General features: G+C 36.7%; 9 protein-coding genes across 18 annotated transcripts; 4 read left to right on the plus strand and 5 right to left on the minus strand.

Annotated features, from left to right (window-relative positions):
• The first annotated feature begins 248 nt into the window (after positions 1-248).
• On the plus strand, positions 249-20,094 carry LOC135685052 (solute carrier organic anion transporter family member 4C1). Its single transcript, XM_065200791.2, has 11 exons — positions 249-399; positions 6,921-7,103; positions 8,007-8,198; positions 10,047-10,399; positions 10,605-10,806; positions 11,347-11,547; positions 12,782-12,959; positions 13,473-13,614; positions 14,293-14,600; positions 16,819-17,036; positions 19,158-20,094. Exons 2-11 carry the CDS (start codon positions 6,923-6,925, stop codon positions 19,310-19,312), a joined length of 2,130 nt encoding a protein of 709 aa, XP_065056863.2. The 5' UTR covers positions 249-399; positions 6,921-6,922; the 3' UTR covers positions 19,313-20,094.
• A 2,590-nt stretch (positions 20,095-22,684) lies between these two features.
• LOC135685050 (patched domain-containing protein 3) lies at positions 22,685-52,155 on the minus strand. 8 transcript variants are annotated; one of them, XM_065200783.2, is made up of 8 exons: positions 51,865-52,155; positions 47,643-47,866; positions 45,212-45,284; positions 32,320-32,442; positions 28,703-30,077; positions 25,615-26,569; positions 25,258-25,395; positions 22,685-24,608 (listed from the first exon to the last, which is right to left on the minus strand). In XM_065200783.2, exons 4-8 carry the CDS (start codon positions 32,355-32,357, stop codon positions 24,400-24,402), a joined length of 2,715 nt encoding a protein of 904 aa, XP_065056855.2. In that variant the 5' UTR covers positions 32,358-32,442; positions 45,212-45,284; positions 47,643-47,866; positions 51,865-52,155; the 3' UTR covers positions 22,685-24,399. The 8 variants fall into 8 exon arrangements, with proteins under 8 accessions (XP_065056855.2, XP_065056856.2, XP_065056854.2 ...); XM_065200784.2 differs by lacking the exon at positions 47,643-47,866 and having other exon boundaries at positions 45,212-45,281; XM_065200782.2 differs by lacking the exon at positions 47,643-47,866.
• A 6,703-nt stretch (positions 52,156-58,858) lies between these two features.
• Positions 58,859-59,581, plus strand: LOC135685567 (nucleoredoxin-like protein 2). The gene has a single exon (XM_065201549.2). The coding sequence runs from the start codon at positions 58,925-58,927 to the stop codon at positions 59,381-59,383; it is 459 nt and encodes a 152-aa protein (XP_065057621.1). The 5' UTR covers positions 58,859-58,924; the 3' UTR covers positions 59,384-59,581.
• A 17,574-nt stretch (positions 59,582-77,155) lies between these two features.
• Positions 77,156-98,455, minus strand: LOC135685199 (polycomb protein SCMH1). 2 transcript variants are annotated; one of them, XM_065201041.2, is made up of 17 exons: positions 98,334-98,455; positions 97,104-97,220; positions 96,402-96,481; positions 94,466-94,597; positions 92,004-92,105; positions 91,452-91,521; positions 90,409-90,864; positions 88,868-88,962; positions 87,697-87,931; positions 85,892-85,980; positions 85,296-85,527; positions 84,800-84,827; positions 83,731-83,819; positions 82,994-83,167; positions 81,773-82,144; positions 78,895-79,001; positions 77,156-77,660 (listed from the first exon to the last, which is right to left on the minus strand). In XM_065201041.2, the coding sequence occupies exons 2-17, from the start codon at positions 97,207-97,209 to the stop codon at positions 77,526-77,528; spliced, it is 2,502 nt and encodes an 833-aa protein (XP_065057113.2). In that variant the 5' UTR covers positions 97,210-97,220; positions 98,334-98,455; the 3' UTR covers positions 77,156-77,525. The 2 variants fall into 2 exon arrangements, with proteins under 2 accessions (XP_065057113.2, XP_065057114.2); XM_065201042.2 differs by lacking the exons at positions 94,466-94,597; positions 96,402-96,481; positions 97,104-97,220; positions 98,334-98,455 and adding an exon at positions 92,704-94,459.
• Positions 98,456-101,574: 3,119 nt separating this feature from the next.
• LOC148958438 (uncharacterized) lies at positions 101,575-103,483 on the minus strand. Its single transcript, XM_089112664.1, has 2 exons — positions 103,175-103,483; positions 101,575-102,557 (listed from the first exon to the last, which is right to left on the minus strand). Exons 1-2 carry the CDS (start codon positions 103,409-103,411, stop codon positions 102,432-102,434), a joined length of 363 nt encoding a protein of 120 aa, XP_088968790.1. The 5' UTR covers positions 103,412-103,483; the 3' UTR covers positions 101,575-102,431.
• A 3,576-nt stretch (positions 103,484-107,059) lies between these two features.
• On the plus strand, positions 107,060-111,171 carry LOC135685410 (leishmanolysin-like peptidase). Of its 2 annotated transcripts, none has more exons than XM_065201345.2 (2): positions 107,060-107,210; positions 108,970-111,171. In XM_065201345.2, the coding sequence occupies exon 2, from the start codon at positions 109,016-109,018 to the stop codon at positions 111,011-111,013; it is 1,998 nt and encodes a 665-aa protein (XP_065057417.2). In that variant the 5' UTR covers positions 107,060-107,210; positions 108,970-109,015; the 3' UTR covers positions 111,014-111,171. The 2 variants fall into 2 exon arrangements, with proteins under 2 accessions (XP_065057417.2, XP_065057419.2); XM_065201347.2 differs by having other exon boundaries at positions 107,061-107,210; positions 108,959-111,171.
• On the minus strand, positions 110,468-115,561 carry LOC135685411 (senecionine N-oxygenase). Its single transcript, XM_065201348.2, has one exon. It carries the CDS (start codon positions 115,342-115,344, stop codon positions 113,968-113,970), a length of 1,377 nt encoding a protein of 458 aa, XP_065057420.2. The 5' UTR covers positions 115,345-115,561; the 3' UTR covers positions 110,468-113,967.
• Positions 115,562-122,296: 6,735 nt separating this feature from the next.
• LOC135685202 (uncharacterized) lies at positions 122,297-132,055 on the plus strand. The gene is made up of 7 exons (XM_065201046.2): positions 122,297-122,395; positions 127,349-127,416; positions 128,525-128,724; positions 129,209-129,436; positions 130,478-130,579; positions 130,803-130,943; positions 131,583-132,055. The coding sequence occupies exons 2-7, from the start codon at positions 127,350-127,352 to the stop codon at positions 131,934-131,936; spliced, it is 1,092 nt and encodes a 363-aa protein (XP_065057118.2). The 5' UTR covers positions 122,297-122,395; position 127,349; the 3' UTR covers positions 131,937-132,055.
• A 143-nt stretch (positions 132,056-132,198) lies between these two features.
• Positions 132,199-137,839, minus strand: LOC135685200 (BLOC-3 complex member HPS1). The gene has a single exon (XM_065201045.2). The coding sequence runs from the start codon at positions 137,725-137,727 to the stop codon at positions 135,436-135,438; it is 2,292 nt and encodes a 763-aa protein (XP_065057117.2). The 5' UTR covers positions 137,728-137,839; the 3' UTR covers positions 132,199-135,435.
• Between the last annotated feature and the right edge of the window lie 267 nt (positions 137,840-138,106).

Here is a 138,106-nt window from a genome sequence, read left to right on the forward strand (position 1 = left end):
GGAAGAAGCTCGAAATTTATTTGATAATGCAGATTTTATCTGTTGTTAAAGAATGAGCGATGCATCTTTCAATGGCATCAGACGAAAAAGGTTGTGAAGTCACAGAATAGAAATCATTTCAATTCTGCGGTGAAATATAATGTTTTGTTTTATACATGCCGATTAGACATGGTTCAATTTCTTTTCAAAAATCATCAAACAAAAAGCACTACATGTGACCAAAGTTATTATACTCATTTGTTAGCATATTGAAAACTGTCATTATGGATAAGAATCAGGTCTTTGAGCGAGAGAGCAAAGTGGCCGGGCTCTTATCTCATCAAGACATACAGATTCTGGTGCAGATACGAGCGGAACACGACCATCATCCACCTTGCGTTGCTTGACCGAAAGCATCAGGTAATTTTTTTAGCTAAATACTTCTGTATCTTCGCAACCGTTTTAGCATCCTCGAAATTAAATTCGTCTCTATCTTTCAATTGATTGTCAAGTCTGTAGCAGTTCTGTACCAAACATCAAACCAAATCCCGGATAAGACTCCGGGAAATCCACCAGTTTAAAAAGCAGATTAGAATGCTACAGCTAGTATTTGAATGGTACACGCTGTGTGACCTTTCCATGTTCGACCAAGCACGTAACGTTGCAACAATATTATCAGCAAGGTTGACCAAAGTATTTTAATACATGCAACTGACATTCTTCGGTGTTAAAAGGGAGGAAATCTCTGCCAAGCACAGTATTTCTTCGCCAGCGAACCAGCTACTGGCTTAGTCCCTTTTATACATCTAAAGCCAAAGGTGTCTTTTGAATCAACGAGAGTTAACGAACAGGGATAGTAAGAGTGCTCCATTGGAAACTCTTGACTCGCCTATCGTCTATTATTGATAGTTTCTGGGGGTGATTAAAAAGATTTAATGATTTATTTATTCAGTCTTTTCGTGTTGTAATTTGTGACCCTGCCAATTTTCTCGGACATGGGCGGCGATGATCGAGCAATGATGATACCCAGAATCTTCTGAAACAGTCCTATTAGAAACTCAGTGCTGCCTAATGGTGCTGCCAGAGCGCAGCTTAATGAAACATTTCACTAAACATTTCCCTAAACTTTTGTTTTGGTGAAGCTGAGCTATCTTTAGCGAGGGTTGCAAACGTGACTAAACTTTTCAACGTTTTTTTCTTCAAAAAACGCTGCATAATCAAGTCGTAAGTTACTTTAGTCAGTGTCAACGGAACGAAATTCATACCAATTCATACTATTAGGGGGGAGGGGCTACCCATTGCATTGCTCCCCAATCAGTACAGTTTGACAATTATTTGGGGGCTCCAGACCCCTATTTCCCCGCTTCCGATGGCCGTGTGAGTGCATCGAAAATGTTGAAATGAAAATAGCAAATTTATACAGTACATGGCAGCAGATGTAATACTTTTGATGTGTTTACTTTTCACATACAGAAACGTGACGCAAACAAATATTGGTCTTTCAAAAACAAATAACCCTCAATCGACTTTTAATATTGATAGGTACATCTTGTATTTCCCTTTGATGTCACTTGGTTCGTCGTATTGCAAAAGAATGTAAAACAGAATCAGGTTAAGAAGGAGCTTTGGTATTTTGCGCTTTGTCAAGGGAACGAAGCTTTAAACATCTCCACACTCAACAACAAATGACCACTCTGTTTTCGTATATTCATAGCTAAATCTTTGTATATAAACTTCAGTAATTTTCATTGATAAAAATGTTAGTAAAAGCGGAATAGTTCCAGTGAAAGTTGAAAGTAGATATTGATAGGATGCAATCAAATCTGCACTGCTCATGGTAGTTTACGCGTCTTGCGCGAATAAAACAAGCTAGGATTATCGATTAGCTAAAGGACTATGATTCTACAATGAATGACAACGTCAGGTCTACGATTCAAGGATTTGTCAACCTGTTCCAAGACGTGTCCCGTTTCTACGAACTGCATGTGGCCAAAAATGCTTTTCTTTTAGAGGGGCAAAACTATGGAATGGCCTGGACGCAAAAGCTAAATTAATAAAAAAATTCAAACAAGTAAAATGTTATCTCGAAAACTCCATAACATTAAGGGACCCTTTTTATTCCTGGCGCTAGTTCCAGTATTTTAAATGCTTTTACTTTGTTATTCTAATCTGTTTATTTGTATACCTGTATTTTTTAAATTTTAGCATTCATCGGTTTCTTTGTACAGGGCAGCTTGGAAAGCAATTTATGTATGTAGTTGATAGTTTTACCCTGTGTAAATAATTAAAAATGAAATGAAAAATGAAATGAAATGTATCTTCCATCCCGGAAAGTGTCGTGATTTTGCAGACCCTCTCGCCCCCATTCATTGCTGATATGACACAAACTTTGAATGGAGAGAGGGGGTATAAGTTGAACTATGTATGTTATCCTATCCGGCACATGGTCAAGTGTTTTTCTCAACAGCTGTGTCCAAAATTGTAGCCAGAAAACGCAGCTGTTTAGGAAAATTGGCAAATGCAACTCTTTTGTCGATTAAAAAACGAGTGAACAAGATTTCCGAAATGGACGACCAACAATAAATTCATTAGATATTTTGCTTCTATAGTAAAGAAAGACAAAAAGAAGACGAAGAAAAACTCTTTTGAGCCGTCGATGGCAACTGAACAATAACTGTAGGCCATTTCAAGGGCACCAATGATGGGCATAAAACATGGGCACTAATGATGGGCATAAAACATGGCCACTGACTTTCGTTCCATTCTGGATAAACATTTCCTAATAATTTTTACCAAGCTAAATGTTTATCGTGATCTGCGACATAGACTACACTCTTTTTTATAAGAACCAGTAAATTTGAGTTCAGGCTGACTGAGGCTGGATTGTTCTTAAGTTGTTCTAAAATTTATAGGGTGTAAGCAGTGCTATTGCTAGCTTTTTCGCTCTAAGGAGGTGTACAGGCCTCATTTGCAAAAAAGTGAACGAGACAGCCGTAATTCGCTGTCAAATTTGAATATTCACCGAAAAAGCACCCACACATCGCTAAAAATCCTCGATTTTGAGAAAAAACGTTGTTCAAAAATGCATTTTGCAGAAGCTCAGCCTCAGCTTGTTCTTAGTTTGTTTTTAACTTTTGATCGATTTTGTGGCTCGGGTTCTTATAAAATTGTTCTTATAAAAAAAGAATGTAGAGGCCTTTTGATGTCCAACTATGTCTGACTGCGGCCTTAGTACTAATGTTGGCACTTGTTAAACATTTGGGTGAAAGTAGCAAAACGAGTTAAATTGATCAGTAAACATGTTGAATGAGAATCAGTACGTTTTAGCTTTTATAGTAAGCTAGAAATATCTTCTAAAACGTCATCTGTCAAGTGATTGAATATTCCCAAGCTCTAGTCAGAGGGAAATGACAGTTTCGAAGGTAGCTCTGTTTCTAGCATTTAAGGCAAGGGGACAGCGCACCTCTTGCATTTTGAAGAAAATTTCGCCAAATTCCTTGAATTGTCTACATATTTCCTTCTCTTGGAAGCTTGTTCACGCAAAATACACGATTAATTGCAAAATCTTTCCCAGCCAAATAAACCATTTTATAGCACGAGTTTGCTGTTACGTTAAAATCGTAGGGTGATATGCCTACAGTAACCAAAAGCTACGTACTAATTACAGCAGCTGTTCGGTGAATTGTTAAGCTTACCTCAAGACTCGAAGTTTATCACCTCATACCGAACTAGCAAGCCACCCCCCTGAAATAAGCTTTTTGTCTGAACACAGCCTTTAATTGGGGAGAAAGTGAGCTTCTGCAGATTGAGAGAGTTACTTCAATTATGTCGGGAGAGAATAAAATTATTTATGTTGCTTGATACTGCTTTCCTGTTAACTTTCCTGTACCAAACAATATGAAAATTTGTTTAATTTTTTTGTTCTGGCTTATTTCAATATATTCAATGACACCTTTCGTTAAAAAAAGGTTGTTACATTGAATATTGCAACAAAATAGAGACGATATCTATTCTGTGGCTGTACGCAGTGGTGTAGTGCTATCAAAATAACAAGGGGGGAGGCTTTTGTACAAAAAGTAGCAAAAAACAATAGCAAAAGTAGAAATTTGCCAATTTTCGGCATTCAGAAGCCTGAGCCCCCTAGCACTACACACCTTGCTGTACGTACATTGAATCGAGCATTTTATGACAGACCGGTAAAACAGCAGTCTTCACATGACTGTTATTTTCATTAAAATACTTCTTGGACTTCGATGCTCAGAGCAAATCAAATCAGTGGTATTTAATACGTGTAAACACAGCCTTGTGCTCATTATCATTGTTTCGAAGTTCCTTGGAAGTTGTAAATTTCGTTGCCCGTGACGTTAGACCTGTTTTTTTCACAATCTTCTTGCTCGTATACCATTATCTCAGCAATTTAATACTTATCCTTCCACTCTTGTTCCTGGTCATTTGCTGTATCTAAAATGGTAACCCAATTTAAAAATTTCTACATGCAGATAGATTAGATCTAATCAAATTTTGTTAATTAATCAAGATCATTTTTAGCTAGACATTCTTTGTATAGAAGAGTGAAGTAGTAGAACACACATAGTTTTATATGTCGAGCCGTGCCTGAGCGGCACCGGTTGATTCATATGAAACTAATTTACCGCTCGGTTCGACACGGTATCCCTGATTCGAACCATTCGCCTACGGTTCCTCGCCCGGTACCGCATACGGCCAAGCTCGACTTATAGGGGGGTCCTTATAGAATTAAATCTTGTGCCGTTCCGCTTGCGTAACATACGCTTGCGTAACATCGCGTTAACATAAGATGACACAAATTGGCTGACAATAACAATCAGCTTCAAACTACGAAATCTCCTTTTTACAAAAGGATTTTGCCCGCCACCCGCTGCAAACATTTTGGGGCGGCATCCTTAGTTACAAAACATAAAATTCAGCCCTTCTAATCGAGCTCAAATCATTCTTGCATTTCAGACGAAATGTCGCTCATCACTAACGTTTCTGATATTTCATATTCTTGTGGTATTTTAACATTCTCTCAGATCTTCAATTATCCTGTACAGTTCTCTTTGAAAGATTTCAATAAACCTACCCTATCGTTTTCTGAAGATTTTTAATCCATTTCCAACACGAACAAGATTACAAGCTCTCGAGTTGGCCTGTACAAAAGCGAATCATTGGATTAAAGTTTTATGGTTATCAAAACATCGAATTCAATTTCTCGATTTGCTAATTTCATTGTACATTGTCGTAAATATAGGATGACTTAAGCATTTAATAAATGAATTTACGATGGTTATGATAGCTTCCTGTACTTCCATTAAGTATTGTGTCATGTCCTAGGACTGACAACTGCACGGTCAGAATGAGTCAGCAAAATAGAACCGGGTGTCAAAGACCAAAGCCAATGGGAACGTGTGCAATGACTATGGGCAATTATAGCGAGGGGTTGGTAGACTTGTTCAAGTCTCCCTCCTTGAACAACTCTCCCTTTGTTTGTATTGTATTGTATTGTAGATTATTTAATGTTAGTTTTTACAATAGTGAATATACACTAATTAAGACTAATATGAAGCAATTTCAAGGATTGCATAAGACAGTTCATTAAACCAAGTTTTGATCAACTTCTTAAATTGTCTAGTATTTTGTGCTATTCCAGATTTTAGGCCCTTGAAAACTTAATGATCTGATACCATTATTGGTAGTTCTGGCTTTTGGAATGTCAAGGGGGTTTTTGAGTCGAAGGTTAAAACATGGTGTTTTGGGTACAAAATAGTCTTTCATGGAAACAGGATTAAGGTTGTTAGGTGTTTTATAAACTTCGAGCGCTAAAATTCTAACTGATTGGACATGTATGGTGATTTCTTTTGAGTTGGCAAGTAAGTCTTTGTACGAAGTTGTGACTTATGCCAGCTACGCTCGCTCCTTCAGAGAGACTTCAGCAATCCCGCGAGCAATCCCATCGCATCGCTGCCATAGGTCAAGACCATGGGGATAGACGCTTTATCGCAAAAATGCCAATAGCTAAGAAATGTTATGAAATGGCACTATGGCACTAAAACAGTTAATGAATGGCCTACACTGTTTCCTTTATAAATTTGCGAATGCAATTTTCATGGCATTTTGGCAGCTGCTTACAGTGCAGATGATACTATCAATATTATTATTTAAAGTGGGCTGCTATAAATATAGCTTATTATTAGGTAATAAAGGCCTACTTAAAACTAAAGCTAACAAATTAAATTCGCGATTAAATGAATAAAAGAAAAAAGATCTAAAAATCTATATAAACATTTACATGCATTCTTTGTACAGTTTATTACAACATGTTCGATTTTTTTAATTTTTGCAATCAATGATGCCCACTTGTGTCAAGTAACTAAAGTTGTATTGGGTTTATTTCTCAACCGCTTTGTCTTAGGGTCTTCAATACCTATCGCAAACAAAAGGATGGGACTCGTTTGCAACTATTTCTCATTCATATGTTATGTTTGCAAAGCATTTATTAAAGATTTCAGCTGATAGATTGAGCTACTTGAACTTTGTCAGTGAAAATTGGCTTAATAGGGCCGATGGTGCGACTGCTTCCCAGCACCCTTTGCCAATCCGCCTTTAATTATTACTGTTAGAGCCAAAGAGCTATGAACTCAAACTAAAATTTTGTTTATTGGATACTTGTCCACTCGTGTCCTTCTTCGATTTTGGGTCCATCTTTAAGTCTAAGCTCAAATGATAGTTTAGGAAATTATAAACAGCTAAATCTTTCTACTTCTGGCACCAAATTTTTGAATAGGTAAGGAATTTTGAATAAAGCTTTTTGACCTTGCAAAGGGTTCTTTTTACAATTTAAAGCCGATTCCATGCAGGGAAGGCCATTGCAGAATTATCTGTTTTATGTCAGTAGATTTAAAATTGCGTTCTTTTACTTACAGAAATGGCAGAAGGCCTATTGGATGAAAACAAGAACACACCAAGTTGTGAGAAAGACGAAGAACGAAACGAGGAAGAATTCTCCTTACGTTGTGGATACAGATCTTGGAGACCGGATTTTTTGCAAAGATTCGTGAGTCCAAAATGGTTCATCTGCGCATTGTCCTTGTTTTCTGTGACGCAAGGTAAGAGCTATAAATCACACCAAAGCTTTAAACTTTAATGATTGTCAGGACTAAAATCATTTTTAAGAGCCCCCCGAGTTGCGCCGGGACCTCAACTGTGGTGACGGAACCTTAAAAAATGGGTTTCAGTTTTTGATGACCATGATTTATAATTCATAGTCATAATTTGAATTAATCATTTTTAGCAGTAAGCTTGTTTTTATCAAATGTAGCAAATGTTTTTCCCTCTACGATGACTTCTAAGAGACCCTTGAGGCATATTTGCTGAAAGTCCTTCATAGATTTTGAGGCATTGGTTATGTTAGGTAATTTGATGGTCATAAACATGAAGAGGAAAAAGGAACGTTCTACATTTTCGGTCATTTTTGAGCTGCAACTCAGAAACTTTACATTGACTTTGAAATATCAATGGGCTCCTGCTTCTGACTGGCCTATTTCGATTCACAACTTAGTATATATATTTCCTGGCTTGCAATTTTCCTTGCAGACCATTGTCTAAGTTTCACAACAAAATCAAGATCTCATTGGCTCTCTTGAGAAACACACAGATACCTAACAGGCATTAACATTATAAATCTTATGATTATCTATTCTATCAATACGTCACTTGACAGTGACTTCACCTAATAGTGCTATACTTCAAGGGAAGTATATTTCAATTCTTCTTGATTAAATTTCAAGCTAACAAGCCAATCATATCGCTGGCATTTCACGAACATTCTGAGTTCTTGTCTCCTTCTATATTCAATTGTTGCTTAACTTCTACTTATTCCGCAGTACTCGTTTCTTATAGTTAATTGTTTTTAGCTAAAATTAGTTGATTTCGCATTACACTATTCTATTCTGTCTGGTGCGATGAGATCAGACGTATGAAAATTCTGATTCGATTTATCATTCTTTAAGGGATCCTTGTAAATGGTCTGACTGGCGTGACAATCCCAGATATTGAAAAGGAATTTGGATTTTCAAGCAGCAGTGCTGGCATCATTCTTGCTTCAAATGACATCGCTGGGATTATTCTCGTACCCTTAGTCAGTTTTTGGGGCACCCATGGCAGAAAACCTAAGTGGATTGGCTTTGGTGGCATTGCTACAGGTAGTGTTTTAAAAATCATTAAGTCTAAATCTACAATTGGTCTTCGGTTCTTTTCGGCGCACACATGAGCATTGCCTTTGTCTTAGCGTTAACTCATTTCTTCTTTGGCAAAGGCAAATAGACTGTTTCGATACACATTCATATCCAAATTTGACGCAGGATTCACATGAAATGAGCCCTTATGGAAGTGACCCAAAAATATGAACGAGTGGATCATATATCACCCAACGCAGAGTACCTGCGGCCATACAGAGCGACTGCCAATGTTTGATGTCTTCTTATCGATTACTTCTTAGCTACAATTCTTATCAGACGTGAAAGATTCAATAAGTGAATACTTGACAAGAATGTTCTATAATACCTATTGTCAAATTCCTTACAGAAGATGCTTGCGTTCGTCTTGTTTTTGCGCTGCAAAGAAATAAAAACTTTATAGCGGATCAAACGAAACTTTGTTGTCATTTACTAGAGAAAAAAAATCTGACATGAACAAAGTCAAATGGCATTAATTCTACTGAAGAGTATCATAAGAAAAGTTAACTTCAGTCTTTCCACTATTTTATGCTATTCTTATATTTTGCTGCACGATTTTCGGTATTTGACTATTCACAAATTTGCAATAAGAAAACAGTTTCATAATGAGCATCATTTTCAATATTTCGTGAGATATAGTTACAGTTTTCTTAAAGATGATAACAAAGTACTTCATGATGTATTTCATATTTCTTATTCACTTTTTGCAACGAAAAACCCTTCAACTTTACATACAAAACGGACGAAAAGTAATGATAAGATATTTTTCGTTCTTTCCTGCTATTTCCAAGAAATAGATTATCAGAATATAAAGGACGTGGCAATAGAGTTCTAAAGTGATGACGTCACAAAAATCTATTTTTAAAATTTTCTAATTTGGATCCCATAACCTGAAAGAGCATCATGGAATACCTATAAATGTGCAAAATCAGGCAAATGTGTTACGAATTGGCAGAGATATGGCCAAATGTTTACTGGCTCTCTCCTCCATCAAACCTCTGTATTTTGGTCTCTGTTCATAACTTTATGAACAGAGCCAAAATAACAGTGATTCGTTAGCAAACTTCAAACCTTTCAGTGGCAGTACCTCAATTGATTTTGGAAATATTTGACTAATTTTGCATATTGGGAAGTATTTCATGGTTAGTTTTTATGCTATGTGGTTAAAATTCAAAAATTCTAAAAACAGGTTTTTGGTGACGTCACACTTTAGAACCCTATTGCTGATCTTCCAGGGCGTCTTGCTTTAATGTTTTCAGTTCATTTCAAATTGGCTTAAAATAGGGAGCTTCTTAATATTAATAGGAATTCCATTCCAAGCACTGTTGTGTGAGCCGAATCTTTTCATTTAATGTTCCAAATTGTACCGAGGAATCTCTATACTTCGTGAAAATCATGCGCCATATCTTGCGTATAATTTGAACCACCGATTGAAATTAAAACTATTCTATACAAGTTTCTTTAATATGACTCAATTCAATTTGTAGTCGTTCATTTGTAGCCAGAAGAATATTGATTCAAAGAAAATTTGAGAGCTGATAACCGATCCAAAAAAATTTTTACGCGTTTTGCAGACTAATAATCAGTGTTACATTAACCAAAAATAAGAGTTTATGCTACGGTGCTACTTTAAAAGAAATTTATTTATTTTAAAAGATCTATTTTAAAAGAAATTTTGTGAAGTCATTTGGTTTTACCTCCGTTTGCGTCATTATTCTTTTTCTGCTGAATACCGTTAAACTAGAAGATCATCCAACAGAATTTCTAAACATCATCTAATATACTAAAGATAAAAAACTCATTTTGTTATTTTAGGACTCGGTGCACTTATCTATGCTTTTCCGAAAGCACTTGCTGGCGCATACAATATCCCTGGCACAGGAGGCATTAAACCATTTTGCCTAAAAGATGGAACGGGGAACATTTGCACGACAGGCAGATACAGCTCTTCAACATTGTACCTTTTCATTCTCTGTTTGGGACAGTTTGTCATGGGTGCCGGGACAACTCCGCTGTATACACTTGGGCCTGCATACATGGACGAGAATGTCAATCCAAAGGTGTCACCAATCTACCTCGGTATTTGGTTTGCTACGACCTTTTTAGGGCCAGGACTTGGATATGCGGTGGGAGGAACCTTTCTCAGAATATTTACGGATCTAAAAGTGGTAAGCTTAACATTTTCTTTAGAGAATATCCTAGAAGTATAGTTGATTGCAACGATTGTTACAACAAAAACTGAATGTAATGCTCTTTAGATTTATTGAAAAGATAATACTCAGTAACAAGCTGGCCAACCTACTGCACTATTCTTTTCAGGCCTTTAAAGTGTCCTCTCTAGCAAAGTCCAATTTCATTGCCTTTTCATTTTAGCCAGCCGGTGCCAACATCAATCCGCGTGATCCAAGGTGGGTCGGTGCTTGGTGGATGGGATACTTTGTTTTCTCTTGGTTCCTACTACTCAGTGGCTTGCTTCTTCTGTGCTTTCCAAAAGAGATGCCTCGTTACAAGAAGAAACGCGACCAGGCTCTTAAAGAAGGCGCCCTATTACAGGCTGATGCAGAGCTTGGCAAAGGTATTTCGTATGCCATTATAAACCCCCATCTTGCGAGAAATACCCTTATTTTATTTTTTAGGATATTTAATTTCAGTCACATTACTCATATAAACAAAAATGACCATAAGCGAAAGCGTGAAAAAATGCTTAGCCTTCTTGGCCAAATAATCAATCTTGACAAAATTGACACAAAAGCATTTTTTGCTTCCTTCGCAAAATCGTATGCTAACGATCTTGTTCAATACGTCTCGATACTGACTACCACCATGATTGTTCGAGTTCTGAAAATTAAGCTTTTTGAATGACGGGCAAGCGCATTGAATTTTCTGGTTTTGGTAGTTGCTGGTTTGTGTAGACGTTTCTTTTGCATTTTAGAACCCAAAACATTCGATTTTAGGATAAATTTCAATAAAGAGCAGCTGCTCGTCCCTCTATGAGTATAGGTGGACAGAATGGTATCTACTTGGTATGTAACGTTACAAAATCAATGGAATATTATGTTAGCGTCAAGTAATATACTGACATGCATTCATTAGCTAAGTACTTTTTTCTATTCAGACCTTCGCAGCTTCTTAACAGCAACACTTCGCTTATTGAAGAACCCAACCTTCATGTTCTCTGTTCTTGGATTGACTGTCAGAACCCTGTATGGATCCGCGATTGGCTCCTTCTTTGCCAAGATTATACTTCTAAAGTTTGGTGGAAGCACGTTTGAGATCTCAATCGCAACTGGTGTCATCCTGCTTCCTGGAATGGCGGGTAATTATGAAAACCTTCGTTGAATTGCTTTCTTGAGAAATCGTTGCTTTACATCTGGGCAAAGGGTACACTAAACTATCAAAATGGCGTGACATATATGGGAGTGGTAAAATTTGAAAGCATTGTCATAAGGAATAGTTGTAGCACAAAAATACAGAAACTCCGTTCTCCGATACTTCTGATTGGAAAATTCAAAACATAGTGATCAAAATTAGCATCGACAGCCAGTAAATAATAGGTCTAGCGCTTCGATTCCTTGTGTAGTGTTTCAAAACAGTGTGTAGCATTCAAAATGCGTGTATAGCATTTAGTTTCCCTGTATATTGTTTTGTTTCAATTCAGTGTGTTTCATTTTGTTTGCGTGTGTTGCGTTTCAACTGCTGCTGTAGCATTTCGATTCTATTTATATAATTTCAACTGCGGCTGTAGCGCTTCAGATCTATGAATAGCCTTTCAATTGCGACATCAGCGTTTTGATTGTCTTTGTAGCCTTTCATCCGTGTGTATAACGAATTGATTGCATGTATAAGGCGCGTGTAGTGTTTCAATTAAACTATTCTTTATATTCTTATGGTATATTCTTAAAATTAAGAAAATTTTCTTTAATTAAGAAAGAAAATTTCAGTTCTATAGCATATAAGGCAGAGTTTGGCTGTTGCCTAAAAACAGACCAATGGAAAGCAAATGTCTTAGCTATATCAAGTAATAGCTATATTCAGGCATACATTGGTCAGCTACGGTTGTGATTTGCGCAGATATACGGGCTTGGAGGGTCTCTGCTTTTAGGAAACAAGCTGTGGTTATCATGATTGACAAGTTGCAGAAACGACGGAACAATGTTTCCTTGCCGTTCATTTAGAGTCGCGGAAACGATGCAAGGCCGACAGAAACGGTTAAAAGTGAAGATACTTTATCAAATAATAATAAGTCACTGATTACTGGTGTCAAGCACGTTGTTTTATCACATGCGCTTGTTGTTACGGATTATGGATGTTTTAGTTAGAGTTTATTCAGAGATTTTCAAGGGACCGGAGAATTTTGTTTGACTTAGTAAAAGTTCGAATTACTCAAATTCAAATTAAACAAAGTTGGCTGTAATATAATTTATTTTATGTAACCGCACATTCATTACCATAATTTTGATTGCGTTGAAATGCCACAGTAACGAAACAAGCGTTTCCACCAAAGTCTCATGCCTGGTGGTCAATTACAATTTTCTATGATTTTTTTGTAGGAGGCATTATGATTGGCTCATTCATCATGAAAAAGGTTCCAATAAAAGATTCTGCTAAAAAAGCAGCTTTCATTTGTGCCACTTTGAGTCTCTTGACCATTGGCGGTTCAGCTACCTTTATGATTCCCGGTTGCAGGACTACGGTAATGGCTGGAGCAACTACGCCTTATGCTAACAGGTACTACTTAACAATCTAAATTTTCCTTTTTCCTGGAAGAAATTTTACTTCCTGGTTTCCCCTTCCTTTGCCTCCCTCTCTGGTCCGACATCTATAAAGAATGGTAAAACCAAGAAACATTCAATAAGATTTAACCGTAAATGTTAACAATACTAATTGCTCGGCTACATGTTTATCCATTTGTTTATACTCCTAATTTGTAAAAATTTTCAGTTTTCTTTGACATGCTATTATCTGTCAAATCATCCCATCCCTGCTTCAGTTTTTTAAACAACAATGATCTCTTTCGAAAACACTTAAAATAACTATTAACAGTAGTTCAAAGTCTCAGGAACGAAATTCTAAACGAAACTTTCCATATGTCCAAATATCCTTTACATAGATGACTTCATTGTCAAAGAAATTATCTTTGTGTTAGCTAAAATTTTCATAGAGTCTTATAAGCTTTCAACAAATTTCCTTTCAAATTGCACCTTTCAACTTCTAAGGAAGGGCATCCTTTTCGCTTTTTAGCACTGAGGTTGGTTCATTGACTGCAAAATGCAATGCTGGTTGTGCTTGTTCACGTCAGATGTATGCACCTGTTTGTGGTACTGATGGCAAATCGTATTTTTCACCATGTCACGCTGGTTGCCAGGGGGCAATAAGCAAAACGGTATGTAATGCATTCGTTTGAATAAACGTTAGCTTTGAATAAATCACATATTAGAAAAGACTAGTTAGATTAAAACAAAGAACTTTCTCATCAAATTGACAAAGACAAAGGATTTTTTCATCAAATTGATTTAGCCTGCTTGATGTCCATGAAGAAGGCAGTGCTATCTAAATCCAACAGAAGACCACCATTGCTAGAGCTATCTCTAAAAAGTAAACAGTTTACTTTGAGGTTGAAACACACAGCATCAAAGCAACAATTTTGCCTTGCCAACGAATTTTCTAATCTTCATAACCTGGTTTTTAAGGTGATTAAAAGGTTGCAGCTCTCTGTTATTCTTTCGGCATAGGATACACATTTAATGATAAGAAGAGTATGATTTTGGGTCAATAAGCAATTTGTAATCATTCTTGAATTTCATTGGTGATAAAAAACCGGAAGGGTCCTCTTAGTGAGATTAAAGCCCAATATTTGGTTTGCATTTGGGTTTGCCTATAGAAAGCAACTTTACCCACCCCCAAGAAAAGGAAACCTATCTCTACACCCATACAACCTCCCTTTGAAAAACCACAAACATTACATTTAATAGCTGTAAACAATGTTTTAACTTTCCCACAACAATGGTGCCATGATTGCCAGCATTTCTTTTAATATTCTTGAAATGTTTTTTTACTACAGAGTTTTATTCAATGTCGTTGCATCACGGGAGCACCATTCAGACGACACAACTCAACCAATATTACTAGCATCGATATGATGAAACTTAAAGCTAAACAGTTCCAGAGTGGAATGGTCCCATTTCCGAATTCCTCTGTTTTTGTTAACATGACCAACATGAATTCTTCAAAGTTCAATTTGAAGGCAGAAGCTAACTTCGGATTATGCGACAAGGACTGTAAAAATGCAACATTATTTATGGGACTCTGTTTCTTGTTGATACTGGTAATGTTCCTGACGGCCACACCTCAGAAGCTAATTTTGTTGAGGTAAGTAGACCATATTTCTTTTTATGCTTCATTATCTTTTACAGAAAAAATTATCTCGTATCATAGCCATGGCTATTGTGACTGAAATTCACTAGTAGGATGTATGATAGGACAACTACATGTTCAATTTAAATCCTTGATGAAGTCGAAATTTGCTAGATTTGCTATTGACTCCTTCAACTTGCTTTCAGGCCTTTGCTTGTAATATGCAAACAATCTTTTGGTGGTACAAAACTTGTAAATGGCTTTGGAAAAAGCAAACATTTAGTAAACTAAAGCTTTTCGTCTTCAGAGTTTAAAACGTCAGAACATAGATCGAAAACTCTACGCTAGGAAATATATATACCCAGTTGTGGATCGAAATAGGTCAATCAGAAAACACGAGCACATGACTTATACATTTCAGGCCGACCGCTCTTGATTTTTTCAAAAATTTGAGACTGGATTTTTTTTAATTTGGTCTTACATTAATAGGGTGTACGCAGTACAATTACCTTTAAAACAAGTTCTTTGATAAAGGGGAAATTTGCAAAATTGGCCGAGGACTACTCCAACATATGGTCAGACCTTCATTTATGGAGGTGGATGTGGTCAAGCAACCCTGAATTTAGAATGTCTTAGTCCAAACATGCAAGTATCCAAACATCCAAACATCAAAGGGTTAGGGGTAGGGTTACGTTCCCGTTTTATAGTAGATGCCAGGGACGGACTGGCTCCAAAATTAGGCACCGGGCAAATTCATTGTTTTCTAGCTGAAGGATTTTTAAGTGGGGAGGGTGTGGCATGTTAATAAATTTCAAAGGTGAAACCTGGCTTCATATAGTAACACTGTAATGTCTACATCACTAAACTGCGTAACAACGATAATCAGGAGACCTCACTTTTTATTGGTGATTGGTGGATGGTTAAGCCCCCCAAGCATAATTTCTTGATATGTAATTTTCTAGTTAAAAAATAATGGGGGTTTTCCGAGCATTGGTTTAGCAGCCAATTGAATTGATTGGTTCAGCAGCAGCTAAGCTGACGAAACGTTATTGAAAGCTGGAAAGTTCAGGGGTTTGATAAAGATCCCCACCATGGTTAGAAATTTTGACCGAATTCAAGCAAAATTTTGGGGTTATGGCCAGAACATGCATCTAAGATATTTACAACATCGAGTTAGACAGAATCAGAGAAGCAGACTCTTGGATAATCCAAACTTTATCTAAGCTGGGTAAAAGAAGTAGAAAAAAGGAAAATGATTGAAGAGCAACAAAAACAAACAACGTCTTTAAAAAATTCTGCGGAGATTTTTTTTCTCGAACGACCATCTAGAAAAGACTGCAGTATTCCCTTCCTTGCACCCTTGTTTGTGGCTAAAGACGATAGTTTTTTGACTGGCAAAATATGTTTGGGTAACTCTCTCCCAGTAATTTTATCAAATGACATCTCTCGTTATAACTAATTAAAAAATTACCGATAAGCTATGATAATAATCTCAACTTTTACCGACAACGCCAGCATTACCGAGAAGCAAATAACTTTGAGAAAATTTCTCAGTAACTTAAGACACTAACTAAACGTACTCCGTGAGAAATCTTCAAGTGCTGTTTTGAGTCGTTCTTTTCTATGTTCCTTTTTTTATATGTCAAACTTTGTCTAAATTTCTCTGAGTATGCAGCTTGTAATGCATCTAAGTCTGCCAGTTGTACCTCGCTACTTTTCTGGTTCAGTTTACAATGGCGGAGGTGTGGTGAAGCAAACAGTCTGTCTAAATGATTTGTCTGATCTAAGCACAAACAATGAGGGGGGCTGAGCCCCTCTGCTGTTTTGAAATATACTCTCAAATCTATTTGGTTAGCATCAAATTTGCCTTCCTAGAGATTGTCATGTCTTTTCCAATATAACCTATTGTTAAATGAAAACATTTAATTTTAAGGCCCAAAGAAAATTCTTTTTCACATTTTGAAACTTCCAGTTTAGGATCGTATCAGGGTTAGCCCTTCACCCAGTTTTCTGCATGCTTACAGTGGGCCCCAAATTTTGGAAAATGTCATATATCGAAATGTTTTAGTCCAATTTTATCCACTAATCTCGAGAGTATAACAGGAAGAAAAGGCCCCTACTTAACGATACGAGTTGTCATTAAGTAGCAAAATTAAAAACTGTAAAAATTTGGGATTGGCCAGTCTGCTTCTGGTAGATGCCATATTTATTGTTCAATTTTAATCTTTTGTAGATGCGTTCCTGACAACCAGCGAGCATTTGCCCTTGGGCTACAGTTCTTATTCATGCGCAGTCTGAGTTTCATACCAGGTCCAGTCATATTTGGAGCAGTTATTGATTCACAGTGTATCTTATGGAGTAAAGATAACTGTGGAAACCGTGGAAACTGTCTGGACTACCATGTGAATTCACTCTCTAAAAACATATTCTACTTGGGAATGGTAACTGCATGTATGTATGTTTACATCAACCTTCCAAGTTTTAATATCAGGGCAGAAGCAAATCTAATGTTGTTGTATAGCTGTGACATTTGCTGGTCAGTAAAATCACATGATGAGGAAAAATGGAAAAGAATTGCCTCCTTTGTGTTTTCTGGAAACTTGTACTTTTCATCATGGTTAATTGAAGCAGGGTTGTGTCTCCTCTTCCCATAAATGGAAAATAATTGATCACTTACATTAGAGATTCATTGTAAAATCCAGTTTTGGATAGAGGATTAGAGATTTAGTCTACATATACATTTTCATTAATGCCAGTTCGCACAATATGACACCATAAAGTTACAAATTTTGAAAGGCATTTAATGCAATTAACCTCAGGTGGTGAAAAGCTTCACCAAGAACAGTTTTTGCTACCAAATATCAAATTTTATGTGTTGATATAATATACAATGAATGCATAAATAACTGAAACTAGACCAAAGGTGTCCAACATGTTTTTTGGGGTAGGCACAGACAAAACCTTTCTGCACAGGTGGGCCAGATTGTTTTGAACATGAAAAATTATATGAAAATTAAACAAATAAATATACAAAGAAAGTATCAATATTAAAAGTTATATATTTTGATTGCAGAAAGTTTATAAAACTGGTAGCTTGGACATTCTCAGCTCCATTAGAGAAAAGGCCTACTTTGAGATCATCTAAGTTTGCCTATGATTACAATGAATCTTGGTGGAAATGGCACACCAAATAGACAGCTCATGAACTAAATTTAAAAAAATTGATCGCCTTAGCACTGGCCGCAGAAAATGCCATTGCAGGCCACATTTGGCATTTGGGCTTGAACACCTTTGATCTAGACTAAGGCAGGCCTTGCCCGGAAAGGCGCTCGATCGAGCGCGCGCGCCTAGAGCGCACCCAAAAAAAGCCTTGGAGAGCGATTTATAGAGCCCCTCAAAACGTAAAAACAATATTAACACGGAGCAAAATGAATTTTTGGAATTTGTTGAATCAACTTGATCAAGCATAAACAATCTTCCCAACAGACCGCAATATCATGATTTGAGTAAGATTACCCCTTGAGAAAAACTTCAGCAAAATCAACGTTGGGTTTTCGATATCATTTTTAATCTAATAACCCTCTAATAACCATCAAGGACACAGGCCACCAAGCGTATTCTCCGGCAGATTTATTTGTTTTTCGAGCAAGCGTTAATCTTCTATTGAAGTATATATTATTTTCTGTTTTTTAACTAACTTAAAATCCCTGTGCAAATCAGCGATCACGTTTCCGTCCAAATTATCGCATTGCTTTTCATTTTTAATTTGCTTTTGCGAGTAGTAGATGTTCTAGCATTTCTATAGAATGGATAACATGAAAAAAGGAAACAAAGTTAAATGTTCGATTTAAAGCCATGCGTATTGATGAAGCAATATGTGAAGCTAAACATAACAGTAGTGATACTGACACTGATAAAAGCTCATCGCATGATGGCAAGTTACATATCTAGAGAAATCTGAACAATTTTGCGACTTTGTTTTATTATATTTCTATATTTATATTAACATAGTGTTTGTTGCATGTTTTGTTATTTCATATTATGGTGCTTTCTGGTATCACCGTTGAATTTCATATTTAACATTCTTTCGAAGCTTTCGATATGAAGCTCTCGATCTCCTAAAGCTCTCGAAGGATGCTCTCAAGGACATTTACTTAGAGGTGCGAAATAGAGCGCCTAGAGTTTCTAAGGGGCTCTTTTTATGGAGCACCTTCATTTTACTTAGAGCAAGGCCTGACTAAGGGTGTTGTGGTTAATCCTAATTTGTAGGGCCTGTGCCACGAATTTGAAAGTGGGGGGGGGGCAAGACTTCTTACCCCTTTTACCGCAGCTTTAAAACTACTTGCTTTACACAAAGTGGGGGCCCATGGCCACCTTGCCCCCTCCCCCCTCCCCCCGTCCGGTGGTGCAGGCCTTGAGGCTTCAAATTCAATTATAAATCAATCAACTGACCGCTATTGTGCAAATACAAAAGACTATGAAAATCTGTGGCTAAAAAAGTTCTTGCCAAAAACTTTGGCACATTACATATCTTAACAGCATAATCACTCAATTTCATTATTTTCTCTGTAGCAATTGGAACAGTGTTTTATTTTATGGCCTGGTATTTTTACAAGCCACTGGAGACCACTAATGAGAAGCTGCAACACAATGCTGAAGATGGTCTTCTGTTGGATGAGACAACAAAAGAGAAATCAGATGAGAATGGTGATTCCAAGGCAGTGTAAACTCTACCCCTTGAGGACAGGCTCAAAAAGATTGGATAGCCAATGTATCATAAATGCTTTGATGAATTCCTAGTTGAAAAGGATTTTTATCTTGCTTTGGATGAAAGATGGCCTTACATCTAACATAATTATCTAATGAAGATGGTCTTACATATAACATAACTAATAGTGATCCTTTCAGACCTTTATTATCTGTTTCACCTTTTTGTTCAAAATATCATTAAAAATAATAAATGAAGGATAAGGCAATAATGTCAAATATTATTAAGGTAATAAGATAATTAAGGAATTCATTTTACATTTAGACAGTATTAAATTTCAAATTTTGAATCTTGATTTTACTTGTTCCATCACAGAAATTGGGTATGCATTAAAATGGAATTTTAACTAATAAAGTGCCAATAAAGGTTAAAATTATTGATGTTTTTTATCATTAAAAGTTAGAATTGCTATAGATGTAATCAGTCATTCGAGAAAAAAAAACACTTTTATAGAAGAAAATTTTTAGCTGTAATTTTTTATGATGTATTTGTTTTATGCTTTTAGAAACATTTGCATATATTTCAATGTAAAAATTAAATGGTTTTCACCTGCTATTTTTGTTTAAAAATTTATTTTTTATATAATCAATGATTAGTTGAATTTTATACAAAGAGCTTAGAAACCAGGGGATTTAAACTTATTCAAATTTGCAATAAAGATCTGAATTATCTACTGATAGAATATATTTTAACTAATGTTGTTATATCAGTGCTTTTTGAATGAATGCCAGCTCTGCTCAATTGTGCATCTATGTTTTATTATTCTGAATGAAATTGTCATTTATTTCCTTTCACTTGGTGAAGTTCTCTTATAATTGTACCAAAATATCTGGTTTTTATTGTCAGTGCAAGAATATTGGATATTCCGGATTTGCACTTCTACACATTTATGTATTGTATGCAGCCTGTGTCAAACCACTTTTGAAACCCCCTGGTGGAGATCTTGTTTTATCTGAAAATCCCTGAACACCCACAAAAATCACATTGTTTTCATGGCAAACTCTTACACTATTTGCAATAGTGAATTACCCCCTCCCTCAGTAAAACACAGACCAGGCAACTTTCCAGGTTCCCCAGGTCTTCAAGATTTTATCCTTGTTTCTTCCGTGTCATTCGGCAGAAGTAGGGCAGAATTAGGGCAGAAGTATTCTTATAACAAAAATGATCTGCTTCATGAAAACATTTTTGTTAGGGTTTACAAAAAAACAAAAACGATTATGAAGAAGTTTCTCGTGATATTTTTTCCATGACTTTTTACAGATATGTTGTTTGAAAATTCAACAAATTCCGTGGACCTCTCTGTTTTTGGCCAAATCTCCCATCTCCAGGTTTTGAAAAATTTAGGTTTACAATTTTTACAAACGACTTTGTAACAAAAATTTTCTGTTATTTTTGTGTTACTAAATGTGCACTTTTCTAGACTGTGTAGGAAACAGGAGGCAGAATCCATAGCAACGCATGCACGCCTTTTGTCAAAGTAGGCCTATTTTTATAAGGATATCAAAGTCGTGTGTTAAATTACATTTTGAATTTCGCGCCATAGCAGCATTTATACATGTTTTGTCCCCCGAATACCAACACGTTATTTGTGACTATTAAATGTATCAAAAACTTAAATTTCAAATACCTTTATGTATGAAACATATCGTCAAAAGTTAGTCACCTTTTCCGCCAATGTTACTGTTAGCCATGTCCACATCCAATGGCCGTCCCAGTTCAGGAAGACTGCGAAGGACTTCACCACTAAGTAATCGCAGCGTCCCTTGTGACATCATTGTAGCCGAAAACAGGCATGATTATTAAACGGGCTAGGAATACATGTCATACCATGTATCATAACATGTGTTACCAGACAATAAATTATATCATATGATGAAAATACATCATATCAAATCATATGTCATGCTATTTCACATATAATGTCATATAACGATGGCCTATCAGCAAATGGAATTAGAAGGAAGTTCTGACGATTAATTACATCAAATTATATTACATTTAATAGGAAATAACTAATAGGCTGCTCTTCTTAGGAGTTGTGCTTTATTTCTACTGAAATAGATTATCCATTCCAACCACCACGTTCGGCAACGGTACTAGGGTGGACCCGATCCGGTGCAGGGTGGACCACATAGAAACCTGCAGTAAAGCACCTTCGGGACACTGCAAAACCATAGGTACTTAAATGCACTCATCTTTATCAGCTTTTGATAAGTTTTGCTTCTTTTATGAAACAATTTAGAAAGGGCATATCTATGTATTGTTGCAGCATAACTTTCAGTGCCGAATGCCCCGCTATAGTGAAAGCTCCTTTTTGTAAATTCGAATCGCTAACCTGAAATCTAGGATCTCTATTTTAATTTCTTTTGAAAGATTCTGGACAGTTTGACTTATCATTCGACTAATTAAACTATCCTTGTAGCATGCATTCTTTATCAGAATTTCGCACTGATTGTAGATTCTTAAAAGATCTTAACTTGACATGAGAAATGCCCCCCCCTCCCTCCTTCCATATCTTATCATCATACCTTAGGTGACTCTCATTACTCTTCAAGAAACTGAAGTACGTTTTGACTTGAGATAATATTTTTAGAATAGTTTCTAGTTGATCATTGGCTCAAAATACCAGTGGCTGAAACAGAATATTTTTCAGCTTCCTAATTGCAGAGAGACACATTTATATCAAATCTAATCTGTCTAGTTCAGGTTTTCATTGTGATTCATACCAAGTTACTTTTGCTTTGGTAACCCTACCTATCTTTATGAAGCAATAAATTTCTCTTAGCTAATTTATGATATTTTGCTGCCTTGAGCGCCCTTTAATCATAAACTCGCATTTGTCTGGTTCAAGCTTCGTTTATTCAGCCCGATTGTTTTGGCGATCTTTGAATCGTTACCAATTGATTCCCCTGGCTTCGAAGGCTTTAAGGCTTGTGTATTGGTGATTGGTCGTATACTTTACTTTTGGATCGTTTGAATTGCTTTCTATGTACCAATTTAAGCAACTCTGAGAATGAATGCAAAGAAAAACGATATTTTTCAAGGTAATTTAATTTTGTTTATAAACTAAGCATTCACCCAGCCCTATCAAGTATCGCTATAGGAAAGAAGCTTTGATTCGTAAGGTTGATGTAATAAAAGCAGGAATGCAGAGCTCTGGACCAATTTTGCAAAACATAATGGTCCTTTTCTCAAAAGCTATACTCTTTGATAGAAAGGTACCATTGAAAAACATTTATTTGCCTGCAAACCTTGAAAAGAAATCTCCAGGATCTTGCTAATTCCTACTGCCATACTTTCAAGAATATTCTTTAAAAGAAACTTACAATCCTTCAATACTCATTTCTATCTACAATTTACGTTAAATGAGCTTGACAACTTTACACCACTGCCTTTCAGTATAAAACTAATAAATAATTTCTCAAAAACACCTTGAGACAGACCGACAGACAAGGCAAAGTCAGTATGTTTTGGCTACAAGTGACTACCAGAGACGTGTGAACCAGAGCAAATTAGGGCGGTAACAATATCAAATATCTTCTAGATTAGATGAAAGGAGAATCTTCCTTGGAAATATTCCTTAAAAAGGTTTTTCGTAGATTTGATAATTGCAATTTTGTAAGCAAAAATAAATTTTGCGTCCCTGATAGGTCCAGTGTAGCCCAGGGTGCATTCCATGTCAACTGTACCATGTCATTCCATGTCAATTTGTTTAGGTCCGTCGAAAATGTAAAAACAGTTAGTAAAACTGTAAACATTATTGCGCCAGACAAAGAAAACTGATCATTAGAGAAAACTGTGGTGTGTAAGTCTTTATTTTACGTTAACTTTGTACATGGCTTCATGTTTAGCATGCCAACTAACGAAAATTTTAAGGACGCCAAAAAATTGTTCATTGGTTTGCACATCGAACGCCGGAAAAAACCTGGATGTACGCCGAAGATCTTCGGGCCTAAGTACATGGAATGCACCCTGGGGTGTAGCCAAAAGACTATTTTCCATTGAATGGAAGACAATATCATATCAATACACACGTCGTATGATGCAGGCACGCTCTTGGCAAACCTTAATAAAACGTGCGCAATTACTTGCACTATGAATCTTAAAAGTCTGTCTCCATAATCTGGATGGAAACCTCAAACTATTTACAGAAATGTAGGAAAAAAGTAATCTTTAAGTTTATTGTGATCGCATGCGATTTGAAAATTGTACCAACATGTGACTAAACGTTACTAAAAATGTTTTGTGTTATCTTATGATCATAATTGCTATATTCCATTTAAAGAAAGGGCGGAGATAAGAAGGGGAATTATTGCCACTGAAGCTTACAATTGACAAGCTGCAGGTTATTTTCACAGTTGTTGCAGGTTATCTTCACAGTTGCTTTCAGCCAGGTTTTTATTCTAAAAAAATTCCTACCTAAGACATACCATTTTAAAAATTTTTCCTCTCTGTTTATTTGCTTTGTGTACTTGGTAAAATAGTATTAAGATTGGTGTGAGCAGTAGGGAATGAGCCCCTTGTAAATGCTAAGAGTAGCCTACATTTGCGAGGGCCAGTCTTGTACTTTTTATAGCAACACATTACTCCAGAGGGTAAATTACTGAATGGTGAACGTGAACATCGTATTTTAGTGCATTGCTGGTTAGCTGCACAACTATGATATACAAATATACTTCTTGTGATGAAGGGGCTGTTGATATCTCTTACTTTATTTTTGCACTTAAGCTATTGGACTACGTCATAAACGATAGTCTTTGTAATGAAATCTCAGTATCTGTTTCTAGACCCGTCAGCAATAGATCTCAATTCGGTATCATTTTACTGTACAGATAAAAGTAGCGAGAAGCAAATATATTTGAGATATCAAATAATTGAACAAATAAATAGCAAAGGCTATGTTCATCATTGGATCAAGCACCAGTCTAGCTTCGAGTCTGGTGCGGGCTTCAGCGTGAACATAATTACGCCCAGTGTTTGACAGACATAAAAAACTCGGGTTTGCTTTTACGGATACAAATAGCCAATAATTACCCAGCACCATTGCTAAGTAACATTGTTGTTATCGACTTCAAATGAGTCGACAACGAGGCTTACCGGCATAACTTTTGAGCCAATTTGCCCAGTGACTGTTTGATGATTAATCGAGCCCTCGTGAGTCGTGCATAAAGAATGTTTTCCTGGGGATCCAAGGTCCACACTTTTTTCTTTTTCCGGTATCTCTTGCGGAATTTTTATTCGTGATCGGCAAAATACTGGAAAGATGATAACGACAATTACTATCATAAAATGCAGCTACATATGTTTTATTAATATAGGGAATAGACATATGTTTTAGATTATTTCTGTGTCAGCTTTTTTGGAGTAATCAAGTCTTATCCAATTATATTCCTCTTGCTTATTCATTACAACGGGTTCATTATCCTTTCTAAGTGTCTTAGATCTTACGCAAATACATATCTCCTACAGCAAAAATTCAAAGGTGCGGTGATTATCATGCTGAAAAAGTTGCAAATCTCATTATAAAGGCTGTGCAACAATTGCACGGCCGTTAAAATAAAGAGCAGCGAATACTGCCTTGACGTAATAGGTTAAATTTCCAAGAAAAGGTATTGTTTTCACAAACATGATTTCATTGATATTTTCTTTGCTTTTAATCTACGAGACATGCACACAGTTATCATCAGCCCTGAGCTAATGGACGTATGGCAAAACCATTGTGATCACGTAGGCACATTTAGATTTACAAAATAGATCAAAAAGCTAAACAGCAAAAGTTCAAAGCAAAATGAAAAACCCACAGTTTGAAAATTTTAATATTGGGCTTCAATTAGAGCTGCTTTTCTAAAACATCCTTTAGGAAATTGCTTAGCCTGCTTCATGTAATGTTTAACAGTAACTTACTGCTAAGGTAGACTGGAAGAAAGAGTAGGCCGTGAAGAAGTCCGAGTACAACAATGGTGAAGATCATTTTGAAGAAGATCCGAAACACCTCTGATGATGCGAATGCAGTTGCCAACATGCCAAGAAATGTGCTGAAACCTGTTGGTGAGAAAATATACCTTGTTTACATAATCTTGTTTGAATGCTTTTGGTTATCATAATAGATCATGAATAATGTCCTAATACGTATCATAAAACGATTCTCTTTACTTTATGAATTTAATTGGACTATTCAGTGGAAAACCTGCGAATATTAAGCTGATTTTGAATACGTTTTAAAAACAAATACAAAATTACAAATAGAAATTGAGCACCAACCTCCCATAGCAACGCTTGCTCCCATGGTTCGCAAAGCATCTATGACTCTCTCTTCTGGAGTGTCAGCGGTAGATACTGTAAAAGCATGAGCAATGTGGGCACTGTAGTCGACAGAAAACCCAATTGCCATGACAATGACAATCATGGATATGGAGTTGAGAGATACTCCCCAAACATACATAACAGCTAAAAGTTCGAATACGAGGCTGACGAAACCGGCAACAACCAGCAATGTAACACCAGGGTGGATTAGGTATGGTAGGGTAACAATCAGTACCGCTGCTCCAGATACCGCCAGATTTCGAACTGTGTCCCGCAAAATGACAACAAACTGCTCATAGTAGATGAAATTGAGTGTGCTCGGAAAGGCACCCAAGCAGCATAGCCCGTCAATATCAGATCTCAGAGACAACATGGCATCTCTCTTAAACGTTGAATCTGCATTTTCTTTAGTTCTGACAACAACTCGAGAGGCAATGATCTTGCTTTTAAGATTTGTAGGATCTTCAAACTTCAAATGACCTCTGTGCACCACGTACCGTGGGTCACTAAGGAACGACAGCAATCTGTTAGTGAAATTTGACCCAGCTATTGAGGTATTTGTTTCGGCTGACCAAGACAAGTAATTCTTTAGCCAATTCGAGCTGCTTTGTATGTATTTATTATTCATTGCAACTTCAGAAAGCTTAAGGTACTGTTTCTGAATCCCGGCATCGCTGTAATTTTTGTAATCGAGTACGACAATGTTGATATCAAAACCTTGAGGATACTGTTCTCCTTTTATCTGGTAAAAGTTCTTCTGATACGAGCCGTCCTTTCCAAGAGTACTCGAATCGAAGCTTTGGTCAAGAAATGTTGTTCCATAAATTGCAATAGCTAGAATGCCAGCTCCTAAGATAACTATTACAACTCTTACTGGCGTCTTCATCAGGAATTTTCCCCAAGTGACCATAATCTACAAGAAGACAGAAATAACTTAATATGGTGCGATGGCAGTGCAGGCGAGATTCAAAATGGAAGTAACTAACTCCAAGTTCATAGAACTCTTAGCGATCGCGTTTTATCTTATAATGTTTAGTTTTACCTTATAAAGTTATGAAATTCCTAAATCGCACTTAAAGTTAGCTTCCTATGAGTACAAAATTCTCATATTAAAAAATTATCCAGATGCAACGAACGACAGTTGATTCCACACTATCCAATGCCTAATAAGAGAGGGACTTTATTCTCTCTTTTGGAAATTTATGGAGCATCCCTAGGTGAATATTGCAAACTTTTTCCTTTCTCGGTCCAGCCCTCGAACCGGTACGGGGCATTTGGCTCGTCGAATTCGTGTATTTAAGTCAGGTATCCAAATGAAAATAGCGAACATTCTTTCCTATAAATAGGTTTCAAACAAACATCACAGCTAAGGCCTTCAGCTTTTATCAAGCATTAAATCTGTCTCATCATCCTTTGAAAAAAATGCTAAAAAAAATTTTGATCTCAGGTCAAGGCAAAGTCGAAAAAAATACAGCCCCGGCCACTAACTGTCAAAGCGTTTTTATATCTCAAATATGCGAAATTTCTTTATCAGAATCATAAAAATGTACTTTTAAAATAGAGGAGCGGCTCTGTTGAGCTTGGATTTTGTGATAAGGAATATTGCCGATTGCTTCTGAGATGCTAAAGTCATACTGTGAGAATGCTATCATTAGAACAGTTACTGTTTCTGGAGTGAAATATTTGCTCTAGAATGCTCTGTTTCGATAGGTAATCCTCTCTTCAAGAGGTGAAACAACTTGCATTATCTTTGGCGGTTTACAATTCGTGGTGGATTTTATGAAACAGGTGGAAACAACATGCTGTCAATTCACGCATATGCAAAGAAATAATCTGAAAAATGCTCGCTTTCAGCGCAAATTAGACGCTTATTGTTAATCTATAATTCTGGTCTCCCCGAGATATACCTGCTCAACACCAAAGTTCAATCATTCGAAGTAAACTGTGTCCTTTCCCAACAAAATAACCTTAGTAACAACGTTAAATGACGTTATGACGATTATTGCTTACATATATATTTATGAGTAATAAAAGTGTTTCGAAACGACGAGATTGAGCTCAACAAATCGAGCCTAAGACAATATATAATCAGGTGACCCACTCATTCTCAAATAACGCACACTTGCTTTCAGATTCTGGATGTGTGAAATACATTTTTCACCATGGAAATAATTCCAGCAACAGCTTTTAGAAAATTCTAGAATTCCATTTCAAATAAGGGAAACTTATTGTGCTTATGCATATGCTTGATGCAAAAGTACAATGGTGACACAAATGGTTTTTAAAGTCGTTAGATTGGGTGTATGACTGAAAAGATTTCCATGTTTAAAGCCCTCCTAAGAAAGACAAGGACAGGTTATTTCCAGGCTTTGCCAGATGAAACACCAGTCTTCTTAAAAGCTGCGAGGCAACTTTAGAGCACAGAAGCCATAGAATTCACACGATCGATCGAAGAGGAAAAAAATATTGCAATGTCCAAAAATTTAAAAAAGCTTTATATTCATTGTTTTCTAAAGAAGAATTTAAAGTCTAAAGATGTTATCCAAACGAAAGATGGGCAATTTCCTTGATTCTGGGCAAATCTTCCAGTTCATGCGAATATGAGAGTCAAAGCAATATGCTCTCATAATACCGGATTCATTTCGCATCGAATTCAACGACCCAATACGAAATGAATACTACCGCTTCTCGCACCATACCGGATTCATTTCGAAACGGAATCGCTTAAATTCATACGGTGACGCTATGATACGCTGTATTTGATCTTTTGCCGTTAAGGTATTGTAAGGCAACGTGGAATTTGGTCGCGTTGGCACCCATTATCATGTATTTTTAGGAGATCCAAAAAGCGCCAAACTGATTTCTGAAAAGAAGCCTTCTTTCTAAACAGAGGTTCCCAAGCAAAACTTCACGAGATTTGTAAGTTATTCTGAGCGCAAAAGTGATCCGATTAGATCCAAAACGAAACCGGTATTATGTGAACCGAGCTTGAAAATTCAAGCCACAGTTAACTAGACATTGCAAATGTTTAGACACAAATTTTTACCTTAGTTGATATGTTGCTTTTTTCCATGTACCAAGGGTTTTGCTTCACTTCTTGTCCTTTACAAGGTATCACATCATACTTCCACTTTTCAACACGATTTATGTCCAACTTAATCAGCGCAAGGAAGAAGGTAATCATCAAAATAAAAACAAAAGTTATGGCCAAAGCAGCGTAATAACAGAAAAATTCAATGGCCCTGAAGTCAGTAACAGTACTTATAGCAAAGGCTATCAGGTCCGTTAGGGTGGTCATGAAAATAGAAGAACCGGCCGAGGATAGTGTTGCAACCAACCGGACGTTACCTTGCAAACCAGGCTGCCTTTGATCCAGAGTATCGACTAAGATAAACATGTCATCTATTCCTACGCCTAAGACCATGAATGGGAGGACAGCAACGATGCCAATGAATGGTGTATTTGTATACATAACTAGGCCAAACGATGACCCGATTCCAAAGAAGACAGTAGCAATTCCCCCAATGGCTAATAACACATGACCTTTCACCGGTCTTCTGATTCGTAAATTCATTACAACGCAGAATACGACCATCAGAACAAAAGCGACCACTATTAATGCCATATCGCTCAAGGCGCTTTCCGATATCGAATCATCCAAACTTCGGTATGCATAATAATATAGCTTTATATTAACTTTCTTTAAGTGTTTGGCTTCTTCTTTGAGGATATTGAGAAAGTTCTCTTCCCACTTCATAAGTTGATCGTAATTTTCATCGGTGTGATATTTCATGAAATAAACAATACGCAATGATTCCGCTGACAAAATGCTACCATTGGATGCAAAGTTTAACTTGCCAAATATTGCAGGAAAATTCTCCTTTGCTTGTTTTCCATTAGACATTATAACATTGGGATTTTTGTATACTGCATTGATGAATGATTTTGTATCTTTAATTTTACTAGCGTTGTAGCTGAAGAGCTCCAATATATTGAGGGTAGTTTGACTACATTTGGGACTTCCTAGGCAAAGAGTGCTGTAATCGGCTATACTCTTTATCCTGTTATGCAGTCTAAGTGCTTCTAGAAACAGGTTATCTTCCAACGCACCACTGCTTTTATTATTCACTAAGACAATTTCTTCAGCACGAAATTTCATGAACTGAAAATATTTAGAAGCTTTCTCAAGATCTAAAATCGATCGGCTATTCTTCGGGATGAATAACTTGTCACTGCGTTTTTCCATTTTGTATTTGTGTAGGCCAGACGCTAGGGACGCCACAATCAGAAAGGACAAAACTAAAGTAAGATACGGTCTCTTTCCTACAGCTTCTGCAATTTTCTGAAAAATCAGTTCGAGACCGTCGTGAATATGTAAGCAAAATCGAACCCATTTTTTCCAAACCTTACTTCCAAGTGACCTACAATGAGAATAGATCATATTTACAAAATTTTCAAGGCAAAATGAATGAACCAAAGTATTCGGAAAATGGTATGGTATGGTATGGTATGGTATGGTATGGTATGGTATGGTATGGTATGGTATGGTATGGTATGGTATGGTATGGTATGGTATGGTATGGTATGGTATGGTATGGTATGGTATGGTATGGTATGGTATGGTATGTTATGGTCTGGTATGGTATGGTATGGTATGATATGGTATGGTATGGTATGGTATGGTATGGTATGGTATGGTATGGTATGGTATGGTATGGTATGGTATGGTATGGTATGGTATGGTATGGTATGGTATGGTATGGTATGGTATGGTATGGTATGGTATGGTATGGTATGGTATATTACTGTAACCAAACTTTTTATGTTGTACAGATCAATAGATTTTAAGAAAATTATGACTCGACCTTACTTTGCGACTTTGCTACGCAGATATCTCGTTAACTTCGTTCGCTTGCACCTCAGCTCTATATCTTAGTAATTTTTTAATTGAAAGGTATCTAGACCAAGGGCCTCTAACCTAATTGCAATTCGAACCGCAATAAATTAAATATTAGTTACACTATAACATCTTTATAAATTTTTTTTTTAAAATTTTAAAATTACAAAATAACAACAAACGTTAGCTATTATAGAGAACATGGTTGTGAAACTACAAAACGAAAAGATATTGATGTATGTACGTGAAATTAAGGTATCTCTGGGGTGTCAACAAGAGCTTACTTTCCCTGTAACCTGGGAGAACTTCATGCAATAAGGAATTCACACCAATTTGAACTAGAATATATTCAATCCTATTTTGAAAAATCTTCAAGAAACTGTTCTTCTTCAAAACTTCGGACAACTGAACATGACCACAATCATTTTAAACAAGAGTGTTTTTTTTCTTAAGCTCCAACACTCTATTTATATTTTCAGATTAGCAAATATAAGCATAAGACTATTTTCCGCATGGCTCGAAATTTTTAATCCCATGCTACAGGCGCACTTAACCACTCTCGAGCATGAAAATTTTTGAGAAATTAATTGGATTTATTCAAATTATCTATAAGCTGGTTTATCTGTTATTTCTCCAAAATTGCACTTCGAGCTGAGCATTAAGTGATTGCATAAAGTCCAAATCAATTATAGCTAAAAGTTACAAAAGGAAATTTAGTGAAGTATCGAGAATGGAGGGTTGGAAAAAATTAGCATATAGAAAGACTAGCTGAAAGATTCTAGCCCTTTCCAAAACCTTCCAATTTAGTGCTAAAACATAATTCTGAGTTGTTGAAAATCATAGTAAAAAATTGGGCCTGTTAGAAATGAAGAGAAGATAACAATCGTGTGAATAAATGTGTAAAACAAAAATATTATATGACTTTATAAATTCTTATGAATAGAAATAAATATTTGGCAGAATAAAGAAATGGCTAAATTATTAAAGCAATATGGATATTATCATTCCTAAACTGTATCTCATCTGAAAGTAAATGCAGCAAAATCAACAATTGATCCTTCTGTTTTATGCATTTAATCTTTGTCCTTTTTAAGTTGATTGAATACAATATACAACTTATTGTTTTTGTTGTATTGTCGAAAAAAAACCTTTTACAACAATGATAAAACCTTTCATGAATAAAATCCTTGAAATAAAGTCACTAGAAGACTGTTTTGCTTGTTTTTTAGGCTGTTCTAAGAACCTGCACGTTTTTTGTATATAAGAAACTGGTTTATAAGAAAATACTACTAGAATACCCAAAAACTTTACTACTAGGCTCAAGAATAATTAAGAAGCAGTAAATTTCCATTTTGACTTTCAAAACCTTTTTAGTTTGTTGATATTTTTTTGGAAAAGATTGCGCTCTGATCCCCGTGGGTTTTGACCATCTGTGTTTTCACTCTTCAAAAAATGCTCAACTTCAAAAATAAGGCAATATTAGGTCCCGAAAGAAGAAACCAACTAAGAAACAATTTCTTCTAAAACACCAAAATTTGGTTGCCAAATTAAGAAACTTTCAGTACTTAGCGCTGATACACGTTTCTTTTAAAATAAAAAACGTGTATTGGATTTTCAGGAAAATTTAGATTCTCTTGTATATTTTTAAGACTTCTTTCCGAACATTGGCCTTTTTTAGTGAAAAAGTTTGTAAATGACCGGAAGAGAGACCATTTGAGGAATATCTACATCATAATTTTTGTGTTGATATGCAATGAAGTACCTACCTCTCTACCTCCGCGTCTTTTTCTTGGATAAGCGACATGATCTACCAGAAAACCACAGCAAAATATAACAAACCAGATATCGTATAGGCATCATTTGACTGGCGTAGCATTATGGCTGGAATCCTGTTAAGAAAATAGAAAAAATAATTACTAGCAGGTAAAGTTCTGAAGTTTAAACATGCCTATAATATCAATACAATAGAAAGTAAATACAATTGTTCAGGTATAAAAGATGATGGTTTGCTTTCTGTTGGCATTGGTTACTGTTAAACGGGTCGACCATGGGATGAATACGTTATTGAGCAATCAAAAGGAAGCGAAAAAAATTGTGCTTTCGATTCCCTTCCTGAAAGCTCGAATTCCCTTAAAATGTACAACAACAGACCAAAATCACAAGGACAGAACAAGTATTGTGCTTGATAAACCTCTGTGTGAAATGTTTAGCATCAGTAAAGACTTCTTAACAACCAGCCATAACAGTCAGCCAAGGTATTTTCCAGATCCAAAATATCTTTCACTGGCAAAGATATTCTCTTTTTCTAACTAAGCGAGTCTATGTACAAGATTAAAAACACCACCGATGCTTCAACCAAACAGAATAACAGTAATTGCACAAGAGAATGTAAAGAAAATTCCCATCCGACACTTTTGGCAGTACCAGAAAGGCATTACAGGTTTTGTTTGCCAGCAAAGATGCATTTATCAATAGTATTTGCTTTTAGACAGAACAAGAAGCAACACTTTTCATGCTTGCTTAAATGTGAAACCTTGGCAACCAACAGAGCAGACACATTTACAACATCATTTGCAGGTGCTGAACTTCGCAGGAAAAGACCCCGACTAGTAATACCTAGGAAATACTTTCAAAGCACAACGAAAGTCTTAAATGAATCTGCGCAGTCGGTAATCGTACATCACAAGATCATTACTTCTCTTTAAATGCATCAGAGACCCTAATCGGTATCTTTACTCCAAAGCACAAAGTCATCCGTTGATGAGCAAACAATATGGTAGAAGGCCTTACGCACAGGGCGCTGGTGTTTATGCAACACCAACGACTGAGCCGTTCTTTATTGCACCGAGCATAAGACACCGACAAAGAAGCAGGCAAAAGTTTCAATTAAAAATTGAGATGAAGCTTGACCTGGCAAAAAGTGAATAGATGGAATAATCTTATTAAATAAATTACTGATATGTCTATGTCAAATGTTATATTCGAGTACACATTTCCTACTGCAATCCTGCCTAAAAATTCATCGATTAAATGTTTAGCATAAAAAATTGATTCTTTAGCAAATCACGACATGATGGCTAAAGTTTTCCTATAAAATTCATGAAATGCTGGTTTTTATTACGTTGATCATTAAGGGTAATGTAGATAAAGTCACTCCTGATTCATCTAATTTACAAATTTCATCCACACTATTATGAAATTCAAATAGGCCTAGCGAAATTATTTGTTGTGCATTCTAAAGGAACTTTCCTTCCAAATATATTTTCAGTTGAAAATCGGAATATTGATGAAAAGATAAAAGGTTCACAGCTAGTTTGGAATCAAAACAACTTAAGAAAGAAACGTAAGCTTGACATTTTTTTAATAAGCGTTCAGATCCACAATATTTGAAGATAGCACAGAAAAGCGGGAATATAGCTTACTCGAGAACTTTTTGTTCTCAGAGTATACACTTCAGATAATGACTAAGGGCTAGAATGTCCGGATGTGGATCGAAAGTAACGTGAAAGAAAGAACGGCGTGTTTGGCTCCTTGCTCTTAACCATTCGGCGATCACTAACCTCTCGTGTACGCCTTGGCAAGCACGGTCATCTTTTCATTTCGGAGATTTGGGATCTGTCTACGTGCAAACAAAAGATCCCGACTTGTGTAGACCGAAATAGTTTGCTCTCACTCTAAGACTCTTCAGCAAGGTGAGAGGTAAGTGGCGGCCGATTGGTCAAAAACAAGGCACCAATCAAACTTGCTATCTTCCTCTTGCATTACTTTTGAACTGCAACTGGGTTTGGATTTTTGCTACCACTTTAGTCATTATCGACGTTTATACCCTGGAAAATTTGACCAAAAGTATCAAATATGAAAGTAGCAATCAGTAATTTCTGGCAAGAAGCATTTCAAATTGAATTATAGGTTTACTTTCTCTTTGTTTATGCTAAATAAGCTGACGAAATTGGTCTTCGAGTTGCTAGCTATAAGCAGTGGGTCTATCTGTGGCGGTCAACCGGTAAGAGGCGGGCCCATATAACAATTAAAATATAATCAATTAACAGCACGCTTAGAAAATTGATACCCAACTTATGTTAGAAGCAGCAATAAGCTACTACAAAAATGATGAGAGCAAAAAAGGATTTTATTCGTTTTGCCTCAATTATGAGTACAGCTCGACATGCAAATGACGCTGCTTGAGAAATCTAAGACTTCAAAAACCAGAGTCGCAAAATACAGTCACAAATGACAATTCTATTGTTGGCACTTAATCGTTCTAATGACTGAGTCTAGAAGAACAGTTTATTAATTGAAGTATTAAAGGAACGACCAAGCTTGATAAAAAGACTCCGAATGCGCATTCAAAAACTTTTTAAAAGAAATGTATTTCAGCTTTTCTTGAATATGTCGATCTCCGTGGATAGTCTATAAGAGATTTTATTCCGTGGCCGAAGTCTCATCATTCTTAATGAATTGTTGGCGAATAAATCTCTCTTTACTTTAGAGATATCTAGGATCATGTAGACATTTTTGTTTAGCAACGTGATCATAAATACTTGAACGTTTGGCGTTTATGTTTGCAGAAATTGAACCTTATCTTTCGTTAAAGGTTTAGGCTGCATTGAGGTAGAGGATTTATCGGCATGGAGCTGCTAGCATGAGACGATTTTTTTCATGATTTCGTTTTGATCATGTTTTATGATAAATGCCACATGAGCAAAGATGGTTCTTGCCCTATAAAGCACTGCAATTAAGACTTATGTACCAGACGAAAAAACATCCATTAGCAAAATTTGTGTCTGCCACTGGCCATATCTCAGGCAATTTGCGGCAGTTTCAAATTACATCACAGAATTGGAGACATTTTGCCGTTTTCTTTCTCCGCGTTTTGGAAGATTAAAAAAATTTGCAAGAAATGAACTTCGTTTTAACTTTGCCATCCTATTTGCAATCATATAACCGCTTGTCCTAATATTCCCACATTGCCATTAAGCTGGTCAAGAATTTCGTTTTTCATATCTGATACATTTGTAATAGTTGCAACGGGTTTTTTTTCTAAATTATGAAATTTTCAAAGAGTTGCCCCGCAGTTGTTTTTGAAGATTCAGGGTTTAGTTTCTTTTGATTATAATCTAAATAATGAAAGAGCAAAAATGCAAGATTTCAGCATCAAATAATCAATCATAGCATATACTTTAACTGGAATACAATGTCTGCATGGTGTTTATTACTAAGAAATAAATGTACTTCTCTGCTGGATCTAAGTTCGAAGAAGGCACGCTCTCTTCCTTACAGATGCGTCAATAAGTCTCTCTCATAAATCATCTGCCTTCCAGAAACAGCACTTCAAACCGACAAGCATAATCAAAACTTTCCTGTTTAACTTGACTTTACAAAACTAAGCTTAAATTTGACGTGTTTTGGTTTCATTTTTGGCTTTACTAATCCAAACCTGCCTAATTGCCAACAAAACTTAATTCAGCTGCACCTGCCAGTAACGTGGAGACTTTCTCGCTTTCTAATGTTTTACTGTACATGGCATTGATTTTCTCTTGTTTAAGAGCTGGTTGAATTACTGCTATTAGACACTTTGAGGTGTGAAATCTTTCACATCGCCAATATTCCAAGTTGAAGTACATAAGTAATTGATAGGAGGGATATCACTCAGTCGCATCGAGATCACATCTCACTAGCTATAATGTTGTTCTATTATCATCATTATTATGATAATATCTTATTGCTGCTAACAGTTGCTTCGATCAACTCACTAGCCAGCCATTGCTTAAGATATGAATATGCCTTCTGTCGAGGATTATCACAAGAGATAGTGAGGTAACATTCTGAGAACAAATTCAAAAGCCACAATGTAGACAATACTGAAGAGCATGAAAGCTGGCTATCTTTGTTATAAACGCAGCTCAAAAGTGAACATAAAGATAGTGGCAAAATGATCTTCCACTGTTCTCAAAGTTTTAATAACACATGATTATTCGCAGAGAATGTTGATTGTTAACATCATCTGTTTTATTTTTCTTCATGAAAGGGAAAAATTGTATACAGCATTTACTGCTTTTCCTGAAAGCACCTCTTCAGTGATGAGCCGAAATGGTTGTGGGAACCACATCCAAAAGTTTTCTTTCCGGGGCAAGCTCGAGCCCATAGGCAACCGTCTAGTTTGCATTTGCGTAGAATTGACCCTGTTTTTGAGACAGTAGTTGATTTGATTTTTGCTTTGTGGATCTCAGTTAAGAAGACGGTCCTCTCCGTCTTTCCTATGCAGAGGTTCATAAAAACAAACCAAAACATCGCCTGCAGCTTCAAGCAAAAAATAGACTTGGAGCAGGTCTAGCACCTGCGTTGTGAAGAATTCTTGAATTATAAGCCAGAAATAATTTGAATAAAAATGTGAACGCAATGTAAAGGGATCTTTTGTTTACGAGTTTCCTCTAAAATTCAACAGAATTATTACTGTAATCCCTTTACCCCTATATAGGTTGTAGTTGTAACGTTACGTTTAGTAAATGCCTTATTGAAATTTGTTGCACAACAGTGAAGCCCGGAAACTAAACTGAACAACATTGTTAGGAGTGTTAGAGTGAGTGCTAGTGACCATTAAGTCACAATTTTAAACATTAATAAAGAGACTACTAAGTAGAGGTCGGCATTAAACTTTGCAGTGTCAATTAAATTTGGTCAGTCGTAAAACTACGAAAAATAGAAGAAAGCTATTTGCTTAATCATTTCTATTAAGATTTACAGATTTGGAAAATGTATGGCTAAGACTAAGAAAATTTATACTTGTCTAAATGAAAAAAGACAGCGAAGTGGTAGTAGATTTGGTGTATCCTGTATACAAAGCAAAAGGTTTGGGTGTGATTACCAAATAGAGCTGTAGAGATTTCTCAGAAAAGAGAGAATTAGAAAGGAAGAAGAATGTCTCCTGATATTTGATAATCAAATAGAATACTAAGAGTCGTGTTTGTGATCAAGGTAAAGGCAAATCTAAAGGCGTTGGTATCTCAAGAAAAAATTGACGATCATTTCGGCAACTCTCGTAAAGAATTAATCAGTCATATATGAGTAACCATTAAAATGGCTTTGAAAAAAGCAGAAATTTCACATTAAAGTTTTTAAGTAGTATGTTAAGAAATGTTTGCTTTTTTCAAAGCCACTTTGAAGCTCTGTACCGACAAAAAATTGTTCATAGGTGACCATGTTTAATGCATGATTGTTTAATCTTTAGGAATTGTAAAGTTCTTCCCATTTGTAATCTGATTCCTAAAGAGAGTCAGCCAGATTGGCTAAGACTCTCATGTTTGAATTCATCAATTTAAGAAAAACTTTTATTTACAAATAAACGGAAGATTCAGTACAAAATACCACTGAATATATGAAAAGAATCTTTAATTTTGCATGTGTTCACTTTTTCGAATGACAGGCGCAATACAATAGCATAGGCCACGTATTTGAAAATGCAGGGGGTTTGGGGGGCCAAGGCTAGCAAAAGTAGGGAGGCAAGGCTTTTTTCCCTTTTACTGCAGCTTTAAAACTACTTGCTTTGCAAAAAATGGGGGGGGGGCGTGGCCCCTCCGGACCCTGCATTACTGCTGCTTAAAGAAAACGTTGCGTTTAAGTCGAGACAAATAAACAAATTTCTCCATTAAAAAGTCTTGAAAAAAGAACTGTAAGAGGGTTCGACTTGGCAGTCCACTTAACGCAAGAGACAGTCATAAAGAAAGGTGACTGATGCAATGCAATGAAGTGGCCATAGGAAGGGGACATGGTAGGGCGATTGCCTCCATTTTTCGACTGTGTACGATTCATCATCAATATTTGCATGCCAGCATTGCCAAGCAAACTTTCGAGAGACTAGAGTGCAAAATCGAAGAAACTTACAGATAATCCTCGCAAACAAGGACTATCTGCTACTTCCTCATTTTCTCACAGCTAAGGCGAGGTAATGATTTGGATTTGCGCTGTCAATCGGTTCCATTCTCAGGCCAATTATCAAAACCTCCAGGAAAAGTCATTCAAGACGTGGCTTCATAGTCTTTCCTATTACACGTGTATTTTTTCTACCGTAAACTTAAGCACGAAGTTGATTGTAAAACTGATCAAAGAAGGCGAGTTAAAGCCATCCCACAAATGTATCATTTAATATGCATGGGCCTAATAGTTTAATACACCGTTTATTATTAAAGGAATATGAAGTTAGATCTTTATGAATATTTTGAAAGTATTCAAACAGGAAAATGAAACGAATGAGTGAAACGAGTATGGTTTTAATAACATCTTTTTCAAGTGTCACAACAAGAAAGAATGGGCTTAAGTGGGTATATGACGACTTGCATTCATACACACATGTCTTTTGCAGCTGAGTTTAAAATTTGATGAAGGTCTTGATAAATTTTGATTCGTGCTTTAAGATTTGTTAATCATTTCTTTAACGGAAATTGCTGGTTTACGGAAATCATTTCTTCAAGAGCTGGTTACCAAGGTCATGTAACATTTGAATAATGATAGCAGTTGCTTCAGATTAACAACGAATGAATTTAAGCCTTCTATGATCAGTAGATTATTTAAATGTCTGTTGATCTGCGTAATGGGATGAAGCAAACGTTTGAGGTCAATCATATGCCGTAGAATGAACTGCCCGGAAAGCTTTTAAGGACTGGAATACAGGAGCAAGGAAAAAATTAATCAATACCATATTGTGGTGTAATGTTGCTTGGTGTGTTGTGTTGTGTTGTGTTGTGTTGTGTTGTGTTGTGTTGTGTTGTGTTGTGTTGTATTGTGTTGTGTTGTGTTGTGTTGTGTTGTGTTGTGTTGTGTTGTGTTGTGTTGTGTTGTGGTGTGGTGTGGTGTGATGTGGTTTGGTGTTGTGTTGTGTGGTGTGGTGTGGAGTGTTGCGGAGTGGTGTGGCGTGGTGTGATGTGATGTGATGTGGTGTGGTTTTGCATCGTATGGATTGGTGTCATATTTTTTGGTGTGGTTTATTTTCGTGTTGTAGCTCTATTACGGTTTTTTCGTTGGCAAGTTGATATGCCATTGCTTGAAACAACATTCACAAGAAAACATTTGCCTTTCCATTCGGTAATTTCTGCGGATTTATGTTTGATTTCTTATTTTAGTCACTCCACACTAAAGACCAAACACAACCTAACGGAAGTAACGTTAATTTTACTTAGGCCCTGCGGTCTGGCAGGAAAAGACCAGCGTTGCGTTTGTAAAGGGCAATTGATATAGCCCTATGGGAAAGAAAATTTATTATAGTTGTTTGAATTAGTCGAAGAATAGTAAGTTTTTCAAAGAGGCTCCTGAAAGAGTTTTCTTGTTAAACTCACACTGCAAGCGTCAGATTCATTTCATTAGCCAAAATAACTTTAAAATAACAAGATTTCAAATTTGAACTTTATTTTCTTGTGAAAACTGAGGAAAAGGCGATTGATTTTGGTCAGCTGTATAGAAGGCTTTCTTTATTGCAAATCTCGAAGGTTCTAAAGTTACTTAAAGGCATCTGCCGTTACTTAAAAGGAGGCCAACACAAGTTTTGATATGCTAAACTCATTATTTTAGCAAAGTCACTCCCGACTTCATCAAGCTTAAGGTGCAAGGACAGCCTCAACACTTATTAACCTCTACTTCAAAGATGGCAATAAATTTTTAGGACTTGGGAATTTTCCAAGTAAAATTCAGAAACATGTCACTTAAAGACAGGGAACTTCGCTTAGCCGTCCAGCAAGCTACATAACGACCATTCACCATTTAGGCACCAGGAACATTCTCGAAAATCACGTCAGCTTTAGGCTTAGTTTGAAGGTTGAATTTCTGCCGCGTCGAATTGAAGGCACGCATTTAATCATGTCGCGTTGAATTTAAATCGCGTTGAAAAGCAGCGCCAGATATCTGAACGCATGCTCTTGAGGTATTGTTATTGTTTTGGCGGGCTTCTTTTTGAAATTTAATCAAAAACTGCGATCAAAGTTACAAAGGCTCATACCTAGACGAAAATGAGCTCGGCAGAAGTTTACAAAACGACGAAGCGGAATCTGAATATGGCGAAGAAGCAGGAAATAGCAGTGAAAGTAAAGGGAGTGACAGCATGCAAGGTGGAGAGCTTTTCGAGAATTCTTTTAGGCTTTGTGTCGCTGCCATTTTCTCCAACTGACTCTCTATTTTACGCATGCGCAATTGATTGGAAATAATGTAAGTTGCTGCTAATATCTGGAACACACCTTCGGTTAATTTGATTCGACGCGACAGACAAGCGGCCTTTAAAGCCAGTCGCACTACTGCCGTTTTATGCGACAAGCCTGATGAATTACTGTTGCATTTAATTATTTAATGCGGCAATGGATTCAAGGTCGCGTTTGTGTCGCATTCAATTGTTACACTTAGTTTTGTAACCACTTTCATTTAATTCAACACGGCAGAAAACCGACCTTTAAACTAGGCCTTAGAACCAGTATTCGCGTTACTGGAAGCGTGAAAAATGCACAGTCATCATAATTATTCAAATCTGATTACACCATAACGCCTGGTTTCCACTGGGCGATTATCGCGATAAAGGCGACAACTTCAACTGACTTTCTGCTTTTATCGCTATAATCGCCCAGTTGAAACCAGGCTTAAGAAAGATCGTGCAAAACTGAGTAAAAAAGAAAAAAAAATCAATGTAATCTGACCGATATGCGAAAAGTTATTTATGTTGAAGGTTAAGTGATAGTGCAGTCGTTTAGAACTTGAAGTGTGAAAGTTACTAAACAAGCATGAACTTTGCTACAAGAACACAAGTCGATATGCTGAATATGATGGTATGCATATTAAGCTTAGAAAACTCCCTAAAAGCTTTCTCTGGGCTCGGGTACAAAAGTTGTATGGACAGAAGTTTCAAGTAACCAACATTCAGTCTACTTGCAATGATAATTTCTGGTTGATCTATTGAGAAAATCTGCAGCTGCATTAAATAACTAAAAGTTTATCTACAAATTCAAGCTGCCTGATTTACTTATTCCCAACCACGCTCATACTCTCCTAATCTATAAAATTCCCACGTTGAATTATCTTAAGCTACCAATCATTTCATTTGCTGAGGCGAACGACAGAAAACCGCAGTCAGTAAAACTTCCCGCCGGTTACAAGGTATAGTTTTTTTCATAGCAGCTTGCAGTCTTTTATTTACAATGAGATCAAGATGGAAAACAAATGATCTTACGAACCTAACTTTCTCATTAAAATTGTACCCGTAACAGAAGTCGCATCCTCCACATTATTAAAACACCTCCAAATTCATTGTAAAGTCAAACGCAAAACAAGAGTAGTCACTATATTAAAATTTTATTCTTCACAACTTGCACCATTCTGCACGTCTGCCATATCAACATCGCTTTTAAGACCCCGCCTACCAGAGAGAATCTGGCTCTATTTGGTACCAGTTTTGAGGTACCATAATGAAACATGTTCTAAAGCTTTAACCAAATTCCTTCTGGTCAAAAGTGGTGCAAATAGGACTTTACTTTCATCTCTGTCACCATTTAACAAGTGTAATGAGGTGGGTTCTGGTCAGGCCTATTTTAGTAGGGATATTTTATTTTATCATTCTGAAAAAAAGCAAAATTTCAATACATCTTTGGATGCGACTTCAAAAATATACGGTAGGAACGTTGAACAAATGCTCGCGTCTAAAAGGTGAAGCTAGAAAGATTCTTGTTTGGCCTTAACATAGGGTTTCAGTCGGCGGTTCCCTATAAATCGATAGGTTAGGACTGAGCAAAATGTCCTACATTCAGAATGTCCTACTTCTCAATTTTTTGCTGGCCGTATGCAGAACAAAAAGGGAACCAAAATTGGATTGGGATAGAAAAGCTCTCCTTCGGAGCATTCAAATGACGAAAGAGACAATTTTGCACCAGAAGCACACTGTGGACATTCAATGGTATTATGTTTAGGGACCTTGGGGATACTGTTTAATACCAAATTGCATTATAGGATATCTTTAGGCTTGATGTTGACTTTCTAATCTGTAGCCAGAAATATCGGGACGCGATAAAGTGATCCATGACGTTTGAACTGCGAGAAGAAGATAATAAGCCACACATGGTAAACCTCAGAATTACGGCTTAGTAAATTCATGCATGCACTTAAAATCAGCATTTTTGTAACATTGTGTATTTAGAAGGCATTATTCACCTGCTAGAACTTGTCACTGGCAGGTAGGATGCTAACGGGTCCATGCTCTTAAATAATCCTCGCGACCATAGGGTATTCAGATCCTCCCGGTTGGAAGATAACAAGACCTGTAAGCAGCATTCATAAAAAATGAAAGACAAGCTGTGTCAAGTTTCACTTTTCAAAAATTTGTAGGTTGGCTTTGAGTGCAATTTAACGTCCGCACCCCTTTAATTGTGTTAACCAGAGCTGTGATCCTTTAGTCCAACAACCACGCTCAGAAGGAACCTTGCTATTACCGAGCGAGTGACGATTTCAAATTACGTTAACGATTCACAAAGTGAACATCCAACCAAGTTAATCATCAGCTCTTTCAGGGCATTATGCAGACATTCTACATAGGCTAGTGAACCATGGATCTATCGCATTTACTCAACTATAACCCACCTTTGTTTATAGCCACTTCGGTTATAAGTCACAGTAAATGGGGTTCTTAAAAAACGTAAGCTGTCCTTGGTTATAAGCAGCACCAACAAAGCAATGCAGAGAAATACTTTGTCTAAAAGACGGACCAAAAACTGATAAAAAGCTGATTATGTGCATAAACCAAAAAATTGACGTTAGAAGTTCAACCCACAACAAATCTTCCAGATGACGGAGCATCAATATCGTCCTCAATATCAATCAATATCAAAATCAATTTAAGCTGCTGCCAATAACCGAATAAACATGGTATATCATCAGATGGAACACTAGTTTAAAGCATTTTAAAGAAAGAGGAACTCTTGTGAGCATACACAATCGAGAAGGAAAACAATATAAACGGTAACCTTAGGGAAAGCCATATGTAGAACCTTAGGTTATAATCAAACCCTGGCAGTATTCCTCTTGGTGACTAGCAAAAAGCCAGCAAACTAGCACAAAGTTAAACATCTTTAGTCTCTATTTTCTTTTTTCTCCAAATTTGCTTTTTGAAACGAGTGAAACTGAGTGTAAATACAACACTGTAAGAGTACATGTTTGAACATAGAAATGGCAGCTGCTTTTTGCTAAAATCTTTCTACCAAAAGATAAATAAGTCCTTACACGATTGATCCTTACAAGAAAAATTTGAAAGTTCATTGAAAATATTTCTGAAAATTCGGAGTAAGTCACTATGTGCAATTGCACGAATTTTTAACTAGTCAATAAAAGTAGCTTCCACGCTATGCTCAGTAATCATTGTACAGTTAAATACATATCAAGACAATTGAAAAGGTGTTTTTGTGAAAATTTTGCAAAAGAGCATTAGGTTTTGGCAACAAAGTCGACTATTTGTAGCGACGATTTTGAAGAGTCAATAAGTCGAAGCTCTAAGCATCACCTATGCAGAATCGAATACTTGTTAGCCACCTTCGGAGTTATACCTCGTTTTTCTAGAACATGGCTAATTTTCCATGACTGAAACGATTTCTTACGTATTTTACAACAGGTGAATTTGAAAAGATCTATACAGCAAATGAAAGAAATTTTCAAAAAAAGGTATGGGATATAAGTGCCTTTAACCTTTTTGTTTATTATTTCTGAATTATTTTTAATTTATACATCTAACTGCTGTTCTCATGCTTTCAAATGTACGATTGCATTATGAAAAACATATTATTTGAGGTTACCTGTCCTCAATCTGGGATCAAAAGATTCTAAATTCATAGAGTTTGTTAAATATGACATCACATTTTTTTTATTCGAAAGGTTTTCATGAGAACTGATTATTTTTTAACTCAAAGGGATAAAAGAAATGAAAAATGAAGCTAAATTCCTTCTAAGATTTTGCCAAAAAACATGCAAAGAAAGGTGATGACGAATATCAAGAGTTAACAGTTACATTATAGTTTAAATTAACCTTTTTAAAAGTTACGGACAAATGCAGTGATGTCACAGAGGGATTATAATGCAGTAAACACTTCTAGTTTTATTAATCTTTGTTAAGTTTTGCTATAATAATCAATGGGATTTTTCTCAAGGAAAAAAGACAGAAATTTAGACAAGCATTTTTGTCTTGGGTTTGCTCAAAAATATGGCTTGAATTTTTTGCCTCGTTGGAAATCTCGAGACTTCGACTAGAAATTTTTGCCATTTCAACAAGAACACACAGATTACATATATATTTACCAGATATATCATGGGGTTTTTCTATACTCCCAGCTATATTACTGGCTAGTTGCATTATCAATATCTGATTGATTTCTTAAATTACTGTTTTACAGTCTTTCTTTCTTTTGACCAAGAAACTTATCAACATCAGCAATGCTGTAGATCTAAAACTGACTATATTGCTCATGGAAATTATATATCAATTTTGAATTTAGCAGAAATTTGGAAAGATATTTGAACTTCAAATGATATTTTGACTAATATGTCTTGCGTCCAAAAACGAGGTACAGTTTGAATAATTTTTAACTGATGTAGGAGTGCGATTACAAAATGCAAGTTACAAAATTACGTTAAAACAAAAATAACAGTTACCTTTAACTCCAATTTTTTTGCATCATCTATGTTTCCATACTTTCACAACTTGGACTCAATCAGAGAAATGCTTCTGAAACAAAAACAACAAACGCATTACCGATAAACATTGAGATATACAAAAATAAATTTTGAGAAAACATGAACAAAATGGAGCTTATCACACTAACATTCGAGCAAAATTGTAATAATTCCAACAGGTATTTTTGGCAAATCTGCTTACATTCGCAACACACTCCTATTACAATGGCAAACAATATCAGGTCGTGTCGCAGACTTCAATCAATCAAAATGCAAGAAGCTTGTACAATGTAATCATCAATGAAGAAGTTGAACTTCAGAAACTCCGACTCTGTTTTCAAATTCATTTATATACAACGAGCTGGAATGTGACCCGCAGTATTAGCGCGGGTAATCGTTAGGACAGGTGTACTGGACCACTGTATGTGCTTCTTTCTAGGTCAAATAGTCGATCTTAAACAGGATAAAATACTAACACAAAAAACATTGTTATAGGCTCCTGTTCCTTAAGGTCATATTCAGGTCGAACAGACGCTAAAAGTTATATTCATAGGCTGCACCAGCTACTAGGCTACGGAAGGGTGGAGAGAAAATTGAAAATTTTTAGACTACGCGCTTAAACTGTCAGAAAACGACTTTGTACCGCAGGAAACGCCATTGAGAACAGTCATGTCTGTCTTTGGCTAAATAATGCAGTTTCGGAATCAAAGAACTTTACACAGAGAAAACCTGGCAAAAAGGTACCCCTCCACTTCCCAACATTCTCTCATAAAATTAAGCGAACATCGAGGAAAATAATTCGTCTATTTGCTCTGTAAAATAAAAGTTATAGGATCCATTCTGAGTTACTCTTTTGAAAGGACCCTTGCTGGAGATTTGCAATTGTCGAAAAATAATATAAGAGTGGTCTTCCAAAAAGAAACTTCATGCAACGATTGAAAAGGGTGGGAACGTTCTTTTTTGGTAGGAGTGGTAAAAAATGCAACAAGTCGAGGCCTTAACAGGAGTCCTACATCTTAACAGGAGGGGGGGGGGGGGTGGAGTAGAGGATCTTAACATGTTAACATAGCACACAGATTGTATCACGAGAAAGGACATGATAGAACGTTCTAAATCAGAATCAATGAATCTTAGGGATAATGTAAAAAGTCGTCTTGAACAGACCTATAACTGCATGTGGACGAAAATCATTCAAACACAGAGCAGGCGCAATATGGAACAGACTATCCATTGAAGTGAAAAGCATTGAGAACCATGGGAATTCGGAAAAAGAGTTATCAACAATATGTAATACTTTAGACTCGAATTGGAATTGGAATTTCATCTACATGAAACTGAAATCATTTGGAATCTTATCTTTAGTTTCTTTTACTCAATCTGACTTAAGTTTTTTTTAAAAAACATAGTGCAACGTGTTGATTTATTAATATTTTTTGCCACATTGATCTCAGACGTTTAAGTTTTTAGCACCAGCTACATGCTGCCAATTAGCAAACACTGCATATCAAATAAAATTATGTATGTATGTATATATGTATGTATGTATGTATGTATGTATGTATGTATGTATGTATGTATGTATGTATGTATGTATGTATGTATGTATGTATGTATGTATGTATGTATGTATGTATGTATGTATGTATGTATGTATGTATGTATGTATGTATGTATGTATGTGTGTATGTATGTATGTATGTATGTATGTATGTATATGTATGTATGTAGGATGAGGTTTTAGCTTTGCTTATTAGAAATTCATAATTTACGAGACAATTGGAAATTCATTATTTAACGAAAGAATAAGAAAATATTTATGTGATACTATGGCTTAATTCCCAGCCAACATGATACTCGATATATCAAGTTTCTGGAAAACAATCACCTTGATGTATAGGGATTTCATAGACTGGGGCTATAAAATAGTAACAGACAGCATAGGCCAGTACCGTGTAATAAGCCTTGGCTGTAGCCAAGGAGGAAAATATAGAAGCTACAATCACTGCCAAAAGTCGTGGAACACTAATGTCAGTTTTCAAAGGCAGATTCATCCCCCTCTCCCCCTAGGAACAATGTTGATTTACTATAGAAAAAGGATGGGGTTGTGGAGTACGCTTTTTGGTGTGCCTTGTATAATATTTTTCTATACTTTCAATACTTTCAACATTGTTTTGGGGGAAAGGGGGACGGAAGTAGTTGTGTTCGGGAAAACAAATGAAAAATAGAAAAGCACAGCGCAAAGTGTAGGGTGTTCCAAGTAATTTTGGCAGTGGTTGTAGGCGATTTCAAAATGTGGAAAGCTGTTAGGATATGCATTGCGTTGGAATGACCAGCACAGCACCCCTAAAATCTTTATATCTTTAAACTCTCTCAAGTCGAAAGCAAAAATCGATAAAGTTAACACTTTTACCTTATAAATAAATTGCATCGAGCGTTTGCATTGAGCATTTGCGTCGAGAGTTAATTGAAATAATGAACAAGAGAAATCTTTTTGATTTAATGAGTGAGGAAACAGCATCTTGCAGTCAAAGAACATGTGAAAAAATGATCAAGTTGCCAGGCTGTTCTCTTTGACAAAAACTCTCTCTCGTCCATCTCCCCAGCATAAAACAGGATTCACCAAGGGGTGCCGTCCTAAAAAGTTAAAAAAGGAAGCTGTGCTGTAGGCAAACTCAAGAGACCACACCCATAACCATATCTTTACAAAACCCATTTATGTTAAAGACTCTCCATTGTGTGTAGAAGTCATTAAAACTATTCGATGACACGAAAAAACTGATAAGAAATTGCTCATTCATGAGGAATCTGAAGTGTAACAACGAGCCAACACAGAATTCGTCCAACCAAATATAAACTCACTTGCAAAGGGGGCTAACCCCCCCCCCCCCCGAAAAAATCTCTCTGAATTTAAACAAGGGGGGCTGAGCCACCTCAACAGCACCACCCTATGTTCAATTTATATGACTCCATTATGCTGACTCCATTTAAAACCAGACTCTCGATTAGGATTGTCTAAGTTCGGGTTGCACCCTGGACGGACCAATAAAGAAACGAATGAAAAGAAAACTTTGCGCATAACTTGTAAGACTTATTCTTTGGTAAGCACCACATGTTCAGGCAGTAGAGAAAAATTCTTCAATAGAGGGTATCCCTGTGAAGTACACACTTTCTTTATAAGAATAAAGTCTATAAGAATATTGAGGCTTAAAATTTAAGAATAATTTAAGAATAATGCCAGGCTTAACCTTCATCAAGACTAAAATTTTTCCTTAATCTGAGTTTGCTCCCAAATTAAAACAACTGTCACTTTGACGCTTTTGGAATAGGATCGTATTTGTATCATTAGCTTTTGCATTTTAATATCACATTTGCTGTTCTGTTTGTTCTTGTTGAAATTTATGATGAAGCAACACATCAAAAAATAATTTAATATTTTTCTTTGATCTTGAGGCGAATTTACGCCTTGTGTTGGGCAAGAATATTTCAAAAATAATCTTAGGCTAAAAAACGAAAATTATTAAGAATATTGAGGCTTGGCAAAAAATTAGGTATTCTTATAAAAAAAGTGTGTATATAACGTCAACTCAAAATCATATCTTAGCAACATTCGCGTTTAACCAAATGCTTACAAACGTGTTGAATGAGCGTGGTCATATTGCCACAGAAATGTGGCATTGTCAACACAAAAGAGAATACCTTTTTTCACAAATTAAGATCAATATTTTTTAAAGAAAAATGCTTAAATGCCATCTGTCGAGAACGGCAGGAGAATTTCATCAACGTAACCGCATTTGATATTTTTTACAGGCAAAAACAAGGCTAAGAAAACTGCTGTGATGATCCGCTCAATAAAAAGTACCGAAAAACATATCAATCAATAAAAATTTGAATATGAGATTGACTGTCAATTTAGTATCGCAAATATTCACTCTTCTCACGTCTGAATATTCTGTTTTTATAGAAAACATTTGCACACAATTGTTGGTGCCAAAGTCTGTAATTTTTATGACATGTAAGAATTTTTAATACATCACCTGCTTGAGATACCTACATTACCTTAGTTATTTTTTGTTAAAATTCACAAGCTAAACAAGCAATACAAAAACAAATGAAAGTATTTAACAAGATATACATTCGAGTTTTGCAATAGAATTAATTCAAATTAACATTCGTGAGCAATTAGACAAACGGCTGCAAAAGTAAAAATCAGGGGGTTGCCAAAAGAGATTAGTCATAAGCAATATAAGAGTATGCTGGGACATACTTAGAGAACCAAACCTCACCAATGGGGGTTCGAGATAATAGTAAGAATACTTGAAGCCCTTAAAAATTTGATATGAGAACATTTTTGATAAGTGGAAAAGGATAAATTAATCGGCAGACATAAAAGCAGTTTTGTCGATAACAAAGGCTCTTTGACAAAAATTGGTATGAAGAAATATGCATTTTAATTAATGACTGGTCTTTTAGGTGAAAGAGCCTAGATCTGATGCACATATGTTTTTTTCTCACTATTCCACACAGACACGTTTGTTTAGGGAAGTCAGCGGCTATCCGAAACATAGGACAAGAAGTTCGCAGAAGTTTCTGTTGGTTTCACGATCAAATTTTCAAGGGAAACCCCACTCTCTTAGAATTTGATGGTGGATTTGCCTCTATGGTTGCGCTTGATAATGGATCTGATGAAATAATGTCCCGATGAATATGTCGCAATCTGGTGGTGAATGTGCTGCAATCTTGCAATGAATGTGATGTGACACATTAAATTAAGTCTAAGTATAGTAACATGGCATGGATAGGGGGTTCGGAGATATATTCTGTCTAAACGTTTCTGAAATACAAACTTAGTGAACACAAACAATCTCGTGCGAAAGAATCTTCAAATATGGTGGTTCGGGTTAAGAATCTGCGATTGAGATTTTGTTTCCAGACAGGCTCGTCTCTCTTTAGATATTCCTCGTTTAAAAGGCCTGATAAGCTTTACCATCCAATAACAACATCATCAATATATGAAGAATCCTATTGGCATTTGTCGAAATACTTTCGAGAATCAATCATAAAACTTAGCTACATCCACCTATGCTGATTATTAACAGCTCTAAACGTTGCTGTAGTCACAATGTGCAGCTTAAATGCGGTCTCTTGTTAATATGGATTCAACATAATTCTAAACTCGGATTTGAAGAAAAATCGAGTAAAACGCAAGGAAGAGCAGTTATAAACATGTGCTAAAACAAAAAAGCATTATGTAACTGCTCGGAACACTAAATGAAAGTTAATTAGCTACAAATATTTTGATAAGATTTTCTTCGATTTTAAGCAAGACGACTTTTGAATTTAGGCAAATTGAGAATTTACAAAATTGGAAGTATTATTGGAGTCAGAAATTTATAACCTAGTCAAAGGAAATAGCAACTTCATCTATCATCGTTTTTATCACCATTATAATCATAATCAGTGTCGGTTCTTGAACTGAGTCCATTTTCGCTATCGTTCAAGAACAATTGTTCATAGCATATTGATAGGAGTAGAGGTTTTTGAGTTCTGAAAGATTTTGGTTGGACTAGATCTGGTGGTGATGAACTATTATTAGATGTAGGAAAGACCAAATTAGTTACGGCTGGTGATCGTGCTTTTACAAATGTTGCCCCTTCCCTCTGAAACAGACTTCCCTACTCAGTTAAAGCATGCAACACTTTAGAAACTTTTAAAACCTATTTGATTGAGGAACTTTTAAAACCAATTTGAAAAAGTATTTTATTGAATAAATTGTTTTAACTTAGATTTTAATAAAAACCTTTTAAACTTTTACCCCTTTGATAACATACATTTTAAATTAGACTTAATATTTTCAATTGTAATGCGCTATTATTATTCTTATTAACATGGCCCACGCCACCGGGGGGCCGAAAGGGCCGGAGGGGCCATGCTCCCCCCCCCACTTTTTTGCGAAGCAAGTAGTTTTAAAGCTGTAATAAAGGGGAAAAAGCCCCGGCCCCATACTTTTGTTAGCCTTGCCCCCCTTTCACAATTGTGACGCATACGTACGTACGTAGGCCCTGTGGAAACAATATTCTTGAAAACTGATGCCAAGTTCTTTGTGAAATGTTTGAATAGTTTATTGATCAACAGGTTTTCGTATAACAACTAAAATAATAGAAATTGTTTCGATTAAAACCTGTTAATGGCGCATACTGTTATCTTTTTTTCAGCTACCGCATGCTTTGATTTACTTGATGATTGTAGCAAGAAGCATACCCCAAAAAAAAGACGTTGAAACGTGGACTTGCAAGTAAATTTAATTTATCATACCTTCTACGATATTAATTTGTTTTTAGCCAACATTTTCGATGATCTCGAGCCAACTTTTTCAATGATCTCGAGGTGTTCAATGTATCATCATACATACTTTAATTCTGTTCTAGTTGACTTCCAATGTAAGATATCACACTGCAAACGTATGTCATTTACAGACGCCATTTGACTCATTTTGGTTTCAAATTGCCAACGAGGTAATTTTGCAATTTCAAAAAATGCTATAAGTATATATCCAATCGCTAAATACTGACACAATCTATTAACTATGGTGCGGAGAAGGAAAAAAGAAAATATGCGATAAAATTTGGACTTACTTTCCAGGCGAGAGATGATGTTTTGAAGAATCAAAAACAGTAGTTCCGTTGGCTGTGTGTCGATCTTTATTTTCCGAATATGGGTTTTCTCAATTCAGACACCAGGCGTGAGTTACCAGAACGGTAAACCTACAACAAAATAGGTCTAGCAATTGATTTGCAATCAAACCTAGCAACGTCTTTGAGAATTTTCAATATAATTGGCAAATTTCATTCCTGGCCTCTGAAATCACTATTTAAGAAGCAACTTGGGAACAGTCGATCGAATCATTGTTTGTAAGAGGAACAATGGAGGGTAAACAGCACCAGCTTTATGGCTGACAACGTTTGTCTTCAAAGCTTTTGGATAATTCTCTATAATGACAGCTTGGAAAATAGAAAAAACACTTTGACAGAAGACTCTGAGGTCAACGAAACATCTTATTACCTTTTACAATAGAAGGCTGATCATTTAACACACCAGAGCTAAAAATCAAAATAACTGCAAAGGAAATAAGAGCCACCTTCAAATTTCAAACAATTTGTCTGTTGCCAGGCTATTGTAAACAAATGACATGAGAAGTAGCAATGTAGACTCTCGCGGGAAAATGGAAAGAATCGAGATAAAAAACGCCGCTTCCTGCAAAAATATTTAGCGTGTGTTCTTTGCAAAGAGAACCCAAATTGAGATAGTCCATAAGCAAAGGCTATATGGCAAGGGTATCTGCTCTCAGGGACCGTGTAGGTGAAAGTTGGGGGGGGGGGCGGCACTAAAATCCACAACAATACCTGTTATGTGCTTTAAAACCATTTAAAAATCATCTTGCGTTTGGTTTTTAGCAGGTTTAGCTCTCTCCCCCAACAAGTAATGCTAAAAGATGGGACAATCGGTATTTATATGACAAAACACAATTGGCTTACTAGAGCACAATAATTAGCCCCCATCTTCACCCCTAATGCTTAGAAAAGAGTAATAAGACGAAGTTGGTGTTGTGCAAGTAAAAAGGTAACCATTTGGAACACTCTAAGGGCATAATTTAATTTTAGCATTGGTAAAAAAATTGGGTAAATTAGGAAAGGCAATGGGCTCATTTCAAGAAACTAGTGCTTGAATCGGAAAAGCCTCATCGATTCTGTTTGTCCACCACCGTCCGGATTTTCATGATCACATAAATCATTTTATGCGGATTCTCAGTCATCGCCTAAACGTCTATTATAAGAACAACCCTTGAAACATCAGGCTGAGATTTGCCTAAAAAATAAGAGCAACATAAGAAACAAGGCAGGTCAACAAAACACCGAGATTCAACAAAACACAAGAAATACCAGCAAATATTTAAAAAATAAAAGAATAGCAACAAAGCAGGTACAAGTGCAACAGCCAAGACAGAGGAATTTTATCAAGCACGTGTTATGTCCGGACACTGCTATGAACAGGGAACTTGATTACAAGAATAATAAAAAAAATTGGAAACATTTGAGTCCGAAATTATGAGAAAAATAGGAAACGCCAAGCAGAAACTGGAGCCAAGTGTTCTTTTAAAAAACGTGTATCTGTTTCCATTAACGAAAATTATTAAGGCCCATTTTTACTGCAGCACCATCAGAAAAAGACTCCTATCATAATCTTGATCAAACTTGGTATTTTATCTCCCCCTAGTATGTTAGCATCAATCTTTCATTCCAGTCAGATTATCATTCCATGTGGTGTCTTAAACACTATTATGACAGGGATGCCTGCGACGGGGGCGAGAAGGCATGCACCGTAATTTTTCTGTAATGAGTCTCAAGTTTCCTTTGCCCCCCCCCCCGACCCTCTGACATGTGTCGGAGCATAAACTATCGTCCAAGCTTTTGAATGATACATATATGCTCAAACCAGAATAAATGGGCAAAGAAACTTTCCTTGTAAAGTTTCCTTGCTAATTTCCATCTTTTTTCCTTACAAAAATGCCCGATTTTTTTCTTGAAAGAAAATTACATTTACAGTGGAAGCACTTCCCAATAGAAAATGTCCAGAATTTGCCGGTTCTGGTGAAAATAGCTCAGTTTAATTGATCTTCCTTGTTGCTCACAAGAGAAATTTATGCAAAATATCTTTGTTTGAAAGTGATGCTTCGTAACAGTCAAGCTAGAAAAAAATTAGCATTTTGCTAATAATGGAAGCAACAGGTTAAATTATTCATGATCCAGTGTTTTGTCATCGAAATATTTCTGATCAATTCTTTAAATGTAAATATCAGAAAATGAATATATTCAATTCAAACTTCCGACCTGCCCAACAGAAAGAAAAAAAACACTCTTTGGCATGATACCCATAACGATACCCATCACATACCTGCTCTCTATGACAAGCGGGATGCAATTAGAAAGAGATAAATTCCAAAGGCAAGTTTAGCAATCGTGGTTATAGAAGCAATTTGAAGTCGGGGAGACAAAGGGGCACTAAATTTCAGAAAAGGAGGAAATTCCAAAGTTAAAGGGAAACTTACCCCCGTTGCCCACAGTTCGGACGTTCCTAGTTTAAAGCAAGACACTGAACGACAAAAATTAAAAAGTAGACGCTGAAGTAAAAAAATCAATAAACTAAAATCAGAAAGCCAAAAACTAATAAAAAGGGGCTTTTTAAACCAAATAACAGACAATGACAAATTTACTAAATAATCGACTGGAAAGCTATTTGAAAATATTCTTTCTCAGCTGAAGCCTTCTGACTCCTAGAGATAAATGCTATTGCTTTATAGTAATCTTAATGAAGGCAGGGAAATCCCCAAAAATCTTTTAATGCTTTTGTTTTCTTCTGTCATTTTAGTTTTAGCACAGATGGTTGAATCTTTCTTCTTATATTTTACCATTTCTAGCATGCACTGCTTACTTATATATAGAGTACATTGAAACGAACATACATGGCTTGAATATATAAGAACACGAGCCTCAATTTGTGAAAAGTTAAAATACAAATAAAGAACTAGCTGAGGCTGAGGTACCTTAAAATTCAGTTGTGAATGAAGTGGCCTTTATTCTTACGATATAAACTTCAAAAACTTCGGTTACCCAGTTTGCTAGATTGTTATGCAAAATTCCCTGTCTATCTAAGAAAGAGATGGAAAGGGCCGAAGAGTGGAAATGCGAACTGTGAATCACGTAAGAAATAAAAGATGCCTAGTTGAGGTGTTAAAATGCCCAAATGGACTGAAAAAGAATGCTTGAAGGCTATATCAAGAAAACTCTAAACTAGAAGCTAATCTGCGGGAATACTTCAGTCTTTTGCCTGATGCCTGATGGTAAAGTTATTTGCCGGATGGTAATGCAGCAACTAATAGTTAAAAGAAAGGGGAAAAATAAATAGCTAATTTAAAGAGATTGCAACAACTTGACTTAATCTTATTTCTAAATTTGTACTTTCTAGATTTCTTAACTTGAAATTGTAATCTGACATTTTGTGCAATTTGACCAAGTATGTACAAGGAACATCTTCTATGCAGCGCCCGTTATTAAGCGAGTTCCTTTTAGTTGAGCCCCTCTTTTTATTATACATTTACTAGACCACCCAGGGATTGGGGAGGGGGGTTGATCAGAAAATTTAGGTTTTTCACTTCACAAGATGTACAAAGTCAACAAAAGTCACTTTTGAATTGATTTATCATACTTTCCAAGCCTTATTATCTATTATCAATTCAGGCACTCAAAGCTTTGCTAAACATTTCAAGCCTTGGATATATTTTTTGGCGAAAAATAACACAAAGTGCGTCATCGATGTCATTTTTCTCGTGCTACAGACATGCAGATAATAGCTACAGTTTTGTAAGAATTCACTCGTACCGAGGAGGTTGCCGGAAGGCAGCGAAAATTCTAAGAACAAATTATGACAGTGTATTTTTTTATATGGGTTTTAAACATAAAATAAGGTATTCAAACTCAAACTTAAACTATTTTTCAGCATAAAAATAGCTTCTTAAAATGTAAATATATCAAATTATTTAAGACTTTAGGCTGATGGACACATGAAAAGAACTTAAAGGCAAGCTATTGAGCCATGTGGCCAGTCTTATGTGTTTTACATTACAATTTCAAGTTTGAATAAAAACAGTAAGAAATAAATCATAAAAACTATAATAATATAGTAATAATAATGATGATCATGGATAATACTGAATGCAATTATAGAACAATCAAGTTAACAGTTCTAGAAGTTGTCCAGGAGAAAGTGTTTCATCTGATTCATAAAATGATGTTTGATATGCATCTCTTTTAATTCTATGGGGAGAGAGTTCCATAATCTGATACCATCGAGAATAAGAAAGTTTTTTTTAAGTTCGTAGAGATGGATGGAAGAGAAAATCCTTCAGAATAAGACTGTCTTATATTTTACTTATGAACATTTTTTGTTTTTAGAAGCTCGCCTTTGATAGAAGTTCCAGAATTTTTCTTTTTTTCTGTCTCTAGCCAATTTGAAAAGTGGTTGTCCGCAAGGCCTCCGAAGAAGGGGGCGTGGGGGCCATGGTCTCCCCACTTTTTTGCTAAACAATTTTTCAAGATCTTTTGTTATGGGTGTTAAATGTTACCTTAATGGCCACTCACTTTCCAACCTGAGTCGGAGCCCACGGTCCGCCTTTTGTTCTGCATTCAAAAGGAAACAAGCATTGTTTAGATTTTTTAATAGACAACAAAATACAATAGTTAGCATAATAGAAGCTGCAGAAAACACCTGAAATATAGGTTTTATTTTTAGAGCCAATGCTAGCATGTGGCCGTTTTGTAGGCCACCTTTTCCCCATCATGACTGTTTTATCAAAACCCTTGCCCGTCAAAACTTGATTTAACCAAACAGCAAAAGTTGGCCAAATTAAAAAATCACAAAAATAGAAGGGAAACATTTTTTAGCTCGCATTTTGCACAAAAATATGTTTGAAAAAATCTTGAAGCTGCCAGAGACGAAACAAGAAACAAAGATAACAGACAATTCAAACAAAAAATAGGTGATAATCATTGTGATATAAATTGCCATATTTTTTGCACTATTACTCTGCATAATACCTCCTCAAACGTAGCTGCTTTTAAATAGTTTGTTTTGTTAGCCGAATTTTGACATGAGGCGTTACACGATTCGCCACACACTATTTCAAACATGCGGCAGCCCAGGCTGAAGGCTCAAAAAAAACTGTAGCACCTAGCTGCGCCTTTCTTCTTCAAAAGCAACACACACCATGATTATCTTGGTATTAGCAAGGTTTTATCTTGGTATCATAAATACATTGTTTCAGCAGGTGCAACGAATATTCTCATCGAAAATACCCTTTTCGTATAAGCACAGTCAATTGACCAGGGTATAAGCACTTGCATCATGGTGATAGTTTCTTTTTCTAAACAGTCTGTGCACCTGCATAGAAACTAATTATGATAATTATGCAAGTCGGTCTGAGAAAGGACCTTGGAATCGTGGGGCATATCACTTGATGAAAATCTCGCAAACCTTTGGTGGAAATTCTATTGTTACATCTAAAATCCCGGGAAATCCTTTAACTTTCGTTAAAATGTCGATGATGTTTGAAGGAGTAAACGGCACCTCGCTTGGAATCTAGGGTGCACCTGAGGCACGTGATCCCAGCTTTTAGAAAAATGCCCTTTTTTAGAAGTAGCCATTTTTAAAAGTGCTCCTTTTTCTGTGATACGGTGCCTTCTCTCCTACGTATACCCCACTAACATTGAAATGATCCAGACGTTCCCTAACCTGTCAGAGTTTTAGAAGGCCTAGGGACATGTCGTCAGAGAGGATGGTCTCGAAAAATTGGTACTGGAGGGTAAAATTGAAGGTGTTAAAGCGAGAGTGTGGCAGAGAAAAATATTGGTTGTTAAGGTAGTTGCTCCTTTGGCTAAATATGATATTTCTTGATATGAATGAAGATAAACAAACTAATGGTTTGAAGATTTGAAGATTTCTTATTGGCACAAAATCTAAAAATCCAGGCCCTCTTTGGGTAAAATTGTGCCCTTGTGTCCATTTCCCCTAGAAAGGCATGCTAAGATGGAAAGAGGGATCTAAATTGACAACTAGTGCTGCTTGTTACATATATTTAGAAGTAACTGACAACATGGAGGTTTTCAAGACCACGGCGAAATTGTACCAGTTATTTTTAATTGCTGTTCAATTTGTTTGCAAAAATAAAAGAATTTTCGTTAGGATTAGGAGGATTACTGGAGGCACCAAAATTCGAAAATTTTCTGGTCCTTCGGCGGCAACCATGGTAGTTGCCCGTCCCGGTATACAGATCTGGCAAAACTATTAGGAAAGTCCGTTGTTATCATTTTACAATGAATGTTGCGAATTATATGCCACACAGTTAGATTGACAAAATGTATTGCAGAGGTTTGTGACAACAACTTAGGAATCTCATGTAATTATTTTTTAATCAGGTAAATTTGTAGTCCACACCCCCCTCAACAAGGCTTGCCTCGCGACGGCCCTAATGATCATTTTAGCAATGTTTGAAGTTATGACGACATTCACTGTGGAAGCCAAAAAGTGTCACCCGTAGCTACCCCAACCCCTCTTCGAAAAGCTACCAAAATCTAAGAATGCTTCTTTCGAAAATTAGAACGGGGGACTGCTTCCCTGTTTACTATCCTCAGATATTCCTCACAAAAATTGGTCATTTCGCGGTCTTTTGCAAGCGTTTCGTAACCTTTTCTGGCCAACTCTCAAAACCCCATTGCATTTTCATATTGTAAGTTGCAACACTTCGTGAAACAACAGTCATGATTACACAGCAATTTTAATTGAACGTAGTTATTCAAGCAGCAAATATTCGTTTCCGCCTAAATCCCCGAAACAAATAAAAATTTCCTGTTTCGGTTTTCAACAGTCTACCACTTACTATTGACTTTATATAATAGGCAGCAAAGAATAGCCAACTTATTGTCTTATACAAAAGATTGATATAATCGAAACTGGATTATGAGTGGTTGTTGCAACTCACGTGACTTATTTCCATAGCCACGGCTTCTATAATAGCAGTGGAGAACCCCATGGGCGTCGATTTAGAATAAGTCCATTTACAACACGACACTCACCTCACCAGCCATGGCAGGACTACCAGACGGCAGTGTATTCAAGGGCAAGAAACTTTTGAGCCACTCGGGGGATCTTGTTGATGCTGAGCAAGCTTTGGCCAACAAAACAGTTGTAGTCTGCTACTTCTCAGCACACTGGTGTCCGCCATGTCGACAATTTACTCCAATGCTGAAGATGTTCTACGAGGATTTGGAAGACTCCCCGCTTGCAATCATCTTCGTTTCTTCGGACAGAGATGAGGCATCCATGAAATCTTACTTCGCTGACCATGGTGCCTATTATGCAGTCCCATACAGTGATAATGAGCTCTCAACTGCCTTGAAGCAGAATTGTGAAGTTCAAGGAATTCCGAAGCTTGCCGTTGTCGATAAGAGTGGTAAAATGCTTAATGGCGACGGTAGATCCGATGTAGCTAAAGGAAAGCCGTCTGAGGCATTCAAGAAGTGGGAAGACATCTCAAAGGCCTAAGCTAGTTTTGCAAAAGCGATGAACTGCATTGTTGACGCACGTGCCTTCATTTCTCCGCATCAACTCCGCCTTGAACGTTTCCTATTGACAGCGTAATTATTGGTACCTACGAAACAGAAGTTATTTTCTAAACCATTACGTAGATTTGTTACTATCAGTAAACTGAATTTACAATTTAATATTTTGCTAAGCACTCGATTTATTTGTGTCATTATTTATGCCATCTTCAACATAAATGTTTCCTAGGCCTCTATCTCTCAGGGGAAATCCCGGGCTTGCGACCATACAGAAGTAGCAGTACCGACCCAACCGGGGATAGTTTGTTTTGGTATACCTAATCATCTAATTTTTGAACATAAAAATTCGTAAAAACCTACTTTCTTGAAACTTTTGGTGCGCCTTAATAGCATTTTTTTAAAAAATTCTTAAACAAACGACGTTGGTAAACAACGTTTAAAGTGTGGTTGGTTGGAAGTTGATTATCTTTTAGTCTAAAATTGTTGACTGATTGCAACCAGTTCCTGAATATCCAAACTCAATTTTTTCAGCATCGAGTTAATACTTAAATGCTGGTAACTGTGAAAAAGGACCGAGAAACATTTATTTATGATAGGAAACATGCAAGGAAACCGGAAAAATTATAAAAAGCACGCCTCATTAAAACCGGAATATACGCCTGCCTCACGAAATTACTCCAATTGTTGAGAAAAACGACGATAAACACCTTTGCAGAAACACAACCTTGATGAAACATTTCAACACAATGTCCCTCTGAAAAACTTTGAAGATGTCCAAGGGGGTATGGGGTATCGATCAGAAAAGGGAACTTGGGACTTGCCCCGTGTCAAATGGCATAACAAAGTAGGGTTACAAAATAAGATTAAGAGATTGGGGGAGGGCTCAGAGGGTACAGCCTCTCCTGTAAAAAGTGGTCTAAAAATCTAAGAGGTTAACCCTATCCAGACTAGGGGGGCACAAAGTGGCTTTTCTTTCATAACTTCACGAGTTTCAAAGCAAAACCCCTTCAGACCTCCTGACTTTTAGTTTTAACCTGTCTGACAATGTTCATATAAAAAGATAAAAAAATGTTTGTTAATCAGGGGGCTATGTAGGGGCGTTTTCAGAGCTAGTCAAGTCAAAAAAGTTTTCTAAAATTTTCTAAATTTTTGCTCAACCCGGCCGCCGTTATGATGACGTCATCATTAAACCACGTGATTTAAAAAAGAAACAATAGTACTAAAATGTGGAGAATAGATAAGAGTTCCATCAAAACAAAGTTCATTGTCCTAGCTAGAAGGACAAAGAAATTATGGAAGTTTTATTTACAAAAAACCTTCTAGAGAGAAAAAAATAGTTGGATCACAGCTTGTGCATCCTCTGTACTAAATAGTTTCACTCATTTCCATGGCATCGTCCTGTGATTTTGAGCTCGGAGTGAGCCCCCGGGGCCAGCTTTATCTCTTCTAGGTATGTTTACTTTTGTTCACATTTCACTTTGTTTTTTGCATTTCTTTGCCATTATTTATCAACTTTCCTCCGTTGTAGTTCCTCTATGGCCTTTAAGCCTCTCTTTGGCGTTACCAAGGAGATCTGCATGATCGGGAAAAAAGGGGTCACCGAGAAATTTTTCGAAAAGCGGGTTTTTGGGTAAAAACAAATGTTTCTCGATTGCATTCACAGCAATCGCTTCGCTGAGAAAAAGAATTACCTTGCAACATACCAATTGGCGCCCTTCATTTAGCTTTCTTCAAATTTTCACTCAAAGTCTTGGAAATGTGCAGAAAAGTATAAGAGCTCCGAAGCATGCAGATCTGTATCTATCTGTCTGTGGCGTAATGAAAGATCTGCAAATGAGGGGTGATAGAGAAATTTCAAATAAAGGATGTTATTCTTTGTATGCCTAACAGTATTTTTGAGTATCGTTGTAGCGGCTGTATCATTAAACAGCACAACAATGATAACCAGGGACGCCACTATTAAGGGGGGAGGCCTTGTTTGGATTTACTACAAATTTGCCTGATTGAAAAAAGTTACCTGAAATTCTTTAGTTGCTGACACCATCCCACCGCAATACATTGTATCGATTCACAACATTTATATGCATGAAAATATAAGAACTTCCAAACCTTAAGATCTATAAATCGGATTGATGGTTTTAATCAACTTTCTGGTTTCATTGATTAATGTTTTAGCTTATGCAACATAATCATTTTTCAGATTGGAACATAATCTCTAAACTTTTCTTCCTATGATTTCTTATCATTCCGGTAAATAAAAACTTCTTGCACCTTCCCAATAATTCTTTTAAAAGGTGCCTAATCCGAACTCTTACCGCCAAGCTGAAAATTTTCGGCGGGTTCCTCGAAAACGCCCCGCAACTCCTACTTCAGTACGTCCATGGTATCTACTTTGTGCAAAAATCATTTAGATTTAGCATGAGATCTTGAGATGGTGTTGGACGATCGCTGTTAAGCGAGTTGATGCTTGCAATGTGATTCTTGTTCTCTTCAAGTCCGATTCTTTTATGTAAATTGACCTCGTTTGCTAGCTATTTGGCTAGGGCGACTTCAGCACCCCTTTAATGTGAAAATTCATTTTGGTGCCCTTGATATTTGGTCGGCAGGGGGGCAGTTGCCCCTCCTTGCCAGCACGCCACTGATCGTGGGTCTAACATACATCCCTTTCTAGCCCCATCTAATCGCTCTGCATCTAAATAAATTTACTCCATGTACATTTGCTGAAAGGCAAACGAGTTGCCAAATTGGTTACGTTTCGGCATTTTACGCATCTTCAAAATAACCATGTCAAAGACCTTCAGAAAAACACATAGTTTAGAGCTTAGGACGATTACATTATAATTTGAGTACACGCTCATAATGCAGGAAGACTGTTTGTCTGCGAGTGTAACTTTTTTACGAAATTTATTCATAATGCCTCCTAATGCTTCGCATATATTTGTCAATAAGCGATATTTCTCTGTAGTTTGATCTACCTATTCCGCGACAAGTTTCAAAGGATGAGACTACTAGACCTACACTCCACAGTTAGGGTAATCAAATGTCAAAAAATTGGTGAGGATGGTGGGGGTCGTGGATGTGGTGGGGTTGGTGGGTGTGGTGGGTGTGTTGGGGCTGGTGAGGGTGGTGGGGGTGATGGGGGTGATGAAGATGGTGGGGGTGATTGGGGAGGAAGTGCCCTACTAGCATATAAGAAACTCACTTTAAAAAACAGTACAGTCTGCTCCAAAAATCAGATTCTTGCGGACTTGCGGATGTTTTATCGAATAAGCTGAAAATGAAATTGCTAACTTTTCAGAAGTATTTTTAAAAATGGTCAGAGAATAGATCTGTTTTTTCATCAAAGATTTTTCAGGCAAGCAAACACCGTTAGACACTACTTGGAGAAAATCCCTAATAGTACGAACAAAACCCAACAATTCTAGAAATGGATTTTTGTGAGTTCATGACTTTTTACATAGGGACAACTCAGGGACCGCGGAAGCAAGGGGGTTTAGGGGGGCTTTAGCTACCCCAATAATTTCATGCATAAAATCATACAAAAAATCCTTTGATCTTGGTCTTCAGCATGTTTAGCACCCCCAAGCGTTTTAGCCCCCGCAATCTGTAAAATGCTCCACGGTCCTTCGGGCAGTTAGAAAACTTCTTATTGGAGGCAGTTTGAAATGCATCTGGAAGAGCTGTACGTAAAGATCTGTTGGAAGGTTCAAATCACGAAATTCCAAGCTCACAGGCTTTGTTTAGTAAGGTGTTTTTGCATGGAATAAAGAGAATTCCGATGGTATAATAAAACGAAGTTCCATCTTCACAGTCATAGAATTTTCAATTTCGCAGTGAACAGCGTGACATTAATAAATCCTAGAATTGCTCCCATTGCAAAAATTAGCCGAGGGAAATTTTATTTCAGAATAATTCTTTTTAGCTTAATTGCTACAGGATCAATTTAAACGTGACCCTAATTTGCAGATAAAGCCGATAACGTGTGCTTCAGAGTGCATTGAAACAATTTGGTTACAATGTGACCTTAAAACAAAGAAAGATTTGCATCATTCATCAGATGCATTTTGCCTAGGATCTTTTCCCTTGCCATAAAACTGCAAAAAACTTACATGCTGCTTCATTTTCAATGCTTTAAAAATTCTCACGAAATGTTCTTTTCGCTATCATAACTTTCAAAAGAAAAAGCAATACGCTGAAAGCAATTTTGAAATCTTTTGTGTCTTTCAAAGAATATATTATTGATATCAATGTTAAATAAACAAGTTACATCTCATTTCGTAGGGTATTGGAATTTCTGCCTGAGACAACACCAACTGTTAGGAAGGAAAGGCATTCCGCTTTCAAATGCTCAACTCAGTGGCATAACATCTTAGTTCGTTGACTAAGGACCCCCCGAACTGGAGGGGTCCCCAAATTATTTCAAATTCGATGTTTCAAGATTTCGCTCAAGTTTACGTTATTTTCAAAGAGTTTAAAAGTTCTTTATCTGAAGCATTGAACTCCGTTTCCCCTAGTTAACGAGAAAAAATTATCCTTGCTAATGTGTCTGCCTTGCTCTCTACCCTTGGATGGGACCTTATTACAATCCCTAAATAGGGGTCACAGCTCAGTTTTTCCCGAGGGCACCAGGTACAGGTAAAAACATCGAAAAACATTCAAGTATCAATAAGCTATACATTATTGGTCGTTTTGTAAGTTTTTTCTTCTTTTTCCTTCTTTCTTTATTTGGAGTTGGTATAATTTCTAGCTATGCATACTCAAGCTTATTAAAACCAACTATTTTAAATTACCAACGCTAAATATAATGTAATAAAAATATAACTGATGTTGCTAACATATTCCTTGCAAAGATTACCAGTACAATTAAAACGATGTAAATTCTGGAATTTTTTTCTTGAATATTTGTAAAATAGGGGAGAACTTTATCTCGTTTGGAACTGAGTTCCATATTTGGCTACATCTGTATGATACGGTATTAAATCCATATATTAAATATATATATCTGAGTGGGTTTTCCTGTAAAAGTACATTTTTGCACGATTCAGGATGCACTGTCAGAATTTTTTCGAAAAATTGAATAGAAAACCAGTGATGAAATTGCAAAAGATTGCTAATATTCACTAACAGAAAAATTGTGCAATAGTAGACTTTTTTCTCAATTAATAAATGAATTCACTCTTTATCACCAGATAGTTCATATCAATATGAGCCGGCTACTCATAATCTAGCAAAAGATCGCGCTTCATAAAGAATTGATTTGATTAACAATAATGTAGCATCCTTTTCTTAAGGGTCTAAGTTTGTAAAAGGTAGCGAATCTTTTTAACGAGCTCAGAGTCTAATCTAAATCTTGGCAAATGTCGGCAGATTTCGGCAAATGTTTTTTTACGATAACAGTACGGTTGAAGCTCTTAACGTAGGGTCCCAGGACACTTGACGGACTCATTTTAATACGATAACGTGTTTGGTAGACTAATGATTACCGACAATTTCATTAATGAACAAATTAATTTGCCATGTAATGCCGCAAACTGCAAGGTCACCCCTATGGGAGCAAAGCTCGTTTGATGGGCTGACGGTATGTGCAAACATTAGTCTTCTACGCAAGGACACACGAGCATACGCCTATGAATTTGCACTTATTGGCATGAAGCTGGTTATTTGAAGATGGAGAGAAAGCAGAGATCAAATAGCCTAGATAAGGCAGTGATTGAGAAGGACATTATACTTGCTACCCAAAAGAACAGATTTTTGTGGAACCGTTTATCGAACGAGAAAGCAATTTATGACAGGCAGGTAACTGCTTTGAAAAAAGACTGCAAGAGCATAAAGGAGGCGAGAGCCGAGTTGAAGAAAGACTTTGAAAAAAGTGGTTACAGTCCAAAATTGAAACATGCTAAAATGCGTCTCTCTCAACCATGCCTGAAGGTATCGGGAACAACAAGCTGTGAGAATATAATGTTGCTCAGAGAAAGAAAGTGTATGGAAAGTGCATTACGTAGAGCTAGTAGCTTTGGGCTGGATAGCGTTTGCAACAGAAGGCTGGAAGAGGCACCAGACAACCATGCAGCTTTGCCAAAAATTGACAATATGGCAGCAAATTGGAAATTGGCCACAAGCTTTGGAGATCTAGGCAATAAATGCAGGGAATCAAAGAAAGCTGTACTTACTTACGACGAGCCTGCTTATCGAAACAGAACAAAGTTGCAAAACTTCAATCTGCGCAAAGGAAAAGCGAATTTGTATACAAATGGCTATGAAGGTGACGGAGAGGAAAATTGCGATTCAGAAGAGCAAAACAAGGATAAAAAGTTTGATAATGATGAGAAAGATAGTGCGTGCTTGATGAAAAAGTCATTTAGCGGACGAACAATGATATTGCCAACCCTGCTTAGAAGGATGTCAAAAGGCAAGAATACCGAGAAGACTTGTAATGATGTCAGCTCTGACAATGATGACACTGTACACACGGTATCAAATGTTTCCATGAAGAAACACCCTGTTCTTGGAATACGATTCACTGTACCAGATGTGAAGCAAAACAAAAGAAATGAACCCTCAGGTTACAATAGAGTAGTAGGAAGACGTAATTCTTACTTCGTGTGAACTTAAATGTACACAAAATACATCATACTATGATCTTAGTTATTCGTGGTAACGATTTAAACCTTAAGTCTCCAATGCAAGTATATTAAGGTACTAAACAGGTATCCTTATGCTTGACATTATTAATTGCTTACCAACATTAACTATTTGTGACATCAATCTGATTCCCAGATACATACCGTAAATCCTCGAATTAGCCCCCTGGGGGATTATTTATTTTTGATATTTTTGAATGAGGGCTTATTCGAGGGGAGCTCATACGAGGGGGGCTTATAAAGTTATTGTAGAGATTAAGAAAACATTATTAAAAGACCTCGTTTATTTTAGTATAAATTTCTTTATGAGCATTTAATTAATTACTACCAAAAGTACGAATTTGTTGTGGTAATTTAATAAAACGCCATAGGCAACCTCAGATGGCAAAAATCATCTAATTGAGGGGTCCAATTTGAGAATTTACGGTAGCAGTGGGGGCTTATTCGAGGGGGGGGCTTATTGACAATTTGTAGTTCTAGGGTGGGGCTTTTTCGAGGGGGGCTTTTTCGAAGGGGGGCAAATTCGAGGATTTATGCATTAATACACGGTAATAAATAAACATTTTGTCTTCCCGATAAAACATTTTGATACCAAAAACATTTAGATTCAACTAAGAACGAGTTTGCAACGAAACTCTAGAGAAAGGCGCAAATATACATTACTGATGAAATTTTGTAACTTTTACGCTAACAATTATCCAGCATAAATACGAAAAGTTTATGGAAAAGCTGAAAGTTGACTTTCAAGCCCGCCGACTGGACAGTCAGCCCTTTAAACGTCACAATTAAGCTTCCTCCAAATATAAATATATGGAATATAGAACATAATTGTTTTGGGTAAAATTCATCTCATCGCTTTTTGTGGAGTCGCGACCCTTCCTAGCTTAAGCTTGCTGGTCAAGTTGAGCAAACTCTTGCCGCCCAAGTAATTAAACAGAGATTCGACTGCTTTGCCGTGAAATATAATTCCATTTTTCTTCCTACGTAGAATTTCATCTTATGGATTGCCCTTAATGATATGGATTTAAACAGCCCGTAAACAGAGTTTTTCATGTGATAAATCATAAAAACCATGCTTCCTCTCTCGACTATCACAGTACCGTGGGCGGATCAAGAGGGTTGTTGCGACCGTTGCAGTTACAACTGTCAAATTTGTAAAGGAACAGAGGTGGCGCCAGAACTCTCCCGACAGAGGGGTTGGAGCTTCCGACAGGGGGGCTAAAATGACTTAAATAAGCAGTTTTCATACGCTTTTTGTCAAATTTGCTCCGACAATAACCTAAAATTTCATCCGATGGGGGGGGGCTAGATGCTTCCGACGAAGGGGCTGTAGCCTCCCTAGCCGTCCCCTGGTGCCACCACTGTAAAGGAATGATTTATTTCAAATTCTTGTAATTTCCACAATAATGTTTGACAATTAAGCCCCATATTTCCGGAATATTCAACTCGCAATTTTTTTCATCGGTGGCTGTTGAAGCAATGGCAGTTTCATCTTCTGCATTTGCTGCCCCCTAAAATCGATGTTCAATAGCAATATTCCTCGCGGAGTGGCAGAGGCAATGAGCCACTAAACAACCTCATTGGAGGTTCCGCGGCTTTTTCACCATCATTTCCGAATTTAAAGTCCTAGATATTGAACGCTGATCAATGACAATTGATTTTGGAGGATTTTGGAGGGGGTTGCAAAAAATGGTGTGATCAACATTGTGTTTGAATGCAAGGATTATTGATGGTTGCAAGCCGATCAAGTACTTGACCATTGCAAGCCGACCGAAAGCATCTTGACAGTTGCCAGCCAAATGAATCAGAGATACCGCAGGGTTCTAAGAGACTAAAAATCATAAACATACTGGTGTCATGGCAGTTTTTCCGATTGTTTATGTTCTCTTGTTGCAATTTTAAAGCCAAATGGACAATAACTCTAAGCAAATATTTACAAAGGAAAGTAGATATTTTTGATGAAAATTATTTGAAAAAATACAAATGAGAGAGGAAAATCGATGCAGTTTCGCTTTATAGCCTGTAAGACAGAGCACTATAGATATGTACTGAGGCTAATACATGTTGAGTATTGATACGTTAAGGAAAGATACAAAGTTGAAGATTGAACGATACAATATGCTCCAATCAAATTTAAAGTAAGTTGCCTTGCACACTAGAAGAATCAACGTGGCTTGAAAAGTTATCATGCCTTATCTTCATTGGGGTTCTTTACAGCCCACAATACATTTCTTGTGACGAAATTAAATGTCCTACACCATATAAATTGTTCTTAATGTCTCTTATAAGGTGTTCATTAAATGTTCACTGTTTTTCACTTCAGTCTGAAAACCTATCATATTGATTTAATATTTTGCTACTGTTCAGAAAAAACAACTCTATTTTTAGCTGTTTATGATAACTTTATATATGTTTATGATAAAAAAATATACCCCTGGGTAGTATCACAGTAATTATTCAGTGTGGAGTTTTATCTAGTGAAAAGATCCATTAGCAATACAATATTATTCAACTGTTACAAAAAAACGTCTAAAAGGCTAGTTAAGTTAATAGAAGTAATAGAAGATAAAATAATATTTAGCAACACTTGCCGTCTTGTTGCTTCTATATTCTATTTGATGGTGTGGTTTTAGAATCTTAATGCTAATAAGCGGAATCTCAGTTATACTGAAAGAGATAAGGGAAGACTCAAGTTTCAGTCTCAGCTATTTGGCATAGATTTGACTTGAGCCATGAATCGTGCTTGCTGCTTGTTTCTGAACCAGTTTCAAATTGGATGAGGTCCTTCACATAATCATTCACGGGGGGAACATACTGTTAGAAATAAAGCACAGCTACAATGACGAACATTTTGACCATAAAGGAATCTTGCTTAAAGAAGGAAATTAAAATAATTGGTATTGTGGAAAACAGGGACTTGATTTGGCAAAACTGGATTTGGCAAAAAATGAGCTATATACCTTTCCTTTGAAATCAATGAATGACTTAAGCCGCTGAAAACACTTTGCAGTGTTGTCAATTTTTCACAAAGCTTAGAGTGTGTGGTTTAAAATTGAGTTTATAATCCAGTCTGATACCTAATAACTTCACTGTTTCTTACGATTAATTTCTTTTGACCTGAATATCTAGATTTATTACCATATTTCTATCCCGAGCTATAGCTCTCTTTACAATAACTAAGGAAGTAAAACTTATCAAGACAAACAATCATTTGATTCCCAAGTTAGAGCAACACCTGATTCCTTTCCCAGTATCCTTATCAGAGCTCGTAATTTCTTTGAAAACATATTAATGTGTTATCGTCAGCATGACCTGTTTCATTAAACAAAATTACACTGGCTGAAAAGAAAAGGACCAAAGACAGAGCCTTTGGATACTCCCCATAGAATTGTATTGTGGGAGCTATAAGTTTAATTTATTACAATTGCTTGTTAGCGCCGTTTTAGAACTAAAATCGAAATTCTATTTTTGCACAGAAAAGGTTCAACAAGATCCTAAACAGCTTGATAAGAAAAAGTGCTATGCTTACAGAGTAAATGCCTTTTGTTGATGTTGGGATCTGGAAGGTTTTTGCAAACCTGCCCATCAAACCCATGTCTTGGTAATTATGGGTTTTTTGGCAGGTCAACTTTCAATTTTTTTCATGCATTGGTTAATGGCCAAATGGCTTGAGGAGAATTATCTCTTCTACTCGGTTGGATTTCATTTTATGGTCGTCTTTGCGATGCGACTTGCACATCGACAGCCCAAAAACAAATTGTCCAAACGGCGAGAGAAGAGAACACGACCTTCATTCTTATGACTAAAAAAGTTTTAATTTTTCTTAAGCATGGTTTCCATATAACTTTTATGCGTTGGCGATAAATCGCCGACGATTCTCTTCAGACTGATTTCCATATAACTTTAGGCGTCGCCGACGCATCGGCGACACTCTGAACCCAGGCCTCTTTCGGAGCCTATTGGCGGGTAAATTATCAAAATGGCAGCTGCAATCAACAAGCGCTTCTTGCTACAAATGCAATGTGCACTTCTTCTAACTTACATGCAGAGAAGGTTAGAGGAAAAACGCCGTTCAAAACAAAAGCATAGATTGTGGGTATTCACGTCTATTTTCAGGGCACGTGAAAATTTCCTTCCACGCATTTTGAATTTTTCTTTGGTCTTTGTACTCTCTAAGGCTTTTACCGTATAAAACAGGATACTTTTTTGAATTTCATTCATGGGTTTCATCGCTAGTGTTCTCCAGTTGCTGCGCCATCTTCCGAACTGACAACAAACCGCGCGAACGAGTGGGCATGGTGGCTGAAGATGGTTTTGATTGGCTAGTGTAGGTCATGGGTTCACACAGTGTCACCGATGCATGTTTCCATTAAAAATTTTAGTCATCGCTGACGTCGCCGACAGAAAAAAGTTGAACTTGATTCAACTTTTGCAGGGCATCGCCGACAGGTCGGCGACAAACCTTGTGGGAGCGTTTCCATTAAACTTTCACTCGTCGGCGACCTGTCGGAGATGCATCGTCGACCCATAAAGGTTATATGGAAACCAGGCTTAAACACCTATAACGCTGCACTTTGAAAGCGTCCTCTCTTCCTTTGTTGAGATCTTTGTCTCTCAACATTGCTCTTACGCAAATTGCCATTTCCCATGTTGAAAATTCATTTTAAATGGAACCTGTTGATCTACTATTTCTACTCATTAAAGAGTTTTGTGAGGGAGTCATAAGAGGTCTGCGGGTCTCATACTCTCATTTACCTTAAAATTCAGCGTTTCGCACATTCGACAACAAAGCTGTTGTGCTAAAATTGTTGTAGCTGCGGTCTTTGATTTTCCTATGCTTTAATCGAGGGATTTTCCACTCGATCTTATAACCTTATTGACTAAATGAAAGTTGGTCACTGAGACCAATTTCAATAACTGATGTTTTCTGACAATATCGTGGTCAATAAATAAGAATTACGTTCATGGGCAAGTAGCCTGGGCTCCTGACCGCTAGCTTGAAAGTCAAGATCGGGTCTACTTCCAAGTTAGGGGTTTGGAACATAGAATTGGACACACTTCTGTTCTTTGCATAAAGAGGGCAATCAATTACAAGCTTCCGAATAAAACAAACGTAGCGTGACTTATTATTTTTTAAAGCGCATACGTCGATGTCAAGTCAAACTGTAATGATACAATATAAAGATGTTCCAAGTAAAGTGAAATGGAATCAATGTTTCTTATCCGGGGGGGGGGGGGGGCAGGGAAGAGCAAAAATGTTTGTTGTTTGTCAATACGGAAAACAAAAGCTCTACAATCCTTTTCTTTGCAAAAAATCATGAGAACATGAGCCAATCCACAAACTTGGTCAATAGTTAAGAACAAATTAAGAACAAGAGGAGGCTGCGCTACATAAAAAAAATTTGGCTCAATGATGTGAAACCTCCTGAAAAATTTCATCGCAAAAAACGAGCAGTTTTTTTCCTTCCCGAAGAGATTTCTACCCTTTGTTTCCGACCTTCGGTCGGCGAATAAAGAAAAGCTCACACACTGTTGGCAAATGAGGCTTGAATGCCCTCCTAGAGCACACTAGCTAGCAATTGCATTGATTAAATTGGAAAATGCTCAACGTATTTTGGCGCAAAAACCGAAAAATACATTCTGGGCCCCGCACTTTCGCACTGGAAAATAACATCCCCAACCCAAAAGCTGATGATTGTTTTCGCACAGGGTACACAGGGTAAACAAAGGGTAGAAAGGTGTAGGTGAAAAGAAAACCAAAATCATTCCTGTTTTGGATTTTTTGGATTTTGTTACTTCATATGGCCAACTTATATGTTTGGTGTATCCAAGAAAATCTGATAGATTAATCCCCCGAAGCTAAACTGCTTCATTTTCCAAAAAGATCATCACATCAATTGTGTTAGACATTACGCACACTACCTTGTCTTCAGCTGCTTGTGATAATTGCTCTAAGAAATGTCAAATCATTTTCTTCTTCACTGACTACAAAATTTCTATCTATCTCGGTGTCTGAGTCCGTATCATCCTCATAAAGCTGTTCCCACTCATCTTCCACTTCTTTACTACCCCCTTATCTTGAATCCCTTCTTTATCTCTTTATCTCCTTCTATGTTTGCATTAGTTGCTTTCTCTCTATAATTTTTACTGGGTACAAACTTGTCTTTTTCAGTCTCGAAATCTATTCGCTCAGCAGTTATGTATTGAGCATCAGTCACAAAAATGTTGGTAAAATTTTCAACGCAGGTTCCCATTGGTTGTGCAAATGATGTCACTATGCAGCATTAATAATTTGCTTCAAAATTATACAATTTAAGCATCCAAAGCACAGTCATAACACTACAAATAATACCAGGTTGGAAAACTTGCTTTGACTTGCATCGGCAAACTAATTTATCAAAAGAGAATCTAGCTGTCATCAATCATAAACACTAACTTTTACATTTTTCAAACAGTCGTTCCCCCATTTTTGGTCGACCTGGTACGTGAAATTATCTTAGCTGTATTGGTTGAAATTGGGACTGCCTCCTGCTTTGGGTTTTAAAATATTGCCTAGGCCCTTTTAAGGCATGCATGCATGCGTAATAAATAAAAGTTGTAGCTACGTTTACCTTGCAAGACACCTTTTTCCTCAGACAAGCGTGGTCTCTCTTCATCCTACTGGGCTTGGGTTTTGATGAAAAGTGACATCATAATGGTGACATGCTGCTCTCCCCGCTATTTCCTTCAGTCTTTATTACACGCCTCAATTCCTCGCCTTGAATTCCTGCGAATTCTTTGATATGGTGTTTTAAGTTGGCTTCTGAGCAGTGTGATTTGGAGACTGCGAGTCGCGTTCTCTCTTTTCCTCAAATAAACTTGAGCGTATCTTTTACAGTTGGACCAATAAAATAGACCACACATTCGACTGTAAACAGCTTGTCATTCTCCGCCATTTTCTACTTTCAAACTTGGCGGGAAACAGCCTCGCTTTGAAGCTCTAAAGTGAGTCCACAAGTCCGGGGCCGACAAAATCAGTGGAAGCTGACTGCCAACGCATGCACGGTTAAACAAAATAAATACTTTTCGTGGCTCAGGTTGGTTTCTTGATAGGATAAATGCGTTGTATTGTAAATTACAGAAAAAGGCTGTAAAAACATTATGAAATCTGTATATATGTATTTATATTTAATAATTTCTTACGTTAGAAATACATGTTTTTTTATCTTTCTATTTTTAAACAGTTTTACTTTGTAGTAGGCTTGAATCAGCTTTTATTCTGTAGCAATTTTTACACACCTACTTTAAATAAATAGGTACTAATAATAATAATAATAATAAAAATAATGATAATAACAATGTATCGTAATAATTGTTTCAGGAGACCACGCAAAGGTCCAAGGCCTTACAATAGGTCCCTTTCCCTAATGTGAGGGGTTCGTAACCTTTTCTCTCCTTTCCCGACGACTAAAATGTGGCACATGATATCACACACTTTTCGTTCTACTTCTAGTAACATAAGAAATCGACGCCAATTGTAAGGGACTCGACAACTTTTCCACCATTTTAGATCATACCTCAAGAGACTCTTCATTATCACCGTAATTACCTCTCCGTGCAACTGCCCGATAATGTTGCCGTTCTTAAAAAGACAAATGACGGGCAAAAATGCAAATTAAGGAATTACTTACTTCGTTAAAAGAGTATAAAGATTTGCCTTTTGAGTTATTTTAAGACCAGACATTTTGTTTCCGGATGGAGCAACTTACAATATCTTAGCAAACTTTTTGTTGACCAAAGTCCCATAAATAATAATTTACACGTGAAAATACCTGCTAGGATATTTGAAAAAAATTGGAAATAAAAAATTCTTGAAATCTTAGAAAGGCCGTGTACTATTCTCTCTAGTAAAACACCTTCGAGTAATCATAAAATAGTTTCAGTGCAATATAATAAAGTAAACTATTTTTCAACATTTTATTAGCTAATAGTGACAAAAATTAATTAAGCTGTGAATATATTGAACCAAAAAGATTCCCTTATTAGGGGGGGGGGGGGGTCACTCTCTTTTTCGAAGATTACTTGTATAAAGATGGTTGGCTTACCAAATCTAGTTTTTCAAAATTATGGCAATTTGCTAAGGCATACTGGCACCAAGAGTTCAACAGGCTTGACTTCTGCGTTCAAAGCGTGCATTTTCTGATTTCCCTTTCTATTTAGAACTCGAAATATTCTTCTCGTATGTTTTATATCTTAAGAGATTTTTCTTGTTAAGGTATGATAAAAGGTATACTGAAATAAACTAACTTTTTAGTAAAATTATGTGGAACAAAAGTTCATATCCCCATATTATTTGATTCCAAATTTGAACTTTTGAGCACCATTAATTTCACGAGACGAGGTACTTTTACGGAGCCAGGCCTATTTCCTTAGTACGTTATTGGGTAAATTAAAGCCTTTTGCATCTTTCTTATTACCCAAGAAATTGAATCTCGCTCTTATTTGTAATATGGGCTAACAACGCAACATGATTTCATTAGTTAAGAAACAGCCTGAGAAAGACAGGGCACGTTTTATATACTAAAGTTGCAAGGTAAACACAAAACAATAAACTATGGGCAATTCTTAATCCTAATGAGCGTTATAAGCATGAAAAAGGTGGTTGTAGGCTTTTGTATACTTTTATTTACATATATACACTGAAATTTTGTTGCAAAAAACTGTTTCAGTCTTTTTCGGAGTCGAAGGAGACCTTTGCTAAACTTGAGGATCTGCCATCACTTGAAGAGATCTCATCCAAACGTAGAAAAGTAGAGTTTCTTTTTATATCACCCAAAAACATTGGGGTTGCTGATCGGATTTCTGGAAGTGAGTTTCGTCTCAACAGGTTGTGACCGCCGACAGATCTTCCAATATTGTTTCGATTACGAAAGGTAGCATCGCTTCGCATAGTAGTAAATTTTTCTCTTGAGTTTCGATTTTTGTCCAGCAAAGCATCAGTCTGATCAATACCGAGTTGCATTTTCTTCCTTGGCACATTTCCTGTTTTCCGATGGCGAAAATCTGGCGAGATCTGCCAATCTACATTATTAGCAATCGAATTACGTCTGCATTTCGTTGGCTCCGCAATAGCAACTGGTATATTGAGGGATACACCAAGCACGCTATGTCTTCTCGTTATAAACTTGCTTTTTGGTTTGCAGGAGTCATAATCCTTCAATTCATCAGCTCCTAGCGTAAATTTCTTTTTGGGCGCTAACTCTCCATTATTTCGGCTTGTGCTGAGGACTTCAAACGACTGTCTATTTTGCAGATGGCAATGCTCCGTTTGTTCAACCAGATCCTCGTGAACATCTTTTTCAACATCGTCTAAATGCTGAATATAAAGACGCACTTTTTCGGATGGCTTTAATTCCTCTTGCTTGTGAAGATTTGCTGTTTTCAGGTCAGTGCTACACTCATAAATTGACTTTGGCATAAAAAGGCCATTCAACTTCTTCTTCTCTAAGTGCATCTCATCTGCATTTCCAGCTGAAGGCAGTGCAAAGGATTTTGCTTTCTCAATCGCGTTACTAAACATTCTTTTTGACTGAACAAGAGCTACAGATGCTTTTTTCAGTTCTTTGACATTTTCAGCTGGATAAACAACTGGAGGATCACAAGCAACATCTGCAAGTTGGGATGAACGGCGATTCTTGGACAACTCGATGTCAATACTTTTGCGTGCATTTGCAATTTCTCTCCATTCCATTTCTGCCAAACTTCTCCTTCTTTCGATCAAGCCAGTTTGTCTTTTCAAACTCGACTCGAGAGAATCATTGATTCTTTGCACTTTTTTAAACAAGTCGCTCGAATTTTTTAGATTTTTATCCATTTTGTAGTTTTCAGGAAGCGTTAAGACGCAATAGCCATTGAAGTCTAAAACCATCTATAGCAAAACATTCCACCAAATGAACAATCTTTCAAATATTACGCGATAAAGGAGTTTCTAGGCTCGCCGAATTCTAAAGATCTATAATTATCAAAATACAAAGACAAATGCAACCCTTATTTGCTGTCTTCGCTTCCCTCTTCCTATGGGAATTTGGCCGGCTCTTTTTAAATCAAACAAAGACAAAAAAACTCGTTGCTAACGATAAGCATTGAAATTGGGCGTGAAGTCATTACTCAACCATTGAAAATCCGGCGAGATCAATGTTATAACTCCAACCATTAAAAGACAATAAACCCTCGCTTTGGGTTTATTCAGCTTACAGCCTCGTTTTGGGAAACACACACAACTTCAGTCACAAAGTTTCATGATTTTAGTCTGGGTAACGTGCTCCATATTTTTGCGGTTTTATTGTAGATTCTGACGATAAAAAAGTTGCAAGGGTTTTCCTGCAAATATGGTTGCGGATGAACCCTTTCACCTTCAGTCGGATTTCAATATGCTATCACGGTCAAACCGTTTATAAAATCTTTATCTTTATGTCGTCATATATGACATAGCATGATCACTAGCATAATGAAATCGTATACACGTTTTTTTTATTCTATAAGGATCTTGGATCAGCACTAAGTACTAAAATTTTCTTAATTTAGCATCCAAATTTTGGCGTTTTAGTACTCAAAGGTTCTTAGTTGGTTTCGTATTTCGAGACCTAAAAATGCCTTATTGTTTTGAAGTTGAGCATTTCTGGAAAAATATAAACGCGATCGTCGTTTCATGTTTACTCGAACTGTTTCCATTTCTCCCCGAACTCTATTTTTGCCAAGAAAGTCTGACACGAAAAGGAAGGTTTTCATATCCTTTGTTCAGGCTCAAAATTAAGGGTGAATGACCCTGTTTTCGAATCAGTGGTGGACACTTGGGGGGGGGGCATGGGAGAGACAGGGGGTGGTCGCCCTAATACTTTGGAGGGTAATAGTCTTTTGTTCTAAATCAACTTCACATGTAGGCAAACAATGAAATCAACTGAAAAAAACGATTTGATGGAAAGCTCGGCTCATAATGGTGTGTGTAGACAAATTCAAAAGAGGACGAAACGATTCATTTAGACTAAACCAGTTGAATTTAGTCCATTAAAACCTTGAAAACGCCTCTTTAGAGGAATATTGGGAAGAACATGTTTAGCCATTAAGAGCTATTAGTGTAAAACGAAAGTATCAAAAATAAGTATGAAAATGCACAAAAAATAAACTTAACTTGCTTGTAGAAATGTGTACAATGGTTTCTTTTAGCTACTTCTAAAAACGGCATTTCAAAGACAATTAGGAGGATACAACGAAAATGACATTTTTGACTAAAATATTATGATTTCGTCATTGAATGCAAACGCAATTGTAACATCTCGAGTCACTTGCCAATGCCAATATAATGAAACCTTTTTCAAAATTTCAAAATATAAGGTCTTACGTAGAATCTTAAAAATCTTAAAAAAATTTCATTTTCGGAATAAAAGATGGTTTGACGGGATTTTGTATGAATACTTCGCAGCAAAGGGTAAGAAACTCGAGATTTTATCACCCAAAGTGAGTATCTGCCTCATTGAGTTCATCAATAAGATCTAGCAATTTGACAGCTGGTCCAATTTTAAGGCCCATGTAATTAATCACAATGTCCCTTTTTAACAACAGCATGGCTTTTCCATCTATGTCCTAAGAAATGAAAGATATCTGCATCACTCGTAAAGCAAAAGCATTTAATTTCTTCTTGCAAATAGATTTTCGGTACAAAACGTTTTGCCCAATAATCAAGAGAGATAACATGTATATAAACTGCAGTTACAGGAGTGTATTAATGCAACACAGTTTGGAAATTAAACTTAGCATGCCATGCCTAGGTCTTTGTATTTGTCTCTACCAAGCATCCGAAGGTAGTCTTTAGGATACCGAGAAGCTTATGCTTACCGAACAGTGTCCTGGTCCTTCCTCTCGATATGACCACACCTCGTGATTCCTACGCATGAAATTACAGAGGGCTGGCAAAGTTTGGACATGCCAAGGTCTCGAACAACGGACCATGGGTCTGTAGTCAGCGCCTGTAACAGCTGAGCCATCCTCGCATTAAATTAATGCCTAAGTCTGAATTGCTTAGGAATAGTATTGGGAGGGCTAAAAAAGCTGTTGTTTAGAAATGAGGTGTTGATCATCGAAATGAAGGTTTGAAGGAACAAAAGCTTACTGTGGACTGATCATTGCTCGATTAAAAGCTAAATTTTTAAAGACCAGATTCAATTCAAAACTTCAGTGTCATGGATATATGATGCTAGAAACTGAAAGGTATCTTAAAGATGATTATTTTGTGACCTATAGACATTTAAAGGTTCTCTTATCACACAGTGTTTAAGGAGCCCTCAGGACACAATATTTTTGAGCCCCCTGAAAAAAAAATATCGAGATTCCTTGATCATACAAAGGTGTGAGGGTGGCTCAGTGGCTAGAGTCGCCGGCTAAAGACCCAAAAATCAGGGGTTCCAGCCCCTGGCATGACGAAACGTTCACCTAGTTTGAGGAGCGTTGTAGGAATCACAAGAACTGTTCACATCGAGAGAAAATACCAGGTCACTGCTTAATAAGCTAAGCTTTCCAGTTTCCAAACAACTATTTTGGGAAGCTATGTATTACACCTATGTGGTTCTTATAAGATATTTGTGACGATTCTTAGCTGCAAATTATGCAAAAATTTTGCTTCTGGTGCATTGGGTCTCTTAACAACGAAACTCAAAACTTAGGTTTACAATTTTCCTGCGTTGCATTGTAAACAGGTGTATGAGGTCCTCTGCCGACACAATTCATAAAGCTTATGGCCAAAAATCCCAAAAGGCACTAACAAGTTTTGCCCATTCAATAATAATCAGCTGCTGAATATGATTACGTCAGTAAAACTTACGTTATCCCGAAAAATATTTGCATAATCCTTTAAATCCGTTTTCTCCAGAAACTCAGCAACATTTTCTACTGACCAAGATCGAGGTGATGTGGTAATGTGTGATAAAACTGAAAAACATGCGAAATAACAATTAACAAAGAAAGTAAAAATTACCTCGCAGATATGCTTCGAATTGTACTCATAAATCACCCCTCTATGGGGTCCCTTACTGATCCTTTACTTTAACAATATTTCTCATTGATCACCAACTTTTTCGATTTTTAAGAATTTTGTTTGTCAAGTGGTATTCAGCGAATTTTCAAAATTGTTGCTTTTAAAGCCAAAAAAACAAAAATTTATTGAAACTAAATAACAAGACAATAGCTTACATTTTCACAAAAACGTGGTTAGCATTATGAAAACATTTATTCGAACTTAGGCAGACGGCTTGAAAGATGTTTGAAGGCGCCAGATTACTGGGTCTAGTAAAATGCATTTTCAAAGGCGAAAACTTTGGTAAATGAAGCCGACCATGTCAACGTGTGGATATGCTGGTTCCGTTGAACATGATTATTCATAGAAATGCATACATCAAAATATACCGAAAGCTATGAAAAAGGAAAAGTTGATAAGGAATGTATGGAAGTAGGAAACAAGCAGTTTTTATGACGAAGTTTGGTTCAAATAACCTGCGTGTACACACGCTGTGAAGAAGGAAATCATAAGTGTGAAACGCATCCAGTAAGAATCTCAAAGGAAATTCTCTTTGATATCTGACCAAGATGTAAACCAATTCATTGGTATTTTTGGTGGTGTAATTAAATCCACTTGTTTTTATCGTCCAGTAGAGAATTTAAATATAAAAATAAGAAAAATAGCATTACCTAGAGGTGATAAAAGACAAAACTATGGATTTCATTATTTTTGATCGGATTAGAGAGAGTTTATGCAGTAATCTCAAGCAAAATTTGAAAAAAAGTATGATAACAGTGGGCTTGATCGTTGGCATAATCAAGAATTTGCATTCTTAGCTATTGGGAAAATAAGGAATCATCTTACGATTGAGATAAAACCATATCTCAGAATTCATTTTGGGCTGCTTTTTCATGCTATAAAGTGATCATGAGAGTGACTTCCTTTGTTTGCAGTTTGTACAAAATCTTTACTGCAGCAACAGAAATTGTAAATCTTAGAGATTGTGATGTTTGTAATTGGGAAGATGTTACTTGGAGCTGTGAGGAAGTTAATTGACCAGTGAAAAGAAGTTTGAAGCTGGAAAGAAAATAAAAGTTGTAAAAGAGTTGAAAGTTTGAAAAAGGTGAAACTTGGGATGTTGGGAAATGGAAAGAGATCAGTTTGAAGTTGTAAAATCGTTACCTGGAAGATAGGAATAAGTTGGAAGGTGTGGAAAATGTATAATTAGGGATAATAAGAATCAGAAAGTTAGACGTTAGTTAGACGTTGAGAGGCTTTTAATTTGATGCTTGGAAGAAGATACCTGGAAGTCGGAGAGAAGTTTGAATCTGCGAAGAAGTTAGAAGAGAGAAGGTAGAAAATTGTGTAGAAGTTTGAAAATGGGAAGATAAACTGGAAGATGGGAGGGAGAGAAGTTGTAAAGATAGGGAGGAGTTTGGAATTTGGAAGCTGTGAGTTGGAAGCTGGAAAATTGGGAATAAATATGATATCAATTAAAAGTTGAGAGTTGAAAGTTGGAAACAAGTTTGAAGATATGAAAGTAAAAGACTACTGAGACAATGGCCGACCTTTCACTAACAGGTTCAATTCAGAAATGATATTTTCTTATCCAGATTTTACCGAATTCTTGCATTTTCTTTTTTCATATGATTCATTATGACATAAGAAACATGAATATATCAGCAGTTAGACAACATTTATTCTTTATAAACTACAGTCCCACAAAAAGCAGAGACTGTGCTGCCTGCAGCAACAGCAGAACTTGATGTCTTGTTTCTTTTTTAAACAACACTTTACATTCTATAAGGCGCCCTTGCCTATAAGCAGCACCCACAAGACCAGAAGTGCTTGGTTTGAAATGAAGGACACACAAACGGATAAAAACCTTATTGCGTACTTAAACCAAAGAATCAACATTAGAAGTTCAACCCACAGCAATATCGTCCAGCAAGGGATCATCCATAGCGTCTAGAAGTATTTCTTCCTCATTGTCTACATAATGATCCTCAACATCAAGTTAGCAGGAAAGCTTGACAGAATAATGTAATGTACGTCGTTCTCGTTTATAAACCGCCCTCGTTTACAAGCCACCCACGTTTTTAAGCCAAACTCGTTTATATGGCGACCTCGTTTACAAGCCGCCCTCGTTTATATCCGCCCTTGGTTATAAACCGCAGTAGAACGTTCCAAAAATAATTATAAGCAAGAGATGATTATAATCGAATAAACACGGCACTTCAATTTTAGATCCATGACTTTAACACCTTGCAAATTTCAACACGATTCTATAAAATTTTCAATTTCACTATTGTAAAAAAGTAATAACCAGCTTTCATCTACTTGTGGGTACTGCTTCAATTAACATTATATGTAATAAGACCTTTGCGTAGAAAACTCTTTGTACAATATAAAAACCTTTAAATATCATAAAACTTAATCGCAAAAAGTTTTGGGCACCTTGTTATGCAAGAAATTGACAGCAGAATTAACGTTAAGAATCAATGAGAGAATGATTTTTCCTGAGGTTTTTCTACTTTTTAAAATTAGCAAAGACAGTAATGGTTGAAGGGAGGTCATTTTCAAGCTTGCAATTTATGGGCGATTAAAACCAGCTGGAACAACATATCACTTTTATATTAAATATAGCATATGATATATCAAAACAAGGATACTTCACAACAACGAAATTGTTGAATTGCCTTACTTGAATTTCGTCTCTTTCTTTTTGCTGTCTCTCTCGTTTCAACCCTAGCCTCAGAGACATCCAACGCACCTACTGCCGTACTGTCCGGTGTACTTGAGATACATACGGACAGATTGTTATCCATTGGTTTGTCGGAGATATCATGTGTTCTCTTCACGGACACGGATTGGCCTTTTCTCGCATACCCCGTTCTTCCACACTGCGGACACGCGGTCTGCAACTCAAAGCCACTAATGAGGTTGGTGCAACAACGCAAGTTGTCGCAGAATTGTTCCATTACTTTCCAGAAAGTTGAAACACGATCAACTGTTGACAGATAGCAATTGTAGACGACCCCATCGGCTATAGCATTCACAACAATGTTGCCACGACCTGAAAGCATATAACATTAAGAGTTCACTTCTTCAGTGAGCTTTGCCAGCAGGTTACGATATGATAATACAGTCTGAAAGCTTTGACTAGGCACAGTATAATATTTTAGCCCCTTGATAGGCAGGAACGCCTGCACTCAAGAATGGCAAGAAGAAAAAGCACTAAGAAAAAGGGCAAAACATTAGCAAAAAGGAGAACATGGCTTACTTTCGCTCATGGAAATAGTTTTTTTGCCCATGCAAATACTGTGGCCCGATGATCGAATTAACTGTAAAGGTGGGGGATGCATCTTAGAACCGTCCCATTGTAGACACTAAGGCATGTTTGTATAATAAATATAAAGAGAAAAACAAAAAGAGACATTTTAAAAATTTAATTTCTAATTCAGCAGCTTCTTCTAATTTGTTTGACTATCATCTATGCCGATGAAGACAAAAATTCGAAACAATTACGTGAAAGTGTTTTTATTGAAAATCTAAATAAGTATGAGTAGATGTCAATTTTGATTATTGAATAGGACGAAGTTCTAAACGTCTATGAGATAGTGTCTTTCTAATTCTGACCATTACCACAGCGCCTGAGGGGTCTGAAGGATATACCATTGCAGTAGACTAGTTCCATGACATCAAAAACTGTTGTTTTTAACAGTCTTTCACTTTACAAATGCTTTTCTAGTGAGTTTCCAAAAGCAAATGATCGCTTGATGAGGTTGTCAATCTTAACAGGTTTGAATGCAACTCGAATGTCTCGTTTGACATGACAAAAAACTTTCCGTGAAAATAAGCTTTCACACAAACGATCTCTGATTTCTGATAATTCAATAGACTTATCTCAAACTTGACAACTTACCGGGCTTTAAGAATCCGAGTACGGTTTTTGGATCGTAGGCACAGCGGATTAAGTCTTCCAAGATAGCTTTTAAAACCACACCTATGTCTCCTTTATATGCCGTTGGTATTGAAGACACTTTCTTTGTATCCAAGTATGGTCCAGGATTGCATCCACTGTTGACTGTCACATCAACTGCAGAAAAACAAGCTAAATGTCCATCAATATATTCCTTGACTCAAAATACGGTTTGACTTACCGAACTATTCCAAAGGGGCGAATAACTTACAAGGTACACGGTTTTTAAAATTAAAATATTTTTTCTGTGATTCTTCGTGCATTTTTCGAAAGTCTTGCCCCTATGACTTTATTTGAGCCATCAGACTTGCTTTGAACCTCAAAATCGAACATAACGAGGCTGTACGATTCAAAACATTTTCCAGTAATAACTGCAAATATTGTTTTCTTCACAACTTTGATTGGGTAAAAAATGGGGAAAAAGTCCAAATGCTTTGCCAAATTGGCCATATGTCAGATCTACTGAAAAGGTCCCAAACAAAGAAATTTTGGAAGTGTAACCCAATTAGACCAAGTAGGATTATCTCAAACAGCAGGATTGTCTCACACAGCAGGATTGTCTCACACAGCAGGATTATCTCAAACAACAGGATTATCTCAAAGAGCAGGATTATCTCATACAGCAGGATTATCAAAAACCATAGGATTACCACAAACCGTACGCTTATCTCAAACCATACCTTCTCCATGACCTGTTGCAATTTGATGGGATTTCTTTTCCCGTAGATTTGGGGAGCAGCTATTTCTTGAAACATTATTGTATGGAATCCTTAAAGAGAAGTGTTAATAGCAAATGTCATCCCCAAAGTTGTGTGCAAAATAAAGATATGATAATAATAATATTTTTAATAGATATCGAATGTTGACTTTCTTACTGCCTTGCATCTCTTACTTCTGTTAGTATCCGTTTACTGTCAGCATTCATAAAAAGTCAATATATTTATACATGAAGTAGAATGTAGATTGGCTTTCAACTCAAAGCCACAAACAAGATTCCACGTATAACGAACAAAATATCTGGTCCCCGTAATATTTGATCATGTTTAACATCCCTCGGTTTGAAGAACTCCCTTTATAAAGCAATTATTTTCTGACTTTGCTGTATCTGGGTCCTACTGTAATAAATGTTTATCAAGGGGGAGGGGGGGGGTCTCATGAAAAAGGCATATAGAAGGTAAAGACCGGCGCAAGGATGTTCCGGGCGGTAAAATAGGGAAATTGGAAATGGCATATTTTTTCCTAAATCACAATTTTACACTTCATTTCTGGACTAGAAGCCTCGTCAATTGAGAAAGACTGTTTGAAGGGTGCCTTGAAGGAAGTCTTTTCAAATATGGAATTTTTATATTAAAACTACCAACGAAAAGGGAATAGTGTTCATTGCACAACGAAAGCAAACATCATAAATCTGGCAATCATATGTAAAAATGATTTGGCAATTTGAAGTAGGTGTTTTTTAAGACTTGACAAAAATCATATACTTCTTTTGAAAAGAAGTTCCGTTCCTGAGTTCCTGTACCCCTTGTAAGGTGAGGTAGTCTTCTGAGTCAAATGGCAATTTTAGACATGATTACCCTAGCCCATCTGCCCAGGCAGGCAATACGAGTGGGAAGTGCCACCGTTGCCCATGTGTTGCATGCATAGCAGTTACAACTGATAGATTCAACCTTCTTAATGTAACCAAATACTGTAAAGAAGTCACAAGTAATATACTGTAAAAAAGAGTAGGAAATTTTTTTTTGTACTTACACTGGTTGGGGCCGAACCACTTGGACACCTTGAAATGTAAAAGATAACGCAAAACTTAGCAAAGCAAAAATCAAATTTTATAAAAATATTCATAGAAACGAATGACTGTCTTGCAACATTATGTCTACTTCGGTAAAGACTTTTGAGCAAATTGTCAATTTTGCTTCGTGAAAAAACAAAGACACATAATTAAAGCGGTCGACAACTGATACAAGCAGTGGAATTTGACGAGTAAAGCTTTATCAGTACTTCTGTACCAATAAACTTGACTCAAATTTATACTGTCAAAACAATTTCCGCAATATTGTCCAGGTTCGCCACATTTCGTCAGTAGGAAGTTGTCCAGTAAGTTATGTCTTTTGTATTTGTGTTCGAAACTAGGCGCTTATTGGCTGTCCAGAGATTATTCAAATCAGTAAGACGACTAGTGCCCCCCTTCTAAAGTTCAAAAATTCATTTAAACCCTTTACTGATACTGCTTGCCTTGCGAGCTTACCCGGGGGCTGCAGAGGATATCCGTTGCTAAAACACCATCCAGCTTGAAACAAATCTCGGTCGGTAAAATGCGTCCAATACCCACTTCCTTTATAACCATCAAATTCGATCCGCACTCGGTCACCGTCAACTTCGGCTACAGAAGCGACACCGACCAAAGCCGGATTCTTTTTGTCAACAGCTTCGAGCTTCATTCCGGTCGCAAATTTGTTTTCTTTCGGTGGAGAAGGCTCCTGCAAACAGATCATTAAAAGTAGATTAGAAAATGATTTCAAAGGTTGCAAGGGGAATACCCCGTTTCATCTCGGGGGCGGCTAAATATATAGCTTTTTGATACCAGGAATGTTCCGTTTTATAAGGGTATTTTTTCAGGAAATAAGAATTTATGGGTATAAATTTTCACAAAACGTAAAAGTACGCGGAAATATAGGTTCACAGGTAAAATTTGAAGATTGAAATTACAGGTAAAACTAGCGATCTCTTAATCGTAATTTTTGATTTGAATGCTACAAATGCTGAAGCAAAATAAACATTGGAATAAAGACAAATTACAAATGTAACCCAGTATTAGGGAACATAACAAGTTTATTGACTTACGCTTTTGAATGCACTCATCGGCGCCAGTTCTGCACTATTCAATGCCTTTTTTATATATTCAGTATAACTTGCAACCTCTACAGAGAATCCTGTCAGAAACAGAAGATATCATTTTAATTACTGATATGTATATGAATTTGAATATTATTATCAAAAGTTCGTTTTCAGATAAAAGTTTTAATTTTCGTTATTATTGGTGTACAACATATAATGTAGAATTTTGTACGGGTGGTAATTTGGCATATACCGTCGAAAACATATTCATGACCGAATAATTTTTGTAACACGCAATACTGGTTTAAAACATACAATATCGAGCCGGTGCGTAAATGTATATATAAAATTACTTCTGTGGCCTTTTTCACCAAAGAAAAACAAAGATTAAACTCATTCTCTGATTTAAAGAAAAATTATGGAGCTTATCCAGCTGCATTTGAAAACTGTGCAGAATTTCTGTAGATTTTCACATATAAAACTTTAAAATCGCAACTTGGTTTTTAATCATGCATAAATTTGAACACATCTTAAACCAAACTTTTTGATCCAGTTGATCCAGTTGCATTTGAAAACTGTGCAGAATTTTCGTGGATTTTCACAGATTAAACTTTAGAATCGCAACTTAGTTTTTAATCATGCATAAATTTGAACACATCGTAAACCCAACTTTCTGATCCAGCTGATCCAGTTGCATTTGAAAACTTTGCAGAATTTTCGTGGATTTTCACAGATTAAACTTTAGAATCGCAACTTGGTTTTTAATCATGCATAAATTTGAACACATCGTAAACCCAACTTTCTGATCCAGCTGATCCAGTTGCATTTGAAAACTGTGCAGAATTTTCGTGGATTTTCACAGATTAAACTTTAGAATCGCAACTTGGTTTTTAATCATGTATAAATTTGAAGACATCTTAAACCCAACTTTCTGATCCAGCTGATCCAGTTGCATTTGAAAACTGTGCAGAATTTCCATGGATTTTCACAGATTAAACTTTAGAATTGCAACTTAGTTTTTAATCATGTATACATTTGAAGACATCTTAAACCAAACTTTCTGTAAATTATGGCATCGATTTGCTTGTATATGTAAACTATACAGAACTTTTTCAATGTCAAATTTACGATTATATAAGAATCATGATCTCGCTTTACATAAAACAATGTAACCTTTCCTTGTAAATATTTGAAGATGGCACGACATAGCGTTAAAATCTCATCATAAAATGTAACATTTACTTGCAGCTATCTGAAGATCGCACGACATAGAGGAAACATAGCATGTTACAACAAGATAACCAATCAAACGCGTTTTTCTTCCAATCATGTTACTTTCGAACCACACTTGGATATAAATTTTCTGCTTACTTTCGATCGCTATCTGACGTTTACACCCTGAAGACTGTCGGACGAAAAGTATTTCAGTATGCTATGTTTGCGCGATTTCGTGCCATCTTCAAATTGGCGGTACGAAAGACTTATTTGCAGATTTATTTTGGCCAATACAGCAAACACAAAGTTGCGATGAGACCGATAAAACATAAATCGACTAAAAATGTTTAACTTAGGTTAAAAAAATTTTGCGCCAATATATAAAAACTATGATAACAGCCACACACATATTTTGGCGTTCTTGGTTAGCTCATACATCAAAACGGGAAGTAGAATTCTTAAATATTTTCGATCTCAATTTTGGTGGAAGGTGAAGCGATTTTCTCCATATAGAGCTGCGAGGTAGGATAAATTTGCTCATATTAACAGGCCCTTAGTAAAGTTAAATCATTATACATAGAAGGGGATACTGGTACCTTTAGGTTTCTGAAGAACTCCTCTGTTTCCCTCGCACCATCCGACCGGATGTATTTCACTCGAATCACAGAGAACCCAGATGTCTTCTGATTTAGGACAGCCGTCAAGATGTAACCGTAAACGCGGTCCCCAGATCGTCACTACTGTTGCGATACACACAACAGAGTCCTGCCTCGGGTCTTTAACTTCGAGCTTCATTCCGACTTGAAACGTGTTGGTCGATGATGTGCGTTGCTATGGCAGAGAGACAAATCTCAAAGACACAAGAAACGGAAAGACAAATTTATAAGCAGAAAATTGGGAAAGTATAAAAACAATTTTTTAATGTCTTTGATAAAAAAATGCTTGTTCCAACTTTTCAAGTTTTGCCAAACAGATACATTGGTTTTTATGTTTGAAATCTTTCTATTTCCAAGTAAGCTTTAGAAACGATTCACCAATCCTGGTAAGTTCTAGATATGAATCCCTTCTTCAAATAGTCACAATAATGAAAACTCTCAAAAATGGCCATAAATGTTCAGAATACGACATCTCCACTACCCTTCTTTCGTAACCTTCTAAGATTTTGTAACTGCAGTTACGCTTAAGGCAGTTACGTTACTTAGAATACAGCACATCTGAAAATAGGTGTAGTATAACTACGCATAAAAGGGGTGCTTTTTCCTTCGAAAACTGTGGCATTTTTATCGAGGAAAGAAACGTGGTCCCAGCTCATTGCTACATGTGTCACTTCAGTGCTCTTTGGAATATCAAAAATCAGTTAATGAACAAAAACGGAAGCTACAAAGAAAAAACCGTAAAATAAAGGGGTCGGCCTACTGTAGCTCAAGATAGTTTAATTGAGCCGTCCAAAAGTTTTAATGAAGAAAGAGTTGCTTTTATGCAGATCCTGTTTGCAAATATTCTTCCCGTTTAATAACAAGTGACAATGATTATTTGAATTCATGTCATGGGCATTAAATATTACATCTGAGATTTGACCAAGGGGATCTTGGTGCAATGCGCTACAGGTTCAATGTAGGATTTAATGTTTATAGGTCTCTCACTGATTTATCGCAAAATTCTTTCCAAAAGCTTATCACAAATTCATAAATCCTAAAATTCATAACAAGAAATACAAGTTAGAGGAGGTTAAAGTTTCATTTCACGAAAAAAACTGAGATTATTTACCATTCTGAAACATAACAACGGAGCAGCTATTGACCCAGTTTGCTTTAAGTAGCTGGTCCAATCGAAAGCATTCTCAGCGATTCGATAAGGGGTATCTATAAAGAAGGAAAGATCAGTAGCTTCCTAACAAATACGAAATAACTGCTGGTAATAATTCAATGGGCGTAATCGCTTGATAATATTTTGCAAAATCTCGAAATAAACATTGCCAACGACATTACTGAAACAAATTTTGCCTACAACAGATCCCTTGAACAACTTTTGCCTACGACATATCCCTGAAACAACTTTTGCCTACGACATATCACTGAAGCAATTTTTGCCCACAACATATCCCTGAAACAACTTTTGCCAATGACATATCCCTGAAGCAATTTTTGCCTACGATATATCCCTGAAACAACTTTTGCCTACGACATATCACTGAAGCAACTTTTGCCAACAACATATCCCTGAAACAACTTTTGCCAACAACATATCCCTGAAACAACTTTTGCCTACGACATATCACTGAAACAACTTTTGCCAACGACATATCACTGAAACAACTTTTGCCTACGACATATCACTGAAGCAACTTTTGCCAATGACATATCCCTGAAACAACTTTTGCCTACGACATATCACTGAAGCAACTTTTGCCAATGACATATCCCTGAAGCAATTTTTGCCTACGATATATCCCTGAAACAACTTTTGCCTACGACATATCACTGAAGCAACTTTTGCCAACAACATATCCCTGAAACAACTTTTGCCAACAACATATCCCTGAAACAACTTTTGCCTACGACATATCACTGAAACAACTTTTGCCAACGACATATCACTGAAACAACTTTTGCCTACGACATATCACTGAAGCAACTTTTGCCAATGACATATCCCTGAAACAACTTTTGCCTACGACATATCACAGAAGCAACTTTTGCCTACGACATATCACTGAAGCAACTTTTGCCAATGACATATCCCTGAAACAACTTTTGCCTACGACATATCACTGAAATAACTTTTGCCTACGACATATCACTGAAGCAACTTTTGCCAATGACATATCCCTGAAACAACTTTTGCCAACGACATATCCCTAAAGCCACCTTTGCCTACGACATATCACAGAAGCAACTTTTGCCTACGACATATCCCTAAAGCCACCTTTTCCTACGACATATCACTGAAGCAACTTTTGCCTACGACATATCACTGAAGCAACTTTTGCCTACAACATATCTCTTAAGTAACCTTTGCCTACGACATATCACTGAAGCAACTTTTGCCAACAAAATATCCCTGAAAAAACTTTTGCCAATGACATATCTCTAAAGCCACCTTTGCTTACGACATATCACTGAAGCAACTTTTGCCTACGACATATCTCTGAAGTAACTTCTGCCAACAACATATCACTTTTGCCTATAACATGCCTTTGAACCAAGTTTGTCTAACTCCGTTGCAAGTAGCAACATTTACTGGTTACTGAGGAGCACATCTGCTCTTCTGGATATATTTTTATCAAATGTTTGACACTCTGATCATACCTGTCCTTTTTATCTGCAAACTAGAGCTTGGCCTGTCCATTTTAGGCTGTGGTCTTTGTACAGTCTTGTCCCGTATAACTTCCGTGCTCGGTCTTGCGGCTTCTACTCCAGATCTACTTCCGTCATTATGAGTCCTTGCAAAATTGCCCAAATGTTCACCTCTAGAGATAACTGGCTCATTGTTAAGGCTACTTAGGTTGATGCTGGTGCGTATTGGTGTACTTTCTGAATAGACTGAGCTTTCAAGTCCATATCCAGTCTCTACGTTAATTATTTTCAGCGCCGCCTGTTCAAAGCACTTTTTAGAGCATAGGCCAGTGCAATAAATTTCACGCCCTTGAAGATTCGTCGAATAATCGTTCAGGTTGCCATAATTTTTGCACCAAGTACAACGACCGAATTTGGCAGTCTCTCCTCTTGAATCACTGCTTGGAGACTCGCGTTCGTCTATTTCATCTAAAAAACGATTCAAGAAATTGTACACACATTAAAAAAAGACAGTTATACATAACGCTGGGGTTTTCTGGGCTTCAGCTAAATTCATCTAATGAATAGAAATTGTAAGCATAACCAAACTTCACACCAATTTTTAAACTTGAAAATGTGCACTCTCGCATTTTTCAAGATCAAGCAAAATGCTTTCGTTTAAGAACCCCATTAGGGCAATTTTCGTAGTGTTAATGTGGTAGAATAATATTTGAAACGGCATAAAACAGCTGAACTGGGTTGTTTGGCATCAATCATCAATTTCTTTGGAAAATTCGGAATCATCAAAGGCACTATCTTAAAAAAAGATGATGGTTATATGGACAATTCAAATGGATCAATAGAACAGACTTATCGTACCAACACATAAACAGAAAAGAAGTAGAAACAGAAAGATTTTTCTTTAGATTCGTTTTTCTCTGATTTTCTTGTGATATTAAGAGGTAAACATGCCAAGATAAGGTTCTTTTACATCGTAAGGGTGAGGAAATCTAGCTTAATTTTAAAAATACCACTTCAGAAAGACAATACGTAAAGAATATACAATTGATTCCCACCTGAAACTTCATAATGGACACCCCTTAACTTCTGTGGCATATGACTGGCATTTTCTTCGTAACCAAATGTCTAAAAGACGCAACAGAAAAGAATAGTTTAAGTTTCGAAAAACAGCCTAAGATATAAAAACTCAATGAAAAATTTCTACAATTATAGTATTGAATGGATTTGTACATTTAACCCTGTGTCTACAAAGGAGAGCCTGTTAGTTCAAAGGCAACCATTTCACACAGGGATGTGGTAGCACAGAGCAATTGAATAATATTCAAGCAAATTCTGTTCTAAATAGTGGGATGCCAAGAGGTTGGTTTGGAAAATTTTCAAAACTAACAAGAAAATGGGAATGTTAAGCAGTTGCTTTGCTCCGTTTGCATCCCAATGTAAACAGAGAGCTTTCTGCTCCATAACATTTCCATTTCAGAACGTTCACCAAAATTCCTAAGTTAACATTGCTTAGGATAAAATAGAAAATATTTCTCATTCTTTTCAAATGTAACACCCTTTATATGTTATGTAATCTATATGTAATTTACGTGTAAATAGAGGCTAACCTTACGTTGCTCATCACTGAGCATATTCCATCTTCTTGCGGCAATGTGGTATGCGCCATCTTCACTGGCATCGGGGAACTCCACTCTGATTGAACTCAGAACCTGCAAACGATTAAATACTGATTGAAGTTATTTGTAAAAATTCTGAAAATATTTACAGCAAAAATTAACTACTCACGCTTTCATCATATTCTCTTTGCAAATTTGAAAATTATAGTTTCCTCTAAGCTGCTAATATTAGACCATATCGTTAGTTAGAACTCAGTTTAGCAGCTCCTCTATAGAACCCGACTGTTCATTAACTCTTTCTTCTAATATAAAATAAATGTGTTACTAGAATTTTGAAGAGGACTCTGAAAAGCAGAGCGGAATTTCAGACTATCGACATTTTTCAGCATTTTTTGCGTACGTTGATTCGTGAATTAGCATAAAGAATCAAACTTGTAAAGGATGTAATGTTAGGGCTGTTTCTTTGAACCCACAATGAACAGACTAGCGCATGCAAAGATAAAACTTTTTGAACTTTAACAAAACTTGGCACGGCGCAAGGAGATTGCAGTCTGATAACCAGCTGACTCCCTTCCAAAACAACACAGCGTATTCACTCTAGCAACAGAATACAAAAAATATATAACTGTTTTAGACAATCAGCTATGATCTACTTCGGACCTTGAGCAAATTTAAAAGCTAGTTAACAAACCTGGCTGAAACATATTTTACTCATCTTGCAATCAAAACTCGCTACGATTGATTTGCTTCAATTACAGAAAGATTAAAAAGCCACCTGAGACCTAGTAAATACAACAATGCCTACCAGTAGGTAGAGTTCATACCTCTAGGTATTCACAAGTACCTGTACTGGTACCAGTTAAAACTTTGTTCAAGTGAAACTTGCCACCATGAAGCCATGAAAACGTGATTTCGTGCTCAGACAGGGTTTAATTAGCATTATGAGATGGGTGTGATGGTAATACTAGCTTTATTTACATTCAAAATCATTTCTGGCCCTTTGTGTGGTAAAAATAAAAATTACCACGAATTCTGTGGGATTTTCGTTCAAAAATTAAAGTCAAGATATAAAATTTATCACTTAGAACAAAATTTTCCAATTAGAAATTTACATATAACTAAAAGATAAATGCAGCTAGATTTGCACTGGAATAAAATAAAGCTCAAAAAAGAAAAAATGCATTATCCGGGTGCACCTGAGTACATTTTATGTATATATAAGATAGAGAAAATATCCACTTGCACTCACTCAGGCACTCGTGTTATGGAGAGGACCCTAAATAATTTTATATTTCTGTTGCAAAAGAAAGTGATAGTCACAGAAAATCACGGTGTGTTGCGCCGTTGATGGTTTACCGAAACAAAGAATTAAATTCATATTTCAGTGAGTTTGCATTTGTTAAGAAAGAACGTCTGTTACTTTCTATTGATCAGTTATACTAAATTGTCCCGCTTCTCTAATTTTGAGGACCTTCGAAATTCAACAAACAATAGCCAATAAGCAGCATGAAATACTGCCTTTAACAGTTCAGATTGGGTATCTTGAATCCGGCTAATTCGAACCCTCTTTATTTTAAACAATGTTTTTGCTTCTTCTTTGTTTAAATATATGATACATTAAAGAAGATAAACAATTTGATGTCTTAACAATCTGTCTTCTTGAAATAAATTTCCCATTCTTTTGGAGTCTGAGACAGTAGATTTTAACTGTAAAACACTCAAAGCAGGTCTTAACTTCAAATTATTCCTAGCTAACGAAGCTTATTGTGTAGAGAAAAATGCAAAATTGCTGGGCTCTGTTCATGGCCTCAGCAACTTTCATAGCAGGCATTTCTAATCAAGATCCCATAATCAAGCTCTTCTTAAATAGGCAAGAGATTTTTGCAAAATGACTTTAGCTCTTTTCTCAAATAATCCGCTAAAAGCTTATACAATGACACTGAATATGGAATAGGCAGAAAGGTAACTCTAGTTGGTTCCTTTGTTGTTTTTGAAGCCTGAGTCAACAAAAGAATTTCTTAATTCCCATTTAACCTTGATTTCAGTTGACGAACTTAGCCATGACAAATTATCATTCATTAATCAGATATAAACAAATTATGATACACAATTGAATTTGTTCACTATCATGGAGCATTTCGTCTCAAAAAAGTTGTCTACTTTCATTCTTTTCTAAAATTTCCCCGACAGATACATGCTTAGCCTCATATAAGTAAACGCTTACGCAAGTTTTTTCAGGCTTCACCTGATAGGCAGGAGTTCCCCTTCTGCCTAATTCCTATTCTGTGGTAATGATAAGAAGAACTGAGAGCTGACAGTGACCAATTATCAATAAAAACAGTAAATGAAACTTTTCAGTATTTAAGAACAATTGTTGATTATTATAAAACAACAACAGATTGGCAGCTGGATTAAGTGCCATACTGTCCTTGTCATTGTATTTACAATCATACCTGATCTCTAAATCTTTCAAATGGACTTTTTCTATTTGATGACCATATGCCATTGTTTTGTAGATTTTGAGCAGTGTCATTTCCATCAAAACCTCTCCCAATAGATGAAGATATCATAGATGGGTAAGTAGGCTACAAAATTCAGAAAAAGACTTTATACAATTTTCAGTACTTAATTTGCAATTCTCACCAAGTTTGATCAAAACTAGGCTTAAAATAACTGACAACCAACATTATACCATTATGCATAAAATCTAAGAAAAATGGGAAGTTTTTAAGGCTGAAATATACAGTCCCAATTTATGTCTGTTTTCACCTAAATGATGAAAAAATTGATTGTGAACATTAGCTAAAAATGGACCATCTGTCATAATTTCCCTTTTACCTAGATGCAAGTTGGACCAGTTTTTCAGTGAAAAAGGATAGGTTTTTTCTTTTGTCTTTTTGGCAAGGTGCTAAAACCTTTTGTCTCAAATGTCTCCATGTTATGTTATGACTTGATATGTGGTGGAATAGAATCTCTCATCGCTGTTGGCAGCTGAGAAATAGGGATGTACCGGATATCCGGTAGGCCGGATAATCCGGCGCCGGATCGCTTATTTTTTGAAAATCCGGTTCCGGCCGGATTTGTTTCCGAAATCCGGCCAGTTGCCGGATTTTCCAGAACTTTAATCATAACTAAGAAAATTTGGAAAACCAAGTCAGACTCCCTTCATACAGTGATTAAAAATGGATTTTCCAGAACTAAACAATATCGATGATAAAACAAGCGCCTTGAAAACAGATTTGAAATGAAAGTGCTCGTCATCACGAAACAGGAAGACTGGATGATATAATTCACAGATTTGGTCCAGGGTTGCCAGATCAGCTTTTTAGGCCAAATTTTTCATTTTTGGTTTTTAGATTTAGATTGCCTGGAAAAATTGCTTACTACTTAAATTTGACCTTGTTGGCCTTTTCAGCAGACGTCCAAAATTAATAAGTAATTACTACATTCATAAATATAATTAGTAGTTAACTACAAAGTGCTAACCAAATTTCAAATTTTATCACTTAACCTAAATATTATCTTGATATTAGCAAAGGGTTTTGGAAAAAAGTAAGATTCTTATCAAAGTTAAGAAATTATCTAACAGGCACAAGCGTAGAAATACAACCAGTGCCTGCTCGATGGATTCTTGGGAGAGTTTTTGATTTGGTCTTTTTATGAGCATTTTGGCTTGAACTGCTCACCAGTCTAGCCTTCGTTTGTAAATTCAATCTGGCAACCCTGAATAGGTCTCTTTGATCTTCTCGCTATACATTTTTTCGCAAAGTGGCTCAAAACTTTTTATTACTGAAAATTCTAAAAATGGTCAGATTATCCGGTAGAATCCGGCCGGATATTCCACGAAGAAATCCGGTAAATCCGGTTCCGGCCGGATTCTGAAAATCCTGATCCGGTACACCCCTACTGAGAAATTCATCAAACATTTCACTGCTCATTCTGAAAAACATTTAATATTTGTCACAATCTACCAAGCAAAAAACCTTCAGCCAATTTTTCAAAACCCCTAACTGTATTCTTCTCTGGAGCTATGGTTTCACCTAAATTGATTAGTGACACTGCGAGTATATGATTGTAAGATTGTATGGTCTATTAGTCAAGTTATCATAAAAATCACAATGTCACACCAAGATAAAATAAGAGAACTAAGATAGCCTAACTAAAACCCCATGAAAGTTGGTAAAGGAAAAGTAGTTAGAGACTGTACTAAAATATGATAGAAATGTAAGAGCAACGACTCATTCGCCTCGACAAGGCTTGCTCTTGTCAATGGCGGTTTTGTTCCGGATAACAGAGCCCATTCTATCGAGAATCAGGATGCAAAAAGGGAGGTAAATAGAGGGATATTAGTTAGGCTATCTTAGCTCTCTTATTTTATCTTGATCTTACTGATGTTGCTGTCATTGACAGGGCCATGGCTGGATTCCCTGATCCTCCAGGACATTCTTCCCTTTCTCCAAATTCACTATCTATAAAGGAAGATATGATGCATTGTTAGTTAACTGAATTCATGTTATGAATATGACATGTTATTTACATATAAAAGGGAAAAAATAATGAACATAAAGTGATTTGTGAGGTGTGGGTTAATTGCTATTGTGATAAGCAAATCAATAAATAGCAGAATGGTCAGCACTGCAAAGGCTTTGGTAATTTAATGTAATAACAGAACAATTCAGAATGTTTCTACCTTTCTTACTGAATTCATTATGAGCAAATTATGGAAAGCAGGTAAGATGAGAAGCAATAACAATGGCCTGACAACATAAGGGATTTGGCATGAAAAACAGTGGGGCATGCATTGATAGTTTCTTATTGAGAACATGAATAGTATAAAATTTGAAAGTATGTTAGAAGCATTTAGGAGCTTTGGTGGGAAAATTCAAATTTTCATTACATTATTTTGGGTTTTGAGGGTTAATGATGAAATGGTCTACAACTGTTGCAAAAATGTCTGAAATTCACCATGGCCTCATCAATCTACTTACTTCATTGAGCATTTTTTATTTTTTTTTTCTTGGAGAATGGAAGTGGCCAGAGTAAAAAATTACATGAAAGGTTATACTGACTAGAGTGGGAACTGGTCCTTACCAACTGGCTCAGCTTTTATTACAACTACATCCCCTAATCCATCAGAGTTTTCAAGTTTGATTCCACTTTTGCTTTCTTCATCATTTTCTGATAATTCTCTTTCCATAACTGACCAGCCTAATTAAACATAAAGATAGAGGGAGTTACGGTGAAAATCTGAAAGTGACAAACAGCTGATGTCAATAACAGGCAGGTTCAATTTTGATTGAGTTATCAGTCTGCAAACAATGCAAATTCTACACATTTAAATCAAAAATTAAATATTTGGTAACAAAAACCTTGATTGTGATTTATTCTATGAAAATTTCTTAGACATATACTCATGTTAGCATCAAGAGGCTAAATAGCAAATATGAAGGTTTTTGATTTCCTTAAAAATTCTTGCAGATTTGAAACAAAATCATACACAGACTCATTCCTATCAGACACAGTAAGAGTGAAACTTTATCATGAAACAACTTAAGTGTCACAAATTTCTGGTAGGAAACCTAAGATATCGTCATTTTTTTATATATAGGTTGATACATTCAACAGAGTGACTCAAATATTTAAGCAAGGGTCACTGAAATCTTAGGTTTACCCATATAGTCAAAGTAAATAAAGAAGTTGCCTTCTCTTTAAACGTTTTTTTACTGCATGAAATTGAGCTTAAAAAATGGTATAAAACTTGTAGGTAAAATTTATTAACTCTCACCAATTGAAATTCAATAAGCTTCACTTTTGTCACACTAGATTCAATTTTGCTTTTCAAGTTTGACCAAAGTTACATGTAAAATCCAGGTTTTAATTCAAGCTTTAATTGTTTAATTAAGAAAAGCAAGATTTGCCAAATAAAATTGAAAAGTGCAGGTTAAAGAATACCGCTATTTTGCCATGCTGAAATAAGAAAAGTTGCAACGTTTTGTGTAAAGCTTTCTCTGATAAAAGAAAACAATAAAATTTGAGCTCGTTTAGAGAAAGAAAGCATCTTCTGATGTACCCATTATTTTGCTATGTATTCTTGCTAACACTGCCAGTCTGCAAAGATTTCGAGAAGCCTCTCTCTATTTAAAAGTAGCATTATTCAAGCATCACCATGGTTTATCATCTTTTCCACATATATGGGTAAGTTAACTGAACGCGCTTACCACATTAGGAGAAAGGTACTAATTTGCTGTATAAACTAATGAAGAAGTTCTTTCAACCAAAATCTAAGTAACTCATTCCAAACAAAATTAAAAAATAACTCACCAATTTCCCAAACTTGTGAATCAAACGTTTGTCCCCAAACAATAATACTTTTAGTCCCAAATAACACGAGCTGCACACGCGCGAGTATTGTTTTCAATTTTCTCCTTCGCACCTACTAAGATTTGCGCACGTGGTTAGGAATTGAAAGGAGCTACTGTAAAATGAAATTTTAAACAACGTTTTTTCTCAAAATCGAAGATTTTTAGCGATGAGTGGGTGCTTTTTCGTCGAACTTTTCGGCAAATGAAGGTTGTCTCACTCACTTTCAGGGGCGCCTACACAAGGGGGGCTGGAGGGGCAACTGCCCCTCCTGCCCTCTTCGAAGAGGGGCAGAGGGGGCAAGAAGTGCCCTGAAATATGATGACTACTTTGACTACTCTCGTTATGATAATAACTATTAGAAAATACTAGAAAGATGATAACACCAGCACAAACATGTAGAGAATGAAAAGTTTGTCTGTGACAAGGTCGGCCACATAGGGAGAGCGGCAAAGATAATAAATGATAAACAAAAGGTGTGTTCCCTCAGAAGTACTCCAGGAACCTAAGGAGGATAAATCGGTATAAAAACTTAGCGGGCAATCAAAATTTTACAACCAGCCCATTTATAACAGCTATGATTTTGAAAAAACCAAATATTGTGAATAGTGAGTGACAAAGCCATTTAATAATCATTTTCATTTATGGATAATTTCGTCAGCATTTTCTTTATGTTTAGAATCTTTGTTGGTAAAAAACGCAGCTGTATGGGTGGCACATTTTCAAGTTAATATTTTATTATATTACCCCACCCTCGCCCCCCCTCCCACCTAGGAATGCTCGATTATGTTAATAGAAAAATTCAATGATTTGCCTTCGGCACCAACACTGCCCCTCCTGTCCTAATCTTGTGCAGGCGTTCCTGCTCACTTTGTTGGCAAATGAGGCCTGAACACCTCCCTAGAGCGAAAAAGCTAGCATTCGCACTGCTGACACCCTATTAGATTGAGAACAAATTAAGAACAATCCAGCCTCATATTTTCGAAAAAATTAAGAACAGTCAGCCTGAACTTAAATTTACTGGTTCTTATAAAAAAGAATGTAATTGCTAAAAGCCCAGGGCATTGGTTTGGACCCAGTCTTCTTCCCGTCAGCCACAGCGTTGACAACACTTTTCGTTGTTTTCGGTAAATAGATTTCTTGGGTTATTATAAAAAGGGAAAACGTCAAATTCTGCTATCTCTGGCTCAGAATCTTGTCTCTGTAACATTTTTATTTCAAATATTTACCTAAATTTCTGAGGAAAAATTTTCACCATTTTTCTGCGAAAAGTTATTAAAGGAAAACTGAAGAGCGGTTTTGGGAAATTCGAGAATTTCCCAACATTCGGTGGGCTGCAAATGTCTTGAAACACTTTTAACCTCTTGCAAACTATAAAAAAACAGTGTAGCAGATCATTCTTAATTGATTCAACTTTAAATGGTATTTTCACCATTTTTCTGCAAAAAGTTATTAAAGGAAAACCGGAGGGCTGTTTTGCTCGAATCGTCAGAGCGCATTCTGTGTCATGGCTCTCCCCTCAATGCAGTGGCGAAGCTAGCCAAAAATTGTTGGTCCTGCTGTATGTACAAGGCCACGCTCTTATTCAATAGGAAACGCCTATGAACAAAAATTATTTTTTGTAGATGAACTTTTTTGCAGTAAAAAGCAAATTTTAAATCCATGTCTATCTTTTGCAAAATAAACCCATACTTAAAGACGTGCTTTAGGGTGCTTACTTTTCAAACAAATCTATGTTAAATTGTAGTAGGCCTCTACAGCTGAAGTAAAAGTTCAAATTGGTGATAACTAAATTTGACAATAAAAGGGGGTAAGGGTGGCATTTGAAGTTGCATATCATATATTTGTGGTAGTTGAAATAGTCTAATTAGACTATTCAAGATTTTGGTCCAATCTAGATCAATCTAGACACTCTATTAAAATACCTGACCAATCTAGATACTCTATTAAAATAATTTTAATAAACAACAGAGTTTAAAGTCTGTAGGGGCAAGTTCACAAATTCTGCAGAACAATTATTCTGCAGCTGACAAAGAGAGGTGAAATTGAATAATGTGTTGCGTTATCAATGAAAACAACTTCATTAGCCAAACCATTAGACGAGTAAACAATTCAGGTAGAAAAATACACTTTCATACTAGCAGTTCAGCATTCAGTTCATTGGTATTCAACATAGCAATCAGTCGCCCGTTGATCTCTTACAAATGCAAATTCCACTGAAATTGGTTTATTCTCCAACTCCAAAATTTCAATAACACAACAGTAAATTCATTTATGCTTTTATCGTCCTTGTCTAAGTCTAAGAGAATCTTATTCGTTTAGGCCACCATGATATACCGTGCCTCAAACGATCGTATGAAGGCCGTGTTTACCATTTCTTTCTCGCGAACTTTGGACTTTGTCTTGTTACAAATAAAATTTATGCAGCTCAACTCACAACTGAGGCCAGTTTTGCTGTCAATAATAATATCATTGGTATTGCCAAAGCAAGCAGGAAATCCACATTCACATCGCCTCGCCATAATACTTGAACTGGCCTCCTTGCAAGTTGCTAGTGTCTCATAGCAGAACGAGAATGCACAGGGCAATTCTTGCAGTCCTGCTCTCAGAAATAGCAGGACCAAAGGTTTTCAAAACAATACCTTTTGACCTATGTAAGTGAACCCTCAACCAATCAAATCACTACTGCTTACGAAATGTTATGATGATTATTTCGACGAGGTCCTGCTCCCGAGATTGAGCAGGACTGCTCTTTGTTCTAGACTATTGTGAAGCAGGACTAAATTCACAAAAGCCCATTGTGAAGCAGGACCAAACATAGGGTATCATAGTTATGAGCAGGACCAAAATACAGGGTTGCTGTAGAAAAGAACAGGACCTTGAGATTAGCACGGGATGCCTGTATCAGCTGGCGGAACTGGGGACTTTTTATCAAATAAAATTTGAAACTTCCTTTTTGCAAAGAAGAAATTGTTTATTGTTTACAGTAAACCTCATCTTTGGAAATTCTTGGTCCTGCTCAGCAGGACCAGCAGGACCTTTGGCTTCGCCACTGCCTCAATGAATAAATCGACTCTTTTGAGCCGAGTAGCGAGACTTTTGAGCAGGGTAGTGAGATTTTCGCTCTTTTCAAGCCACTGTTTTCGAATCGCTAAGCGTCCGTTTTGGACAACCAAGGCAACAAACTTTAAGTAAGGGCATCATTTACAAGACTGGAAAGGTTAAAATTACAGAAAAAAATCTGAAAAAATTTGACAGCAGTTGATAGGCCGAGTGGTTTTGAATATGGTGACAGGAAAAGAATATCATTTTCCTAGACCTCGGAAGTCAAATAAAACGTATAATTTTCTTTAAAAACAGAATTAAACAATTATTTTGATGAATACTGAACAACTGGAAATGAAAACTGTCTCAGGGGGTAGCTCCTGGCACGACTTATAAACTCAAGTTTACATCATGGTTAGAGGCGTATTTTGCACTTTCGAAAAATTCCCCTACTTTGGACGCAAAATAAAATCATAACAAAGTGCAAAACCCAAGTGCAAACTATGAAAAAACAGTGTAGGATGTATCGATGAAGAGAATTAACCGCTGTTTGGGCCTAAACCCCGAGATTTAAAAAAGTTATTAAAGGAAAACTGAAGAGCGGTTTTGGGAAAATTTCGTTTTTGCCAACATTCAGGGGGTTGAAAATGTTCTTGAAACAGGTTTAACTTCTTGCAAACTGTAAAAAAACAGTGTAGCAAACTTTGTTCTATCGATTCAACTTTAAATGGTATTTTTACCCTTTTTCTGCGAAAAGCGATTAAAGGAAAACCGGAGGGCTGTTTTCACAAATTCCACATTTTTGTCCAAGTTTCGGAGACTTTCATATTAACCGGAATTTTTACTTAATTGTGAAAATATGAAAAAACAGTAAAACTATGGTATTTGTGATGTTTAAAAATTAAATCAGTCCTACAGATGTAGTTAGTCAAAAGTTATTAAAGGAAAACTGGATGGTAGTTTGCATGCGAATCGTCAGAGAGCGAATCGTCAGAATCGTCAGGCCTATATAAATCAATATACAGTTTTGGTGTCTGTCAGAGACAAGCGTATTTCAATTCCAGAACTTCTGAGAGATTCAAAACCTCGTTGATGCCAAAGCAACTCTATCTGTGCAGAGCTTCCGTTTACGCTGCTTGCCTGTGAAGAACGAGGAACACAAATTTCAATATTCACATTTAACAACAAACATGATCCATAATTAATTTTTTGGTCTTTGACGAGGGCTGACCAGGTCAAAGAACACTATTTCTGTTATATAGAAATAGATTTTTTAAAAGCTTGAGTCCGTGATTTAATTTAAAGTTTTTATATCATGTTTTGTTACTTAATGACTTCTGTTTATTGTCAATCGATTCTCACTTGCATTTTGCATTTTTATCCCATAGAATATCATTTCTCTGCTTGTTAAATATTTCTTCAGTTTCCAACCCCCTGCTTTTTGAGTTTCCAAAACCTTTTTCGCTTTTGTATAAAATATTAAAGTAGTTTACATTTGTTTAAATGGTTTTAAAAAATAACTGCAAAATTGAATATTTGGGTTATTTTTATGTATCAAAAACGGTGATATGGACCCCACAGACGGTGACATGGACCCCAGAGAGACGAGGAGTCTCTTTTCTCCATAAAGCGATTACCCCCGGTGTTGTCGAGTCATAACCAATAACACAGAATAAATGCCAATAACGTATCTCAGCTGTTACACAATAGAACATTGTTAGGCAGTGATAAAAAACAATAGGAATCATATTACTCACCATGCTTTTTTCATTCTTGCTTAGTTCTTTGTCTTGTTTTGGTTTGCGAACTGAAGGTAAAGCATCACGTCGAAAAAATGTTTTGATGTTTTCGGTGGCAAAACTAGGAGGAGAGAGAAATGTACGGGAAAAATCAGTCGGAAAAAGGTGCTCTCCTGGGACAGGTTTTCCAGGATGGCAGTCAAGCACAACGGTATCTTCCTCAAGGGGGTATTCGTTCCCTAAAGTCATGCACATGGTTTACCGTAACGCACTTACCTGTTTTATAGTAAAAGTTTTCTAATTTTGTTCTTGAACACATGGGCTCCGACAAAGGTTGAAAAGTGGGGGGGGGGCCAAGGGAAAATTTAACACCCGTAACAAAAGATTTTGAAAAAAACTCTATTGTTTTGCAAAAATGTGGGGGGGGGCTAAGGCCTCCCATAATAGGGGTTGATGTTTTTTCGATCAATGGATGAGCAGCCGGGTTAATCGATTGTTTGCGCAGCAACCAAAGATGGTAACATCAGTAACATAGAAAGGTCAGGCGAAACGTTAATGAAGTAAGGGAGGGGGTGAGATGTTTAGATTGTTCAGGGCTTAAATAAAGGCCACCACCATGGTTAGGAATTCTGGCCGAATTCAAGACAAATTTTCGAAATATGACCTTACAGAGATGGCCAGAAAATGCATCTAGAAGATTTGCCACATCAAGTTTGGTTTGACGAAAGGACGATCCTAGGCAACATATACAAGCTTTCATTTACAATAATTCCCAATCCCTTAATAGTTTCCAATTACCAAAAAGCCAAGATTTTATTCTCAACTCTCAGCGACAAGCCCAGCATTTCCGACACACCTAGCTTTGAACAAATTTGAAATGCAATTATAAAAAATCCTGCCTTGTCTATTGAAGACAAGACAGTGAATAAATGTTCTCAGTAAGAAACTTTCAAGAGTAACGAGTCTTTCTTTCTATGGTTAGATGTCAATTCATGCTTACATTTCTATGAGCATAAAGCTTGAAATGCATCTCAGTTTTCTAGTTGTATCTCGTTTCTTTTTATTGTTTAGTTTACAATGGCAGACATTTAAAACTTATTCAGGCCCGTCGGAACCGGGGGGGGGGGGCTGGAGCTCCCCCAATAATTGTCAAATTGTAGTATGTTTCCTTTATAACAGTTCACTAAATGAGATAGAAAACAATGGGCAGCCCCCCCAAACATGAATTTCGTTCCGACGGCACTGACTTATTCATTTTTGCCTAGACTGGATTGGGGGGCATGGATAGAAATATAAATTTTTCTATACCTGCCTTACGAAATACTGTCAGATCAAGCTGCGCTTATAAGATCTTCGAACACAATTTTTGCAAATTATTGAGAGGGGGTGTTGCCCCCTGCCCCCAGTTGTAACAGGATCACTCTCCTGTCACATGTCACGCATGCGCCGTTAATCACTAATCACATGACTTTTACTATAGATATTGTAAATAGAGATTTGATCGGGAGTTTTTGAGTTGATTTGATTCATGTAAGATGATCACGTAAAGGCGGGTTTACACGATCGTTTTTCCTTAAATTTTTTTTCGATATTGGACCGCGATGAACGACAACGATCGTGTAAAAGGCTAAATTGCTGAAAAAAGTTTGATGCTATCTGTCGTTTTTAATCCGCTTAATTGGCGATAATGATCCATCGTTGAAGATTTTATTTTGACTCCGGGTCAAAATAAAATCTCTACCATCATTTTTTTTCAAAGGGGCCGACAAATTCTGACGTCATGTCAGCCTCGGGGAGAGAATTTCGAGACTTTTTACTAAGTATTGGGGTGAAGAAAAGATTGGATTCATGCTATGAGAACTGAAATAGTCGGGGAAGGTAGTTAAAACGGGCAGGGGACTATTTTTAGATAAAAAGAGGTTCGGGTTTTACAAGTTTTCCTTGAGAATGGCCCGTCATTAGCTACACATTAAAGGTTTTGAGCAACAGAAATAGAGAACAATCCATCCAATAGACAAAATGCACAAATAAAAAATTATCTGGACCTCGCCGGGACCATAAAAATGTTCTGCGAATATTTCCCTAATTTTTTCGGCCTAAACTTTAGGCTTATTACCCTTTAGTCTAGCGGGTAAAGGTTCCAGAAAAGAGCCAGTGTTACTGTCCCTCCATCGCCCATCAATCACGTTGTCATCCAATCATTAAATGTGTAGCTAAGGACGGGCCATGCTCAGAGAAAACTTGTGAAACCCGAACCTCTTTTTATCTAAAAATAGTCCCCTGCCAGTTTAAACTACCTTCCCTGACTATTTTAGTTCTCAGAGCATGAATCCAATCTTTTCTTCACGCGAATACTTAATAAAAAGTCTCGAATTCTCTCCCCGAGGCTGACATGACGTCAGAATTTGTCGGCCCCTTTGAAAAAAAATGATGGTAGAGATTTTATTTTGACCCGGAGTCAAAATAAAATCTTCAACGATGGATCATTATCGCCAATTAAGCGGATTAAAAACGACAGATAGCATCAAACTTTTTTCAGCAATTTAGCCTTTTACACGATCGTTGTCGTTCATCGCGGTCCAATATCGAAAAAAAATTTAAGGAAAAACGATCGTGTAAACCCGCCTTAAGAGTGCGTTATTATTTGCCTCTCGGCTCTACCAATCATTGTTATGAAACGCTTCTTACATCTGGTGGAGGACCCTTTTTCGACATATCGATGTCCCACGCAGAGACTCTTGGATTGATTCAAGGCTTGGAATTTAGTTACTAACCGCTAAATGTATGTGTATATATATCGGGGATGTATGTATGCTATATAAATTTGTAACTACTTTCCATGTTTGTTTCGTATATGTACTCATAACAGGCAAAGGCCAGTGTCCCTCTTAGTACTTGTATATCCATGATCTTTAGCTTTGTTTCAATGAATCTCTTGAACTTCTATAGCTTTTTTTAATCTATGAACTAGAGATTAAAAAATGCTTTACAGGACAAGAACTTTCGATAATTGTGTTTCACGTAAACGAATGGATCATATCATATTGTAATGGGTATTTCGAGTTACTTGTTACGCTAATTAAGACTTCGACGCACATTAAAACTTCTTGCTAGGGTTTAAATATACATGTATGAGAAAGGGAAATTGTGATGAAGACCGAGTAGATTCATCTACAAATAACTGTGAGCCTTTTAGTGTCAATGTGCTCTACGAAACGGACACAGTCCATACTACGAGGATTTCAAACCTCCAGGTCCTCAAACGAACAACGTCAAACAATGTTACAGGGCCCGTGGCACCGATTCTTAAGTATGGGGGGCAAAAATGAGGGTTACCTATTTAATACCTAAAAGATGGATTTAATACCTATAGTTTGCAAGAAAAGTGGGGGCTATGGCCCCCGGCCTCCTGTGGTGCGGGCCCTGCGTTAAAGTTTAGTCTTTGTGAACACCTTGTTTGGTGATAAAGTCATGCTGGACGATGTTCGATGCTGTTCGATGTTTTTCGGTGACTTTCAACAAAGTTTTCATTGTCTTGCAATGCTTGATGCAATGTTCGATGCAGTTTAAAACATCATCAAGCATTTTACAAAGAGTATAAATGATCAGAGCTGCAAAGAACGGAATTCGCAACATAAGTTAGACCAGATGATAATTCTTGTGTCGAGCAAGCTCATTCTATCTTCTGCATGCAATACTAAGCTTGTTATCTTCTATGAAAACACACTAAAAAAACTTTGCTGCATCTGTTTAGAGGTGCACAAAGATAATGCACGTGTGTCAAATTTATACAGGTGAATCGCATTCCCTGTGCTTGTCTTTATTTGTAAAGGAGTTTCGACAACAAAAGCCGCTTTTCGCTTCTATTGCGCCACCAGTAATACGCCGAAAATGCTTGTAAGTTTCGCGTTTAGAATTTAACGTTTTGTCGAAACGAATCCAGGCTGTATTAACATGATAGCATTGACTCAAATTTGAACTGCATGGATACGTTTTCGCTATGATAAGCGAAGGATCGTCATAGCTGGAAAGGAGTTCTGTTCGTGTTTCTATGGTAAGTTAAGTTTCGGGTTATAGAGGTACTTCAATTTGCTTAGGCCGATAGGTTTTGCTGCATTGTTACAAATAAAAACAATTTGATTTTCTGGAAGAGGTATCGAGTATGTTAGCAAATGACAGTCATCAAACGGTGTTCTTGCAGAACAGAAGGGAAAGTGTCTTCTCCACGTATTTTGTCAGGGTTCTCCTGCTTCAGAAAGCTTTGACAGATCAAAATATCAATGGAATATAACAGAGTTTCTTTGATAAAATATCTTTATATATCAAATGAAATGTTAAACAAGCTTAGATTTTTAAAAGTTCTAGAGGCGGGAGTATCTAAAAATAATTGTCTAAATTGAGTAGATTTTTAGAAATAAGACGGTGAATCTTGGACAGTTTGTCAATAATAAGGCATCGCTAAGGATCATCAAAAATACAAACCATTCCTCATTCATTCCTCGAGCCTTCTTGTTTTTGACGAATATGTTTTGCACATAAAAATACTTCCGACAAATGTTTATCACTGTAATGTTCTAATTCTTTATTCAATTAAGGTACGAACTAATAAATTGAGGCTCAGGCTGGCTGTTCTTAATTTTTCCTAAAACATTTAGGCTGGTTGTTCTTGATTTGTTTAAAATAAATTGTGGCGGATTGTTTTAATTTATTTCTCATTATCAGGACAAGATTTTACTGCAGAATACAATGGATACTGTTATAATGTACTTATTTACTGTACTGATATGCCCCTTATTATAATGGACTCGTATACGCGCATGTAGCCCTTTACTTAGTTTTGGATTGAATTGAATTGAAAGTTAGTTGTTGGTGTGTTCTGCTACAGTTGAATCGAAAGTATACAGAAAGTCTTTTATCTTGCATCTCCCTGAGGAAATCTATTAAAGATACGTATATGCAAGTAATATAATGCTTTGCCAGGTGTGTACAAAAAAGTTGTTAAAAATTGCCTTTAATTAAATAGGGCTCCAGCCTCGGCTCATCCAAAGTTGGTTCCTCATTTTGGCCAGTTTTGGTAATGTTCTTAATAGTAAATATCTGACAACTCCTGCCAATAATGAAAAAACGTATACAAACATATGTTGTTGAATTTATTGTTTAACATACTCCCGCTCCTTGAATTTTCACAACCTTGAGTCTCTTGTTTTTTCTACAAAAATACGTGAATTTCACGCACCAGTTGCCGTGCACTAATTGCGGGACAGTTGAATTATAGCACTGCAACTGCAATGAATCAAAATTCAGCAATTTTTCAACATTCGCAAAGTAACATTTCAAACTAATCTTAAAGTGAAATCAAAAGCTTTCTTATTGAAAATTAACAAATCGTTAGGTTTTCCCTTTTAAGATGAACATTTACGTATCCTTGGCAAAACGTAATACATTTTAAGACAATGGAAATGGAGAGGTTGTTTCATTTGCCTTTCAAATATAAGATTTTAATCGCTTCTATCAGAAAGGCTCCATATGCGATTTTTATTCAAAAAGGATTAAATGCTGATGCCTCAGATGTTCTATTTGAATGATTCCCCAGTTTTTTAACACCTCCCATATTACAAGATGTGCTACGGTATCAATCTGCGCTGAAACACAAATCCATAGACTTTGACAAGGCTGACCACAATATTACCAAGTTGCACAGCATATTAAAGATTAGAAGGGACCAATAAAGAAAGTGAGGTTAAACAATTCGTAAATAAAACTTAATTGATTTAATTTAGCTTTATCATTAATATGCAGTAGTTACTTTGCAGCAATTCCACATGATGCTAAGATTGTAGAGAAACTTGACTCAGTAGAATGTCAAATCCAAGGCTTATCTTTGTAATCGTGGTATTGGTTTTGTTGGACAGCAATGTTTATGGGCGTCACTGGATCCCAAAGTCGCACGATGTTGTTCATGGGGTACGAATAGGTCATATTGATGACATAAAGAATCAACCGTTTGGCCAAAAGCTACGTTTCCAAGTGCACTATGATGCGAGTGTGAATATTTTGTCATTAGCCAAGCAAAAGCTTATTAAACAGCGATTGATACCTTCAGCCGTGAACTACTTCCACTTGACATACTCTGTGCGCACGACGAAGGAACATATCAGGTTGCAGTGGATGTGTAAAGATAACTCGTACTTTTTGAAAGATAACCAAGGTAAAAATGGTGGCGATATACAATACTGCAAAGGTAAATGCATTGCCACAACATGTGGACCTGTCAAAGTACCAGAATCATTTTTAGATCATTGTAGGATTTGCAACGAATATGGATATGATTGCAAAATTAAAGACAAAAACACGGAGAAAAAGCAGCCAACAGTTAACTCTGATTTCATTTTGTTTGTATCAGCAATACCTACACAGCACTGTCATGAGTCGAACATCGTAGCATATGCATCGTACTGCCAACAGGAAAATGCGTTAAATCGACCCGTTGCTGGGTTTGCAAATCTTTGTCCAAGCAAACTCGAAACTGATGCACAAAATTTTGAAAATTTGCTTGCTACAGTGAAACATGAAATTTATCACGCTTTGGGCTTCAGCATTGGACTGTTCGGGTTTTACAGGGACAAAAACGGCAAACCACTCGTTCAGCGAGACAAACATGGACTCCCCGCTTATGATAACACAACCAAGCTTTATCGATGGAATGAAAAGATACTAAAAATGGTGGTGCGTAGCAAGTGGAGCATATCAGGTGGTCACAAGGAGCATCAAGTGCAAATGATTGTCACCCCGAATGTCAAAAGGGAAGTGCGGAGGCATTTCAAATGCCCAGACCTCGAAGGAGCTGAACTTGAAAACCAAGGCGGGGAAGGCACTGCGCTGACGCATTGGGAGAAAAGAGTGTTTGAGAACGAGGCAATGACTGGCACTTACACCCAGCATCCAGTGTTTTCAAGGATAACATTGGCTTTGATGGAGGATACTGGTTGGTATAAAGCAAACTACAGCATGGCCCAGGATCTTGACTGGGGGAAAGGTCTAGGTTGTAAATTTGTAAAGAACAATTGTCGAGCATGGATTGCCGACAGAATAAGTAAAAAGCTTTCAACAGCTCCATTCTGTGCCACTTTGAAACAGTCTCCCCTGCATATGAAGTGTACCCATACAAAACTGTCCCTTGCTCTCTGTAACCTTGTGAAGTACACAAGCAACCTGCCAAAAGAGTTCAGATATTTTGATAGACTGGGGAAAACAGCTGTCAATGATATCTCAACTTACGGAGGAGCGGTGGAACTAGCAGATTTTTGCCCCTTTTACCAGAAGTTCACTCTAACCGATGAAACTGGGCACAAGCGTGGCACTACATGCACACTTTCCGAAAATTCGCCAGAACGTGACAAAAATTACGCCCTCGAAATGTACAGTAAAAGGTCGAAATGCATTGAGCATGGCCGACATTGGATGGCACGCAAAGGCTTATTGACACGGACTATGTTGGACTGGGGGAGTGGTTGCTATAATCACAAATGCACGAGAAGTGGCTTGGTACTCATTGTTGGTGAAAGAGGCTATCATTGTGAATACGAGGGACAACGACTAGAAATAACTGGACTTATGAATGACTGGAAAGTTAACGGTTCGCTGATTTGCCCACCATGTGAAGAATTTTGTGAAAAGGATAAATGTCAAAACCAAAAGACGTTCTTGAATTTGAAAGGTGATAGCCCTATCGAGCTTGAAGAAAAAGAAAATGTTCTCGTCATTGAAAATGCTGGCAACAATGTTGGCTTTAATTTGGCGATATTGATATTCATTCCTATTCTAGGGCTTGTATTGAATAATTTTGTCTTAAATTAGACTAAATTTTTTTACATTTGTAAATTAAACACTACCATCAAACTGTTTGATTGCATTCTGAGTTAAAATCTCTTTGTGTTCAAAAAAGGCCAAAAATTTGCAGGATAAACTGATTCTTATTCCAAATTTAAAGAAATTTGAAATTATCAAAATATGGCAAATCTTTATTCAGCGAGAAAAAGATAAAAAAGCGAAAAAAGGCTTTGTAAAAACTTCAAGGACGAAGGGCTAAGTTCTTAAAAAAGTCAGGATACCAAAGATCAAATCACATTAAGCTCGTACTTGTTTCCCTTTCTGCCAAGATTTTGTTTTTGACTCCATAAAATCGTGTGCTAGAAGAAGGTCGTGCATTTTTGTGACAATTACAGCTACAGCGTAATATGACTGAGACTTCATAAGGCATTTAAACGTTGAGCAAATAGTGATAGAAATTACTTACAGCCAACAATGAGCAATGAATAATCACTTGGCTCAAACACAAGTAGCCAAGCTCTTACCTAAGCATTTTCAGTATTTTTGCTAATCATTTCTTAGTTCAACTAGTATCATATCCTTCTCCTCCACCTCCATGTCTGTTCTTATGTTATTGGCAAACAGGAGTAACGTGATATATCGAGTCATGCACTTTTACAGATGACAGAAATAAATGACCTGGACGATCTCAATGAACTCTCGTCATCCGTCACCATTGGTCCAGCTATTAGCCTGTTAGCCGTAGTTTTGAAAATGCACATTTTCCATTAGTTTACTTGCGCTTGTGTTTCAATGTTACTTTTCGAGACGTTGATAATAAAGTTCAAATAATGATAAAGTGGTTTAATCTTAACATGCAATTTTCATTTAAAGCCATCATACTAGACAAGATTAAGAAGCATAAAACATTTAAAAATACTATAATTTAGACACAGTTATGGTACCTCAATTACTTGAGATCGTCCTTTTTTGCTTTATTCGTTATAATTCCTCACTGCTCTGAAATGTTAATCCTACAAAAATTCTGCTGCTGCAAACATGTTTTTGCTGACGTGACAATTTTCTCCTTCGCGCCAAAATTTGATGGCTTCGATTTGACATTCAAATTGCATCAATTTTTTTATCTTAAATGTAGACTTTTCGAGTTTATTGCAATTTCTAGGACTGCGCAAGACACATTATTTGCACCAGTTTTGCAAGGAACCAAGTTTTAATCGAATTACTGAAGCGCTGGGTACTTTTTACTATTTTCAATGATACTGGAAGTGAATTCCAGATTTCAGATCTGTTATAATTTTTGAATATCATTACAAAACCGTCAATGAAGGAAAACCAAGGAAGCCTTAGGCCCTTCAGTTTTTGGAAAAGAAAAGAGCTTTTGCAAAATCTTTTATTGTGAATCATTAGTTTCTCTTTGTCCCTTCCATTTTCAAGCTTGCGTCGGAGCCCTTTTGATAAGGTTTTTTTAATCAAAGCTTGTGATCTGTTGTTTCAAGAAATTATTAAAAAATCATCAGGTAGGACTTTCGTTAGTATTTAGTAAGAGATTCATAAACTTCAAATGGCAACCGAATTTGAATGGTAAGGTATTTATGCACAATGTTGTATCCACCAGTCGAAAAGAGAAACATTAATCATTGGAATGACAATGTTTTTCACCTGCTGCCAATGTGCTGAACCAAAAGTGCCCCTTTTCTTTATAAACACTCTTATCAACTGAGCAATAAATGAAATAAATAGATACCTTCTTTATGAGAGCTAGCAACTGAATCTTTGCTTGAAAAGAATAGTTAGAGTAGGCTAGTCGTTATGTTACGCCTTTTGTTAGTTTTCTTTAGCTTAATCTGGCTTTCTTTGCCACATATTAATGGATAGAAATTGAAATGACCGAGCATTCACGGTATGTTAAAGGCCATTTCTTTGAGAAAGGGGATGGTTTCCATGATAAAATATGTCCCTCCTGGAGATAAAATAAGGTGGGACATAATGCAAAAGATACCCCTACACGTGCCCTACCCATTATGCCCTCCGTTATATATTGATCGCTGGCACTACCACGGTATCCACCTAAATCATAAGCAATTTAACATTGTTTTTTATTGTTATCTACTTAATTAATAGATTAGCAATACATTGATAAAACAAAAAACCAATTAGAATGTGGTACATGAAAAACTCAAATAGATTTGAAAGTCATGTGCCCCTATGACGTGTTAATGTATTAAAAAAGAATCTGCTTGAACTTGAGAAGTAATATATAAATATACAAAAGATTAATGTAACGCAGTACAATAAATTGCATGTTAGATACGCATATTGAAAGGAATTAAAAAAGGTCATGATGTCAGTTATAGAATGCTTTCCAGTAAGGAGCAATAAGGTTTTGAGGATGTCTGAATCATCGTGTTGTGTAGAAGATGCACTTTAAATATCGGTTTGAACAAGCTCTTGCTTGTTTTTTTATGATCCATGTGATCGGTTTTCAATACTTAGGGTGTTCCTTATGAATTACAGTCGATTTATTATAAAAGAATCATCTGCAAACTTTCTTCTAGTTGCTATAAAAACGATGCGTGACAACATGGATGTGTTTTCAAGTAATGTTGAAAAAATAACAATTAATCATCCTTATTGTTTTGTAACTAACCGATCATGCTTAATCACGCGACAAGCGATTTGTAATTGAAAGTGATTATGACTTGAGTCTTGTTAATGAGAGTTCAACCGATAGTCGCGGGATTCCGCGCTGTTAATCAATTTATAAATATTTTTAAATGTTTTATATCAAATTATAGGATCAAATTGGAAGAGATATTGTGATTCATTCTACAATTCCAACCCTTACGAATTCAACAAATAATGACGAAAACATTTTCAAATAACATAGATTATTGACGCGGGTTGATTACATAGATGATTATTTTAAACAGGTTTTAATTGAATTTATCCGTAAAAACTGTAGTTTGATTTTAGATTCAATTTCACTGTATGTCCGGAATGCATTTTCTGAAGCTAGTTTTCCTGTATGTGAGAAGATCACCTCTCATAAAATATTCAGCGATTCTTTTTCCAACTGAATTGAGATTTTCAACGAATTTCTCATCTTTCTTCAGAGCAGGAAGCAAATCAAAGAATCCTTCAATAATCTTGTTGTCTTCTAAACATGCACAACCTGGCTTGAAAAAATTACGCTTCAAATCCCCCTGCAACTCTTGCAGCTCGTTTTCAAGCTCATGTAGCATCACTTCCTTGCCGGGGAGTTTCAATTCACCTTTTATGTAACTAGCGATAATCAAAGCCTGGTACTCCATTATCTGTTGAATGAAGCAGCTTCTGTCGACATTGCCGACAAAACAAAGATGTGGCTCATTGATCGCAAAGGTCCTTCTGAATAAGGGACCAAAATACATGTTGTTATCAGACATGGTTATCAAATTATCTTCTTTGTTTAGAAACGGAAAGGAAAACTTATAACCAGTGCACGGAATTATCAAATCAACATCAATTTTCTCCCCATTCTTGAAGAATACTTGAGAGCCGTCAATCCTTTCGATTCTGGAGTCAATAAGAGACAGTTTTTCATTTTCGATGCACTTTTTAAAATCAGAAGTACTCTTGATTTCCCCCAATGTTCCGCTGAAATAAACCTTTTTAACGTTAGCCTCTCCTCGCAAATGATGACCAAACAACTGTACAAGCATATCCAAGCCCGAAAAGCTTGCACCGACCACCAGAATTGATTTGCCAACAATCGCTGGATCATCAGATCGCCTGAAATCATGGCTATGAATGATTTGACCTGGAAAAGTAGCAGCTCCGTTCCATGTTGGTAAATATGGAACATTGTTATGACCATTTGCCACTACGACAAAGTCTGCATACAAAACTTCTGTCTGATTTTTGTTAATGCTGTTGCAGATTTTAACCATGAATGTACTTCCATTCTCGGCTTTTTCAACTCTCTTCACTTCAAGAACAAAGGCATCAAGCCGCACCTTTGACATGAGATCAAAATGCTCCACGTAAGCCTTCAAGTATTCGTTGAACTCTTCCCGAGTTAGAAACTCTGGCTTTTCTTCGCTCACAGGAAAATCCTTGAAATGGGAGAAAACAGTTGGTGTGTTCAAAATAAGATCGTCGAATATATTTCTGAACTGGCAACCGTATTTTTCCTGAAATATATTTCCACCAATTGCCTGATCAATTGGATTCTTTTCCTGCAGATATGCCCATAGACCACCAACTGAACTTCTTCCTTCCAGTAGCGTAACATCAGAGACATGCATAAGATGTCGTAAGCAGACGAGGCCTGACACCCCACCTCCGATAATCAGAACTCTTTGTTTCCTTTGCTCCATTTTTGTTTCCAGCTTGCTCAAAACAGGTAAATTTTCAAAAACAGTCGTTAAAAGCCCTTCACATGGAAGAAATGCATGCTAAGGGCATATGGAGCGGGTTTTATCATTAAAGAGGATGACCTAACCGTATTCATTCAGTAACTTGATTGGCCGTTCTTGGAATCCCCTTGAACGAGCACTGAGCTGTCTTATTGTTGCACCAAAATCGATTATGCAGTCATTATAAATAATTGCTAATCAAAAAATCAATGAATGTGATTCAATTTCGTGCATTGTTTGGATTTCATGCCAGCTTTTTGTAACGGTTTGGATTTTATATTTATTCAATTTAGTAATGTTCTCATTGCGTGTTTAAAGTCACATGTTCTGTTAAGTCCTGTTGTGTTTGTGAACGCCTTTTTGTCGCAATGTGTTTGTCTTTCAACATGTAGTGTGACGCTCGTATTGTCCTGTTAAATAGCTTTTGTTTATGTTATTAGGTTATTAGTGTGTGTTGATCACGTTATGAGTAAGCCTCAAATACACGATCAGGTTTTTATCAGTTTTTAACTGACAGTTTTCAGTTTTCACTCAAAAACTGATTGTGTATTTAGCAAAAACTGATAAAAACTGATGCATTTATGACCTTCAGTTGTTGACTGAAAAAGTTGAACACGTCCAACTTTGTCAGTTTTTGACTGATGGGATTTCTTTTCATTTATGTAGAGAAGACTCCATTGTTTAAAGCTGGCGCCCCTATAATCCCCTTGCGCAAGGTGCCTATTTTATTTAGAGCAGCATGAATAAGTGCGATTCAAAGATGGCGACAGGGCCATCACTACGAGGGGGGTGTGGGGGTGTGACACCCCAAGACCCTAACCTTGTCGGCAAATCTTCGTAAATGGAAGTTTTGTCGTCAACCTCTTGGTAACTGGCAAATTTTCAGAAGAAAGACAGAGAATTTAGCCATTTTCAAATAGATATTATCGGTTGTTGATGACAGCACCAGTCACAGTTGAAATTTATGAAAACCTAACGAGAATAATCGATGATCGTTCCAACTCTCTCGTGCTAAAGGCCAGGCGCGGTCTGGCCCTATTCTGTGCCCGGGTGGCAAAGTGGCGATCCCCATCGGGCCCTCAGACATGTAAAGTTTAAAAAAAATTACGGGCCCTTTCTGCAAAAGTTGGAGAGGAGAAGATAATTTTCATTAACTGGAAACTAAAGACACAGCCAAGGTCCCTAACATGCGTGCTGGCTTCACAATTAAGCATCAAAATGAAGTCTGCGCGCAGGCCAAAGAACCCCACTATGACCAACATCCACTATACAGAAACTCTATTTCAAATTTCGCACAAAGGCAAATCTGTCCTACTTCCTAGAGAAATAATTTGAAACTGTATGTAGCGATCAAGGAGCTGTTGTTTTTAGTTAGTTTTCTAGAGTCGCCATTGTTACATTTCTAGCTAATAATGACCTTCCACACATGATCGAATGTTCCCCAGGGTCATATCACTTTAAGGAAAGAAAGTTGCGCAGGAAGAAAGCTTCTCAAATTGGGAAATTTTTGGAATCAACTTTGCGAAAGAAGCGAAATAGGAGCTTTGCAAAAACAAACTTTCACGTTTTAGCGAAAATCATGGACTCTGCGTGAAAAACATTTCTTTTCAATTGAGGTTTCCTTCTATTTCTATTCCACATGATACCAGCAAAACACCGAAAAAGATGTAAAATTTGTCCAACTTAATAATTCTTCGTCAAAGTTTTCAAGAGGATCAACAGCAAAATTTTCTAGATATTTCTCAAAAATAAATTTTCGCAAATTTAGTATTTCAGGAAGTTTTGCGTATCAATCATCCGCGATTTTAGGCCATAAACGCTAAAAAACGCAAAGGTTCCTTCCCTCACAAGTTTCTTCCCGTGAAAATTTCTTTCCGCGAAAGTTTCTTCCTTGAAAGTAGTAAGGAACAGTTGAAGGCCTTCCCCTGCTGCCCTTTAAATTTTTCTTTTCGAAAAACGAAAAAGCCGCCATTGTGTAGACAAAAGGAGTTCGTTCTCTCTCTTGGACTCCATTGGTAATTTTTCTTTAGGCTCGCGGCACTGATTGGTTAACTATACCGGTCTTGTGCTTGCGTTTTTCTGATTTGCCTATTTCGATCCACAACTGGGTATATATTTTCCATCGTGTTCTTTCGGAACCTTATTCTGACGTTTTATGCTCTGAGGAGTGTCAGACGAAAAAGCTTTTAGTATGTCTTAAAATGTTTGCTTTTTTCAAAGCCATTTTCAAATTCTGTACCGCAAAAAAATTGTTCAGATTCTTCTCATTGTATCCGCATTCATTGCTGCCTTTCTTCTGGGTCTTCTTTCTTCTTTTTGGACCGTACATTGTTCTTCATCAAAATAACTAGAAGAAGCAAAGCTCTTACCTTGTTCCTTTCGTTGCATTACCTCCAGTGGATACAGGGTCTCAAAGATCTGTTTATCCTCGAGAGTCTTCCTCTCCCATTTACGACTCTGACCGTTGCTCTTTTTACCAGGGGCGGATCCAGAGCAAATATGAAGGAGGGGCAGTTGGTAGTGGGGGCGCTGAAAAATTTTAGAAATTGGTGACGAGTGTACGCTGTATGCAACCATTTCAGTCCCTAACTACTGAAGGCTCTCCATTCATTTTGTAAGGGAATTTTCACAAAAATTGTTGTATACTTTGAGGTAATCCTTGAAATAAATTAGCCTTTAAGTCTCAGAAACCTTTGTCACCTGATTGTCATTCTTGAATAGGGGCGCACAATTCCCAAAAGAGGGGCGCCAGACTTCCTTCAACTGCCCTTGGTTGACCCCCCCCCCCTTAAATCCACCACTGCCTCTTAATTCATTGTCCCCACTAGTAATGAGCTGCTCCACAACTGCCAACTTCCATGTATTTCTTGATGCACCTGACTCCTTGACTACAACAACGTCTCCTTCTTGTACCTCAGCTCCCTTTATGATTTGTGCTCTTGAGTCGATGGAACTCCCCCAGACTTAGCAAATATTCATTTTCCATCTTGCCCAAAAATGTCCAAATGTCCAAGGGTGTGTAAGTAACGTGCACGCTTCTCTATAGCCGTGGCATCATACTCATCTTCTTCGTCAACATCATGGACTGACTGGCAGATTCAAAATACGTCTAACAATCACTAAATGAGCTAGTGTAATTGGTTCTTCAAATTCATCTGAACAGATGTACGTTAAAGGTCGTGAATTGACCATACCCTCGATCTCAGCTACAACAGTTGTTAATTCTTCGTAGTCAATTCTTGCATTCCCTAGAATTTTCCTCAATGGTTGCTTCACTGCTAGCACCATACGCTCATAGAAGCCCCCAAACCATGGTGCCGTTTCTAATATAAATTTCCACACATAGTTCTTCTATGCTACATATTCTTGAACTTCTGCACTTTTCAACAATTTTTCGATTTTCTTGTTAGCATTCTTGAATGTTTTAGCATTGTCAGATGTAATCCTGTTGGGTAGACCTCAACGAGCAGTGTACCTTTTCAAACAACGAATAAAGGCTGCAGTAGATAAATTTGGCACTGTTTCTAGATGAATTGCACGACTAGAAGAGCAACAGGTCGAATAAAGGATCAATTTTTTGAACAAGCATTCTCAGGTCTTATTCAGATAAATTCAACCTTTTTACAACCCTAATAAGCCACGGCTAGCTAATATATGCCCTGTTGTCGGAATGGGCGCTATGTCGGCCCCCTCTTCGAATTTAAAAAACACAATACCACTGAGCAGTACCCCGTCCCCAATTGGCTCGTTTCTATACCATGGTCTATACCAAATCTTTGCACACAGGACTGATGGAGCCAGCTAATCGAACTACTTTTAACTTTAAAGCCTTTTTGAAATAGAATCAACGGCCAAAAGAAAAAGTCAAATGAGGCTTCCATTGCTTCTCAATTTGTTGTTCACCCAGCTGGATACTGAGGATTTTACAGTATACTTACACTCGTTGTCGATTGAACTAATTGAATTATTCATAGAAAGAACCGCTATGAAGGCATTTAAAAATGGTTCGCAGCTTTTACTAACTCCTTCGGGTCGTTACTGATTTTGTATATCAGCATATTATGATTTGTTGTATGCAACGTTGAGAATGACGTCATCATAAAATACGAAAATTGACGAAAAAGGAACTACATTTATTTTAAGTTATTATTGTCATTACGTTTTAGCTGTGTGACGCGCCGCGACGCGCCGCTTCTAGTGTGAATTCAGCTTAAATCTAGATTCTAGATTTCTTTCCGACAAAAACAGTGCCTCTGTTAAAAATTTTTTTAACTCCCTCCCTTTCTCAATACCCTTTGTTTGTTTTGGATGCCACAGCAAAGTTGTTCCCTTTTGTTTTGCTCGTAATTTGTTGTTTTGCCTCCGTAGACACCAGCCTATTCATCAAAATATGGTGTTCCGTCTGAGCATAGGTTTTCCGTGCCATCAAAGACTGCAATTTAAAGCAAAGGTAGTTAGCCCTACTGGAAAATTAACGATACCTCCTGGTTTTATCTCAAACGCTTAATAATCTGCTAGACTGCTGCGATAGTCGTGAGTATAAGACATCTGCAGTGGCCATTTCAAATTCAATGTTTTGCAGTTCCACAATAGAACAGAAACAATAGGTAGCCAATAAACTATTGGCCATTGTACAGCTCTCTTACAAATATGGTATAATTTCCGAGTTCCAGGTACTGTTTTGACTGAGGCCTTATTCGCACTGCATCTAGAAACTTGATAATGCTAATCCCTTATTGTTCAATCTTCAAAGGCGGCAAGGGTTTGTCAGGAATTAGCTTAATTGGTAGAGTGCGTACAGCAAAATCTGAAATCCGACAAATTGTAACGTTTCGACTAATTGGTCGAAGGTTCCGTCGTAGAGCTCTGGAGCTTCACAATCTCGTGAAAATCTATGATAACCAGCCCAGGGTGCTATTTGAAATCATATCACGATTTAAAAAGGTACAATTTCTTAATGGCAACCTGATAACGTGTTAGATAACAATACAACATCTCAGAAAACTGCCTAATGCGAACAGAAGTCTGACAAACTTTGTCAATCTTGAAAAAGTTTTTTTAATTGGCGTGAGAATATTGGGTTTGACAAACATTATCATATTTGCAGTGCGAATAGGGCCTGAGTTCCATCCGTGTTCTAAACAAAAATTTTATTGTTTCAATTCATTCACTTCCGAGGCACAAAAAGTTCATTTCCGAGTTCTAGGATTGAATGCTGTTGTCCTCCACAGCGTCTGGAAAATCGTTTCCAAATCATGACAAAGAAGAAACTGGCAATTTTAAGATTTTCAAGAGACTGTGATAAAACTAAGAATTTTTAGGTTTCAATTTTTTAATTTAAATATTACTTGTTTCAGGCAACACTATTTTTAGCTGTATGTTGGAAAACTGACTGAGTTCTGTGCACCAAGGAACTCACTCTGGATCCGCCTCTGCTCTCAAGCTAGCACTGATTGTTAGGCTTTTTATCAAGGCACATAAAGTGTTCCAAAGGATGGAATGTTTCCAATACACAAGTACCTACATATTTTTTATAATGTATTGCTAAACATCGATCTACTGTCTGAAAAAAGGAAAACAAATGCTTTCTCAAGTCACTTGTTCCAAGCAGGGGCGGTAGTGATGGCGCTGGAAATTTTCTAGAAATTGATGACGAAAGCACGCTGTTTACACAGACCCTTACTACTGACAGAAATTTTCATAATAATTGTGCAAAATCGTTTCCAAAGAGGAGCGCTAGACTTGCTTCAACTCGGTGAGGGAGGGCAACTGCCCCCCTTAAATCCGCCACTGGTTCCAAGTAACAATGCAGAATCATGTCTGAAGTCAAAATATCCTACTAATCAACAAAATCTATGCCTGTAAAATCAACTATATTACACATCCCTACCATCATAGTACTTTTCTAGCCAAGTTCTCTTGTAAGATTATTTTGTTAGTTCCACAGCAAGATGATGGGCTCATTGTAAGGAATTTTATTGCGATGTATTGCTGCACAAATCGGTTATCACTGCATGTTAAATAGGTTCTTGCTAGTTTATCTAATTTAAGGGGCCTGAAGGGTCATCCCCTGGTGTTTATCTCACAAGTGCCAAAGAAGAAGTAAAGTTTTTACTTTACCCAATAAGGTTCTAATCAGTGGCGGCTCGCGTATTGGGGCTAGTGGGGCTCAGCCTCACCAAAGATTTCCAAAAATAAGTTGTAGATTTATAAACGTAAATAAAATCAACGTCCATTATTAATTTAGCACTGTTCACTAATTTCGTTGCTTCGAATTTCACTGTTTGTTTATCTCTAGTTTGTATAGGTCCCACTGCCCGCGGTTCTTTCGAAAGCTGAACAAACACGCGTATCGGAAACCATCTCCCGAGCTTTTGGGGCTAACCCCAAACTAGCAGAGAATGCACCAATCAAGTGCCTCTCATGACTCGACTATTCAATTGATGACTGCCTTCTGATTGGCCAATTCTGCTCGAATCTGAATTCCTTTGGGGCTAGTTGAAACTTTGCTTAATAAAAATTATGCATTATTAATAGTAACACTTGTTTTTTTTTCAATCAAAACTTTCAAAATAATGACAGCCTTGTTGATTAGAGGTAGTAAAGAATGGAAAGGCTTTTGTATTATTCTTGGCGTTCCGTGTCTATGGCTTTAGATTTCGAATATGACGTCATCAACCCCACCAAAAATTTACCCCACGAGCCGCCACTTGGTTCTATTCACTTCATTGACTTTACCAGACCCAATTCTCCTAGCCTGCGTGCAGACTCGGAAAGAGTCAAGGGTCTGCACGCAGGCTTAATTTTCCCCGTTCCCCAAGAGTACGCAAAAAGCATTGTGTGTCCCAAGATCAACTGCCAATGAGAGGCGATGCAGTGTTTCCGAACAACTTTACCAAACCCCCGGTTTTTGCGTGGATTTTTTCGTATAAATTTGCGAAGCCATAACATCAGTTCAATACTTCAAGGTAAAAGAGGCATACAGAAGGCTTTTCAGTTCAAGATACATCAGGTAATTATAAATAGTGTAACTGATATTCGTTAACGTACTTTGGAACCCTCTTTTTATGTAGCTGAAATTATCTTCATGAAATGTAGTTCAATATTATTTATGATTTGAATATAAAATTAAAATTTATGATATGAAGGCTCTTGAGCTTCATATTTTTCAAATCATCTTATGCAAATAAAGGGTGCCGTGACTTCACCACGATAAACTCATTTTAATGATACACATTTGAACACACAAGCATGCAAGCGTATTTTCAAAACATTATGCTTCATAGATTAATTTATAGAAAACGCGAATGCAGTTACCTTCTCAAGCAATACACACTCAAGCAATTTTATTTGTGATTCAAATATCAATTGCTGGTAACTGGTTATTGTCTGATACCTTATTTTTCACAACTGGGATATGAAATCATAAATGCTCCCTCTATGCTTCATACAGAAGCTTCAAAAGCTTTAGTTTCAAATTTAAATCAAAATGAACTTTGTTTACGTCTAATAGAGCTGCTCGTTGTCTTTAATAATTTTTGTGGAGAACGTGTGCGATGTTTCCCCCCTAATTTCAAATCAACTTTCCAATAAACATTATAGAATTGAAACAAAATCACACTGGCTGGGCATGTCTCTTATCGAGGGGCAAAAGTTCTCCATAAAATTCTGGCAGACCTTCTGCAGAAATCCTATTGTTTGGTTTGAAAATATCTAGAAGTCCTTTTGTTTTTGTTGGAATCGCGTACGTCATTTGCATTAGTAAAGTTTTGATCAGCAATTCTACAATACCGAAGAAATTTTTGCGACAAAATGCAGTTTTGCAATTTCCTACTTTACGTTGCCCCTGTAAACTCCACCCAAAAGCTCTAACCTTATGATAATGTCGAAGAGTAGCAACAAATTGCTTCAATTTTTTGCAATCTTGGGCCCTCTACCTTGACTTCTTTTTCATTTGCAGTAAAAGGCTATCCTTGCTCCTTAATTTTGATATTTGATTCTAACAATTCTTTCAAGCTGTTAATTATCTGAAAATTATTTTCTTTATTTTTGTTTTTTTCACAATCGTTGGTACATGTTTCTTGATCGCAAGTTCGCTGAAACTCTGTGCCCCTGCTTTTGCGTAAACTCTGTTCCCCTGCCAAGTCAGCTGAAACGTAATCTCGATAATCTTTTTTGTGGAACAGTCAAATTATATCTGCTCATTGGTATTGTATATTGATAGAGCAAAAAATTTCTTTTACGCTCAGTTCAACATGGTTCTAACATGAAGTCAAGTTGGTCAAAAGTGGGATCAGTAAGTGAACGATTCCTAATCCGGTGACAAATGACACAAAAGGGAGGGAACTAACCCTCCCCTGCTTTCTTTTATTCCTTCTCAGCATAGTTACTTGGTGGAGTTTTTCAAAAAGCGTTCAAGGTCAACCAAAAACAGCATTTTATGTGAATGGAAAGCAATATGATGGAAACAAAGGATATATAAGGAAGTTGTGATTATATATCAACGATATTCATAGAAATCATTAAGTCAAGAACAGCCTTCTTTTTAGTTCATGTAATCTGAATTATACATATTCATTATAGTGCACAATGCCCACCAACATTATCAACGTATGAAGGGACGTATGAAATTTTTCTTTTGATTCTTTTCTATTGAGCAGGAAAATTTGTTCTGCCAACAAAATTATCTTGCATTCAACACTAAGAAGAGCATAAAATCCAAATTGATTAATAATCAGCATTTTGAAACATTCTAACGCTATTCGTATTTCAAAAAGCTTTCGCATGTTTCAATTTGTTTGCTTTTTTCAAAGACATTTTTAATTTGTGTACAACCAAAAAATGATTTGTTTCTTGTGAGCACAAAAATAAAACTCTGTTTAAATCTTAATCTGAAGAGATTTTGGTCATCATCCAGCAACAGAAAGAAAACAACTGCGTCTGGCAACGACGGACTTAAGCTTTGGTTGGGTGACCTAAAGAAAGCATGACGTTGACATCTGTCTTAACATTACACATCTCTCGAGATGCAATCTTAACATTACACAAACAGTGATTCTAATAACAGCAAGCTTTAGTAACATTAGAAGGAACACGTTTTTAATCTTTTCAGATTCAATAGCAGGCTCACATTTGATATCCAAGTTTTCTTTTGAAACCTGTTCTTTTCTAATTCTAAAAATTGCAAAGTAAACACTTCTGCCTGAAAGAAACTCGACATCAATTCTTTATTTTCTGTACTCGAGCAGTGCAATCAAAAACACGTGGCATTTTCTTTATATTTAGATTCGAGAAGGAAAAAGCAAGGTCATGTGTCATGATATGGTGTACCTTTGAAATCAAACATTAATATTTGTATTGTTTTAATCTAGAGTAGTAGATTGATGTGACATTGCATGTTTTGACTAAGATCGTTCTGTATTTATAACCATGTAATTACAGTACTTTGTTAAACTTTCCACTTGCAAAGCAAACTCAAGTTCTTAATTAAACTCAAGTTTTCAATTCAAAAATATGTCGGTACTAGTATAGCACAGCTAACAATATTTTAATGACTAAATTCTGTTGACAAAAGTAAGTATTGAAGTGTTTTAGCCTTTCAATACGTTCGGTATCCTTGTAATAATATCGCGGCTTGGCTGCATTTTTACAAATAGTTAATTTTGCGTGAGAATATGCAGTGAGGCAGCCAAGTGCAAGATAACTCTATTTAACATGAATTAAAAATCCTTTCTTTAGCCAAATGTTTTTTCCTGCAGTTTTGTAGTCATGGCGATGACGTCTCATTCTAATTTTGCGAATACTCGAGATATTCATTGTCAGGGTATAATATTGACAAACTTGCTCCAAGAAGTACAAACCTGCCAATTAATGGCATTGAAAGCATTCTAATTTTGGAAGTCTTAGAATGAATTCAAATGTGTAAAGTTTGTTGAAGGATGTGCTTCCATATAGATGCCCCATGCACGCACGTTCGCTAAAACTGCTGACTGAATAATACAAGCACTGCCAAAAGTCTTGGAACACTAACTAAGTTTTCAAAGGCAAATTCAGCCACCCCCTCTCCCCCTAGGAACAATGTAGATTTACTATAGAAAAAAGAAAGGGGGTACATAGAACGCTTTTTCTTATAGCTTGTTTGGTATTATACTATACTTTCAACATTGTTTTGGAGGGAAAGTGGGACAGAAGTAGTAGTATTCGGGAAAACAAATAAGAAATAGAAAAGCACAGCGCAAAATGTTGGATGTTCCAAGTTATTTTGGCAGTGATTGCTATTGAACTTCCACTTTTCTGTGATTTCGTTGGTTTAGAGCAATCTAATTCTGCCTCGGTTGGTTTAGACCCATCTTGTTGTTGTTTGTTGGAGTTCCGCTTCTTCACCATTAGCTGTCGCTGCTTCTCCAGTCTTCAAAATTATTGCTCTTGTTAACTTCTCCCATCCCTTCCTATTTTGGGCCAGTGCTCTCAATCATTCCAGATCTTCTTTGGTGTTGAGCTTTCCCCGGTGACAGTAGTTCAGCTGTATAAGGGTCTTTATTGTAATTGGCCTTTAGATCATCATTCAGTACCTTTGGTAGAGTTGTTCTTGGTTTTCCTCTGAATCCTTTGGCTTTTATATTTATGAAGTACAATTCCATGGCTTTAAATGTTGGTATATTTCTGTCTATTCTCAAGATATGACCAAATAGTTCCCCCCTTTGGTTCCTCATAGTGTATGATATTGGTTTTTCTCCCCTCACTTCATACAATTTCTTATTCGATATGCGTGTTGGATATCTTATTCCTAGAATTCTACGTAACTGCCTCCGGTGATATGCATCCAATCTCTGTTGTACATTTGATGAAACTCCCCATGTTCCACAGTTGTAGAGCAGTACTGATATTATTAATGCTCTATATATCCTGATTTCTTCTCAAGCTTTACTTTATCTTTTTCTTTGCATTTATTTTGTTCATCGATGCTGTGACTAACTGCTTTCTTCTTTTGATATCTTCCTCATCTCCTAATAGTGAGCCCATTTTCTTTGCATTTCTCTATTCCTCTTCCTTTTTTATTTCTTTCTATTGATGGTAGTGTATTCCCTTTTTTCGTTATTGACCAATAGTTTATACTTCTTTAATACTTTGCTTATCTCGCCAACATCTTTATGTTTTATTATATACCTATAAAGTCGACATCATCTGCGCAGGCAATTTCTGTTGATAATTCTTCGTCTATTCTATCAATCTCTATTCTATTAATCTAGACCAATCTTAGCTCGCCTCAAAGCCGGCTTCTTGAATGAACTCGTTTCCTTTAAATTTATCAAATCTCAGTTGAATTGTCTGAAGTTTTGATATACTTTCACAAGCAATACAGCAATAATTCACGAATGTTCTGATCAATACAATAAAACAGCGGAGTCAGATAAGAGAAAAAACATGGCCTTTTTAATTTATATGAATTAAAAAATATTGTCATTTTTCTAAGTTCATCAAAATAAAAACGTTTTTGTGAAATGGATGAATTTTAGATAGCCTCAAAACATATTTTGCTACAGTCCAATCATAACCTTTAATCGCCTTGAATGATCATATAATAATTTGTACACTACCATATATTTGGAAAGATTCAGCCGGCAATACTTCCAGCTGGAAAGTTTCCCGTTTTATCCCATGAACCATTAATTATATTAGTTAGTGCTTTTTAAGATTTCTTATTAGTAAGAAGCTGAAAGAAAGGAATTACAATTGTTTCTTTGTATGGCGCATAAACTTTTATTAGATGAAAAGCCTTCTTAGGCCCTATTGTAATTCACAATCATTGCCTTATTGCAACCTTACGAAGATACAACATTTCATTTGTCGTTATTTCAGTTACATTCTACTGTTGTAAGACTACGTTGATAATAATAATTAATACTTAGGCTCCGGCTTGAATTATAAGTATATGTGCCTAATTTGCTGATGCACTTTTGTTCAGGATGCATCAGTCATCTTCAAAGACCCTTGTTAACTTGTCCTTTGTTCTTCTTTTGGCAGTTATTCCCGGTAAGTAGGTCTATTTTTATCTGCTTGCTCCGCACTTTTTCATTGTTGTTAATTACCATTTTGTAAAACAGCGCTTCAGAAGAATCAGTATGGAAAGTTTATCCTAAAAGTGATAGTGGAATGAAAATAGATACGAATATATGAATAATCAGACAAGTTCTTGGTTCTAACAATCTGAACCATCAATTGCAGACTCACAAGAGATGCTGGGGAGAAATTTTATCCTGGTCCTACCTTCCCACATGCATTGAGAGGTCTATCGATTTAATCTGTTCTAAATTTTATAAATCACCGCACTTGCCTCGGCAAAAGCAAAAAACCTAGGAAAATTAAAAAAGTAAAACAAATTGAAAGTAAGTAATGTTGATGTACCAAAACAGATAAAGTCCCAAAGATAAACAGATATACAAAGTGTTCCAAAGTGAGGACGTCAAAAAATTAAATTCTAAATTATCTTTCAATTTGACCAGATAACCTGAAAACGTCATTAAATATCTCTAGGTATGCAAAATAAGTTAAATGTACTACAAATTGGCAGAGGTATGGCCACATGAGCACAGGCTCAAATTTTTTTAATTTTAGTTTTTTAAAAATCACCGTTTTCTCAGCTGCAGCTTCCTTGGAAACATTATGCCTGTCTACTCCTGCCAGCCATAGCAAAATAACATTGCAATAATAACCAGATTGCTCTTTAATCAAATTGCTATTTTCAAATAAACACAACCTCAAATAACGGCCCTCTTAATGTCACAAAAATCAATTTTTAGAAGTTTTCATTTTGAATCCCATAACCATCACGGAAAACCAGCAAATGATCAAAATCAGTTAAATATCGTACGTATTGGCTGATATATGGCCACATGAACAAACCTCTTTATCTCTGTCTCTGTTCATAGCTTATTTTCTCGCCTGTTCTTTGACATGTTTAACTGATTTTGCATATCTATATGTATCTTGGAAACATACAGTGAACAGCAGAGACATCTAATAGAAGATGTCTTTTGGATTGTGTGGATCAAATTCTAAAATCCCTACTAAACAAAGTTTTTGCATTTTGAAAGGGTCGTTTTTCCTCAAGCATCAACCTTCTTGAAACTTTTGTTTGCAGCTTTTTGCCATTCAGAGGCTTGCTCTGGTGACCTACTGAAAGACAAAGTCTGTAAAGATTCGATACAGCCAACCTGTGGCAACAGGGTTGTCCGCAGCGTTTATGACGATGATTGTGAACAAATTGAGAAATGTGTTTGTCCAAGTGCAACACCGCTACGCTTTAATGACCGATGCTACAAGACATTCGAGTGTCCTAAGGTAAAGATAGTTTGGATCAGCTGTAGAATAATTTGACATCTCCGTCAAAAATTCATTTCATATCTGTTATGCGTTTCTATAATACCTTTTCATAGCTGCAGAAATAATTTCCCATATATGGCCGTTAACATATTGTACCCATGGTAAAAATCTTCGCTATTATTCAATCATATACGACTGAATAATAGCATTGGCTAATCGAAAGAGCTGACAGGGCAAGGTGAAATCCATGAAGAACAAGACCGAAGCTTTTACCATTGAGGAGGAGTTGCATCTGCTTTGGCAAGAGCGTTGGGAAAACACTTGGAAACTATGCGTGTTTTGCTGAAGTCAACCTAGGCTAATGATAATGTCTAGCCACAGACTCAAGATAGCTAACGTCAAGGATTTAGATAGCTAACGTTGGTTCTGGACTTTCTTTCCTATTCTTCTTCAGGCAACTGGCCAGCAACACTATATGTTATTTTGTCATATTTCGTTATAGAAATCAGCGGATGGCATAAGCAACAATAGGACAGGCCATAACTTTGTTATACCTGGCAAAGTGAATGGTCGAAATGAAGTGTATGGCATGCATATATCTGCATTAAGACTGTCACCACATTGGTACCATGGGATTGCCTTGTTCCAGTTCACCGACTCCAGCTGTGCTGAGACAGTTAAAAATGCACATGCAAAGAATCCCGCCATCTTTATCAGCATAAACTACAGGGTACGTGCTATATCAATATTCCCGAAAAAAGCTGTTCCCTTGTTCTTTATGCATGACTGCCAATCGGAGAATAAAATGAAATAGAAAGGCACCAGTATGTGACATATTGTCCAATCCCTCTTAAAGGAAGTAGGAAACAGGGGTGCCTGTACAAACTTAAGGCAGGAGGGGCATTGCTGGTGCTAAGGGCAAATAGAAGAATTTTTCCACTACCGAAATCGATTGTTTGTGAAGGGTGGGGGAGGGATGCAAAATGAAGTATTAGCATGGATCTGTTTCACCAATACAGCTGGGACTTTTCAGTCACAAGCTCTAAACATAGGCACAATGTTGACAAAATTCTCCATGCAAGTAGGTATTAAATGGCCTTGTCATTATTCGAAATTTTTGATTTTACGAAAGTTATGGCAACGATAAATGAGCTGGCTGTAAGACTTTGATTGTCTTCTTAGCCTCAATACTTCATGGTTGCAGAATCATTGAGAGGATAAAAAGGAAAATAATAATCAAAAGAATCAAATAATTGTTTACTTTAGCGTGTTTTTTATATCAAGGCATAAAATAAGCGTAACATCCTTGGTCTGATGATGGGCAAAATAGTCATTATCTTATAAGACACCGTTGGTATTTTTAAAGTTTATTGTCGTCTTTTGTAAATGAATTTTCCGATATCAAAGACCGATAGCAAAAAAGGGAAATTTTTCAATTTTTTGAATTTCTAATGGAAATTATCATAATGAGAGTGGCTAAACTAGTCATCAATTATCTACAAGATTCTATAATATTTTTTTACAGAGTGAAGGGCACTGCTTGCCTTCTCTGCTGCCCCAAATGCATATTAAAACAATAAGCGACACTAAACACATTGTTTCAGTATATAAAAGCAAACATTTCAAATTCTTCCACTCAAGATACAGTTGAGTAGCCTACCTTCATTTGTCATTGTTTAGTTAACTGCGATGTCAAAAAATCACAGGCTTATTTTGACAAACGATACCTAACATAACCAGTAAATGTTACGGTAGCTTATTTTCCTTTCAGGTACCGATAAAACTTGCTGACTTGCTGACAACTGGAAATACATTCCTGGCAACGATTGGTTTCGGAGCAGGATCGGTGTTTACACCCATTACTCAATGTAACGTGAGTTTTTCTCTTGCATTTGTGTAACTTCTGATTTATAATATTTACGGATATCAATGGGAGGTGCAACTATCATGGTATCTAAGGTCAGATTGGCGATAAACTTTTTCTCAAATTAGCAAAGAAATCTTCTCAAATAGGATATACACAAACAGAGATATTATCTTTTATATATGATATTCAGATCTTTATGAGCAATTGATTCTTAGTCGTTGTTTTACAGCTTCGTGTAAAGAAAGTCCTGGATTTAAGACGATACAAATCTGATGAGCCCTACCCAGGCTGCCAAAAGTTCCTTCTTTTTGGAGACGGTGATAATGCATACATCTCGCACATCCCAACCAGATGCAAAGAAACACAACAGGTAAACATGAAATACGTCAATATTTGTGTTTTTAAAGGCAATCGACAGATATAAAAGTGGATTAAGCCATCTGTCAATCAGTATTAGCCAATCAATAAGCGTGTTGGTGGAATCACACTCGCTGATTGGTCAATTCTTGATTAAAAGACGACTTAAGCCCATTTAGTATCTGTCGATTGCCTTTAAGGCAGCCATGAAGAGGTAACCAAGGGAACTAACCTGTTGCCAAGAGCGTAAATGAGAACTTACAAGGTCGAAATGGTTTTATGTCGATTTTTTAGCTGCCTTAGGTACAAGAGCCTCAAACGATGTGCAATAAATAGAAGAAGCGAGAGGAAAGGTAGCGATTTGTGAATCTTTCGAGGCTCGAGCATCTATAGTATGTTTGAGGGCATCTAAAAGCGCTAAAAGGCCTTAGCTGGCTCTCTTCAGCAGTATGCCAAGATCAGAAAACATGGCGCTATATATTCAATAAACTTTTCCAGGTTCTAAGATAAATTTCATGGAAATGTTCCTGACTATGTAAACAACATCTGGGTAAATAACCGGAAATTTTTGTTTTGGCAATGCAAATTCATATGCAAAAGCATCTTCCTTATTACCTTAAATCAAACATTTACGAACGTGTATATCTTTTAGATAATGATGTTGAAGTCGGTGCCTTCTGAATTAACAGTAGAGCAGCTAAAGTCAGGGGTGGTTGCATGGCTCCCTGAGGTTAAAGGGGAACCACTAAAGGATGCAAGTGGAGAAATCATCGACCCACTTCTGAAATCAGCATACAAGGCATACTACAAATGCGATTACGAAAGTTCTACTGATGATGACGTCATTGATGGTCTGAATAACGACGATGCAGCAGCAGAGGTTTGTGACAATGAAACTGGTGATGAAGACCATTGTACAAACCTACGCAACTGCAAATCGACAAAAGTGGAAATCAGCGTTAAATACCCGCTGGATACATTTATTATCAACATCATGTGCCCATAGATTTGGTGAAAAATAAAATATCTATTTTCATGCACTTTAGAGCACTATTTAACATGACTTAAAACACAAATAAAGATTTCGATGACAAATGCATTTATTAATTGGAATTTTTTGGGAAATTTGTATTTTCCTTTGTTGTTTCTTCCGTTGACAGCATCCCTGACATCTACCCTAAACCCATGATTCGCCTGCCCTAAAGTGGTGCATGCTAGCTTCTGCCAAATTTAATGGTGCCATGGTTCACAAAGTATTTGTTCTATAAGTTTACTGTTAAAGTATTTGTTAAATGCTGTTCATAGCCAGAACCAGATGACGTCATGTCTATTTCTACTGTGGACAGCACAGAATATTGTATTTTCTTTTTCCAATTTTAACAGTTATATAAAAAATTGCATTCCTTACCGATATGTGATCCAAATCTCGTTTGGGTTTTAGCAAATAACAAGGTCATTTATGCAGGATATTGCATCAAACTTGAAGAAAATTAAAAATCCTGATCGCTCGCATACGCAACATCTATTTTTTGGGTCTCTACTTTAAAACCCTCTATTTCTTTGCCAGAACCATTCTACAGTATGGAAATACATAACAAATAGACTATGGCTCTTATGGATAAAACTTCCAGTCAAGACAGTGCTAGTCTACTGCATGAAGTGACACTCAATAATGCATGTCTTAGACCCTGTTTACACTGTCCCGGGACAATTTTGTACCGTTACGGTTCGCAAGTGTTTACACTGTCGCGGTTCCAAATTGTTTCGTTTAGCCGTTCCGTTTACACTGTACCGGTACAGTGTAATGGCTTCAGAATTTAATGGCAGAACATTGTTTAGAAAAAGCTGTATTTAGTCAACCAAGGCTTTTATTTTGCCGCCGAAGTCAACAATCGAATTTTTATTGAGAGTTAAAATGCAGTGGAAGGCCGATAAAAACTTTACTTGGACGAACGACAAGGTGGCTTCAATTTTCAGTGTTATTTTAGACTACAAAACTTCAAAGTCCAATCAAGGCTTGGACTGGGAAACAATACAAGCCTTTTCTTTGGTCGTCTTTTCTTCAGAATTTCCTTTTCTTCAGAATTTGACAACGTAATTACGCCACAATCGAAGCCTCGATTACCTCAAACAGCCATACAAAAGACCTCTTTGTGAATCCGTGACAAAATCGTCTTGGAGGTGTTTACACTGACCCGTTCAAAAACGGAACCGTGACGGTACAAAATTCGTTCGCTTTCAAAGCAGGGTCCAAACTGTTCCGGATAGCAGAGCAAAATCGTCACGGTTCCACAGTGCTAGTGTAAACGTAAGGGCGAACCGCGACAGTTTTGTCACGGTTCCAAACTTGCACGGGACAGTGTAAACGGGGTCTTAGAAGAACAGTTTGCAGACCAATAACATAAAATAGCTATATGCTCAACATCTGTTGCAATTCTAATAAAAAAATCTAATTAAAATGACTAGGTATTTCTTTGCAATGGGATAGAAAACAATTTATACTTAATAATTTACAGTCTTTGTACTAAAGGTACAGTGAGGTACAATTTAGCGAAAGTTCTGCCTCTCATTACGCAATTGTGCACTTGGTTGCTGCCTTCTTAGAAACCCTGGTTAAGTGGTCACGAGGTTATTCCCAAGTTAAACATTAACTGTTATACAAAGTTATATAACAACTTTTGAAAAATTTCGCGTGGATTCACGAAATTCTCAAAATTGATCACACCAAGACGTCGATAAAAAGTGTCGATTAACTTGCAAACGGAGGGGTGAGCACTGTTTTGGGCTTGTGGAATGTTGTGGGCGCAAAGATTTGTTCGTCAACTTGCAGACTGGCCAGGATCGAGGGGCAAATAACTCCAAGAAAATCTCGTACACCTTTTGTGAAAATCCTATTGTTTTATCTGAAAATCCCTAGAAATCCTTTTGTTTTAGGGAAAAACTACGCTATTTGAAAGAGTGAATTGCCCCTCGGCCAGGATGAGCTAATACACTCTTTTTTTATAAGAACAATTTTATAAGAACACAAGCCTCAAAATTGGTCAAAAGTTAAGAACAAATTAAGAACAAGCTGAGGCTAAGCTTCTGCAAAATGCAATTTTGAACAACGTTTTTTCTCAAAATCGAGGATTTTTAGCGATGTGTGGGTGCTTTTTCGTCGAATATTCAAATTTGTCGGCAAATGAAGGTTGTCTCACTCACTTTGTTGGCAAATGAGGCCTGAACACCTCCCTAGAGCGAAAAAGCTAGCACTCGCACTGCTTACACCCTATTAGATTCGGAACAATTTAAGAACAATCCAGCCTCAGATTTTCGAAAAAATTAAGAACAGTCAGCCTGAACTTAAATTTATTGGTTCTTATAAAAAAAGAGTGTAACTAGGCAAGCTGTCTTAAAATGTTCTGCCATAGGAGAATGACTAGATCCGTGGCTACTTTACATATTTTAGTACATGGCATCGGAACTTGTGAAAGAGGTACATGCCCCATTTAGCGATGTCTACAACTATGAAAACAACCCTAAAATAGTCAACACTTTACGTCTAAAACACTAACTGCCAGATGTGAATTAAAAATTACTAAAATGAGTGATACCATCATCTGAATCTGGTTGCAAAAGGTAACATCAAATGGAAAAATGTAAAATTCTAATCACTAAAATATAAGTATGAAATTCTATCTGAAATGCTAAGCATTAACAAAATTTCTGATTTCTTAAGCATTCACAATGACGCAAATGAGTATTTTCTTTAGGAATAACAAAGAATAAGGTGTGCAGTAAAGTCATAGGCATAGAAGACATAGAGACTGTAGCCTCAATCTGGCAAAATTTATCCAGTTTAGAGCCATTTAGGCAATTTCATCTCAATGAAGCAACAGTAATCGTGCAAGCCCACACTAGGCCCCTAAAAAAATGAAATTTAACAAAGTGGTACCATATCATACTTTGCATTTGTTGGCAGTGTTAAATACCGAGGTTTCTTCCTAAAGAGGTAATGTCTATTTCAAAACTCCATGCTTTTCCTGCTCTTTATCCAAAAAAGGAAGCAAATGAATTTGACAAATTTACAGTGGAATAAGACCAGAGCATCCTTGCTGGTAATGAGCCATCAAAAATATACACATACATATGCACATACAAGGTTTTCTATGTGACAAATTGTCTTCTAAGAAGGCCTTTTTGAAATTTTAGTAATGAAAAAAATTATTGTTTTAAACCTAGCTTGCTTGCCACATTGATCTGCAAGATGGTGTGATCACTACTCCTCCACCCTCCTTAAATGATGAAATAGTTATCTTTATGGAAAACAAAAACTGTGTAGTTGCACAAAAGCATACATTTGCTACATTTATAAGCTCCCTGCATAACCTGCATTCCAGGAAATCTACTGAATAGTTGAATACCCAGATAACCCATTTCGCAACTCAATAGGCATGAATGAATACTTCATAATTTAATATGTTGATACAGCTAAATTGTAATCATCAAATATCACAGCAATTGCTTTAAAGCAAACCTATTGGTGAGCTTGCCTCTCCAGATGCTTCCCATAACTGACTTGCCAGTTTCTTGCATGATGCTGCCACAAATCTATTACTTGCCATACCAACATGAACACAGAACAGTTCGTAGCAATGCATAGAATCAGGTGAAATACCAGGAAAGCAGTGCCTTATAAGGTCCTTGTAGAAATCACCACTTGTGGCTCCAGTTAGAATGGTAGCAAAGCTTCTTTTTGGAATTTCCAAAACTGGCATAGGCTTGCCCATGGCATCTTCAAACCAAATAAAATATGAGTACTTGAACTCACCGTCTTTCAAGATGAAAGAAGAGTAGCCTTGAGAAACATGACTTTCAGCATACTGCCACATTTGCCAAACATTCTGCTTTATTCTGTGCTGCATGCTTGATTTCATTGATGTTTGCTGATTAATTGAGGGTGATATGAGCTGGTTTGATGTTCTGTTGATGTAAATATAATGAACCAGTCCAGGAAAATCATTATGATATGCAGTCATTGTCACATTTCTTTGGCCACGAACTTGTAAAAAGCTGCTATAATCTGACAACCTGTTGACAGCCATTTCATGTATCTGTGATAATATTTTCATTTGCCGCTCAAAACGTGCTTGCTTCATGGGTTTTGATAAAATAAAAATAAATGAAAAAACTGACTTGATTCCTTTGACAACTTCAATTATTGACGAATACAGCTTCGCAGGCATTTCTTGATCCTCAGAGGATTCTAAGAATGCTTTGAGCTCATTCTGTTTTGCACTTTCCCATCGTTGCTTTAGCACTGCGATATTTCTATCAAGTACCTCATATTGAAGATCTACCTGATTTGAGATATTATAAGTCAATGTTTTGATATTGCTATCAAGCTTTTCATACAGCTTTGACATAAAATTTGAATCAGTCAGTGACAGAAGCTTTTCCTTTTCTAGAATTACCTTTAAAGACCTTAGAATTTGATAAATAAGCAATACATGCTTAGCATTCTTACTGACAGAGACAATAATCAGCACTGTAGCTGAATCAAGTTTTATCATATCTATGACATGAGGTATATAAGGACAATCAGAATCTTTAAGGAACAATGAAATCTGTTGGTGCTTCCCAGGATCTTCCATTTTGGTTGAATTGGTTTGGCCTTCTTTTGAACTAGAATCTTCTGAAGCTGGGGCAGAGTCTTCGCTGCTGCTAGGAGAATAATCAATTCTCTGAATAGGAGATTCTTTTGAGCTGTCATAATCAACTTCAGATTGCAGATAACTTACATCTTTCTCAAGATTATCTATGCCAGAAAGTGAGACTGGAGAGCCTCCCTTTGGGGTATGAAACTTTTCTAGAGAAGAAAAGGTAGGCTCAACCAGCGGTGTTGAATTAGCAGACACATAGTCTCCCACTGATGAAGGGGATTCATTAGGCTTCTTTGAAATATTCCTAGTGGTCTCAGGATTGTCCACAGATATTGGTGTGGTCGCATCATGTCTATTAAACACTTCACTTTCTAGCTTTTCAGCATCTGTATGCAATAACTGTGGAGGTGCCTTATTGAGTGAGAAGGGTACTAAAATGTCAGTATATTTGAATAGGTTTTTAGCAAATACTGTTAGAAGCAGAATGTCTGAGGTCTTCAGATCAAAAGCATTTGGTTGAGAGTACAGACCCAGCAGCTTGTTGTTTACAAGTAGCAAAGAATGCACCGCATTGCTTCCTTTACTAGCCTTAGACAAAGCTTCTCCAAGAAGCTGCAGACAAGTTGAGTTCAAGTGGCCATTTACATTGAGCCTTTCGAGGGCTTCAACAAGGAACATTTGCTCTTGCTGACATAATGTGTGCCAAGTCTTTAACAAGCTACTTAAACGTTGCCATCTATGTTGGCGTTGCAGGGTTGATGAAGGCTTCAACTGGTCTGTTGAAGGCCCGTAAAGTGCGTTTACAAGATAATGGAAGAAGTGAATCCTTCGCTGCAGAAACCATTCAGACTCTTCGCCATCTCCGCACAAAGAAACGTAAAAATGGTTATCGAATTGGCGAATAACAATGATACTTCCATCTTCACCACTAATGGATGAATAGGGGTCACCTGTATCAATCATGTACTTCTGAGAGGCAATCAAAGGAGAGAAAAACTGACCAATGACATCTAAGCGTACATCTTCAGAATCCAGATCAAGGGTCTTCATGAATTCGTCTCTGCTGAGCGTTTTCTTTAGGTGCTTCAAATAGCCTTCATCGAACCATAAGTAGAGTATGTCAGGAAGCGAGTTAAAAACTGCAAGTAGCTTCATATTCTTAGACTTGAGCCAAATCTTCACTAGCAAATTTTCCTAACGATCACTATCATCTTTTCCACTGTCATGTGATAAAAACAAGTAAGTTATCATATTGTGCCATATTATATCTACCTCGTTTTGGGATTTTATTTGGAGGGGCAGGGGCAATGATATAGCAGCGCCGAAGGCGCTAAATATCTTACTCGGGTCATGCTGCGTACTGCCGAGTGAGGCAAATTTGTTAACTTCCGCCATTTTAAATAGTGGCAAAAAGCGAGCTGCAATAGGGTTCAGTATGGAAAATTGCTTGTTTTAATGAATGATTTTCTCGTGGCTCACAACTATTTCAGTGCCTTTTCTGTTGCAGGTAAATAGAGGAGATATAAATCAATAA

The sequence above is a fragment of the Rhopilema esculentum genome, chromosome 15 (assembly GCF_057945365.1).
Source record: "Rhopilema esculentum isolate cy_ngs chromosome 15, ASM5794536v1, whole genome shotgun sequence".
Taxonomy (NCBI): domain Eukaryota; kingdom Metazoa; phylum Cnidaria; class Scyphozoa; order Rhizostomeae; family Rhizostomatidae; genus Rhopilema; species Rhopilema esculentum.

Bases quoted from the DNA above. Each gene is read 5' to 3' on its own strand.
- LOC135685052 (XM_065200791.2), top strand. From the start codon at position 6,923: ATGGCAGAAGGCCTATTGGATGAAAACAAGAACACACCAAGTTGTGAG. The intron at 8,199-10,046 runs GTAGTGTTTTAA...TTGTTATTTTAG, and splicing joins CTTTGGTGGCATTGCTACAG to GACTCGGTGCACTTATCTAT. The intron at 13,615-14,292 runs GTATGTAATGCA...TTTTTACTACAG, and splicing joins AGGGGGCAATAAGCAAAACG to AGTTTTATTCAATGTCGTTG.
- LOC135685050 (XM_065200784.2), bottom strand. From the start codon at position 32,357: ATGTCGCTTATCCAAGAAAAAGACGCGGAGGTAGAGAG. The intron at 30,078-32,319 runs GTAGGTACTTCA...TTCTCATTGTAG, and splicing joins AAAGACGCGGAGGTAGAGAG to GTCACTTGGAAGTAAGGTTT. The intron at 25,396-25,614 runs GTTGGTGCTCAA...TCTCACCAACAG, and splicing joins AGCAAGCGTTGCTATGGGAG to GTTTCAGCACATTTCTTGGC.
- LOC135685567 (XM_065201549.2), top strand. From the start codon at position 58,925: ATGGCAGGACTACCAGACGGCAGTGTATTCAAGGGCAAGAAACTTTTG.
- LOC135685199 (XM_065201041.2), bottom strand. From the start codon at position 97,209: ATGGAAAGAGAATTATCAGAAAATGATGAAGAAAGCAAAAGTGGAATC. The intron at 85,981-87,696 runs GTACCAGTATCC...TGTTTCTGACAG, and splicing joins AGTTCTTCAGAAACCTAAAG to GATTCTCTGTAGAGGTTGCA. The intron at 85,528-85,891 runs GTAAGTCAATAA...ATCTGTTTGCAG, and splicing joins CGATGAGTGCATTCAAAAGC to GAGCCTTCTCCACCGAAAGA.
- LOC148958438 (XM_089112664.1), bottom strand. From the start codon at position 103,411: ATGTGCATGACTTTAGGGAACGAATACCCCCTTGAGGAAGATACCGTT. The intron at 102,558-103,174 runs GTGAGTAATATG...CGTTCTTCACAG, and splicing joins GCAAGAATGAAAAAAGCATG to GCAAGCAGCGTAAACGGAAG.
- LOC135685410 (XM_065201345.2), top strand. From the start codon at position 109,016: ATGTCAAATCCAAGGCTTATCTTTGTAATCGTGGTATTGGTTTTGTTG.
- LOC135685411 (XM_065201348.2), bottom strand. From the start codon at position 115,344: ATGGAGCAAAGGAAACAAAGAGTTCTGATTATCGGAGGTGGGGTGTCA.
- LOC135685202 (XM_065201046.2), top strand. From the start codon at position 127,350: ATGCATCAGTCATCTTCAAAGACCCTTGTTAACTTGTCCTTTGTTCTT. The intron at 130,580-130,802 runs GTGAGTTTTTCT...GTTGTTTTACAG, and splicing joins CACCCATTACTCAATGTAAC to CTTCGTGTAAAGAAAGTCCT. The intron at 130,944-131,582 runs GTAAACATGAAA...TATATCTTTTAG, and splicing joins GATGCAAAGAAACACAACAG to ATAATGATGTTGAAGTCGGT.
- LOC135685200 (XM_065201045.2), bottom strand. From the start codon at position 137,727: ATGAAGCTACTTGCAGTTTTTAACTCGCTTCCTGACATACTCTACTTA.